This window comes from Gavia stellata, chromosome 10 (assembly GCF_030936135.1).
Source record: "Gavia stellata isolate bGavSte3 chromosome 10, bGavSte3.hap2, whole genome shotgun sequence".
Classification (NCBI taxonomy): Eukaryota; Metazoa; Chordata; class Aves; order Gaviiformes; family Gaviidae; genus Gavia; species Gavia stellata.
The window spans coordinates 20,542,631-20,686,809 of record NC_082603.1 but is presented as its reverse complement, the minus strand read 5'-3'; the positions used below and the strand labels follow the sequence as shown (position 1 = coordinate 20,686,809).

Sequence of the window (144,179 nt, the reverse complement as noted above, 5' to 3'; positions counted from 1 at the left end):
CAGTCCTTTCATCACTGGGGAGAAATAAGAGAGTAGAGTCATGTTCCTCCCTTACTAACCCTGCGCTCTCAGTTGCTTGGCACTGGACCCCTATTCACCCTCTGCCACACCCAGCATGTTTGAAAGGACCAATGCAGACCAGTTGCTGTAAGCATACAAAGGAGAATAATTCTGAGAAGGCTGAAGAGGAGTAATAAGCACACCCCACCCATCTTCCCGCATACTACCTGGTCATCTATTCTTTTCCAGCTCATCTTCTTTGAAGATGCCAGGAAATACAGGGACCAACATGCAGCAAGAATCTTTGTCAATGCTTATAGCATCATTATACAGTATTATCCACCAAAGATCGGTGCAGTAGAAAGAGTTAAGCAGAGAACTCACGGATCATTTTTCAAAAATTAAAAAAAAAAAAAAGGGAAAGAAAAAGGCCCCCATTTCCAGTTGAGGTAAGCTATCAGAGTAGCATGGCTGTTTTACATAAGTGAAAATGTAGTTGAAAAAACAGTTAGCAGTCTTAAATAAAAATTACTATTAAATCACATACCTAACAAGATACAATTGTCAAATTTAAATCCATGACCTCCCTATAATGGTTCAGAAAAGTCTAGTCTTTTGGTTTAAAATTCATCCCTTGACTGAAGCCAATTCTGGAAGATCATCTGTGCCAACCATCTTTTAAAATCTTCACAGAACTATGCAGTATTTGCTTTCCATTTATAGTTATATTAAAAACCTCTTAGGAGTTATTTAAAAATGATATGTATAAACTACCAGATGGCACAGAAAACAATGACAATTTGATGAATATAGAAATCAGTGCAACTATTTCTAACACGACTAATATGTAATATTTGTGATATGTAATATTCTGGTATAATATACACTATTTCAAAATGAAATCTGCACTTAAATGCCAATATCCTCTCCTTCTGGCTTCCCACTTTATGACACTAACATAGGATCTCATTCACCAAGCCAATTGAAATTTTAATAAAAGAAAGCTGGAGTTTCTAATAAACTCCCGCAGCGAACAGATAATACTAAACATCTTTAGCAGCATGGTGTTCTTTATTATTATTTTAGCTGTATATTAATATGCTAGTATTTGTAAACTCTCTGGTGTCACCAGATTTATTTCAAAAGGCTTCTCTGCATTCTTCTTTTGTGAAAAGCATATGTGACAATGAAATAATAATTTCAGTGGGTCTTTACTATATAGATGTCTAAACCAAAAAAAGAAGATACATCTTACCTTAAAAAGGAAAGTTTCGATATTATTTATTTGCCATTTGGGAAGACAGTATATTGAATTTTCTTGTTGAGAGTAAAATTATAACAACAAGACTGGCAGCATTCACCATGTGAAGATTTATTACAGATTCTGATACAGATAAACGCACATGCTTTTTCCTGCCTCAGTTCTGCACGCACGGCCAGGTGAAATGTGCATAGAACATGCTGCCCAAACACTGGCCAAAATGTACAACTGCTCACAGCCAACAGCGTGATGGGTAGTTAGGGAAAGATCGCTTTAAATATTTTTCAGACCCCATCAGCATCACTCGCAGCCCTGCAAAGCGCCGTCCACCCACAGAGAGCACTGGAAGGCATCAGAGCCCAGACCCAAGCTTTTGCTTTCCACCCTGGCAACAAAGAGCTTTCCCCCATGGGACCCCGGCTGCTGGTCTGCTCCATCTCCTCTTCTTTCCCCTAGGCTTCTAGGATTTTAACACCGCTGGCATTAGTGGTTGGAAGAGACCCAATAAAGCCTTTGAAATCAATCCCAAAATGGCCTTTTGTCTTCAGCGGACATACAGTAAGACATCTAGGAATCAAGTTCTCCTCTTTTGAGCACAAAAAATATCTGTCTGCAGTGTTTAATTCAAGCAGGTTGCCTGCAGTATTTCTGTGGCAAATCAATTAGCAGAATGTTTAACAACATATGCATAAAACCTTGTACTGATTTTCATAGATATTAAATTTAGCTTTCAGTTGCTAAAAACACACATACACAACTTTCTTATCTCATTTCATGATAATAGCTGTGATTGTTAATGACAAAAAAAACTTATTTGATTCCTAAGCTGCCTGTACACTACCATTAATTCATTATCCCTTTCATCTTATTAGTTATGTTCTCAAACTGTACAGTGTGCAAACATTAATTAGAACAGTCACCTGCCCTTAAAATGCCAAAGTTTGTATTAGGTTTTGGCAACTTTCAAAAAACCTGCATTCATTGGCTTGCAAATGAAATGTATTCACAGAAAAAAAAAATCCTCCCATAAGCTGAAGCAGCTCATCATTAACATTGAAGGAATGTGAACACAGGCTTCATAGAAAACCATTAAAATATAAGGCAGCTTTCAGCCTATTTTAAGAATTTCAGAGAAATTTTGCATTCTCTTTCCCATGATGCTATGGTGATGTCAGGCTGCATTTCAAATAAAATGACAATGAAATCATTTCAATTCCATGCAATGTGCAAAAAAAAAAAGTCAATTTTTCTCTTGGCAAACTGAAGTCTAAAGTAATTAAGCACTGCTGTGTGGGTGGCAGCTTTTTCCTCTGAAGTCAGCCTGAGATAATTACCATATTAAAGTCAAAACATCATGCGCTGCGCTGATAGATAGATGGATGGAGAGATTGGGCATCTATTAAATGATCCATTTTGGTATGCTCCCTGGAAATGTGCCACTGATGCCAATTAAAAATATATATTCCAAGTGAGTATTTCTAAGTGGCATAACTTCTATTCAGTAAATTGAATTTATTATTTACTGATCATGAAGTACTTAAAGACATAAAAAATCTGGATACATAGGAGGAAAATTATATATTTTACAAAGTTTACAAACACATTACCCAATTGCCACATTCACATAATGTGCTCTACAACACCATTTTTACGTAAGATACCAAGCTATTTCCCTCCTGGCACAAAATCCTTAACTAAGGTGGAAATATGATGCAGTAGATAAAACAAACATCATCTAAGACTTCTGAATTCACAAATGTTCTACTGTAAGAAAAAAAATCATTTTCAATTTTAATAATAAAATATCCCTCAGTACATATTCATAATTACGTGTCTTCAAGTCTACATTTTTGGTGTCAGAAAAGTAAATGGACCAAAACTAAAGCATACTAGCAATGATTAATTGGTGCTATTTGTTGAGATGTATCACAGTGAGGCTTAGCATGATAAAAATGCCCCAAAAATTCCATATGTAACTAGTATTAACATGTATTACCAACACTATCTTTAGTGCATACTACTGTCACTCCAACAGTAAAATGTTTCCGCCACTAGGATGTGGAGAAAATGCTTCCACTAAGATTTAAAGGGAGCACTCATTTTTATGCATTGGATCTGGATTTCATTTGCAGTGATTTCAGAGCATGGCCACTTGCATTAATCCTGATTTAGCCTGGTATCGGAACACATTTATGTCGTGCTTTAACAACAAAGGGCTAAAGGCAAGGTTTTGCTATCAGCAGCATTACAAAAAGAGCCAAACCTCCATTCTACCTGCTCTGCAGGTTATGTTTGATCTCATTGAAATACTTTGAATGAGATTTACTCTTCACTGTTGCTATGATAAAGGTCACAGAACTAAAACTATGTCTCTTTAAAATTAAGGATAGGAATTTCCGAGGCTCACAAGAAGGGCTTTTTCATATTGACCAAACATAAACTAAAACAATGTCATATGCAAATACACATGGACTGGTATTAAAATGCTAATGAGTTTTCTCAGCAAGAAATCTAAACAATGGATATTTTTTCTTTAATATTAGATTCAGATCTTGCTTTGAAGCACCTTGCTCAAGGTACGCAGATTCCAGGGAGGTCAGCATTTGAGTAAACCCAGTATTTATGTTACTGTCTACAGAAAACTGATGGCCAGTCTTAAGACCTTTCTGTTTAACAGGTTTAAGCTAAAATCCTAGGCCGAGTGAAGCTTTAAAATTATCCCAAGGAAAGTTTAAGAATCTGTAAGGGCTCAGTTTCACAGCAGCAGCAATCCAAATATATGATTTGTAACAGCAGAATTTATTCAGAGTTGGTACTGTGTTTTCAACAGACAACTTTCAATACCAGCATAATTCAATTTTTAATGTATGGTATAAAATATATAACTTTCAGTATACCAATATGCATATACCTTTGCTACATCTTATGAGGTATTTAGCACAATGGCACAGAGCTATGAGAATGAAAAAATCTACATGTTCAAAAAAAAAAGGAAAACATGGTCCTGTAAAAGAGCATAAGTGGGAAACAGGCAGAGCACACAGAATGAGTGGGAGTCTGATTGCCATATCACCTTATTCAAGGTCAATGGAGTTATTGCAGATTTACTTTAGTCTAATGAAAAGAAAATCTAACAAATACTGACAACAAAATCAAATCCTTCCAAAATTAACATGTTAAATACTAGCACACGAAAGATTTATAAATAAATAATGATGAAAAATTAATGATGAACTGACTTTAAAAATTTGTACTTAAAAATAACTTATATAAAGCCTGTTTTAAATGCCTCCCCATTTTGAACTTTTTTCAAGGTTCATCTTTCACTTTTGAGCATCTTTTCAAGCTTTCATTGTAACCTAGAAATTTTCCTTACAATTAACGACATTTGAAATTCTCTAATACTAATATGAACGAAGGGTGACATTTTGAAAAACAAAAAGATTGCATGAGGCAAGAAATCAGGCAACAGAGTACATTTTCTGTTGAAAAATCATCCTTTAATTTAAAAGGTGATTATTGTCCATAGCTTTCCACACACACTTCCTCCCCACGCCAGTCATCTTTGACAGTCAATTTGCTTTTTGGTTCCCTAGTGCTGCTGCTCAGCTGCTGTTTAAGAAAATGTAGACTGTTTAAATCCTTCACAAGTTATATGGTTTTTTCTTATTTAAATCAGATTTTTTGATGGTAGTTTATGATACTTCCATTAGTTTATAGATTTTGGTTTAGCAATATCCAAATGTATAAATGTAAATAATCTTTGGTAATTAAAATCTAGAATTTGTACAAAAATGCAAGTTTAATTAATATCCATTCCTCTCACCTTCCTCTCAAATTTTATCTACAATCATAATGCTCAATTTAAAAATAAATTTAAAAAACAAATCAAGAAGCAGTTCTCAAATAATCCCCAAGAACATTCCTCCTCACATCAAATGTAACAAACAGCACTTGATTATAAATTTTAAGGAGAAATCAACATAAGATGACATCTTGGCGTACCTACTCTTCAATCCAACAAGAAGTCACCTTCCACAGGAAGCAAAACCATTTACACACCTGTAGGCATCCTTCCATTTCCTAATAAATCTTTCTTCAATTTGTGTCATTGCACCTGCATTACTTACCAACCCGTCATGCAGACAGGTTTTCTGATTTAACACAGACAGACAAGGAACTTGTCAAGGGCCAGTTCGCTGGCAGAGTTTGTGGAAGGATTTTGAAAACAAGTTCACAGGTCTGGCTTTCCCCTCACCAGAACTTGGCACAAGCAAAGCAATTTTTGACTTGTGCCATCATCGAGCACACTGTTACTATTCTTTTTTAGACCATCACACCCAGCCTCAGACTTATCAAAATTTCACTCTTATTCTCTGTAGACACAATGGTCTTGACCTCAGAGCTCTGGAAAAAATCCTGTAACGTACTATAAATGCAATTGTGGACATTGTCCAACTCTTTTCAAAAGAATACTACCTTGTCTCTAAGAAAGCTTGAACCAGGATTTCACATCCCCTCTCTCTGTCTCTCAATTGAGCACGAAAAAACTGAGGCTATCGCAGCAACTGAGATGGTGGGAGACCTGCCTGTGAGTGCCCAGACCACTCTGCATCTCAGCTGCTGAGAATGGACCAGATAAAAGCCAGGTTTGCAAATCCTGCCCAGTGCAGCACATGGTGAAGCCAGAGAACTGGACAGTTCTAAATTAGAGGACTGCTCGCTCTCTTGAGCAGGCTCCCTTTCTTTTTCTTTAATTCCTCAATAAAGACAGCTATTCATCAATTACTCCATGTCCTATATTCCTATATGGTTTTATAAACAGATGTAATGTATATTCACTACATGTTATCACAATAACTAGTCTGAGGAGCTTTACAGTGTCTGCAAAACTTTGTGTTCCCACAGCATTCTGCCAGTGAAATTTCTTTTTTAAAATGCAGAAATATTTTCAGTTTATAGAGAAGGACACCAAGGCTCAAAGGAATAGGATAATTTATCAACTGTCACAAAAGAAAATTCAGTACGTGAAGTAGGCAGGCAGCAGAGGTGTCCTAAATACCAACCTGCATGACCTCTTCCAACCTTGGGTCATGGTTCCTTCCCTCATTTATCCACCTGACGCCCCTCAACAGTCACACCAGTGAAGTGGACATCACAACAGATCTGAGGATCCCTTTTTTTTCCAGCATGTTGCAGAGCATATAGATGTGTAACTTCCTCACCTGCCAGAGGCACAATTCTATTTTATTCTGTCTTACAAAGTCCAACAAGTTTCGGCAGAGAACAACTTTACAAAGCAGAGCGTTCTCCAAAAACCCAGGGATTCATTTAAATCATGAGAGTGGAAATTCAGGACAAGTAACAGGTTACCAGGTACTCACTTGCCTCTAGCACATGCTATTAACTATTTCAGTGTTGAAAAACAGATGAGAAAAGTGAGGCAACAGATGTTGCCCGTCTGGGCTGAAGACTGAAGGAATCCTCCTGCAAACTGAAGCAGATGACCAAGAGAGTAACCAGCACGGCAAGAAAAATTGAGAACTTCAGATGAATGTACTCTTACAATAATCAACACTGTATGTTAGTAGTCCTATTTATAATAGCAACACTACAGGTGCTCATGAGAGTGTTACTTTGTTATGTTACTTGCAATTATGTTTTGCTGTAACCCATAAATCTGTCAAAATGAAGAAAGCAATTAAGCATTTCCACACAAGCAGGCACTGTTTCTCCTTCCCACACAAATGGCGCAAGTAAACACCTTAACCCATGTGCCTGGTGGGGATTAGGCACCAAAACCTCCTCCTGCCTAGTGCTGCCAAGTTTTGTGCTGCTCCATGTGTAACACTTTTTTGCCAATTATTAAATCAACTGATTTGCAGTTACAAATAATCTGCATATTAACTAGGAACTTAAGTTTACAGACTGAGTAAACAGAGATGTACAAAAAAAAGCAGAAGGAAGAAGCATATGCATATTACACACAGTCTAAGGACAGGAGGTAGCTGGAAGGAAAATGTCGTGGGGGGAAGCCAAGGTACAGCCGAAGGTCTCTAGCCATCATTGTTCCTCTCTTAAACAAAGTCCCTGTTTGTCCTTGGTGTCAGCAGCTGGTCCTTCTCCACTTGCAACTTTCAGGGGACCAGCAAGAGGAAGAGCAGATAGAGGAGGCCATATGGCTTCCAGCACATCAAGCATCAGTGAGCTCCTGATGGCAAGCTGCAGTGATGGCAAAATGGCCAGCTCATGGTTTCTCTGCCATGGACACAAAATGCAATTTTCTGGCAGCCCAGTTGCAGGGAACAGAAAAGCGATTATTCTGCTATTGATAAAAAAATACATATGAAAATATGTGTAAATTCTTAAAACCTGGGAGCCTGGAAGGGTGGAAGGCAAGGTGCTTCAAAGCAGTAAGAGGCCAGGTACAGAAGAATAAACAGCAAAATGTGTCACATCCATTTTCCAGGTATTTTTGAAAATTGCAGTTATCAAATAGAAATACACAGCCAGGTAGAATGGATAGTTTCACACAGCTTTAGAAAGCTCCAGATAACTTCAGACAGTCTAATTTTCCATTAAAAAATTGTTTTAACAGTTAAGAACTAGACGCCATACATTTCTATTTATTACAATTAGCAGTGTTCAAAATTCTCAGTTAATAAAGCATTTTACTTTTATGACTATAATTTAGTTTGTCCCTTGTCATAAATAGGGGAAGCGCTCAGAAATATTTAGAAGTACTGTATCCTTTATATCGTACAAGGCACAATGTTTGTATTCTTGAAGACAGAGTGACATCTAAAGGGATTTTGAAATACTCAAATCTTGCACACCAAATCCAAACTGACAAAGTCAAGGGCATGTCACATTTTTGAAAACTGATGAGTTTTCAGGTTTGCTGTGGTTGATTGTCCCAAGTAACCATGAAAAGAGGATCAAATTCCAATTTTAATGACATGCCTCAGGGTGCCCTGAGGACAACTGCCATTTTTATCTTAGATTCTGCAGGTCCTCAGTGAACAAAAGGGGGAAATCAGCTTTGAATGGATTCCTTGCACTGTTGTCAAAAGTAATCCAACTGCTCTAAATATCTATATCATAAAATATTTTCTTACAGCAGTTTTTATTAACCTGAAGCATTAACAGAACACAAAATTTAAATGGCATTTTTAGCAACCAGTTCTCCAAGCAGATCTCATGTTCCCTAACCAATAGGCATTTATAACTGGAGTCTTTCATAACTGGAGTCTCTCTCTCTCCAACACACACAGAAAAATCAAAATACAGTACCTAATGGCTAGATTTGGGATCCAGGGTGGTATTTGCATGCCTAGAAACTCTTCTACCATATGTTAGAACTATTCTTTAAATTATATCATTCCATATATACTCCTGTATATAAAAGCCAATTTAGGAAAAAAAAGAAAAAAATCAAGTTTATAATATCAAAGACAACAGTACAGCAGAAACGTACAGCATGCATGTGGTAGTGATGAGTTAGGTACCTTTACAACAGACCTTTATTTCATTCTCCTGTTAAGTATCTTCCTGAACTCACTGACAAGGAAAAAAAATCCTACATTAAAAAGATTTTCCCCTCTTGGGCTGAAATTACAGTAAACTCTTGTGAATTTATTTCTAGGGACTTGGGGAGGGGGGGGGCACTATCTTTAACTGTCTATTTCTTAGAAGTAGAACGTCTTCTGATGCAGTTTTATTTATTTATGAAAAAATCATGAACAGTTGTCAGGATGCTATATCTCATTTACAGTCACAATGTCCCAATGAACTACTTCAATGTGGCTCAGCAGCAAAGCACTGGCAAGCTGAGTTAACTCTTTCTGGCTAAAGAAACAACGTATCTCAGCTTTGAAGACACATATTTGCTAGAGGAGAGAAAAACAGGCATTTCACCAGAAAAGTAATACTCGTAGCAAACCTGTGGTAAGAAAAGAACATGGAAAACAGCTCTGAAAAGCTGTTCAAAACAATATTTACTGTGTATCTGTTGTAGCAAAATGGTGTCTTCTGCCTTAAGATAATATTTACTCATGCAACTGATTTTCGTTTTTGTTGGTTTGTTGTTTTTTTTAAAGAGAGACTCAGTCCTACTAAACTTTACTAAAACTACAGTATTTCCTTTTTAAGTCAAATGTAGTTGGCACAGCTAATCTAAAAAGTGGGACCTGAGGCACTCAGAAAATAAATAATGACAGACCCTTTCAGCAAGTCTTAATCAAGGAGATTAAAGCAACATGTAACTCTAGATGCATGTTAATAAAACAAGTGGTGAAAAATAATAAATGGAACATACAGAACCTATCTCTATGCTTCAATTAGTCTTTGTGAACACTTTTTTTCTTCCTCCTCCAGCACTTTCAAACATATTGTAACTGTCTTAATTTTTTGATGATTTTCAAAAGAAGTGCTCATACAAAGAGGAATGTTTGAGTTCTTATTTAAAATATTATTCTTTACTCCAGTACATTCTTTTGGTAGGCTATTTGAAATGGCCTGTGATTAGCACTGGTGTTGAGCCCCGTTCAGATCCTGACCAACTTCTCAGTGCGATCCGGGTTCTCACCCCATCTGCTATGATTCTGATAAGGATTCCCAGACAGACAGACAGGGCTGTAAAGTTTTGAAAAAAGGACAGAATTAGAATGGTCCTTATTAGACCACAGAGGAGTGTCTATGGCTGCAAAGAAATTCATTTGCACTGTATCTACAATGCAGTTTGAACTTTTCCTTTGTTTGGGAAAGCACATCAAGTCTGATTTAACAATTCTCTTTGTGGCTTTGCTTTTCTCTCTATAGCTTCATATATTTACAAAAGGATAGATGCATGAAGACTTCTAATAAAGTATCCAAAAAACAGCCATTACTATACATCCTTGTATACAACTGAGAATCATCACCTCATGAGGAAAACAGTATTAATAGAAGGTATGAGTTATAGAAATCTCTCTGCATATCAAAGTCATGACAATGTCAGCTGCTAGCATTTTATAAGCCATGGTCATTTACAGTACTAAGGAAAAACACAAACCTCATTTTGCATTAAGAAAGCAAGTATTTAGCTCTCCAACTAACAATGCAAAAGTAAAAGCTGGTATCCACAAAGCTGAATGAGTCTCTGGTGTGAACTGCTTACAGGTAACACCTACTACATGCTGTCAATACTGACATTACGTTTTATTCCTGAAGCATTCCTAGTTAATAATATCCACAAGCAAACAAAAAAAAATTACCATTTGTTTGGCAGCAGCATCCTGGGGTTTTGATAGAGAACAGGACTGCACTGGGAGAGGCCCTCTCCAGACCAAGGGTAAGGGACAGTCCCTGTTTGAACACCTCAACGTGGAATTAGCAGGAGAGAGCAAGGAATGGAAAGCAGAGCAACACGGATTTGCCCAAGCTCAGTGACAGGGAACGGGGTTCCTAACTCCCTAGAAGGTCACGCAGCCTCTTCCACAACAGGTAACACAGGACATATCTGATGCAGAAAAAGAAACATAGCCCTGCAGGCAACACAAAATGCATACCTATACACATTGAGAATACTTTTTCAAAACCAAAACTTAAATTTAGCAGATTTATTTTATATCTATACTGATTTTTCTTTTGTTGTTCTTTCTCTTTTGAAATTTAAAGGAATTAAACTGCTATGGAGTGGATCGAGTGGGGTTCTGAATTTAATTTTTAGGAGGATGTATGCAGAAAAATATCCAACACTAATTCACTGAAATCACCAAATTTTGAAATATAAAAAATAAGCCACAGGATTTTTATTTTTTTTTTTTTTTTCAAACATTGTTTAACCAGAGGTGGGGTTTGTTCATTTAAGGGAAAATATGTATCTCTCTCTCTCAATGTTTTTCTAAGGGGTAAAGAGGCTAAGAAAATAATACATGCAGTTCACAGTAGAATGAGTCACAGATGCAAAATCTCAAATACTCAGCTATCTTTGCTACAGCTTATGCACATATCAGTTTCAGCAGAAGAAAAAGAACAAGCTCAAATAACAAGAAGATTCATCAGACAACAAAGGAACACAGAAAATAAGACAATAGCAAAAATTAATTAAGTAAATACATCTGAGTACATTTCTTGTGTGCATGAAAGCAGAAACAGACAAACTTCATTAGTTCATGAATGTCCAGTTGTCTCCTCTGAGCAGTCATCCTGCTGCCACAATGCCCCCCCCTTCCCCAATTTTTCTATATAAATATTCACATTATAAACTACCTAGACCCAGGAGGAGCTTTTCAGTTTCTCTCAACTACACATCCCTGAGACAGAATGTGCAGACATGGCGGGCAGCAAGGACTGGCATGCAAAACCATTGCACTTCAGAAATACTTGGAGAAATGGGACAGAAATAGACATTCTTTGCTCAATTTCCTTTCATTTTTGCTGGACCCCTGTTGTATTCCTAGACCATAAAGAGAGGTGCAGCAGAGACAGAGGGTACTCACACATTCCATCCATGCTCCAAGTATCTGGCAGCATTAGTTCACTCAGTATGTTCCTACCCTGTCCCTCATGAGGGGCACCCCTTCATTCAGAGCCAGGAGCAGGGCCAGAGAAGCCCAATGCTTGACTCCTGTCAGAGCCACAGGCCTTCTTCCTGAATATCCAAACCTTTCTCCTCTCTCTTGTCTTGGTGCATAATCAAATAAAACAGACCTATCAGGAAGAACTGTGAGAAACCCATAACAGAACACCATACCACAAATGATAAATGAAAGTCATCTTGGAAAGTCTCCAAACCAGAGACATCCCAGCTAAACAAAGAAGAATGTCTCTAACACACGTAAAAAAGGTTTCCCCCAACTTCTTTATGAAGCTCCGTTCAGTTAAGTATACATATCCCACATCAAACACAAATAACAATGAAAATCAAAATCAAGCTACAGCCCTCCAGTGACACTCCAACAATTCATTTAAAATTAATGGATTCAATGGATATACCAGAAAAATCAAAATTTGCCAGTGCCCCCTTTTCAGAATGATCTTAATTCTGAAGTACAAGACAGATGCTTCTGTCTCAATTAAATAAAAGAAGTAGTCAGTAAGACATGACCGGTAATGTACATAAGACATTTTTTCCAGTATTTCATGCTGTTCTCTTTATAGTAGGCTCAGTAACTCTGGCATTTACAAATCAAGCGAAAAGTTACCCAAAACAAGCTATTCAAAGATTCGTAATCCTAAAGCTTGTTTTAAGTTACATATGTATTTCAACTCACATGCTCACTCTTTGAAAACTGATATCTCAAAACATTATTCTGACATTTTATCCCAATCCAAGAAAATTACATGAACACAGCTATTTAGGAACACATCAGTATAGGAAATATACTGGAAATTACCTCCTAGATTATTCAGTGATGGTTATACCACCATATGTTTTATACGCCATATGGATATGTGCATATACCAACAATGTGCATGATGGTAAGGAACCTTTCATTTCAGATTTAATTGCAGGCCATTCGTAACTATTTGTTGGCATTTGAACATTGCCCTTCAGCTTCCATAACTTTTTCCTTTGTGTTTTTTGACATAAAATAGGCTCTCCACTGCCCTAAGCACTCCAGAAGATTCTCTTACCCATCCTACACTGAATTTATCACTCTAGAATAGGGGTAATCAAGAATGTACAATGGTTTTTATACTTAGGTGTCCTTACTGGAAATGCAACACCTGATGAATGCTATGACCACATTTATCATTTTCAATGTTGGTATCCCACAGCCATCCCTGCAACCTATTCATATATCTTTTTCTTTTTTTTTTTTTCATTTTTTGTTATCTCTTATTTTGAAGCCCTTCAATATTAAAGCAAACAATCTGATTTCAACTGAAGAGCATTTTACGTCAGAACACCAAACTCCAGGCCAGGGCTCCCTATAGTCTATGTAAACAAAGTCAGGAGTGGAGAGGGAAAGAGGGGAATCAATGATCAAATTAAGGTGGCTTTTAACTGAAAAAAAAGAACAACATCATATAAGAAACCTTGGTATTACTTTAAAGACATCAGTTAAGAAATCATTTTGAATATCAGAGGCTTTCCAGTGCACAAGTTTCATTACATACAGTAAAGTGCCAGACTAGCTGAGTTGCTTTGTCAATGCTTTGCTTTCAGAAGCCAACTCAGATCTTTAGAATCACAGTATCCTTTAGCCCAAATTCCTCATATTAACTACCTGGTAGTAAGTAGAGCCTTTCTATGTTAATAAAGGTTATTTCTATTCACTGTCCACATCTACTTGTGTGCATTATAGCACATTTTTTTGTCTCTTCTGAAAAAAATCTATCAGTAGGAAAACTCCAAAGCTCCCCCCCTCCCCGATCTCTTTCACAGCACTAAGAATTGAGAAAATCGCTTTATGTAAAAAGTCTGGAGTATTCAGTCTTGTAGAGAAAAGCAGAACATAGATAAAAGTTCATCTAACATAAAAAAGAAGGATGGTCAAGACAAAGCGTGTTTTGTGAACAGCAAGCCTTGGTGGCCTTCTGAATGGAGAATGGTCCTTCCCGAGGTTAGGAGGCATCTTTTTTCACTGTGGGTGATCCAGGATTAATCTCAAGCAAAGAAGTAATGATTACAAATTACAGACCAATTTCTATCTTGCCTGCTGTGACAAAGATTACTGAAAAATTGGTTCACTCACCAATGATGAGCTCTCCAACATGGTACACACTAAAATTATACAGAACTATCATCCAGATTTTTGGCCCCTGATGGAATTCAAATGGCCCTGGAATCACGACCAGTAGTTTCTTCTGCACACAGATCAACAGTCGCATTTCTGGGCCTGTGGTCATGAATTCACAAGCCTTGGGGAATATTTTTTTAGTTTTACTTTTTCCTGAATTTGTGCCAGCACACTGCAGCAATGAAACTGGCTAGTGAATATGCTCAAATTGTGGGGCTAGTCTTCAATGGGTGCCTCCATTTGCTTTTTCACAATTTTCAGGTGGGTCTGGTGGAAACAAAACAAAGAATGCTTCATTTCATGTTTAAATCCCCTTCAACATGTAAGTCATAACAATTAGGTCTACTCACAGAACCCCAAAATGGAGCCATATTTATTTCTGCAGAACATATCACTGCATCAGAAGAGATGAGTAATATTGCGATACCCAAGGAGAGGACAGATAGTGAACGGTGGAGAAGATGCTTTTATGGGATATATGATAACTTTAACAAGAACAACACAAAAACACACCTCTGGGAAACAGGTCTTACTAGGCTGAAATAAGGTGCTGTCGCCTCCAATGCTCAGATCTCAATTCTAACTGGTTTATAAATTGTTATCCTTGGATGCTGTAAATGTGTTTTACAAGCACAGAAAATGCAGAAGGGCAACGTTCTTCCACAGTGGCATTTCATTCAATACAGTACAGGAAACATAAGCTCTAGAATTGCTCTTTTCCAGCTCAGGGGCTTTTTGAGCCACAGAAAAATAAGAGCAAAGTTCTCCCACAGGAAAGAATGATAGGGCCTCCAAGGCCAGCTGGAGAGGAGGGAAGGCAGATTGTACAAACCAGAACAGTGATTGTAACAAGACCGATAACCCTAGTACCAGTTGAATTTGGACACAAGACAAATGATAAAAAGTAGATCATGACGCAAATACTCAGGTAGGACATTATTGTGAAATGGTGAGCTAGGGTTGGGATGGGGGAGAAGACTGGGGCTTAACGCATCTTTGCCAAGAAGCATCTTCCAATTGAGAATATTAAAGCATTTTAAGAAGGGCAGGATAAAGTGTTGGTCTCTCCAGTTTATGGAAAAGGAAACTGAAGAATGGAAAGGCAGATCGCTCAATGTCACACAATAAGATGTAAAGAGGGCAGAAACAGATCCCAGGTCTCTTGATCTCAAAATCTCTCCATTTCATTTAATGAACTTGCCTCCCAGATGCAGAGAGATATTATAGTGCCTTAGGGCAAATCCAGATTTTCATAACTAAGCAGAATATGAATCAAAATGGATAAGGAATTTCATCCTAAATAAAACCCTAGCTTAAGATATAAAAATGCAAAGATGGGTGTTAAAATGTCAAACAGTATGGAAAGAGACCTTTGTTCAACAAAGCAGGAGAGGAGTTTCCCTTCCTGCCTCACCCTCTACAAACTCATAGAATATACATTCAAAATTTCCCCAGATGAGCTACTAAGTTGGGTGTTTGAAATTTTGTAAGTTTTAGAACATGCAGGAAACTGGGAGCATGCGGAGGCGGGGGGTGAGGAATAAATAAATGGGCACTTTCAACATCTCTGCAACTAGAAGGATCTTCAAGAATGGCACAATGTGTTGGGCAGGCATGCCCCACCCTGGGAATGCACAGGAGAAAGTTGGAAATAAGTTGCAGGACAACAATTCCCAACCCATGTTTCATGAGTAATCCAGGGCTTGCAAGAGCCTTCAGTACTGTTAATAGTCACGAGATACTAAGGCAACAGTGAACACAAGAGAGCTATCCACAGCGCAGCACTTGTTCAGCACTGTCACCAGTAGACCTGCAAAGATTGGAAAAATGCTGCTCTAATTTCATTTAGCCCACTTAAAGACTTGAAGGAAACAGAAATACAGCTTTATTTAATGTTCTAAACCGCTCTCAGCATATGAGGCGATCGGACAGCCATGCCAGTTTGTGTTCAGTCTGCACGTTATATTTATGTGAACTTATATCTTTTTAATGCAGCACGGTTACACTTACAGCAGTTTGCAGCTTCCCCAGGAAACCATTGTAAATGGGACCTGTGCCCAATTGTTTTTATCCCAGTTAAGTAAATAAATGAAATATGCTAATTAGCACCCTATTAGCTCACAGCAGGGAGTAATCCAGGGCACTTTGATTGGAAATTATTCTGTCATCCAGGAAGCTGCTCTGTAACAGAATGTGAACTGGCTCAGTTTTCTCTTTTTACCAACTGTGGATGTCATCCAAATAATGGAGATGCCACTGACCACGACCTGTAGGACATGGTGATATTGCAACAAAACCTCCTTTCAGTCTCCCATGAATCCGGCCTACAGCTATGTTGGCAAATCCCAGGACTAGAGACACTGTCTGCATTTAAATTTGGGGGTCATTTTGTCAAAATCACTTTCAATCACACAGTTTATTTTCCTCTCTACAACTGGCATTTCAAATATTGCTCCAGAATACTTTCTGAACTTATCAGAAACCCATATTCATGTTAATTCTTTTTTTTTTCCTTAAATGCCAGAAATACTGAGGCTGGGACATACCAGAGGTACATCTGTACAGAACAGGAAAATGTGGGATAAAATAGCCATAAATTCCCAACTTCAATATTTTCAAACTGTAAGCAAAAACAATTACATTTTTACATAATTTATATAAAATACATAGTTCAAATATACATAATTATCTATGTTTTACCTCTTTGCTAACAAAGCAGAATTCCAGCCTATTAGTGCATATCTGTACAGTCAGCCTGGCAACAAGATGACGCTATAAGTAACACAGGGACTGAGAGAAAAAGCTTAATAAAAAAGCAGCATGTTTTCCAATCCGGTCTTTCAGAAACACCCATTTTCAAAGAGCTTTGGGGCTTTTGGGGATTAGACACTATGACACATCTGTCAGGTTGCCACTGAGCATGTCAAAATCTCCATCACAGTTTGAGTTATGCAATGAAGCTTAGTTATGTTACAGAGAAACTGGTAGCACACTTTCTTTTGTTATCAAATTTATATGAAAAGTTACAGGGATTACCCATGGATTTTCTGACTGCAATTTAAACCAGAAAAGGACCTCAATTTTTAATCTGCTGAATAGAGAGGCAGTTTGGAGTGAATTCTCTACAAAATTTCTAAGTCTGCCTTCTGAAAAGACCCACACTGAAGCATTACCATATTGCATAGATTTAAGGCCCCACAATAAAAATAATTTTTATATTAAAGATGTAGCTATTGATGAAAAACAATTTTGTTTTTATTTAAAGCAGTACAATCTTTCAATTGACATAAAATCTAGTTTTGTTTTGTATGAAAATACAGTTTTAATTCATTAATAAAATTGTGCTGCTCATGTTCACTATAGTGCCACAGTTATTTAATCTTGATATCCATTTATGCCATAATTGCAATATTTACATACGTGAGTGCTAGCCACTGGAACCAGTATTTTAAATTTCAAAAGGTTCCATTTAAAAGTTGGGAAATTCAAATTAAGGAAAGGAAAACAACAAGACCTTGCATAGCACACCACAGTCCTCTATGTTTCAAATCTACGCTAATTCCTCTTTCAAAAAGGGCATTTTTTAAACATAAAGGAAAAGAAGATCATACTATCAAGTGGCTAATGTAATATGGGTCTGCTGCCTCCAGCTTAGCAATGCCAGTTAGGTCACCCAAGGATCAGGTCTTGCTCATGCTTTCAGGAAGGATAGTTTTATTCTGTATGCTTACAATCCCTGAAACAACGCAACTCTGATTCTCAGCGATCCTCTCCTTTAATAAGTAAGAATATTGTGTGTTGTGTATCCAGGACTGTTCAGAAACATGCCCAATGGGTTTGTTCACTATGAGTTTATTTTATTTTTATTTTTCCTTTACAACCGAGATACTGGGGTCTTCACTGAAAACTAAATAGGAAACATCAATGACTTGCAACGTGATGTGAACTGACTCAAAGGACTGTTTATAGATCTGTAGAGAATATATAACATGTATATCTCTCTATCTGGCTTTTGGAAATGACCCCTTTTATCATTAGAATATATGTTTTCCCTCATGCAGAATAGGACCTTGGGGTTTTTTGCAATATAGAACAAAAACTCACAGCCCCCACAGTGTAACATGTAAGAAAGTGATATTGAGACAAATCACAGAATCATTAAGGTTGGAGAAGACCTGTAAGATCATCAAGTCCAACCATCAACCCAACACCACCATGCCCATTAAACCATGCCCCACGATGCCACGTCCACACGCTCCTTGAACACCTCCAGTGAGGGCAACTCCACCACTTCCCTGGGCAGCTTATTCCAGTGTCTCACCACTCTCTCAGTAAAGAAATTCTTCCTAATATCCAGCCTAAACCTCCCCTGGTGCAACTTGAGGCCATTTCCTCTTGTCCTGTCACTAGTCACTTGGGAGAAGAGACCAGCACCCACCTCTCTGCAACCCCCTTGCAGGTAATTGTAGAGAGCGATGAGGTCTCCCCTCAGCCTCCTCTTCTCCAGACTGAACAACCCCAGTTCCCTCAGCCGCTCCTCATAAGACTTGTGTTCCAGACCCCTCACCAGCTTCGTCGCCCTTCTCTGGACACGCTCCAGCACCTCAATGTCCTTCTTGTACTGAGGGGTCCAAAACTGAACACAGCATTCAAGGTGTGGCCTCACCAGCGCCGAGTACAGGGGCACGATCACCTCCCTACTCCTGCTGGCCACACTATTTCTGATACAGGCCAGGATGCTGTTGGCCTTTTGGCCACCTGGGCACACTGCTGGCTCATATTCAGCCGGCTGTCAACCAACACCCCCAAGTCCTTTTCCACTGGGCAGCTTTCCAGCCACTCGTCCCCAAGCCTGTAGCGTTGCATGGGGTTGTTGCAACCAAAGGGCCTTGTTGAACCTCATACAATTGGCCTGGGCCCATCCATCCAGCCTGTCCAGATCCCTCTGCAGAGCCTTCCTACCCTCAAGCAGATCAACACTCTCGCCCAACTTGGTGTCTTCTGCAAACTTGCTGAGGGAGCACTCAATCCCCTCATCCAGATCATCGATAAATATATCAAACAAGACCGGTCCCAAAGCTGAGCCCTGGGGGACTCCGCCTGTGACCAGCCGCCAACTGGATTTGACTCCATTCACCACAACTCTCTGGGCTCGGCCGTCCAGCCAGTTTTTTACCCAGTGAAGAGTGCACCTGTCTGAGCCACGAGCCGCCAGCTTCTCCAGGAGAATACTGTGGGAGACAGTGTCAAAGGCTTTGCTGAAGTCCAGGTAGACAACATCCACAGCCTTTCCCTCACCCACTAGGCGGGTCACCTGGTCATAGAAGGAGATCAGGTTGGTCAAGCAGGAGCTGCCCTTCATGAACCTGTGCTGGCTGGGCCCGATCCCTTGGTTGTCCTGCACATGCCCTGTGAGCACCCTCAAGATGAACCTCTCCATAATCTTCCCCGACACCAAGGTCAGGCTGACAGGCCTGTAGTTCCCTGGATCCCCCTTCCGGCCCTTATTGTAGATGGACATCATGTTGGCAAGCCTCCAGTCGTCTGGGACCTCCCCCGTTGACCAGGACTGTTGATAAATGATGGAGAGTGGCTTCGCAAGCTCCTCCGCCAGCTCCCTCAGCACCCTGGGGTGGATCTCATCAGGCCCCATAGACTTGTGAGTGTCCAGGTGGCATAGCAGGTCATTAACTGCTTCCTCCTGGATCACAGGGAGTTTATTTTGCTCTCCGTCCTTGTCTTCCAGCTCAGGGAGCTGGATTCCCTGAGGATACCTGGTCTGGCTATTAAAGACTGAGGCAAAGAAGGCATGAAGTACCTCAGCCTTTTCCTCATCCTTGGGGACAATGTTCCCTCCCGCATCCAGTAAAGGATGGAGATTCTCCTTGGCTCTCTTTTTGTTGTTAATGTATTTGTAAAAACATTTTTTGTTATCCCTTACAACCGTTTACATTGAAGCAGTTAAGAAAACTGCAGCCCTCTGACCCAGCTGTGCTCCTGAACACAGCCGCAGAAGCACCCAGGGAGCCAGCCACAACAGAGAACCTGCTGGTGGAAAACCCTCCTGTGGAGTATCCTGTAAATACCCTCAACTCCACATCCAATCTCGGAGCAGATCCAAGCCCATCTGTTCCTTCGCTACTGACAAATGTTGACTGAAGGGAGACTAAAAAGCTGCATGTGTCTCACCAGTGGTTGATACCATCGAGTCAGCATCAGAGAACACCAGAACATCCCCAAGGAAGCCAGGAGGACTGAAATGCTGCACTGCTGACAAGGAGACACCATGGTCAGCTTAGCATTTATCTGCTCCAGTAACTGTGGATCACATAGTTGAGTGTCTGTCTGCTACATACATTTATTTAACCTGTTGAAAAGTCATGTGGAAAGGAGAATGAGCTCTGAATGCTTTTACACATTTACAGTTGCTGGGAAAAACATTTCCTTGAAATCCACATGTTCAATATATCCATCTCACTTTGAGTCTGGCCTTCTGAAAGGGAAATTCACAACCTGGCATCGGGAATGAAACAACAGAGAGAAAAATCCCTATTGACACATTAAATTAGACATGTTTTCAGGGCCACCAGAGACAGCAATTACTCTGCCGCAGCTTCTGTGGACGGATTACAGCAGAAAACACTGACTGCTACCAGGTAATTCCACCTGCTAATTACTTGGGAAGACTCAGGTACTAAACTGACCTGAATGTTTTCATGGGTCCTGGGACCCATTAAAGGAAAGAACTTTAAAAAGCCACACAGTGATGCTGACAGGAGCTCTAGAGCTGTTGAAAATCCATCAAAAATATTCTTGCAGTATAATGATTAGAGTTTTAGTCAGTCCCAATCTGTGCAGGCATTCACATTTACCAGCAGTTACAACAAAAAGAAGTGCTTTAATGGGGTGGTGATTTTTTTTTTTTTTTATATATATGGGTTGGGGTTTTTTTCAAACGATGACTATAAAAAGCACCCACAGAGCTGGTCCTGGTGCCTGCCAAGCGGTGAGGCACCGCCAGTTTCAGCTGAGGGGATGTTAGACCGTCTTGAAATGCTGCTGCTTCTTCGAAACAGGGCGGGTGAATTCTCCGAGCGAAGCTGATAACCAAACGGGGGAAAAGACAAACGCAAACCGGGAGAAACTTGCGCAGTTCCGTAGCGCCACCTGTCGGCAGCAGCCCGCCCCGCGCCGCCCGCCGCTCCTCCGCACCGCAGGGCCAAGGCGCCGGTGACTTCCAGGGGAAAGCACCCGACACTTGAATCTCAAATTGCTTCTTCTCAAGCAAAAGTCGCAATTTGGGGAGGGGGACACTCACTGGCAGCAGCACTGCAAAGCTGCATTGCTCTAGCGAGGAGGTGGCGGGTAACAGAAACCAGCGGGACAGCAGGACTGCCCTGCCTGTCCTCCCTTCCCTCCTCAGCCGAAACTGAGGGGCAAAAGCTAAGAGCTGATGCTGAGACCCTGCTGCTTATCCAGGCTTCACCCAAGACATGCAGTCACTCAGCACAAACCAACCAAACCTCTCAAACAGGGAGCTAATGCAGGTAGCACTCTCTGCTGCAGAATGGCCCCAAAGAGTTTATTTTGCCTCGCCAGGCAGGACAGGTCAATCCTGTGATGGGATGTCCTCTATGGCACAGCGAGCTCTGGTACAACTGTTCTGAGCTACCAGGACTTGTGGGTTGCTGCACAGAAAGCATGAGCTGGAGCTCCAGCACTGCTCTCAAGGGCTTGCTGCGGGGGATAAAATAGATGGTCAGAACCAAACCATTAACTCTCCGAAGAGGTGGTGCCTTGCATTTTTTTTGGTGCCATGCTGAGACGATACCCTCAAAGCTCAGAACTGGGGACCCAAGCCGCAAACAACTTTCTATTGTGGCAATAACCTGCCTCTAACCCTGCTGCCAAAGAACGCTCCGGTCAGCAAATCCTCCTTTCTTTGGCAGCTGTTTGCTGTCCCTCTTGACTATTGATGTCCCTCTTGACTGTGGGACATCCAAAAAGAGACCCAGACCAAGACGCAAAGATCTTTCCATCACAAAGGTTCTGCATGCAGTCACCGAGGCAGGAAAAAGAGCAGAAGGAATATGGAAGCTTTCTGTAAAGAAATATGCATCTACCACCACTTTCCACCCAGCACACTTCCCCCGTGGGGGACTGGAGTTGTCCCGTGTCAGACAATAAATTGGGCCAAGGTGTCATAGTCAGGAGTACGTAACAAACGTTATAGACACGCTGCTAACTTCACATCTCTTTGCAGCATTTCCTTTAGTGTCTTCTACAGCACAAAGGAGAGTGGAAAAATCTGACAGAGCTCCAATACACAGACAAAGCCCAGATAATCCAGGACCCACATAATCTGCATTTCACATCTAAAAATTCAAATCTTCTACCACTGAGACAACCTGCCATTTGTCATTCTGTAAGAATTTGGGTATAATGAAATACTGCTAGAGATGCAAGGAAAGCTGTGTTATTTCCTGTGAGAAGAAAAAGGTGACTTAGAGGTTTTTAATATTATAGTTATTGCTTTTCAGAAACTCTCCTCAGGAAACGTTGGAAAATCCCTTCTCTCCAAATAGACAAGCCTAAAATTACGGATTCATTAAATCAGTGTGTGGGTAAGAAGTTTCTTCATATAGTATCACTAGGTTTAAAACAGAGAGAAAACACAACCTCCTTTCATCTGCTGAGAATGAGAACTCTATAACAAAAAGGGAATAGATAAACAAAGCACACTGCTCCTTGGCACAGTCTTTGCTGTCAAAACTTCCTCCTGCTCAGGGTCCTTTTCCCCATCCTACCTACATTTAAACTATCACTGTCCCATACTGTTATTCAAGGGTTGCATTAAACACTTTAGGGTTTACTTATTTAGTGAGCAGTGATGCCACCAATCCTTCAGCTTGACACCAAAAAACATCTGATCAAGGCTCTGCAACGTAACTTAATCCACAAGGCAGCTGCCTAACATGAGAAAATATTCTCTACACAATGTGTCTCATCACATACTTCTGAACAAAAAAATATTCTCTTTATCATACCCAACAAAGAGTCCACTAATCTTTTTTGGAGATCATGGCATACATAAAATTATTAACAGTATGGTGGTGACTTTAAATAAACATGGCCCATGGATCAAACCAGTTGAAAATTATTAGATATATGCAGTTTAGGTCAATCTGGTTATCTTTTAGCAAATGTAACCAAACAAAATGAGCAGGGAATAAACACTTTCCTAAACTTAAATACTTTGAGCTGCACTAATGTATCTATTCCATCAGACTAATCTAATTTATCCGAGTCGGTAAACAACAAAAAAATGTGAGATGCTCACATTTTCCCACAAATAATATCCCGCCATGTTTTCTGTGACCACAACAACTCTCAGCCGCATTCCACCAGACTTTCACAAATATTACCATTAGGAACTATTTTTTCTCCTCCAGGCTTCAATTTCTCTTCTGTAAAACGAGCAGCTATTATCAACACTCTAGTTCTCCAGCTAGAAAGCGAACCAGGTGTCCAAATCAGGGCTCAGTGGAAGCTGATAATTATGTATGTTGACAGATTCTCTGGTTTAGTGGATCCATGCTACCTCCCAAGCCAACACACAACTCTTGATAAGGAGGCACAGAGGTAGCAGCTGCCCTCTGGCTCTGTACTTCTGCAGAGGTGCAAACCACTTTATGGCAGCTTTGTTAAGGCTTGATTTTTAGAGTTTCTTGCCTATGACTACACCTTGCTTCAACAAGGTGCTTAGATCTGTAAGCTATTTTAAATACAACAACAGTCCCACCGAAAACAAAGGTCCAATGGCCTTGAAGTTAAATATGCGCTTGAAAGCCTTGCTCGGTGGTCGCTTCTTTTCGTAGTTCTCCAGATGGTTGCCAGAGCAGCTTACTGCAGAGGTGCAGTATGTTGCACATGCAGTAAGCTGGTGTCACACTACACAGATATGCTGAGAAAACACTCAGAAGGCTTATCTTAATGCATCTGTGAATGCAGGACAGGCAAACAGGTTTCCCTAAGAGCTATGCCAATTTCCAGCAGTGATTTTCCCTACAACTGTGAGAAAACCATTTTGTTTCTAGGTTCTGTTGACGATACATAAAAGCAACTAACACTTGCATAACAACATTTCACCAACACATGTAATATTGCAAACATTAATGTCCATAAAGCACAATGAGCAGGAGACTGGTAAGACTTACTATTCCTACTCCAAGACCACCTCCAGTGGCTCATTAGCAGTTGACTTTACAATTATACATGCAATTTTCCACATGGGCCACCTCCTAGGGAAAACAGATAGTGAGAAAGAGCATTCCTTCCCCTTACCACCATCCTCCCAAAGAAGTAACGTCTCCATTTTGACAGGTATTTTCCCACCATTAACATTTAACTTCACAAAAAGAAAAAAATATTGGTGTGTCTTGGACAAATAAATAGCTATACAAATGAGAAACTAAACACATTCAAAAGAAAAGGCATATTTCTGTATTTGGAAATTACATATGTATTCTTGCTTCTTTTTTTTCTTCCAGGAAGCCTACTGATGTTAGAGACGTATTTGGTCAGTGCTTCCACTGGCCTATAACACGTTACTAGACAGTAGATGACAGACAAAGTTATCTTTTATATATATAGTTGGCTTACATACATTCTAGGCTTTCCCAATTTTGTTCTCACAGACACATAAGAATGCAAGAGAATTAAAATGCATAGCTAGTTCCAACAGTACAATTCCATCTCTTACACAGCTCAAATAAAACTGTATCATATATGGATATTTTAACTCGGTCCATGGAGAACTTTCTCTGTTCCACATCGTGGCAGTGGTCTCAATGCCAAGGAAGGCAAATAAAGCCTCATGGTCCTCCTCTCACAACGCAATAATATTTATCTACAAGGTAAAACCACGTATGAATCACTGGGTCCTATTTTCTAACATAGGCATGTTGATTTAGATAAAGCCACAGAGGCAAAGCTTCCTTATTCAACATTGACACAAAATGTTCCAAAAAGACATTAAAAGGAGGGACCATCTATTTCTGGAAGGTAGAGATGTTTTCCCCAGGTCACCCGTGTTTCATATCTATTTCTCTGCTTGTGTTGTAACTGATTTAAAGGTGTTTTTAAAAGACAAAGATTGGGGTATTTTATTTGCCAAACCTATTGCATAGCTTTCAGTAATTAACTGCTGATACCTCTGAATGGAAAAGGACACAAAAGGACCACCACAGGTCTGACACTCCAGAACCTCTCTGCTTCCAGCAGCCCAGCACATATGCAGAAGCACACACACTAATGAACTGGCTAGCTCTTCAATAACAGCTGATTTATATAAACTACAATGGTTTCTACTGAGTTAAATGTATTTATAACACATTGCAACATATAAATATGCAGCAGGAGGGGACCCCATGCTTTTCATGTCTTTTGATCAGGCACTGTGTTTATTGTCACTCATTTTGAAATTAGATGCCAAAGTAGAAGGGACTTCAATCACAGTAACCCTATCTCATGGTGGTTTCAGAGAGCACCCTCTAGCAAAATGCCTAATTAGCAGCATTTTCTGAAGATTTGGGGCACCCAACTTGAGACAATCTGTGTCTGATTTCCAGAAATGCTAAACATTCATAGCTCGCATTGGATCAGCAACAGCACAAGGTAGCTCAGCCTGAAAAGGCAGAGATGCTTCAGAAGACTAGGCATTGCAAGATGTAATGGGTGGTCACTTCAGTCTGCGCACAGCCCAGCAGCATCAAAAACGTTACACGTTGCCAATTCCATCAGCACAAAATTAAGCTTCTTGTTTACAAACAAGCAAAATGAAAAGGAATTCCCTGTTTTGTATTTGAATTGCTGTTTTGAAGATTGTGGCATCTGTTGGTATGTTATCTGTTGTAGAGTTAAGCATGAGCAGCATCCCATGCACAGAGTCATCTATCTTGGTATGTATTCTCTACGTTTTAAATTGTTCTTAATTTTTATTTCTTTCCCTAAGATTCCTTACGAATAGAATTTTGCAATCACAAGGTACATCCAGGCACTACTTGAAAGTATTCCCTACTGCAAGAATGAAACTCAAGAAATTTAGGTAAGTTTACAAAATGCCTCAATAATGCTAGAATTAAAAGGGTACGGGAAGAGAATCCCCTATGCCTCCAGCACTTTGAAGTTACAGATATTCTTTCTTTCCTTTTTTTGTCAGAAAAAGAGCAAACAAGGTGTTAAGATGGCTAAAACAGATCACAGAACAAAAATGGTCACATTATCTTTACTCATAGAGTGCCACAGGACAGATAGAATATTTACATCACCAAAATTTCTACATTTAGACAAGGCAGGGAAGAAAGTGCTTGGTCTAGAGAGTGTGGCAACTTTTTCCTCTTGAGGGAGTAATTTTTGTTTTTTGAAAATCTAGTGAATGGTATTTTTGCTTTATAGCTTCTTTTACAGCTGCTGGTTGTGCAGCTGATGTGACTGTCATTGATAAGAAGACATTGCACTGATTTTTATTAATCAAGGGCAGCAAGCATCCAAAGGCTGACCCAAACAAAAGTGATGTCATGGTTGCAAAGATTTTAATTCATATTTGAATGTAAATGCTTGCAATTATTCAACTGCATTTTTACTTTTGGGCTATGGGGTGATGTAGGCACAATGTTAAAATAGACCCATGGGGGGGGAAGCAGACACCAAACCCTCTAATGGTGGCCTCCAACTGAGAACTATTTGAACTGTTCCAGACATGCTCATGGGAAAGTGAAACCAGCCTCCAAATTTAGACAACTGTTACTAAAGCTGTAGTTTATCTAGCAGAGTTACTGCTTTAAGGACAAACATTTCCAATCCATACAAGCAAACAGACACTAAACTACCAGAAGGGACAGTTCTCAATTCCCATGAGCATAAACTAGTCCAGTTAAAAATTTTGCACAGGGAAAATTTTAGCTCATTGTGACTTACAGTTTCATTGCTACAGCAAGTGACTGGCAGTGTGTTTATACTCTCCACAAATAATCAATATTCTGTGTGCCCATCACAATATGCTGTAAGCAGGTAAACCCATTTACTCTCCATGGAAGTGGTAAGCGAAGGATAAGAAGCACTGCACTCTCCAATAAATAAAAAAAAAAAAGCTGCCAGCACCCACACTTGTTAATCTCTTCCACTCAAGAACTATGAAGAGGAAAGTAATATAGACTGTGCAGCCAGCCCAGGAAGCTCAGCTCAGTGGCACTCCACGTCACTCGTGTGGCCATGGTGTGACTTGTTAACAGTCTTTATGGGATTTTTGGGGAGGAGGGCCAGGATGAGGGGCACAACTTCTCCAGGCAATTCACAGCCCAGAGGCATCTGGCAGCTTCTCATTCCCCATATTACATAGATACTTTATAAATATGCCTACCCAATCACAAGGGTTTTTCTCATGGGTTGCCAAGTGTTTGTTCAAGGTTGATCCTTGCTTAGAGTGCAAGAGTATAGATAAGGCACCCATTCCACAGGGTTGCCATGGCACAGCCATGGATTCCGTCACATAGATGCTGAAGTAGAACAGTCAGGATCACATACAGAAGATAAGGATCTCCAACAGACAAAAACAAACATGTGATCACTACAGAAATCTAAAGCAATCTGAGAGGTACCCTACAAGGGTGTCTCTCTACTTGTTAGCAGCAACATCTGCCTATGGCTGCATCTTTCTTTGGATTAATTCACCAATTAGTTTAAATGGAGCTCAACTTGATTTCTTCCTGCCTTGCAATTTTTTTTCCCTGTACGGTTACCCTGCTAAAACAAGCAGTATTGTGTTGCTCCACAATTTTAGAGAAGCAAAGTCTGTCCTAGGACAGGATCTTCAGGTTCAGAGTCGGCAGAAAAGCAGACCATCAAATTCTACTGCAGCAGTGCTGTTCTGAGTTGCGTCAGCCTTTGCCTTGAGAACTGATCCACAGCTGTACCTCAGCTCCGCTACAGAGGAAGCCCAAACCAAAGGATGAACATGATACTTGCTGTTCAATCTCATACAGATTAGAAAAGCAGGTCAATTCTATTGGGAGGGAACAAAATATTCTTATGTTACTACTATAATTAGTAAAACAGGAGCTTAGATTTCACATTAACTACTATGATCTGAAACAAAAAAAACAAAGGATGTACAGTATCACCCTCCATACTGCACATCCAGGAATTGTAAAGAGAAGGGAAAATCCAGCCTGTGTTGCTGGGGAAAGTTATAAAAAATTCAGAAGTATTTAATAATTTATGCAGTCTGACCACTGACCTTAAAAGTCATGTTAAAAAATTAAGAACCTCAAAGAAAAGTTATTCAAAAATACAGACTGTACTTAAAATAGATTATTAGTTCCCCAAAATTATTAAATATGGCTGTATTTAATAACAAATTACGTATGAACACAATCGCATGTATAAGTAAATGTGATCAGATCTGAGAACTTCGGAGCACAGCTATGCAGCATCAAGCTGAGACAGTGCGTGAGTGTGACACCTACAGAAAATGCCTAGCTGAGGTACTAACAGCTCTCATCTGTGCTCAGCTGCTGTCTGGCATAATACTGAGGACATTTGCAGCTTGGCAAAATATTTATTGTGAAACTCATCTGAATTTAGATTTCACTGTAAATGAGACAACCACCCTGTTCTCCATCATACCTCATGTATGAAAAAATTATCTCTAAATGTCAAATTCTTCCCCTCCATCTTATTACTCCTAATCTATTCACCACACAGGCCAAAGTAAAACAGCACTTGAACAGTGATTTAAGAAACATGGGTATGACTGAAACCTGGTATAAACAAGGATGTGTTTGTTAACTGTCACTAACATGGCTTTCAGTGGAATAAATGTTAACATGCTACTTGAACAAAATTCAAGAAGCAATTAAAAGTGAAGAAGATACTCTTCACGTCTCATTAAAACTGTTATACAGATTTATTAGTACAGAATATCAGTATTGTGGTCGGTTGGCCAGTGAGTAATCCCTAGATATACACTCTGTAAAGCACTTCATGATTCGCTGCGAAGAAATAAGCTCTGAACTATTATTTTACTGTACACACTGTGAAGATAACAAGCCCTTCACTTGAGAGGAATACCTTTTCGGGTTTCAGTAAAAAAAAAAAAATAAGAAAGTGGTGTTAACCTGCATGCATGAGAAGTGCATCTTTGATTGTCAAGTGCTGAAATATCTTGCTCAATTTGCCTTGACTCAGGAAGTGCTCTCTGATCTCAAAATTGTTGATGCTAAAAAAAGAGCATTGTCTTAAAAGAGCAAAGCAGACAGTACTATAAAAATAATGAGCTGGGAAGACTCTTAAGCCTTTTACATAATAGAACCTCTCACTATACTGAGGAAGATTCCCTTAAGGCCCAGTGTAGCTCTTTACTTTTATTTTGGCTTAAACAGGCAAACACCATAGCATCAATTAAAGAGGCCACTTATTTACTAAGCATTGAAAGTCTACAGCAGTTAAGAGGATTAATCGTCTTCATGCATACAAAATTTAAACATAAGACATTAAAGACAAACCAACCTGGTCACACACAACTAACTTCAATTAACCTATCTGCACTCCCTAAGCATTTTTGTTAATAAGCACAGACCACTGGTCCCAATTCAGATCCTGATCCTGCAACAAGTTTTCTCCATGTGAACTGTGAGAGAGGGAGCACTGTCAGACGAGAGCTTCAGAAGGAAAAAATATTACAACTCTTGGAATAAACTGTAAAGCAGCAGCTGCAATAGTATGCCAGCTGAACCACAGTGGAAAACATATGTGGAGCCATCCACAGCCACCTTCAGAAACTACTAGCATTTGAGCATCCAAACACTGGAAACAACTTTACTGTAATCTGAAATTTGAAAACAACTCTGGCTGCTAATGATTGGACAGGAAACCATCCAATGTTACAAGCTATGGCTGCTCCATTCATTTCAAGGGTGTTACTGTGCTGAAGCAATTTACATCTCTCATATTAAACATCCCAAGATGGGGACTAGAGCCACTTTATCCTTATGTAATTAAAGTAATGCCAGTCTCAAACTTCAGCTCTGCCTGGTTAGGAACCTGTGTTCTTTCTGACCTTCACTGCACAGGAGACCGCCTACAAAGAGCTGTGGCAGTAATCAGGCTTGAACAGTACACACTTGTCAATATTGGGTTTCAGTATTAAAATCAAGTCCAGTTCTTCTTAGTGAGGCCCTTTTCACAACAAAATACTATCTTTAAGTCTTCTTGTGCTCTACTACTTGCAGTCATTGCTATGGACGAGCGCTGGGAGAGTCGGGGAGGGAGGAAAGGTTGTTAAAGACTGTCAGTGTTGTAACGATGAGGTTTATTTACCCAGACTGTACAGGATTTGGCCATAACAATTACAAGTAATTCATTTAAGCATAAGAACAACCCTTTTTCCTTGTAAGGGCAATTGAACACTGGAACACATTACCCAGAAAGACTGCAATGTCTCCATCCTTGGAAATGTTCAAAACCCAGCCGGACACAGCTTTGAACCACCTGCTCTAGCTGACCCTGCTCTGAGCAGGAGGGTTGCACTAGGTGATCTCAGAGTTCCCTGCCTACCCCAACTTCTCTGTGATTCTGCGACAATAGTTAAAATAGTGGCACCCATTGCTTCTGGTCTCTGTGAACATGCCTCAGTCACCAAGCAAAACAACAGTAACACAAAACTCCCTCTCCACAAAGCCAGAAACTTCTGTAACTCATCCATGGTATGGAAGTTGCCATACTACCCAGCTTCTGACACTTCTGATCCCAAACCACCACACATCTTCAAACATCCCCCCCAGAGTATCATAATGTAAGTCCCATATTCAACACAAGATGTGATGGGGTTTTTAATTTTTTTTTTTTAAACAGAAGTAGATACCACTGACAGCTGTCACACTGTGTGCCTTCCCCGTGAACAGCAGGCTAATTACATGACAATTAGGTACCAAAGAAGAGTCACATAGCAAAACTAAACCTAGTATCTCTCGTTTTCCTGATTAATAGTTCACAAGAAGTAGTCTTGAGATAATACCAGTTTTAACCAATAGCTTCATTTGCAAAAGTGTCTATTCAGACAAGTATTTTTCCTACTCTTACTCCTGCTAGCCCTGTGCAGGTAATCAACCCAGCCGGCCAACTGCACAGGATTGTGAATTTTACTCCTCCTTCTGAACTGCCAGCAGAATTATTGACTAATTTCCAACCCATTACACCAGCATAAGCCCATGGACTCTTCATAGATGCAAGCAATATCAGAATTTGGCCTGATCAATCTTTACTGCTGGTGATGGCACACAAAGAACATCACATAGAAATTGTGCGGAATTGCCAGTTCAGAAGGGTACGCCTGGCTGGCTCCCCTGGAGCCAGGCTTTTCCTGGTGCACACCCTTCCTACCAACAGACCACCTAACTCTAGGTACCTAGAGGAATCCACAGCTCTAGATTAGGAACACTATTTATTTTAAATCAAGTTAGACTAAAACATCTCTTAAGTAACTATTTATTAGACCATGAACATATCTCTTCCTCTTCTAGATAGCTTCTCCAACATCTGGTCTCAAGTGTCCTTTTTTGGCCATAGGAACAATTAGTTCATTTGTAAAAAAACAAAGAGTTTCAATGTAAGAAATTGTATGTATGCTCTCCCACAACATTTTATAGCCAGCCAGCTGACTGCATGATTTCCGGGCATCTAAATTTTGGATGTAGAAAGATAACAATGAATCTAATTGGGGACAGATGGGCCATGGCACATTTCAACAGATTCTCAGTGATTGTAACCTTTCTGCTAATAAATAAATGGAGTAAATCTGTGAAGGTTCTTTAAAATAAAAGTGGTTATATATCCAGTGGAATATAGACTTAAGTCAGAGGAGCAGCCTATGTACCTCTTGCCTGTAATTCCCCTAAATGTTCAGGTAGGAACAGTGTGTTTCTTGCCCCATTTTCAGGGGAACAGGATGATACATCATCTGAAGGCACTGCCTGCATGTTCTCATGTCCTGCAGCTTTTATCTATTCTAGAAATCTCTGGTTTATGTTTCCTTCTTGAAGGCCCCTTCAGTATCCAAAGCAATGAAACACAAGGCTTAGCTTTGTTATAAAATATTGCATGTGGTAACATCTGGAAGAGCTGTAACAGGATTCTAGAATCAGGGAACTGGTTTATTGTTTAGGGGTTTTTTTTAAATGTAGAGCTTCAACAATGTAGCAAAAGGTTCACAAAAATATAAACAGTACTCAGTTACAATACCTCTCTTTTTGCTATTTGGAAGCTGAATACATTTGATAAAAATATCACTAGCAGAGTGAAAAAAATCAGGACCCAGGACGTAAAAAAAGAAAAGTTTTAAAAAAAAAAAAATCAAGTCTTGAATTTTTTCACAATTGAAACTCAATCAGGGAGGTAAGGTCTTATGTGTTACATAATTTTGATGTATATTTTGACATAGTTTAAGAGACGAATACAAGAAATTGTTGTGTGATAATTACACAGGCAAAAATACAATATTCATTTAATAACATCTTTCCCAAGCAACTACGTATTAGGCAGAAACAATCTGACAGTAGATGTTGAACAGTGAAGGTCTTTCACAGTCATGTTTCATGAAATGCAGGCCAGTTGTGAAAGTTGGGCATTCATCAAGCAAAACCAGCTGGTTTTGAATAAAGATCCAAATAGAAACAGTAGATTAAACCAAAATCAAGTTATGTGGAAATTTGCCAGTTTAGTTCACCTCTGCTGCTGGCTTAGTGAGGCCATGTCACACTTGGCTGAAACGCCTGCATGGTCCCTACCAGCACAACACAGCATCCCAACACCTTCTAATATTCACCATGCAACACTGACGTGACGAAGGCTGTTGATACTCTCTGTTTTACAAGTGGAGAGGAGAGGTGCAGAGAAATGAAGGTCTTGATCCACAAGAGCAGCTTGCATAGCTAACGCTGGGTTGTGCAACTCGCACCCACCAGGCACTGGGTGCTCAACGTAACACCAGCACTGGTGGGAAGCTCCCAGCAGCTAGAGGTGAGACACAGGCAAAAGAGGCCAGGCCAGGGTGCCCAAGTGACTGATCCAGTCCACAGTTACCTGTTAACCACCTGCTAAAAATACAGAGCTAAGCTCTATTTCTCCACCTGCCAAAGCCCACCACTGCTTTATATGAAAAACCTACTCCTAAAACCAAAACCAAAAATCTAAATACCTCACAACCTTGAATGAGCATTCAAACCATCAAGGTGAAGCACAAATCCAAACCCCACTCTACCAAAATACTGGTAAGTATGAGGTGTTTCTTTCCTGTTGAAACTCCTCTGCTTGATATAAGTAATAGTCATAATGAGAAAAGATGCTTTATCTACAGCTCAGTTTCGAGGATGTTATCCCTAAGATAACAGAGACCCAAATTTAAATTCATACTACAAAGTAAAAAAACAAAACCAGAATTTTTCTCACTCTGGGCAAGCGTTCTGATCAGAACATCTCAGCACACCATAGCTTCTCTGCTCTTGGTTTCAGCTGCTTTGTGCATGAGCAGCATGAGATGCTGTCAGCTCAGAAAGTGCCTCTGCGATTCAGCTTCGCCAATCTTCTCGCAGAGCTCAGGCTTCAAGTGAAGGCTTCAAACAAATGGCTGGCTACGAGGTATTCATAACTGGTGGAGGTAGCAAGGGCTGGATGATTTCAAAAACATCACAGAATCACTATGGTTGGAAAAGACCTGTAAGATCATCAAGTCCAACCTTCAACCCACACCACCATGCCCACTAAACCATGTCCCAGAACACCACGTCCACTCATTCCGTGAACACCTCCAGTGAGGGTGACTCCACCACTTCCCTGGGCAGCCTGTTCCAGTGTTTCACCACTCTCGCAGTGAAGAAATTTTTCCTAATATCCAGCCTGAAAATTTCCAGTCATCCAGGACCTCCCCCATTAACCAGAACTGTTGATAAATGATGGAGAGTGGCTTGGCAAGCACCTCCGCCAGCTCCCTCAGCACCCTTGGGTGGATCCCATCAGGCCCCATAGACTTGTGAGTGTCCAGGTGGCGTGGCAGGTCGTTAACTGCTTCCTCGTGGATCATGGGGAGTTTATTTTGCTCTCCGTCCTTGTCTTCCAGCTCAGGGAGCTGGATTCCCTGAGGATACCTGGTCTGGCTATTGAAGACTGAGGCAAAGAAGGCATGAAGTACCTCAGCCTTTTCCTCATCCTTGGTGACAATGTTCCCTCCCGCATCCAGTAAAGGATGGAGATTCTCCTTGGCTCTCTTTTTGTTGTTAATGTATTTGTAAAAACATTTTTTGTTATCCCTTACAACCGTGGCCAGATTGAGCTCTAGCTGGGCTTTCGCCTTTCTAATTCCCTCTCTGCATGACCTAACGAGATCTTTGTACTCTTCTTCAGTTGCCTGCCCCTTCTTCCAAAGGTGATAAACTCTCCTTTTTTTCCCCTGAGTCCCAGCAAGAGCTCCCCATTCAGCCAGGCCTGTCATGTTCCCCACCAGCTCTTCTTACAGCACATGGGGACTGCCTGCTCCTGTGCCTTTAAGATTTCCTTCTTGAAGAACGTCCAGCCTTCCTAGACCCCTTTGCCCTTCAGGACTGTCTCCCAAGGGACCCTCTCAACCAGTGTTCTGAACAGGCCAAAGTCTGCCCTCCGGAAGTCCATGGCAGTGGTATTGCTGACCCCCCTCCTTACTTCACCAAGAATTGAGAATTCTATCATTTCATGGTCGCTAAGCCCAAGACAGCCTCCGACCTTCACTTCTCACATCAGTCCTTCTCTGTTTGTAAACAGCAGGTCAAGCAGGGCATCTCCCCTGGTAGGGTCGCTTACCAGCTGGGTCAGGAAGTTATCTTTTACATACTCCGGGAACCTCCGGGACTGTTTCCTCTCAGCTGTGTTATACTTCCAGCAGACGTCTGGTAAGCTGAAGTCCCCCACAAGAACAAGGGCTTGCAACTGTGAGACTTCTGCCATTCGCTTGTAGAATGCTTCGTCCGCCTCTTCGTCCTGGTTGTGTTTTCCATAACAGACATCCAGCAGGATATCTGCCTTGTTAGCCTTCTCAACCTTACCCATAAGCACTCAACCTTGTTGTCACAATCGTTGAGCTCTATACAATCAAAACACTCCCTAATGTATAGAGCCATGCCACTGCCTCTCCTTCCTTGCCTATCCCTTCTGAAGGGCTTGTAGCCATCCATTGCAGCACCCCAGTCATGTGAGTCATCCCACCATGTTTCTGTGATGGCGACTATGTCATAGCTGTCCGGCTGCACAGTGGCTTCCAGCTCCTGCTGTTTGCTGCCCATGCTGCATGCATTGGAGTAGATGCACTTGAGCTGGGCTATCGATTTCGCCCCCAACATCGGCATGCCACCCCATGGCTCATCTCTAGGAAGCCCGGTTTCATCCCCTTCCTGCTGCTGCTCTTGTACGCGAGGGGCTTAGGCCGCCGCCGCTCTAGTCCCCGTGTACGCTGAGTCAGAGCTGCCGCCCGTCAGGAGCTCGCGCTGCCAGCTCGGGGGGTTTGTGGGCAGCGGGCTGGGGCACCCTCTCTCTCCCTGTCACTGCCACTTAAAAAGCAAATCAAATGCCTAAGGGCTTACATGGGTGTCCAAGTACATTTGAGAATCTGAGCCCAAGTTATTATTCAAAACTCACAAAGAAAGTCTGAGCCTCCAAAAACCAAAGCACTTTAATCGCAGCCTTTTCCTTTCCTTTAGCATATTGTATACATGAGCAGAAGGTGTATCTGTAATTTTAGAAAGACAGCAGAATCGAGCAGACCCCTCACCCTGTTATGTACTGCAGGGCTGAAGCCTACAGTGTTCCCTTAACTGGTTAACTTAACTGGTAGAGTGTTCCCAGCAATGGAAAAAGGAAAAGTATTAGGTTTGAGGGCACATCAACTAAGTTAAACTGACCAAAATAGCTGCTGCAGGACATACAATAGAGGTTTTATAACAGTTCTCCATGCAGGCACTCTACTCCCTGGTAACAGCTATTTTGTTTCAGAGGGATTAGGACAATACCAAAATGACAGACATACAGAATAAACCACTAATTCTGGAATGAAATGGTTCCATGAAAAGATAAACCCTCGCTTCTGAAAACCCTTATTATTCAACAGACAGTAAAATTAACATCAAACCAACCAACAGAGGCTTCCCTTGCTTCAGCCAGCCTGAAAGGAGAACACCTTTTTGTTCTTTCACATTCTCCCTTCTTCTATAGCCCTGAACAGTGACGTCAAGCAAGGTGCTCTCAGATTTGCCCGGACTGCAATATTTACACCCTATCACTGATTTCCATTCCCAAACAGTGTCTGTGAACATTGTGACGAGGGTCTGAAATCCAGTATCCAATTTCATCTGTATAGGAGGAATACACACAATATAGGACACCACAGTATTAAGCCCAAATGTTAAAATGTCAATTTGAGACATCAAGCTGCCCTCAATATACATAGTAATAAAAAAAAAAAAGTAAAAAAAGAAAAAAAAAGGGAGGTGGTAATCTGAAAATCATCAACTCTCCACAAGAAAAACAGGGAAAGTACAGAGGAAGCCTGACCCCCTAAGAAGGGAAGTACAATGAATGGAGGCCATCCTTAGACAGCACTGTTATCTGCACGAAGAAAAGCTCTAGTCCATAATGCAACACGTGCCACTTAAATAACAAAGACCTTTTTTTTTAACCTTGTATTTCACATTTGCTAGACTGGCAGAACCACTTTAACCTAGAAGTCTTTGTGTATAATCTTAATTTCTTGTCTGTCCTCTTTTGTTTTTATCTTATGTTTTCTGTGTATACAGCTGGTATATAAAGAACCTTAGCCTGAACAGAACTAAAAATCTCTGAGAAATCCTCACTGAAAAAGAAATCACTGCATTATAGGATTAGTCAGTTGAAAAATGCTTTTTTTTAAGGCTGCAAAACATGTAGAAACTGACCATGTGTAAAGCCAAGGTTAGCTGCTGCATTCATGAAAAAGACAGACCGGTTCCTGTCATCAAAGAAGAGAAGATTAGTTTCTCAGTCCCAGAGTGTCATTTCACAAACCTTTGATAACCTCATCAGGTGAGATATCTCAAGTCAGTTCAACATTTCAAAGAAAAAGCCCTAAATAATTGCCTTACTAAAAGTAATAAGGATTATAAAAACTGGAAACCTATGATTTTATCAAAACAAACATTAACAATATTTTTGAATTATTTCTAGGTGTTAAGTATTTTAAAGCACCGTTTTTCATCTACACATTTAACACCACATTGCGCTTTTGCAAATGTTAAAAACCCCAAATAACTCAGCTTTTTTTCTAAACCTTTGCTTCGTTTAAGTCTGGATACAAGTTCAGATCCAACTCCCACGTAACAGTACATGATACGATTTTTTTAATTATGTAGAAGACAGATTTATAGCAAATGACACAGCAGTCACAAGTATTGCGACGTTGATTACCCGAACCTCAGTTATCCAGAATTCCTGCTAGCTGAACTAAGGTCGTATGCTGCTGCATCTAACTATCAGGGGAACTTATTTAACATGATTAACTGAAACCCTGATCCTCTGAATTCATGTTCCCTCTGACATTTGGATTATTAAAGCTGTAACTGCTCTGAAAAAGAAAAGGCTAAAATAAGCTAAGAGGCAAAGACTATTCTAATGTCTTCGTTATTTTAAAAAGAACACCAGGTGCTTACCCAGGCAAGTAGAAGACAGAGTCCCCCCCTTTGAATGGCCTACGGTATACTCAGACACGATACTCGAAGGCACAGAAAGGCCTGAGTTGAAAGAGTACAAGAGTTACAGTAATATGATTACACGGTTGCATAGTTAAGGAATGTGAAAATCTTGATGGTTCAGTTGCAAGTCTGCTGGTCATTTTGTGTGTGTAATTATTATTGATTTACTTCTTGATAGAATCTCAGAGAAAGCACTGAAAAAAGATTCGAATGAGAAGATCCAGATGTAAATGCAGATTTTAAATGGTGTTTTCACTTGGCATTAATTATTTTAATGGTATTTTTAATTCTGTTTTCTAAGATACAATATTTTTTTTCTCTTGACTTCAAGTTATCACGTACTCTGCTTTAACAAAATAAAGCGATTGAGTGTGGAATGGGCACTGAAGGCAAAGACTCAATAAAAGAGCAGCATGCTTTTCAATCTGGCCTTTTAAAACATCCACTATCAGAGGGCTTTGGAGGTTTAAGGGATTAGACACCATGACACATCTGTCAGATTATTATGTAAGAAAACTCTCCTGCTGTTTTCTGTGGGTACAATGTCTGCTGTGGAATATTTAAAAATAGTTTTAAAAACAAAACCACACAAAATAGGCAATATTTCAGTTGCTTCAAAGTGTGTTTTCATGGGAAAAAAAGATAACTTATTTTTCCTGGCCTAAAACCAAGTTATATTTAGCGCTCTGACTGCAGGCTTGTATCTGAATACGGATTAGCAGAATACACATGCTTTTACTGTTCACAACACAGATTATGCAAAAGTATCAGGATTTGTAGGTTGGCCTAACTTAGCTATAATTTATAGAGCTAGAAAGCACCAACAGCATGCAAAGAATAGCAATGAAATATGAAATGGTAATTCATGTTACATTTCAGTTATATGCTTAAAAGCATTTTAAATAACTGCTGATCTTAGGAAGCTTTTCTGTACAAAAGAAAAGCCAAAATAATTTCATGAAAAATACCCAGTATCATCCTACTGCTCACATGCTTTGTTTCAGTAAGACAGTTACATCCTGTCAGTCGTGTGGCAGCAGTGTCCACATCCTGCTGTTGAGGGCACTGCAGAGCTACAACCAACCTCCAAATTCACATCATACATGGCTGGAAAGCTGCAGCTTCATTACAATTATTATGAGAAGCAGAAGTCTGAAGCCATCATCCTCAACCAGTTGGATACTACAGTTTTAAACAATTATTGTAAGTTCTGTATTGGTCAATTCTGATCTTCAAGTTCTGTAATTCTCACGCTCCTGCTGTGCTCTTTTAGACATGTCACCCTTACAGCAGGGGACCAGATGATGCAGGGCTGTTTAGGTGGTAAGAGCTACAGTACTGTGTTACACAAACACATCACAGAAGCAAACACAGCAAGAGTTGAATTGGAAGTTTCTCGCATTCCAATCATTTCTCTCTCTCAGCAGCTGAAATCCACCTTTGCCGAAAATTCCATTACCAACTGCACAAAGCATTTTAAACTCTGCTTTACATAGGCAGACGAGCAGAAAATAGTTGTCAATAGATGGAAACTAGAAAGAGGCTGACTAAAAATCAGCAAAGATCTGGAAAATCACTATAGGTTTGGATCAGTAATAAATATGGCCAAAATACGGGGGAACAGATGGCAGATTTTTTTTTTTTAAAAACAAAAACTTATGTGTGTGTTTATATATATAAAAAAAATTTCTCCCAAACTAGACCTTCACAGGGGCACAGTATGACCACGAAAAGTATTCCCTGCTCAGAAATCAACCCTGGTTTTTTTTATGCTGACATTATCACAATTTGAAGCAACAGGCCTCCAGTCTCAAGCACTAGCCATTACTCTCAAAGGGTGCAGGCTAAAGAGAGAAACTTCTGTGCAGCTGCAGTGTGTATGAGGGCACTTCCTGAGCACATGAAGCTCTCAGCATAGACACACTCATTTGCTTACCACTTCAGAAACATCATCCCACCTACACAGTAGCCCTCATTTTTTTCAAGTTTCTCCTACTTTCAGTGAGTGAGAACCTAAAGGCAGCATGTTCTCAGCCACACAAACTCATTTCACCAAAACTTCTCAGAACTTTTGGTCTAGGACTGGTAGTTTCACTGTTTGTGTTCCTGCAAACCAGAGCATCACAAGCAAAAGGTTTCTACTGATACAAGAACAGAGCCGCAACATTTGTGAAAATTACAGACCTTGCTCTAAGAATGGTTCAATGACCAACATTGGAGATTATATTGACCAATACATAACTTATTAGTAAAGGATAAGCACCTTTTTTTTCCACAGGAATTGTACAAACTTTGTCTGGAATCCTTCGTTCATATTTTTTCTCTGTGTGTACCACCGATATTCACACTGAAGTAAGTTTAATTCACATTGATAAGTTCACACAGTTTAGTAGTTAAAATACCATTCCTGATTGTGTACATATACAGACAGCTACTATAGCGAGTCAAAAGAACAGTCAGTTCAATAATTCAATATTTTTCACAAAAAATAATTTCTAGGAAATATCCTGTTTTTTGTCTAGAGCTATATACAAAAATGTAGATTCAGAAATCCATGAGGGTCTCTCGTTTAGATGCCTCTTGTGCAAATGCTCCATCCTCAGCTGGGTTCCCTAGCCTGCCTGTATAACCAGTGATTAATCTCATTCATTCAGAAAGAGGGACTACTCTTGTTGCATATGGGGAGTCAGCATTAGGAAAGCAAGTTCAGTCTATAAAACTAAATGATCCATAAGGTTCTCCAGCAGCCTTTCTGAATTCAGCTTTTTAAACTGTGCTAAACACCTCTCATTTGGACAGAATCACTGTACCCCCACTCTGCATAAAACTAGCCAAGATTATTTTGCAAAAGCCCATACTTTTGAAACAGGAGTTTCAGAAATACTCTATTTCAATCTCAGATGTGAAGCATCCAGAGTCCTAAGTCTTGAACACTGAAAATATTTGAAATATTTCAAATATCTGAGAATATCTGAAAATACTTGGAAAAAGGATGATGTCTTGGCTAGTAGTCAGAAAAATATATTTTTACTGAACAATCTATTCTTCCAGAATTCTGGATTTAAATATTTTGAGCAAAATTCATGTGTGTACATGCATGTAGATATACACATTTTGTCTTATTTACATGCAGTGCCTACATTTAGGCTTTGGGCAGCTTGTGCTCTTCTAGTGGGAATGAAAAACAGGTTCAATCCAATGCTTATGCACAGCTGGCAAAGAGATGTGAGAGTGGCTCTTCAGGGGCAGAGTCTGCCTGGCACACACAGGGTCACTCTCTGCACACAGAGGTCTCAGATGAAGAGCTCCTTATTCCAACAGACACACCACAACAAACAACACAGGCTCAAAGCCTCAGGCACAGCCAAATCTTGGTGTATCTTTGCTTAGCTCTCCAGAGCCCAACATATTCTCACTCCCACACCGAGCGTCTATCAGAGCTACCCTTTTGTTCTTCGCAGGGAACTTTCACAGAATACTGAACTCTGAAATTAACTATTTTTCATTTTTAAATAGAATAGGGGCACATCCATTCAAAAATCCAGGCTGTAGAAGATAATTTTCTTTCCAGTGACCCACACACCTAGCACTTCTTGGCTCCAGCAAGCCTTTCAGGTGAGGTTTCTAACTATTACAAACATGCTATCATTTGCATTGCCTCTGGCCACATTTAGATTCAAACTCACTCCTATTTTACATACATCTCCTGTTTCATTTCTGTTACTATGCATCATCCACATTCCTTGTCAACGTGATGGGATGCTAGTTTTGCTACAGCAATTCTTCAGCGTCTCCATTTTTCCTGTTTTCCTGCTCTCTGACCCCCTCCATCCTTCCAAGGGCCTGAAGATGTCATTCAACTGACATTTTGTTGGACCCCCTTAAGCGAATCCTAGTAAAGCCCATTTGGTCTACAGGATCTTTTTAAGAGTCTTTGCAGAGTTCGGGACTCGCCTGAGGGCATCGGTGCTGGTGAGCTGTGTGCGGCCACTGGCACAAGCTGCACATCCATCGCACCTCTGGCACCACCACCACCTGAGGGCCCCAGTTCACAGTATGTCCTTCCAAACACAGGTCTACTGTGTGCAGTCAGTGTTCCTGTGCTGATGAAATGTGTATTATTGGGGCATTGGAAGTGACTGAAAAGTTTACAGCACTTAGTTTCTACTGGCTGAGCAGAAAAATAGCTGCACCAAACTTGGATCTGTTTTATTTCAACTTCTGGACTACACAAGAAATAAAACAAGGAGAAAGGAGTCAAACCATTCGTTCTCTCCTGCATACAAGAGGGAGGAGAAAACTGCATTTTTCAGCCTGGCACGGGACAGACTTTGTTGCTCATCTCCCCCCTCCCCTTGCCTGCTGCCGTAAGAGCTACCCTTGTTTCAACCTACCTGGATCCTAGGACAGGATCTAGCCCTGCTCTAAATGAGGTCACAAGACCATGCCCTCAACACGCTTACACCAGCTAAGGACCACAAGGTACACTGATATATAGACAACGTAAACAACCAACTTGCTAAATCCAAATCCAAGTTACGACAAATGAGACAGGTAGGTTTTGGACACTGCAGGTAAGTACTTGTCTGAAAACAACCTTGTGAATTACAAATCCCTTGTTCTTTTATTTTGAGGATCGTTTATCTCAAGTTTTGCTTTAAAAAAAAATTCACAGTTACTAACTTAAGATGAACATAATATTTTAGGAAAGAGACTTCAAGGAACTTCCACATGCTTACTTAAATAAGTATATTTACACATCTGAGTGCATTTATTAGCTGTGGGGCTAAATGTACTACCCAGCAGAATGAAACAATGTAAAAATAAGTCTCTACACACTCAGGATGGTGAATACTAAAAAAATGCACATTTCTAGGCTTACAAGATTTTTTTTTTCCAAAGTCAATCAAAAATATAGCTGATATCATGCCAAAGCACTTAAGAAAACTAAAAATGTTAAGTACATTTTAATGACTTTGGCCAAAGAAAATTCATGAAAGCAAAGTCTGTTTCTAACAGTGAAAAAAGCAGCAATGTTTCAGCAAATGTATAAACATGTATCCTAAATGTAATCATAATGAATGAGGAAACATATTGTACATAAACATCTGAAAGACAAAAATATGATCCATAAAACATACATCATCAATAGCCATAAACCTAACTAATAATTGCACCACATCCATCACATTCAGAGGCATGTAAAATATAGACTCTAAACCAGAGGACAATATGTTCCTGCTTACAATGTAAAATGGCTACTTGCCTTAAGCATATACAGTGTGCCTATGTTGCTCTCTTTTGGTGAATGTGCAGTACTGACACAAATTTCTCTGCACAACAATTCCAGCCCTTAAAAAAAAATATATATTCAACTCTAATTCCAAATCTGATCTTAAAATAAGAAGGTAAGGGTTTTTTGTAAATACTTTTAAAAATCTGATTATTTTTTCATCATTATTTCAGCTAAGAAATGGCTAATGATGCAAAAAGCTAGCTGCTTTTGTCCTAGCTCCTCCATCAGGCCTAAGTCTTATATGCTACAGGCTACTTCACCAAATGGATCAATACCGTATCTCCATGCACAAAAATACTAACCAAAAGTATGTATGTTGAAAGGGAAGAATAATTTTGGAAAAAAGATTATGATAAGTTGATTTGGTTCTTTCATTGGCAATGGCAGCTGTACTTTCCTACTCTGGAGGTTAAGGCAGGAACAGCGAAGACCAGCAAACAGTAAAGCATTCACTGAAAATTTCAGTGTAAATACAGTTATTTGTGCATAGTGGCAGAATAAAAAGGATACAAAAATTAAAACAAACTGATCCATTCACTTCACGCTCTAGCTCGTTGAGAGAACCCCATCACTGTTCATATAGAAGAGACCTAGCATGGCATCCTAACACAGCCCTTCCCACTTTGTATACTCTCTTGCATCTCATCCTTAGTGGGCCTTCATACCCTCACAAACCACCTGGTTTAAATTCTTCCATACCTGACACCTTCTCACCATTGATATCTCTATATCCTTGTTTTCCTCAGCTGTTGTCCTATTTTGTCTCCTCTGTATTAGACTGTTTGCATGTACATCTGTTGTGCTATAAAAATGTTTAATAATAATCCCTGTCCTTTCCACCTGGGCTGCACAGAACTGCAGTAATAATGTTTATAACCAATTCCATGTGGTAGTTATACAGGGGCAAGTAACCTTCAGGCTATTTCTCATTCAGGGTAAATAATCTAAATTAAAGAGATTAATCCTTAGGGTACACATGGGCTTACAAATACTAAAGGAGGGCAAACACTTTTTCTCCATTTATTTTTGTGAGTAAGTCTAATCAACAAAGGACAAACTTAAAATAAGCACCTAAAATAAAGCATTCAAACCTACATGTGTAAAAATGGATGAGAATTATTCCTTATTAACATAGGAGAACACTTAGACTTCTGGATTTCAGTGGCGCAAAATGAAATGCTTAACACCTTTAAATCCTTTCTCTTTTACTGAGATGTATTAATATGGTTTTGGCATATAATTTTAGCCACCACAGTTTGAAAGCTTTGTCCTTTTTCTGTGAACAACAAATAAAGAAAAACATAGAATTTTGCATAATCATACAAAAAAGTATCTACTGAAAAACTTACCGATATTTAGAAAAACCTCATCTTCCACTATCTTTCAAAAAGCTGTTTATCCTTCATGATCCAGATGTACCCCCCTAATCCCTAAATCAATGGAAATCACACCAGGAGACAAGAGAGTTGAATCAGATGAGAGTTTCTGAGCATCTTTAAAACTTTCCTAAAAATCTGTGAGGGACATTGTGTAGCTAAATTCTGCATCCATACACAGAGCAGAGTAATAGCAGGAGAGTTGTTGTGACCATACCATTTGATTAGTACTCCCACCACAGCTGCCGCTCCAGGAGTAACTAGGAGATGTTATACTTAATGCAGCTATCCTGATGAGTGAAATTTTAAATTAATTATTTCATATAAATAGTGAAGACAGATTAATGGAGCCATACTTCAGTCAAACAATTCTGCCAAAGTCATGAATGGTGAAAATGTAAACTGAGCAATTCATAAACAGCACCACACCTCTGGAGCAGAAATTTAGCTGTTTTAACTAACTGCACACTATGTGTGTGTATCTTTGCAACATACAACAAAATCAAAACAATAGTGTATTTCAGGGAAAGTCTATCAGATAAGCTGCAATAATGGAAACTGTCTCATATCAAGAGTACTGCAGTGAAAATCTGATGATATGAAAAACTGAGGTTATAACATTAGAGAAGACAGAAGTTGATCACTAGTAACACAGAAAAAGAGAAATTATCACAGTGCAAAGAACAATTTTAAAATAAGATCTAACTATTAGTTATTTAAAGTATTATCTGCATTAAATAGAAGTAACAAAATCAATTACTGATAATTCAAGTTTGAATCAGGTATCAAACAAGCACATCTAACACGAAACTTAAAACTGGCCCCAAATCAATACATGTGAAGAGTTATGGGAGGACCCCAAGAAACGGTCTGCTGCAGCTCTTCTCAGCCCCCTCCTCCTGTAAGCAGTTTCAGAACTCTGTCCACAAGGATGCAGCTGTAGGACCACATCTTGGACACCAAAACGTACAGAGGAAACATTCAACTCAACCCTAGTGTCAAATCGCTACCACTTCAGACTACCTCAGGGCAAAAACTACGGAGGAGATACATGGGCTCAGCACAAGGACAAACCTCGTGGATCCCAGCTGAAGTGTTCGGTATCTACACTCACTGCTCACATGCTTTCACTGGGTACTCTTGCAATTTGCTATACAGCCATAGTTCTTTGTTCCTCACTTGAATACTGCCTGCCAGCCCCTTGACAGGGGTTGTGCAATCACTTTGAGTCAGGCAGAAGACTGCTGCTCTAAAGGAAAAGCATATGAATTCCCACAAACTAATTGCAGAACAAACATTTTTAGCTTTCTGCTACCCTCAGATACAGACTTGTCACTTGTGAGATCAATTACAATACAAGCAAGGGCATTGTAAAACTGTGCTGCAACGTGTAAGAGCTCGATCTTTCAAACACTTGACACAAATTTAGGTCTGTCATGGTTTAACCCCAGCCAGCAACTAAGCACCACACAGCTGCTCACTCACTCCCCCCCAGCAAGATGAGAGAGAGAATCGAAGAGTAAAAGTGAGAAAACTCATGGGTTGAGACAAAGACAGTTTAATAGGTAAAGCAAAGGCCACACACGCAAGCAAAGCAAAACAAGGAGTTCATTCACTACTTCCCGTCAGCAGGCAGGTGTTCAGCCATCTCCAGGAAAGCAGGGCTCCATCATGTGTAACAGTTACTTGGAAAGACAAATGTCATAACTCTGAATGTCTCCCCCTTCCTCCTCCTTCCCCCAGCTTTATATGCTGAGCATGACATCATATGGTATGGAATATCCCTCTGGTCAATTGGGGTCGGCTGTCCCATCTGTGTCCCCTCCCAATTTCTTGTGCACCCCCATCCTACTCACTGGTGGGGTGGTGGGAGAAGCAGAAAAGGCCTTGACCTGTGTAAGCACTGCTCAGCAATAACTAAAACATCCCTGCTTTATCAACACTGTTTCCAGCACAAATCCAGAACATAGCCCCATACTAGCTACTGTGAAGCCAAAACCAGCACAAGGTCTTATGCTTGCTAACGTGGGAAGAGTCACAGTGACGTCCGTGCATCCCACCCTGAATTTGGAAAAATCACTTGTTCCATGGAATACTGCCCATGGCTGCATCTATCTGCTCAACGCTATTAATTGTCTCTTGATCCCCTGGAAGGACCACCCCATGCAGCTCAGCATCCCGCCCCTCTTCCATTTCTGCCACCCTGCAAGCCAGCTCTAGAGAGCAGGAGAGTTGCTGCTGCAGCCTGGACACCAAGGGGAAGGGAAAATTAAGGCTCTGTCCACTCTTTCAGGTTGGAGTTCTCTGCAGCTGGCAGGGCACAGCCGTTACACCTGTGACCCTTCACAGGTCAGACGGGTTAATACACTGTTGCTGATCTGAACTACACCTTAACTGAAACAATTTCAGTTACAGTTGAGCCCAAACATGAACAGAAGGCAGAAATCTGCTGGTTACAGTCCCTCCACACAGCTGATATAACTGACAGCAACTTTCTACCACTGAGGTTTTATTAAGGGTCACACAGATTATTTACCCTTTTAATTTACTGTTTACAGAATAAATGCAAGGTTAAAGACCAGATCCCAATAACCGACAGTAAGTGGGGAAAAAATATCCTGAAACAGTGAGCTTTAAAAATTCAATTAAAAATATAAATAAATAAATAGCCAATCACTGTTTTTCTAATTATTTTAACTTTGATCTTTAAAATCTGCAAGTTAACTTATATCCTATTGCTATGGAAATCAAATCATTTTTACAGTTGATAAACACTCAAGTTTACTAGTTAATTAAATCCTTTTTGGATTTCTTTTTTCCTCTTTCAATTTCAACAGAGAAAAATTTTAAGCTTTTAATAGCAAAATGGAGCAGAATTATATAATTCTTTTACTTGATGTTCTTAATTGCAATTACTGGTTTAAACTAGAGAAGTCCTTTGGGGGGAGCTTGAGAAGAGTTTAGGTTTTTCTTCCTTAACTAGAGCAGTAATTAGAAAATACTTGGCTTTTCTATACCTCTGATAATCTGCCTTTTTCTCTTCCAAACAACCGCAAGTTTCCCATATTGCTAAGATAGTATGAATTATGTTAGCAAATTAATCCCCAAGTTATCTGTGACATACCTAGTTCACACAAGTTACACGTTAGTGACGTTTCAGACTCCTGAATAACACTAATATTTTATGTTGCATTATAAAAAGATACTAAAAATGTAATTTTCATGTGATACCACAGAACTCAAATTATATAGGAAAAGCAAACTGCTTTTAAAAATGAATAAACTTAAGGATGCCACCTTTGATTTGTATTTTTGTACGTGACAATTATAGGCTTGATCCTGAAAGTATTTTTTACTACATGCTACTCACTGTGCTTCAAAAAAAAGCCCTCATATTAGCAACTACTCAGCCTGAGAAATATTACAACCCAGCAGAGCCTGACTGAACTCGATTCAAAACATATGCTTTTCTAGAAACCATCATGACAGATTTCCTTGCAACCTGCTAGCCTAATACTGATAGCTTAAACCCACTCACTCCTGTGCCTGGGCCCTCAGCAGCTTGACTGACCACAGCTCTCATGGCCTCCCGGAGCTCCTGGGAAGGGACAGCGGGGCAGCTGCAGAGCAGGGTTGGGTTTGCTTTTGGTTACTTGTGAGGGCAGAGGCACCAGCCCTGAAGGGCTTGGTGCATGCCTAGTTGTCTCCTAGTTCCTATAGATGAATCCCTCTCAAACTACTGTCTGACAACATCTGATTGCACAAATGCTGCTGGCCCTTATATTCAACCTGCTAAAAATAACATAAGAGTTCTTAAAAATCTATATATAGATATTTACTTGATATTCATTTGTAGAAAACTACTGTTATCTTAAGAATTGCTCCTCAGTTAAGTAGGGGTAGGGTCATTTGCACCATTTGATTAAAGTGTCCACAGGAATTAAAGCTTCCTGAAGAAATTTTTCCCAGTAACCAACAAAAACTAGTACAAAAAGGCTGGGGTAATTATTTCTAGACTGTTCTCTCACTTGATCTTGGCAACAAGAAAAATTAAGTTGGGAAAAATCTCCCTCCCTTCCCCAGAGATTTTGCAGAAAACAGTAATAATAATAGTTAAGAGAAATCATCATCAATAGTTCTGCAGTAATTCCTTTATTGCCACAGCAGCACAAAACCTTAGTCCTTTGTGCTGAAGGGCTTGAGGTTGGAAATGGATTATTTCACTGGTGTTTTGAACAAGCATATCCTGCCGGCTGAGACAGCCCTCTCTTCTCAGAATGGAGAATTATTTTTTATAAGCTTGCCCATCCAGACTTACAGAACCAAAACACAAACAAAGCCCAGCATTAGAAGGGTGGGAGGAAGGGGACTTCCTGCAGAGAACAAACTCTGCCTGACACAGGCCCTGCTATCAGCCTCTTTGCTACTGGCAGTGCTGGCTACTGCGTGCAGTGTAACTGGTGACATTACTGACATCTGCAGAGGAGCAGAGGCGGGACAGAACGCTGCACGGGCAGTATGACAGCACGCAATCTGCAACACATTGGTGCTTCATCGTGTGGCTCAGTTGCTTTCAGGTTGCCACTTACAGTTCCCGGAACCAGAAATAATGTCAACACTCAGTAGTCTAAGACCAACACAACCAACCTGTGAAACCACTTCTCCCCACAGAATAGCAAAACTTAGTACTAAATTTTATAGGGTACAGACACAAGAAGGGAGCATTGCTGGACCCCAATTACTACACCATACTGAAGAGTGATGGTTCACCAGTAGATGTGCACCAAAAGCTACTTCTGAAAGTTACAATGTTTTCTTTAAAAAGAGTAAAGAACAATGGCACAACATAATAAAGTAGCATTTATTGTTGATTAAATAATTACAGTACAGTGCTATACTTCCTGCTGAGACTCTACAAGCTAAACTGCAAGTCAGGTGAGATACAAATTCCTAAATAACAAAAACACTGACACGACAATATGCATATTAGCATTACTGGATGGTGTTATCATTGTTGATACAAAAAATGATATACAATTGTTCTCCTAGAATTGTAAAACAGGTTATACAGCAGCCATCTAAAACAAAAGTGTATACCAATTTTATTTACTTGACTTGACTATAATAGCCAGTAAAGCTATCCCCACTGCGTTGTTGCAGTCTGTACAGGAGAAAAAAATTACTGTGAAATAGATCACATCATCCCAAAAGCTCATCTGAGATCCAAGCTTCTTCCAAATGTGGGTGCTTCTCAAGTAAGAGTAGCCATCCAATTACTTCAGCTTTCTAATCCTAATTAGGTTTTCTATTACCACTGATAACACATGTATTTGTGTACTTGAAAGAAGATATATAACACGCAGAGATGTTACACAGTATATTAATTGGATAGTGTTTGGGCAAATCAAATATATTTTCTATAAAAATATTTGTATTCAAACTCAGTTAAGAACATATACTGGGATAGCTTGAACGCTAATTCGCATTAGATCCTCATTCATATCACTATTAAAGCTTTTTCTTCAAACCTGGATTTGTTAACATTTGGAAGTTTTAAGATGCACAATGCTTACTGTATCCTCCACCTGAGCAGCCTGGGGGTTGGGGGAAGGAAGGGAAAAAAACCTGCAAACTTTCACAGTTCAGAAAGAACAGTCTATGGTAGCAACGTCTTCCTCTACCACAGCGAACAGCCACGCTACTCTGACAGCTGGAACAATGTGCATAAGCAAGTTACCAGCAGCTTGTAAGCTGGTAAGTATACAACTACCGCACCGTACACTGCTTTTCAAAAAAAATTCTCTTGCTACCTGTGTTCCCATTATTCACCAGCTGTGACCAGTACTGGCATAACCAGTGGCACACCTGCGGAGCAAAGCATTTAGCTTCTCAGTGTGTCAAAAGGCACGTCATGACTGAAGGAAGCTAGGGAGCTGTCTCTGGTTCACTTCCCGCATTTCAAAACAATACCAGAGGATGTGGTGACAGGAGAGGAACATGCATTCTGGAACCACTACAGACAAAAATAAAGGTATGCACAAACTCTATGCTTGGCATGCGACACAGTGAAGTTTCATGCACCCTGAGTAGAACCCGACCACACAGCTGTAGGCAATCATGCTGATTAATCTGGCAAATCATCCCACAAATGAAGTAAATTAAAAATTGGAAAGGTGCTGTCAGGTCCAGCTTACCATTGCTGGTAGAAATTATTTTAAGTGCCAGAAGAACTTATTTCTCCCTATGCCAGTAAGCTTTCTCAATTGCTTCTGGTTGCAAAATGTATTGAACACCAAAGCAATAGACAACAATGTGACTGAACTTGAACTGCCCTATAGCATGTTTGTCTAGTACTATGTCATTTTGATGCAGCTACTTTATTCATTCTCCGAATCAGAATAAGAGAAAATCAGATGGCTTAAATCCTACACAATTGTGAGAAAAAGCTCACTCCCATGAACAGCACAAACCGTGCACAGGGAGGGAAGAGGCTGTGTGCCCAAAGACCTTACTCAGCAGAATGCCCGCAATCACTTAATAGGGCTGAACGGGAAACAGTAGCTGGGCGGGCAGAAAGTCCAGCTCTTCCAAGCCTGGCATATCTCAGAGTTTGTTGACTATTTACCAACAATGTCAGTTATTAAAAATATGTCTACTCTGCACAATGCCCCCTAACTCATTAGGTACCAGAGAAAGTACAGAACTCTGCACAGGACAATTTACCCTATTTCTCATTAGCAATGTTTAGTTGTTTGACTAATTTACTGCCTTTCTAAGGGATATTGCATATCGGTTATCTTACCAGGCAAACACTTGTACTAATGAAACCTGCAGCTGTATGCAGCACACAAGTCTCTGGCAGAGCAAGCAATGCCAGAGCTGCAAGGACATGACTTCAGCGAGAGCTAAGACCCTTTGGCACTCAGCAGAGAGATGCCTATGCACAAGGGCTGCTTGGGACACAGGTGCATGCTCCTGGAAACACATACTGAGTGTTCACCTCTGTCTGCTCTTGTGCCAGATGCACCATTGCTGAGTACTGCTGAGTCCACTTGTGTGTAACTCAAGAGATACATTTGTCTTTGCAAAGTAAATTAATCCCATCCCTCTTGTGCAATGACAACCGGAGTGCTTCCGATACCTGAGTTGGATCAAGAAATCTGTGCATGGCATAGAAGTCTACAATACAGATATTGTATGACATTTTTTTGATCTTGAAATGGAAAGCCTCTATGTAGAAAATAGGGTCCTCTATGTCCTTCTGAGAAGCTTCTAAGAGAGACAGTGGATTGTGGGGAATTGTGGCAGGAACAACTGAGTGTGTATAATGCTATAGATGGTCAGATGACACTATGCCACTCAGTTAAAAATCATACATAGCATTAAATGAAACAGTCTTTTGTTCTGCTGCAACAGAGCAAATATTTTCCACAAAGATGGGCACAAGAAAAACCTTTAATATGAAACCTACTCCAGGATAATGCATTTTCTCACCAGATGTCTTGACTTCTCATAGCCTTTTTGGGCTCCACTCTACTTCACGACTGCCACCCTCAGCCTTCAAAGCCAGTGCTTTGCAGCGAGCGAACTGCCTATGCTGCCAAACCCCACTACACCAGCACACTGCGTGTCAACGCTCAGCAAAACTGTGCGACAGCAGCCGTGAGCAATGGTTTGATCAGGGCACAGCAGGAAAGGCAGGTATGGGTCACTTCCCTATGCTCTTCCACCCTTCACGATGTGGCTGATAACTCCTAACAGGCAGGTGCAGAGGGTGACCAACAGCTGTGCAGCCACCTGAGCCAGCATGGCATACTGAGTAGATTCTGGGCATCCATGTCAGCCAGGTACAGGCTACACTTGGCTCTGTGGCACTAAGAGCAGGCAGGCCTGTTCAGAGGGCACTTAGGGGCCACACACTAGAGTTTTTAACCATATTATTTTACAGTAATATCATCTCTGGTGAAAGGAGGGCAGTTCCAAGTTCAGTATTAAGAGTTCTCCTCACAAAGTAAACGTCGCCTTTTGTTTTAAAAGAAGAAACAAGGATATATTTTAAAAAAACCCACAAAAAAAAAATGTATGTGTCTCACTCCCCCACAAGCAAAATCTTCTCCTGTTCCATATACATAAATGGTAAAATTACCTCTGATTTCCTTGAGAGTCCTAAAGTGCTACAGGTATTTACACGCCAACAAAGACTCTTCTACATTAACAAGAGATTTCAACAACATAGGGAACTGCACAGAGGTGGCTGGCAGAGAACAAAGAACACAGATGCAGAATAAAATCTAATGCATGGGAATTTTACCACATACAGAAAAAACTGCAAATGTTTTTAGCAAATGCTGGAGTGAAAGATTTTTCCAAAAAGTATACCATTTAACAGCAAATTGTTTTCTTCTGAAAATGGGAATAAATGCAACAGCTTCGAGTTAACTGTTTTAACACTGCATGCAAAGCTAACTTGCAAATATTCATATTTGCTAACACCTAAACTAGATGTTAAAACTGTCAATGCAATTCAGCCTTTTCACTTTAATATACAGGGAAAGTCAAAAACTGTAAACTTATGGTTTTACATTTAAAAGCGAATTTGTTCTAGAACTCCTAGCCCAGCTAAGGAACCATTCAGATGCAGTTTTAAAAGCTGACGAATTTGTTTACTTTCCTGTACAGACAACCAACAATTAGAGACTAATTTTCCCATAACGAGGAGAAGCCATTCCTTTCTAGACAGGACATTAACTCAAGGCTGAGGTCTACGAAGCGGGTATCCTTACGCGTTATTTTAAGTAACATTTATCACTTTAACATTACTTCAGCAAAGCAATGCTTTTGAAAAAGTATTTTCCTTGCTCTTCGGACATCGCATTTGGACTTCCACGCTTGTTACCAAGACCCAGAGAAGCACTTTCTTCTAGCAGAAAACTCCACGTCCTCAGGCACAGAACAGGTCTGGCCACATTGAGATCACAGCAAGGTACAGATTTACAGAAGCAAGGTACAGATTTGGACCTGCAGCATTCCGCTGTGGAAAGCGGCACCCTTTCTGGTCAGCCCTGGACACCCGTTTCACAGCCCCAATGAGCACAACTCCTGCAGACTTCAGCAGGTATTTTCCCTCCAGTGAAGACTAGAGGAGCAGATGCCATCAGGCCACACTCTCACAGGATAAGAGCTGTTTCACACCACAAATAAAGCATGAAGTCTTTGTAAGGTTTCACCATCAGCACTTCTGAGCCCATCCCTACGCTCATCCTGCCCACGCGCTAGCGCAGTGTGAGAACCGGGGCACAAAGCAGTGAACCAGCACCCACATGCCGATGGTCACTCCAGAGCAGGCGCCTAAACACCTGCTCAACACAGGAGCTTGCCATAACTGCACCATTATCAACGCCAGTTTATTCCAAGACAGCAAACAGGGGTGACAGGCATCTTTTATGGCGATTATGGTTACCTGCAGCCCTGCATTTTCGCGCTACCCAAGGAGCTGCGGTAAGAAGCTGCCGCCACACCAGCCAAGCAGTGCCGAACCACCCCGGAGCCTTGCCGCCCCTCCTCAGCTGCCCCTTACCTGCTGCTGCTCCTCGCGGGCCTCCCTCGCAGCCGCCTCCCCGCAGCCGCCCGGGGGTGGCGGGGATCGCCCGAGCTCGGCTGCCGAGCCCCGCTCCCGCCACCGGGCGGCAAAGCGGCCAGGCTGCGCTTCCAGCCTGCTCTGAACGAAGTAACTATAATAACAGCGTAACGGAAAATAAAAATCTCCAGTAACGGGCCATATTTTTTGACTGAACGCCAGCGGGTTTCTGGAGAGCCAGTTATTAATAAACCTTAGGGAGGGCACGGCAGCACGCTCCAGCTTTCCTCGCAGGCGCGGCGGGGAGAGCTGCCTCACACCTCCGCGGCCGCCGGCGGGGCCGGGCGGGACCCGCCGCCTCAGGTGCGCTCGTGCTCCCGCCCCCTTTCCAGGGGCGCCCCAGGAGGCGCCCACAGCTGTGGCTGGCCTGAAAATACTCGGCTCCTGCCTTAAAGCTGCTGAGCATCTTCTTTCTGTATTAGAGGGATTCCGTTTAAGTGACTAAGATTATCGTGCACCGTTACAAAACGCATTACCTTATTCATGTCTCAAATGGGTAAAGATCAGCCTATGGTAAAATATTACCTACGTTCTTTTCCTTCTAATTACAGCTCTCATGCAACTTGGAAATACATTTGAGATCCTGTTGTACCACAAAAGGCATTTAGGAGATTGGTCTCACCTCCATGTTTGATTAGTTAGTCGTTTCCTGAGTAAAGGTTTGACGGGGGGCCAGGAGCAGGGGTCAGCACATCTGGCTGGCCGTCCCGCTGAAGGTTCAGCCGCAGTGGTGCTTGCAAGAGCCCAGGCCAGAATAGTCACTATTTAAAGGCTCGTTGCCTAGGACCACTTACTTACCTGATCACGAGGGAAAGGCTGCTGTTTGGCAGAAAGAAAGGAGTAAATGCTTCCACCTACGGCACTATCTGGAGTCAGACTGTAGGTGCAGCCCATAACTCACCCCTAGACCATACGCACGTGTTCTGAGGAGCTGGCATGAAAGCGTAGCATGACATCTGTTGAAAGTATTGATTCACACATTATTAGGAACACAATACCACTTTAGGAAAGGTTATCAGAAATACGCATATATTAAGTGACATCAGACATAAACCAACCATCTGATCCACTTTTATACATGCTAAATGTATTGTTTTTCTAGATCTGTCCATACCACATAGGTATGGTTAGTAAGCCCTCGTTCTGCTGGCAGAGTATTCTATACAGATGGACCTCTCCCAGCACTGGCTTCCGAGAACAGAGATCATAATGTAGTTTAAAAGAAGAAAAAAGGAAAAAAAAAAAGGCATGTGAACCTACTATCCTAAGGCTCTGTTTGCGTCTGGCAAGCTAAGCTGGAAGCTGGTTTTATCCTTATGGCCAAAAGCAGAATAAAATGGAAGCCTCTGCCAAGAAGAAGGAATTTACAGCTTTTATTAGGTATTACAGATAGCCATAGTATGCTTTATCAGTAGTCGCTCTACGGACCAAAAGAGATATACAATTGATGTGAACGTACTATATTACTAAACTAGTATTACCACAAAAATTATAAAGACTTTTCCAGCCCAGAAGACTGCTTATATCTGGCTAATGTCAAGAGGTGTTTTTAACTGTTTACAAATAGTCTCATTATCATATATCCTGCAGTTCTAGAGCTGAGGCACTACAGCACAGGCATCAAAAATCTCACCCAAATTCCCAGTTTTATATAAGCTATGACTAAAATTTAAAAAAAATCACTTCCAGACAACTTCAGTCTCAAATCTCTTAGGTCTCTTAAATTTGTCTTAAATCTCTGGATATCAAAAACCTCTAATATACTTGCTCCTGAGGATAATTAGCCCCCAAAGTATTTTTTTAAGTATACCTGAAATATACTGATAATTTACAAACACATTTCAGGGTTACATGATTGATAAGTAAATAAATCTTTGGTAAATAATAACTACTCGGTTCTTCACTCAGTTAAAAAACTTAATTAAGTTTTAAATCTAGATTAACTGATTTTTTTAATAATTATTTCTATAATGAATAAGGCTCATATGGCATAATGCTGAGTGGGATGAATGGGTGTACGTAGCAAAACCTGAATGACATTTTCAGGTTACAAGTCCTGTTAATAGCAGGTTCCTCCTCTGGCTCATTTTCTTTTTGTGCCCTTCAGCCAGGTCCAGGAAGCTGAATCTGAATGAGAGATTTCTAATGAATTAGATTTGCAACATTTAAAGGTGTCAGCAATCTAGAAAATACTGTCCATTGCAAGGATACATTCTACAGTAGGTACTGGATTGTATACTAAAAACTACAACAAACCAATTAGTTTAAGGTTGAAATAATACATTACAGCTGCAGTATTTCCTAAAAATGTCTGCTTTACCACTTGTGGAGCAAAACACAAAAACTATGCACTATGCATGCTTGTGCAAGTTGGAGATGATTGCTTGCTCCCAAAGGAAACCTAAAGGCACAGGGCATCGGTAATGTGAATGAAAATCTGGTAACAAACATTGGCTTCCATTTTATTGCAAGAATCCAATTAGAAACTGAATGCCTAAGGCGGTATTTTTACTGTTTGTGTACTAGATGCCTTCACTTTGGCTAAAAGACACTATACCATGTCCTTTAAGAAAAATAGCAGCCTTAAATAGATCTTGTAATTTCAGATGAGAAATAAAAAGATGTCTGCTTTAGGTTTGGCTTACAGAGTTTTGGGGATTATTTTAAACATGTCCAAGAAATGATCAGATTATTTTTGATGACTGTTGCAGTTTTACTGTTCTACTACAGTTTTTTAATCATCTTCCTTGTTAAAGGATCAATTACATTTGAGACAATAAATAGTATACTTTGCAATAAATAATATTCAAGTCAAAGCATTGTACTTAAAAATAATGTAACACTGTAACAGAATCTTCAAGATCAATTCCATTTTATATATTCTGCAGCAAAAATAACATTTCTAGTAGGAAGGAATTACTTATAAACCTAGCAAGATCTACACATTCACATGTGTGTGTAAACAACTTAACAAGGTTTATTATGTTTCCAGAAAAGCTATGCTTTTACAGTAGGTTTTCAGCTACATGTTACCGTAATATGGTAGTAAATATATAACAGTGCTTATATTTAGCTCCATCACAAACTTTAATTTGAAAAAAAATGGAGTGCCATTATTTACAAAGAACAGCAACTTCCCTTCTGCTTCACAAGTGACTGTATCTGTGTGTGAACAAAATGTTAGGGCGAGGCATTCCAGACGAACTGCAGCTTAGGTTGGACAAGGATGATTTCATGATGAACAGTGAAGGTCCTGGCAATAAATACCTAGAAAGGATATGAAAAGTATAGCAGAGTTTACACGCAAAGTGACATTCAAGAGCAAAAGAATTAGTTGTTCATGCACCATACCTTAAAATTGTTGTATGCAAGTAATTATGTACAATAAATACTATTTACAAAACATAGAGGGCATTAGGCACTAGCTAACTCAGGAAACAGATCTAAACTCAGAGAAACTCTTACCAAAATTTCAAGATGTTGTATGAGGATCAAATATCTTTCCAATCCTTTATGTTTAAAGCAAGCAGATAAATAAAACAATGGCATCCTGTGTAACACTACTACCAAATATTGATACTTCACCCATTGTTCTCTGTTATTATAGTATTATTCAATCAGTTTAAACTGGGTAAAAACTGCAATTGATGTTAACCAGCTTATAAAAAGTTAATTTGTAAAAATGTTGATTAGGGAACAAAAAAATGTTCAGCTTTGGTTTCCAGCTCTAATTCTCTAAAAATAGACGTGCTTTCATCACTACTCTAGTAAAGCAAGAAACAATGATGCTACAACCTAATAAGTCACATCAGTGACTATTTACCCTTTAAATTCAGGCAACTATATAGCCTGTATTTTATGCAATAGTACAAACAATAATTTATCATATGCCTAATATTCATTCTTAAATCTTTTCATGTTATCATTTCCTAATAGTTAATTGCAGAAGTCATTAGATGAGCACAGTAAGTGTGCAAAAATAACATCCACACCAAATCAGAATTTCATAATGAATTATGTCAATGTTAGGATGGATTAACACAACACATTGTATAAATTATTGCTTAAAAATTGTTGCATCATTCTAGTGAGTCATACTGATTAATGATGAATAAGTTAAAAGATTGATCCTACTAATCACATGGATAGAAACAGCACCACACTGTCAATGGCAGACAATCTGTATAAGAAAGTGAACGCATTTGGTTTGTTTAAGCTTTGAGAAAAGCTGTTGTTATAAAAATATTATCACCAATATATTTTTTTAAACAATTTACCAAAAAAAGTCTGATTTGGTACGCGTTGGTGGTAAGCTTGACAGTTCACTATGTCACCAGACTGAGTCCTACCTTTGCTTGACAATACAATAAAAACCTCTAATGCTTCCCAGAGAATATGCCATGTAATAGATAAGATTATTTAACAAGCTGTAAGGATCTAGCAGCAGATGGTGGGGTTTTTTAATTTTGTAACACAGGTGAATTTATCAAAATATGAAAAGTCTTACTTTTCACAGAGTTTGGTTTTAGCTATTATTTTAAAGATACTTTGGTACAGTTTTTGAGCTCTCCTATTGTTTTCTTTACACTTTTAATTTTGTGAGGGGAAAAATTATATTAATACACATTTACATTAATACTCCCATTCATTCTCTTCATGACTTATAGTGGATTTACAGTTAGGAGATGGGCTTGAGAACAAATTTGAAAGGTGGAAAAAGACCTCTGTGGCTGCTTTCATTATCTTCTTCTCTCTCCCTGTACAAACAAATTTTCCCAGCTAAAGAGACATCTATTTGTAATCTTTGAAAGCTTTAGTTTCACAAACATTTGTTTCATAAACACAAACAAAACAAAAAATTGGTTTGTGCTCAGAAAAAACAAAGTTCTTAAAATTAGGTTTTATAAAGTCTTGAAAAAATTGACTTCTTGTACATTTATTAAATTACACTCTGATCTCTTCTTGCACTTCACACAATTTTACAGAGAGTCAAGAAAATTATCATTAGTAGTGCAGATTCTTATCTCATTTAAAAACAGAAACCTAGATAAAAAGTGAAATAGTATTGTGGTTCTCCCATTTCTAGAAAAATAGTTCATTACCTTACAATTGTGGGGCATAATGGGCAAGAGCATTTATTTCCATAAGTATCTTTAATTTCACAAAGAATATCATGGTTAACTAGCATATTGCTGTATCCACAGTACAAATGTAACATCTGTGGAGATTAATATAAAAATTGTAACTTTAATCAATCAGAGTTGTTATGACACTCCATTGCTGACGACATACTGGTATTTAGGATATAAAGGGCTTAGATTCCCCTAGCCTGTGAAATTCATGAATAAACTTCCATTCAGTGTCCAAAGAAACACAGAAAGTGGAGATGAGAAAGTTCCATTGGACCATCCCTTTCACTGCTTTCCAAATGCAAGCCTGTCAGCCACAGTACATTAGAGTAATCCTATCAGTTTGAATAGTTTGTCATTGGTCATGATGAAAAATTTTCTGCAGTGTTAACAGTAAAAGCAATAAAAACTTCAAGGTTGAAGATTTTCTAGTCTTAGCTAATCCAGATGACTTTACCATACTTCTGCTATAGCTCAGTAGATATTAATATTGAATATGATTTGTTTTGTGGCTAACATACTTCTAACTTTGCTGTGACCAAACAAATTCAGTTTCTGGTTGATTTTAAATTATGTTAGAGTGCCTTAAGATCCGTATGACAATAACAAATGGGTTCAGTGTATCAAATAACTAGTCTAAGATATAGCAAGTAAGCAATTAAGTCATAAAATAAGTTTAACAGATAATATATCAGAGGTTTGCTTTTCACATAATATTTAACTCATAAAGCCCTTCTTTGAAATAGTGTCTGTAAGATGTTTTATATAAACAAAGCATTTCTAAGTTTATATACTTAATAATTCAAATTGCCATTAGGGATATAATTTGGAACCTAAGTAATTTGAAACTTATATTTAATTCTCTACCTACATCTGTTAAATTGCAGATCGTTGACTCCCACAGTTGGAGCATTTTCAGTAATCCCTACACATGCAATATTATAACCCTTATTGTATCCAGTTGGAGAACTAAACTAGCCAATGGAGAATCGGGTAAGTGCCAAATAATTTTTTTACTATATGATGCTGTTTTGCAAGGTTTGAAAATATATTTTTGCTCTGTAAAATGAAACAATAAAACCTTCAATCTGTAGGTTTTGGAAATCAACTTTGCAAAACTGTGCAATACAGTAAATCAGATGGCACTTACCTGACCCTTGGCTGGAGCTGCGCCCCTATAGCATCCCACTGCGAATGTGAAGCCAGAAGTATAATACATGTTAGGATACCTCTGGAAATGCAAATCTGGAATCAGAGACTTTGAGAGATCTGAGAAGGGGAAGAAAGGAAATTTTAAGTTCACTTTCTGGAAAGCCTTTGCTGCAGCTACTTTGGCAGTAGGCAACCAAGACTTTAATAAGTGTAGTTTCACCCAGAATGTGTATATCTAGACTTCTTTTAGTAGACTTCATGAGTGGGCTAGAGAGATTAGAACAATAGAAACTCAGGATCAAGAGAAATGTTAGGAGTTTTGCCTGTTTGTTTTTTTAAATACATAGTGAACTAGGCTTAAAGAGAAGTGTAGTGGTAGCAACATAGACTGAAACCTGCTCCAGTATTATCCTTTATACTTATAATTTAGGAAGAGAATATTGAAATGTATACCTTGTATCATCCCAGTTGGGGCTAATCCCAGCTGGGGATCCTCTTGAATCTGATGAATATTTGTAAACCACTAGCAGGCAGTGTTTACAAAGCTGTACTATTCGTTGGCAACACTGGAGTTGCTCAGGAGTCACCACCTCTGTGCTTTTACTGAATATGGTTTCCCAAGAGCTCCTGTTATGGAAAAAGACACAACTTCATGTTTTCTGTCACAAATTGCACTCTGAGAGCTTTACTGCTTTGTATCAGATTTAACAACAGAGGAACAAGAGAAAAAGCATGACCTTGCCTGTTTACAGGACAGGTCCATACTATTTAACACAAATGCTGGCAGATGCTGAGTCCAAAACATAAATTAAGAAGTTAATCTTCATATGTGAAACATCCATAGACATTTTTCACTTGATTTGTTCCCTAAAGCATTTATAGGGCCATTACTTAGGTTTAGCACATAAAGATTTACTGTCACATAATTATACGTGTGTCTTACAACAGGAATAACAAAAACCACATTATTTTTAACAAGCTACCACCTGAATGCAAATGTTATGCGATATTAAAGGAATTAATAAAACTAATAAATTATTTCTAAATGTCTACACAGTATAATAATACTCTTCTTCTAATTTAAGTACATCATACTAAGAAACAAATATGAAATTAATTTACAGGAGATTAGTATGTGCTCTGCTTCCTTATCCAAATAATCATATGAGGAGAGTTTCTCAGTTTAGTGATTCAAATACTACTTATTATTGCATCTGGTCATATGGGGTTGGTCTTCTCCAATTAAGTGCAACTTGCAAAGTTTGCCTATAGCAGCATTCCTTTTTGAAATGCAGACCATCCTGCTTTTGTTTTCTTAAAAAGCCATTTCTCTTTCAAAAAAAACCCAAACCCTACCATACTGATGTAAACCAGGTATGTTTCACTAGAGAAGATGACACTAGTTCTTTGCATACACCTCAACACTTCTGTTTGTGCAAAATTCTGACCAGATTACGGATCATTACATCTGTTTTAAAGGCAACATGGTCCCTGTGAAGACTGCTTTTTTGGTCAAAACATTATCCAGTAGCACAGATGGTTGGTAAGCTTGAGGTTTTTTGCTCATTTATGAAAGAAGCACTTCATAGAGTGAGGAAAATTTGCTGCATCTGGCTTCAACATAACAGCCAAGATGATTTAGCCTTGTCTACCGAGATCAGCAGTAGACTTCACATCCCTGGTGTAGGAAGTTTGTCCTTAAATCAACATCAAAGAATCAGCAAGCTTACTTCTGCCTAGTGGGATTTTTAAAATTACGCTGTATTAGGATGGAATTACGAACATTAACGACTAGAAGATAAGCTGTATGTATAGCTAACTGATTTTTCAGTCTGGCTCCTCAGTCTAGATAATATGCTCCAGCTGAAACGGTTCAGTCCTACAGAATTTCCACTGCACACATAAATTTCAAGTGATGCAAGCATTTCTCGTTAATTATTATCCATATAATGACCTGTTTAAGAAATATCATTTATAAGGCATCAAAACTGTTTCATTTCATAAACAGAATAATCCTACTCCTTGAAGAGCTACTATTTTCTTTAATATATTTTTCTCAATATTGTGTCCTGTCTGGGAACTTTCCACATGTATTTTTTACATGGAAATTAATCTATTGTCTTCATTATTTCCTCATGAAGTCATGTGATGGTTGGTAGAAAGCAAGATTAAGTTCTAAGTATTACATTCGTTCAAAAGATTCACAGTGCTACACATAATTAAATTCTAATTCAATCCATAAATCTCCAAAATCTTGTGGAAGAAACTCTCCTGATAAATTCCTGAAGTTCTGGGCTTTGAGGTCTGTGATCACTTTCCTACAGTTATGAGGGATTTTTATCAGTGAAGAAAGTATGTGGCCTGCTAAACTATGGCCGATTATGAACATAGTGGTATACAGTTACCCTATCAACAAAGATTGAGATTTGGAAATATATATGTGAATTTTAATAAGCATTTATATAAATGTACCTGTGTGACCTCCTCCATGTGCTACACAGATTCAGTTCATACTCCATTATACTGCAGTCAACAGGGATCAGAGCACTGTTACCCAAGGAAGCTTAATTTGTTAGGCTATAAGTTTAGTTTCCATACATTAGTAAGAAATCATGGAGTCCTCACCAGATCCAGAAAAGAGTATTATGCTTGATTGTGCAATATTGACAATTATGTGTTAGTCTTCTTATAACCATCTGAAGTCAACTGGTTCTACCAGTTTTCTCTTATTAATTGTTTATTATACAATAAAACAAATGTAGCTTTATGAAACCATCTACATCATGGTTATTTCACTGAGGTTTTCTTTCTTTCTTTGCCATTCTTTTTTGCTAAAATAGCGTATGCCTAGCAGAGATCTAACCAGCACGAAGAAACCTTAAAGCTATTAACTCTGTTCTTCTCCCAAGACATATCTTAAGAATAGTCAAAGTACTATGCTCAATATATTTTTATATACTCATGTTGTTTCTGAATTAGCACATTAATACCCCTTCCCAACATGTTTCCCCAAATTCTACACATGCCCTATGTTTATTCCAACCTGTTCTTTAAAATGGCACAATGAACCCTAAGGAAAAGTGATGAGAAGTTGGCCTCTCTGCTATAGTGGTGCTGTCATTAGTTGTTGTGTATTACATGACAAGAAGGATGCTTGTAACTGAATAAACAACATACTGGGAAGGTACAAACAGCCTTTCTGTTTTCCTCTGTGAATTCTCTATAAAGTATATTACATGCAGAGTGATCTCTACACATACTGGATATTTGTATCTTACTTTTACAGTATTTTTAGAATCTTTTACATAGCAACTCCTCTTACAAGAAATTGGATCTTTGTCAAAGAATTTAGCTCCACTTTGGAGTCAGCCAAGTCTTGTTCTGCATGAATGAAATTATTGATAGATGAGAAATCCTACTCTTCATTGAACCCTTCTGCTGGCTCAAAGACTCTTCTCCCGAGCCAAGTGAGCAGCAGAGTTGTTCAAAAGTTTTGAACAAAACCCATTCTTTGCAGAAAAAAAAAAAAAAATCCAAAATGAAAATTTTCATGCATATTAGAAGATTTGCATGCTAAAAGTAAAATTCAAAATAACAGCACCATTATTAAAAGGGAAGGTAATTATAACATTTTATGACAACAAAAATTGAGCTTGGACTCAAGACTTCACACACCTCTGCTGGCATGAAGAAGGGACCCTGCAGCTGCTGAGGACTGTACCAAAAAAAATGTTTCAGATTGGAAACACAGAAAACTCTCACCCTACTTTAACTTTTGGAGTGTGCCACATTCCCAGTACCTACATCTAGTAAATATTAAGGCTGACATCTGCATGTTCCCATGGCCTGTCTCAGTGAAAAAACTGTGAAGACTCCTAGCAGCTTGCACAACAACAACAAGCCTTCATCAATGAGAAGATAACGGTAAAAAAGCCAAAAAAACTGATGACCTTTTGGATATTCCCAGATCCCTCCTCTTCTTGTTATCCATTTTGTTGGGAAACAATTAACAAGTGCATTACATGCATTCTCTACATATGAGAAATTACTGTATGTGAAGAACATATTGACCTGATTCCTTTGTACATACAATATCCATCAGTATACTATGTGTTTGTTGAAGTTCCTTTTCGATAAATCTCTTAGATCACCTTATGCAAGCTAATCAAAACCCCTCCCATTCTTTATACATTGTGTATACTTACAGAGAAAATGTCTTTTTGAATGCAATATATTTCATATTTACACACTTGTATTCTTATTTTATGAAGAAATTTGGCGGGTGGGGGCAGAGGAGGGGAAGATTATTTTATACCTATGATCTGATCCTCAAAACCTATCCTTACATGAATGCCTTTGATTTCAGGAATGTAGATTTTGACGTGTAGGATACTGAATTTTTAATATATGGCCTGATCTTCCCCCCCCCCCAATAGAAAACTTGTATTTGCTACCCAAAGCAAAAACATCTGCTTACCTCAGTGTGCACATATTCTGCATATATTTAAATTCCCACCAGTGTGGGAAACAGTGAATGTAACCAAGCACAGAAATTCGAACTCATCATTTGTAATTCACAGAACTGACATTGCACTTGGCATGAGATGTCAGCTGCACTTGTGACTGAATTTTTCCCTTGTAAGTCTTGAGCTCAAATAGATATGACAATGATTTCTGTTGATCGTAAGTCCACGTTTGATGCTTACAGTGGTCTGGCCTCAAAATTGTGCACCATCCAATGAAAGAGTTGACCTAAAGCTCAAGACATTTTGAAAATTATTTTTTCCTTAGATTATTGTATTTTTAAATACATTACTAAATGTCTGATTCCATTACTGAAATGGTTGGCCTAGATTATTAGATTTCTAATTATACTATAACTTTAGATGGTTTTAAAACAAGTTCAATGTATTACAGCATTCTCTTGAATGAAAATGAGAAACTAAGTATGCTAGCATTGATTGTAATTGTCAAGTTATGAAGAAGACTAAGAAAAGAAAAATAGGCTTACCCTGAATTACAGAAACAGTTCCATAGACCTTGACCATGGCTCCAAAGCAAGCGATTAAATACACGGTTAAAGAGACGGTACAGATGTAAATTTTCAATGTCTGGAGCCTTCCAGACATGCTGTAGAACTGCACGAATACTTGTCTTGACTATATCCAAAACCTAGGAAAGAGTATTCCAAGCAAATCAAAGCAAAGGCATATTGCAAAACCTAAAACCAACTGTTCGCTGATTCACTGCACACACACACACAAACACACACACAGATGACTGCATAGCTATAAATTCGCACAGATGTCTAAGTTTCATTTCTGTGCATTCATCAGCAAACTTTTATGATATGCTTTTTCTGACAATAACACTTTGAAAAAACAAATCAAAACATTTCATTTTTATTACAGAAAAGTTAATTTCTACTTTTGTCAGTCTGTTCAATACTAGCTCGTTTAAATGACAAACAGAGTTTAAGAAGAAACAAAATGGACACAATTACGGACTAGAAGCAACATAATTAACAACCTAAATATTACATACTTGAAGATTATCTCTTCTTTTCCCCCTCTGTTTTAAAATAACATCTATTTTATAAAGAACTAAAATGTTCTGAAAAGCTACAAGATGCTTTTGGTTTAATGTCTGTTGAATCTCAGTGTTACCCTAGATCAAACCATTTTAGTTTACCTTTCATGCAGAAAACAGTGTAGTGAAATCAATAAGTAAGAAAATAACCAGCAAGATATTTAAAATAGCAATGTTTATAGAGATGCACTGGATTTATTATATACGGACTACATTTAAATGCAAGTGTGTAAAGATGTGGATGAACAAAACACTAAGTTGCGTTCAGTATAGCACTGAGTTTTACCCAGTAAGTCTTAGCTACTCAGTGCACACACACACTTATAGGCAGTCGTACATCCAACTCATCAGCATCCTCTTTGATGCGCCTTTGCACATCCCACTGAACTGGGACGTGGAAGGTGGGATTCATCTTGCCTGCTTTTAAACATCTGTACTTCCTCTTATGTCAGGCCTCCAGGTTCCCTCCATAATCACTGGAGAGAAACAGGCTCCAGAGTGTCTTGACTTCTGTCTGTTTAGATATTATCAGTACAACTGGGAATATTTATGTGACCAAAGTAGTATTTAGGCCCCACACTGGCACTCTGAACAGTGTAAAATCTGTCCTAAAAAAAAGTCCATGGTGCATGTAACCTATTAACAAAAAAGTCAACATGATTTCCTGTAAAGAAGACAGCCTTACTGTTCCTTTTGCAAAACAGCAACTTTCATAAAAACAGCCAGACTCAAGTGGATGGTGAACCGATGGAATAAGTATTCACTTATTTGGTATGAGATGTTGCAAATTCTAAGATTTAGAAGGTACGATACTTGCCCAGGAAACTTTCAGATGTGTGTGACAAACTGATTCACGCGTTTAGACATCAGACTCTCAAAAAGTGAAGGGGATTTAGTAAAACAGTAAAGTATGGAAGCATGGTGTAGAACTTCGATTTTTTTGGTCCTGCATAACAAACTGTTGTTTGTAAATAGTCTGATTAGACATGATGAAGGAAACAAAGCATAAATAAAGAAAATGCTTGCAATAGCACAATGGAGCTGTGTAGTAAAGAGAAATGCTTAATTGGCAGAAAATCTATAGATACCCAATAATGACAACCTCAATGGAAAATGTCATTTACATGTTATTTAAGCTCTTTTTTGAAGACCTAGGATTCGTCTGCATGCATAAGTCTTGCGCTAATTGTATGCACATATGCACTCAATGTGAATACAATGCTGTCCTCTCTGTTGGGAATCTTTACGAATGCAGGTGTCTAACACACTAAAACCACACCTATGGTCTCTTCCTGCTAAAGAGTGAGATAAAAGGAGTAGTAAATTGTAACCTAAGGATGGTGATCTTGTTTAGTGACTGCAGGAGCTAAATCCAGGGTTTGGACTGTCCCACACTTGTGAAATGGGTCCAGATTTTCAGACATTCCCTTAGCAGCATTAGCCTACTGTCTTGATGCTTCTCAAGCAGCCTTTTCCTTGTGTCTCACCTGATTAAGGCTTTCCCACACAAATGGCAAGTAGCTGTGATTGTATACATCCATTTGAACCAACTAAATTCCTAAATTACATACAGGATCAACCACACATTTCTTTGCAGTGTTACACTGACTAATAGTAATTTATCTCCCTGTATAAAACAGGACAATTCCACACCATATAGATTCTCTCACTAGTCCAAAAGATATGTGCTTTGACAAGAGCTATGATGCCAACGTGCAGCATTTGCTTGTACTTTAGCACCTGGAGTTGAAGAAAACTAAGGACTGAATCTTGCATCTTAAAGCAAGCTGCAGACTGCCAGGTACTCTGGAAAAAAGCTTTCTTGCTGTTTTTTCTATGTTGATATTGCCAATACACCAGAGGGGAAAATGTCCCAGTTAATTGTTCTTAATTTGCAAACATTACCTCAATCATCTATTTAAGAAAAGAGGCAAGGTATTGCACAAGAGCTGGAAACCTACATCCCCATTTACTAAGTTAATTTCCGTAGTTTGTCTTCATCTTTGTGTTTACTTTAATTTACATCATTTACTTTAACATAACCAATTATCTAGGTGTAACAGAACAAGATGTTATGAAACAGTGTATTCAAAACAAGATGTACAGACCCTCTGGTAACCATAAAAACACTTTTAAAGAAATTATGTAAAGTGAGGTAATACAAAGCAGTCACAACTCCTCCCATAGAAAAGTCTCTTTTTCCTAAAAGTCTTGGGAGACTAAATTTCATTTTAGCATGTATCAGTTTCATCAGTTTACTCTCAACTTGCTTCTAAATGCTTCCTGTACCTCTGCTGTAATGCCAGAATATTAGACACTAAGAATATGAGCAAGAGTTTAATTTTTCTGCATCATATTGAATAATTCTTAAGAAAACATACATGTCAGAGATGAGCATGTGAAATCTAGTACATTGCCCAGGTATTTTCTTCTCGTATTTTAGAACTTCCCAGTAGGTATAGTGAAGGGGACTGAGTTTCTGGTTTGTATTTCATGAAGTTGCAGAAGGTACCTTTGAGACAGATTCCTTACTTGCATAAATATTCTCCACCTTGAGCTCACTTCTCCTTTACCCACCTCATTGGAATATAAAACATACTTCTTCGAAATAAACAAAAGCTTACACATTTGGCAGTCCTCAGCTGCAATGTCATTGTCAAAGTTAATCTGTTTTTATAAACTACCCTTCTAAGAATAAGTATCTGATTGCTTGAAGGGATTGAGGTTAAAAGCAGTTTAAAAAAAAAAAAAGGCAAATCATTTCCAGTGCAAGCAAAGATGAAGGGCCCACTAGTGCTTCAGGAATTATAAGTCTCCTAAGTTGTAAAAGATGTCCTCAGAAGAAAAGCAAAGAAATCCACATTTCTGATTGTGCAGTTTTTGCTAATAATGACCTGGCATATCAACCTTTATCATCCTGACTTTGTGCATGTGCCTTTGGTTTTACATGACTGTCAGTCAAATAAAGGACAGAACCACCCTTTATTGTAGGCTTTCTGAAACAACACTTAAAGGAGAAAATTCTGACTAGATTGAAAAGAAAGGAAAAAAAAAAAAAAAACCAAAAAACAAAAAACCCCAACTAGCAAACACAGGTAAATTAAGCCAGATGGCCAAAAGGAGCTTAGGAAGGGCAACTGAAAAATGTAAATAGCCTCAGTCCCTCAAAGAACAGATTTATCACCCTCCCTCTGGAAATTCCTTCCAATAGCTTTGGGGAATGACCTATGGGGAAGGGTTGAAAGAGACACCTTAACCAGTCTTGTGTGAAAGCCCTGTATCTCAGTTGCAACAATGGGCCCAATCTGGTGCCTTCTTTCCACACTTGTGGCATCATAGATTAAAGAAAGTAATTCTAGCAACACATCCCCCACCAGTTCCAATTGTCCCAAAGATTTCTGCTGAGCAAATGAGATCTCCATGGCAGCAGCAGTGTGAATTTGGGGCCCTGTTATCTATGTATCTATCTATCCCTCCCTCCCCACTAGCAGCTCTTCCTGCATATCACCATTTTCTACAAGCCCCCACTAAGACTCTCTCTGGTTTTGGGCAAAAGGCTACAACTGTCATATGCACACAATAGAAAAGACCTATGTGCATGTATATTGGGATCACAGCACTCTTTCCTGTAATTAAAAAGAAGTAAGAGATCATTTTAAGCAAAGGACTATTCAGCAGAACAGCTATAGATATCAAACAAAAAATGACACAATTTCAGACAACAAAGTTGCTCTGCTGATTCCTGTCAATGGCACAAGAAATAATTCTGCTACATTATAGATCTGTGCTGCCATTTGACATGGTTTGAGAAGAATTCTGATTAAATTATAGCCTCCTACATTTCCAAGTTCTTCTTCAGTTTGTCATGTCTAATTTAGTTTTAGAAATCTGTGAGGACACATATTCCATTTAATAGCTGAACTTAAAGTGAATAGTCAAATATATTTGTATTTTATGACATCGAATTAAATGGACATGTTTTCTCTGTCCAGTATGAAAATACAAGCATTCAATGCAATAGTCAATAAAATACAGTTTGAAAGACTGAGGATCATACTACCAATTTTAGAAAAAGTAATTTGAGATAGGGATCTGAAATCATTCTTCTGTTCTTCTATAACAATCTACCAACCTTTTCCAATTATAATATTTGTCATGTATGCAGCATTTTGATTAAGTTACTGTCTTTCATGGTCTATAAAAATAGATTGTGAAACTGAGACACACAGAGATTAAATGCCTGGAACTGATATGCTGATCCACATAATGTGTCAGTGACTGAGGCAGAGAAAGACCCAAAATACTGCTTTAGGGGCACCAAAGTATTAATAATCGATATAATTTCTGCTACATTAAGGAAAATAAATATTACACTGGGAAGATGATTTTGACTGACATATGACATACAGATATGACTGACACACTACCGTATGTCAGGTTATAAACAGATTAAAAACTCTTTAGATGCTATGCACAACAGTAGCTCCTAGATAGCAGATGAGTGAAGACAGAATGAAAACCAAATATAATTAGTCCTTTGCAAGACTAAACCAGTTAGTTGAAGATTATACCAATGTCAATAATCTTTGCTTGGCAGGTCTATTTTTTATTCAACACGATCTGTTGTAATACTATGGGTCAGACTCAAATAACCAAGTACAATATCACTAACGCTAATAGAGTTTTAATATGCCTGGTCTGAAACTGCTGACTGGTTTATCCCTTATCAATCAAATCTGCTGAATCAATACACTTCTAAGAATGTTGGCTAAAAATTAGGTATGTAAGCACTAATCATTTATTTGTTTGCTTTTCTTTCAGCAGACTAATTTTTTAAGAAATTGTTTTTGAAATTATATTCCAGGATAATTATGCTTGTTTAAATATTGAGCAACATAATTTCCTGCAATGCAATTAATTCATATATATTTTAGTATCTCAAGTCACTCTCAACTATGGCTAAACACCAGTAGAAAACCTGCTATGCGTCTACTTCAGATGATCTTCAGAAAATGAAATATATGCCACTTACTTTTCGTTGCTTTACAGAATCCAGTTTTACCAACCAATAGGATGCCACTTTTGTTTTATGATACTTCCAATTATCCATAATCTGTAGTCATTGTGAAACACAAGATAAAAAAATACATATAAAAACAACTGAAATCTGGCATTTCATTCATGAGGATTCCTAATGCTAAAAAGCATGAGCATCCTAAAGACCTCCGTGAGAAGCACTTTTCTCTAAAAGAAGTAGAAAAATATTTGCAAATTTATGTGGGGGAATGTTTGCAAACATATGTGCAATCTTGCAGTTTAATCCTACCCTCTTTTCCACCCAATTCAGACAGTCATACACTACAAAGCAGGTAGAAACTTGACTGACTCAGCTCAGACTCCTTGAACACAGCAATAAGTTTAGTAATGCATAACTGTTAATCTATTTAAATAGTGAGGTTTTTTGCTGCATAAAGGACATTAGACATACCTTGAAAGCATCCTTTCTATACATGTTCATATATGAACTGCAATACTCTCCTTTTATGATGTCTAAGTGCTACCAAAACAGCTCGAGCTGTGAACATATATTTTTTATTTTCATTTTGTTATTTTATCTTTCTATTCTATTCCAAACCTACGACAAGTTCTGCCTCACTGACAACTAATATACCATTACTTGTTTCCTTCCATGATGAAACAATGTTTCCCATCAGAAACTGCTTAAAATAATTCTGCAATAAGAAAGTGCATTTATAATAATGCTAATGTTGTATGAGAAAGCACCACTTGATGGCGCGTGCGCGCGCGCACACACACTCCCCCCCACATACACACTCCCACACATACATAAATGCACACACACTTTCACATGTCTGAAGGAGAAAATTTAATGAAGCATTTTATTTCTGATTCTAAGATGAGAAACTAAGTATGAGAGTTATGAATGCTATCTTCCAGAATCACCCAGATCAACCATCATTACAGGAGAATTCCTTTCTACTGTGATGTAGTTGCACAGATTACTAAAGACATAATCAACATTTTGAAAGCTCGCAGAGCAAAGGACATTTCAGTCCGGAAAATTAATTAGGTTAATTTTAACACACCATGGACCGTGCTTACTACCTCAGAATACAGGTGTTAATTTAAATTACTAGATCCCTCCATATGTCTACTAGAGTGAGAAAATAACTTCCATTGTCCTTTTTTTTCTTTTCCAAGCTGATGTTAGTTTCTTTGCACTAGATATGTACAAGGGAATTCGATGCCATGTATTTTCTGCTTATATGTCTGAATATTAGGTGTTGCTTTTTAATAGCCCTGTAGATCGGGCATTGTTTCACAAGTCTTTGATACCAAATGATGAGGCTCAGGACAAGGTTGGATGTAAGAAAGAGTAAGCTGGCAAACTAGAAGAGCCAGAAAGAGTGTGAATGGTGTTCTTTATGACTAGCAAACTTCCAGTTTGCCTTGCAGCATACCATTCTGAGTTCTCTAGTACGCCTATTCAAGAGCAAGTTAAACATGTCAGGATCTGTACTAACAATATCAGATGAAATATAAACTGTTCGTGAATTGTAACATTCTTCTTAGCTTACTTAAAAGTTTGAACTTTCTTCACAATGAAAAACTGAATTTTCCTAACCTTCCTGATTGTTTCTAATATATTTTATAAAGACGTAGGAATGTTTTCAGTGCTGCTCTTTTAAGGTTAGAAAGTATGCAAAGCTCCAAGCTTTTGAAATCTTTTGAATTATCCTGAGTTATGGAAGTTTTAAGGCCACAGGAGCTCGTGAATCACAAACTAAGCTTTCTACTTTCCTTCATTTTAGTGGCCTAAACAGTGTCTAGCCTGTAATTCTTATTTCTTGTTTATAGATACTTACATCTTCTATAATTAATTCTGATTCTTCATCTGTTTTACCTGGGAACTTCATTTTCATGTCATTGATAATGAGAAGAGTCTCTTTTGTCAAAGCAACTTCTTGCTCTTTTGTTTTCTGTTGCAGCAAAGACTCACTCTAAAAACCAATATGAAGTAGAGGAAAAATTTCAGGCGTGTCATTAAATTACATTACAAAGATGTTTCCTTGACAAAAATAAATTCTAAATAAGGTGACATAAAATACATTATTAAAGTGTATAGGCATAGTATCTAATACATAACTAATGTACACACATATGCTTCGTACACTAGTGCATCACCGTTACTTATAGTTGTCAAGAAATTCAAGAAAAACAGTTCAAATGCAAGTTTGAAACAGAATAAAAAAATATATATATTCTATATTTATGATGCCCACCATTTAAAATATAAATTTGAAATTTAGATAACAGACTTTGAATTTAAATTCAACATAATAAAAATAAATTATTAGTCATAAAAAGATTCCTTTCATTTCTTCACTGCAACAATTTAACAGAAACTGCCAATTATATGTCATTGTGCCAAGAATTCAGGAAGCTCCTACTCTGGTCAGAGGGGGTTCTGATTGTCTTCGATTGTCCAGGATTTTGTTTAAAATATCAGTGCTGTTTATACCAACACCAACTTGAACCCCAAAGTATCTGTGTAAGAGCATCTCTGGAAGGGTTTGGGGTTTGCTTTAAATCTTAGACACTAGTTAGGAGTATTTCTGATCTTCTTTCTTTACTTTTGCATTTGCAGGATTAAGTGGGCTTAATTTTATGTTTTTTCAAAGTGAAATGCAAAATCCTTAAGCATTTCTAAATCTTTGTATTTTGTAAGAACTATGATACTTACGTAAGGATATTTTTACTTAAGTAAGTGATAAATATTTTCAATCATAACAAAATGATTTGTTATATGACTTATAATAATGTGGCTAAAATAAGATAGCAAATATTTCCAAATCCACTTTTGTTTATAACAGCTATAATAATGTGTCTGTAATTCCCAACTGTAAATGCTTATTCTAAACTTAGTTTCCACATCTTTAGTACATTTGGATCTCAGCAGCCTCAAAAAATGGCAATATACTGCTCTTTTCTTGCGCAAAGGATAGATAAACTAATACTTTATCACACATAAATGGTTTCTTCTTAGTAAGTTACAGTTTATCAATTTTAATCTTATTCTAGCGGTAATATATAGTACATTATTCTTAGTTGCAAAAATAATTATGAACAGAGTTCCATTCACAATACAGTGCTAAATTATGAGTAGTTCTTACCCATTCTGTAAGTAATTTTGTTCACATTATTTTAAGAAGCATGACATAAGCTCTATCACCCAACATAATGGTTCTGCATATCAAGATCTTTCTGTGGTGGCGGTTTCTCAATGAAAAAGAGAGTATGGTTTCTTACTAATGTTAATTTAAGTGAGTAGCCCATTTTTAATGTCAGATGGTAAGAGACTGTTTTTAATCTTTCAGTAATTTGTATTTGATATAGAGTTAATGTGAATAGAAAAATCTATATTAGCCCTGTCTCATTAAACTCTCCGAGTACATCTTGATGATAAAAGGTTACTTTTTAAACCTGAGATAGCTAATGTGATAAAAAATACCTTTAGCATGTTGTGGTGAAGACACAATCTTAATGTCTTTCCAATTCTATTAGCTGACTTTAAAGATGGAAAACCATGTTAAGGAGTATTTCACAAGATGTCAGCACATAATTTTAAAAGGATCCTTTTTCATCATTTAGACAAAGCCTCACAGGCAAAACAGACAATGAGCGTTCTGGATAAAAATGATTATTAGAGATAGTAAATACTATGAAGCAAGTTAATTAGCATTACAAAAGGATTTCTCACAATCAAAGCTCACCACAATAGAGAAAGGCTGCAAATATGGGTTAAAAGTGCCAATTTGTTTTGCTTCATCTCCAGATTAATTATTTGGGTGATGAAATAGACAGGTCAGGCACCACAGCACGGATGGAAATGCACTAGCACCAACACCCAGTACAATACTGAGTGAGGTTGGGGACCGATCCCAACAAACCGATCTTAGCAAATGTGGTATTTGCGAAGAAGGGCCGGAAGGAGGATCCGTGGAACTACAGGCCTGTCAGTCTGACCTCAGTGCCTGTCAGCATGGGTTTATGAAAGGCAGGTCCTGCTTGACTAACCTGATCTCCTTCTATGACAAGATGACCCGCTTAGTGGATGAGGGAAGGGCTGTGGATGTAGTCTGCCTACACATTAGTAAAGCCTTTGACACCGGTTCCCACAGCATTCTCCTGGAGAAACTGACTGCTCATGGCTTGGACGGGCACACTCTTCATTGGGTAAAAAACTGGCTGGATGGCCGAGCCCAAAGGGTTGTGGTGAATGGAGTTAAATCCAGTTGGCAGCCAGTCACATGCGGAGTCCCCCAGGGCTCAGTTTTGGGGCCGGTCTTGTTTAATATATTTATCAATGATCTGGACGAGGGGATCAAGTGCACCCTCAGTAAGTTTGCAGACGACACCAAGTTGGGCAGGAGTGTTGACCTGCTTGAGGGTAAGAAGGCTCTTCAGAGGAATCTGCACAGGCTGGATCAATGGGTCAAGGCCAATTGTATAAGGTTCAACAAGGCCAAGTGACGGGTCCCACACTTGGGTCACAACAACCCAAGTACCAAAGTTCAAGCACCAGAAGGACAAAAAAAGTTAAAATAACACTACAGGCTTGGGGACGAGTGGCTGGAAAGCTGCCCGGCAGAAAAGGACCTGGGGGTGTTGGTTGACAGCCGGCTGAATATGAGCCAGCAGTGTGCCCAGGTGGCCAAGAAGGCCAACAGCATCCTGACCTGTATCAGAAACAGTGTGGCCAGCAGGAGTAGGGAGGTGATCGTGCCCCTGTACTTGGCGCTGGTGAGGCCGCACCTCGAATACGGTGTTCAGTTTTGGGCCCCTCACCCCAAGAAGGACATTGAGGTGCTGGAGCATGTTCAGAGAAGGGCGACGAAGCTGGTGAGGGGTCTGGAGCACAAGTCTTATGAGGAGTGGCTGAGGGAACTGGGGTTGTTCAGCCTGGAGAAGAGGAGGCTGAGGGGAGACCTTATCGCTCTCTACAAGTACCTGAAAGGAGGTTATACCGAGGTCGGTGTTGGTCTCTTCTCCCACGTGGCAAGTGATAGGAAAGAGGAAATGGCCTCAAGTTGAGCCAGGGGAGGTTTAGATTGGATATTGGGAAAACCTTCTTCACTGAAAGGGTTGGCAGGCATTGGAACAGGCTGCCCAGGGAAGTGGTTGTGTCACCATCCCGGGAGGTATTTAAAAGACATGTAAATGAGGCGCTTAGGAACATAGTTTAGTGGCGGACTTAGCAATGTTAGGTTCATGGTTGGACTTGATGATCTTAAAGGTCTTTTTCAACCTAAATGATTCTATGATTCTATAAACGCTGCCGAGAGATAAGTGGGTATGTGGTCCACAATGCAAACACAAAAGGAGAAATGCCTGGTTTGTGAAGGAGACACCAAAGAGGATGACAGTCTGGTCACAAAAGGAAAAAGTGTATGGTTCAGAAGTACACTGTGAAATTACAACTAACCACACAAATTCTGAACAGCTAAAATGTTTAATCTGATCTATTTATTCTATTAATTATTTAGTTACATCACCTGAGTCTAAATGCTTGTCTGTCTCAGGGGCAGGCTTCAAAATGAAAGAAGTTTTATCTTCACTTTAAGAAAAAAGATGGCTTCTGAGACAGTTATTGCAGTGGCAAATCTTAAAGATGACAAGAACTATCTATAAAGTTTAAATTGTTCACTTTGGAAGTAGCACTCACTGCAGTGGTATAGTATAATCGAATTAGGTTCAGTAGGTCAAAATTAATTACATCTTCTTCTATAATGGACACCGATACAAAGTCTTACTAATGTTTTATTCTGATACAATGTATTTACCCATGGAGTATGCAGTGGTTTTGAAATATTGATGTATATTTGTTACTGTAAAGATTTTGAAGGTAGGTACATCCTTATTTCAGAACCAGCAGTCCCCAAACAAATCACAGAAAATTTTTAGGAGAGGTGAAAATTCTTTCTAGCTTCAAAAAACTATTTAGGAGAGCAGATTTCCCAGTCACAAAAACGCTAAGATTTCTATTCCCACAAAATGTGACATCTGTATTGCTGCACCAGAAACATTGAAACATCACAGCTAATGCTCACTGTAAGTCATATGCAAGTCTAGAGATCTTACATTCCTGAGTTTCTGTCAATATAGCATTGACTATAGTACTTCAGGTTTTCTGACATTGTAGAGATTAGTAATGTGTTTATTGAGTTTTAGAGAAATAGAACACATTTTGAAAGCAACTGCTGTGTTAACTCACCCCCAAAGAGTTCATAGTTCCAAAGCTGGGTGTCTGAGAGACTCTGGCTGAAGATGGGCTGCGATTTAAAGAATGAGACCTATTCACTGAGGATGCACGCTGGATTTGCAGAGATGCTTTGGCTGAAAAGGGACGTTGCTCAGCTGCTTGTGACTGCACAGTCAATATTGATATTGAACGAGGGCAGCTTACAGAACGCCTCATTGGACCTGTGGATGATGTGGGGGATGAATATGATGGAGATTTTACGTTTTTAATCGAAGGTTTCCAGTTCATTCTACCTGCGGACAAATTAAATGAATCATGCAATTACTTATTATTCTTTTAACACTCATTTTTCAGTCATTGTCTTACGACTAACGTGTGCACATATGTTGTACTATAATGTATATTGACTAACAACTATGTATGTAGCAGTCAGGCATGTCAGATCCTCTAATAATACATACTTTACATACTCTATAAGAACATTTATTTCTTCCTCATAGTCAGCTTTAATCAGGTAGACTCCAACCCTCTATAACATGCATCAGATTTATGACAGAGTGCATATGCCCTATAGGTCAAAAAGTATATGGCTACTATGTGTGGCTTCCTGACTGTAAGAATATGGAAGCAGGAGAAAAAATTTTGTTGATGGATCCCATATTTGCAGATCCAGTCTCCCTCAGCTGCTCTTGCATAGCTGTACCGTTTTTTTAATTCAGTCTTCTGCTAAATGAAGGATGCTGCCATGAAAAATAAAATTTCAGAAGCAGCATTATATGTGTGTAATTACCTGACAAAATTCTATGAGACAAACACAGCACTAAAACAAAAAATAACATGCTATATCTACCATGTTCAACAGAACACGCTCACACTAATGCTCTGCAGCAAGCAAGAAAACAATCACAAAAAAAAAAATCTGTGCAGGGATCTCATCTGGAATGTATTACCTTCTATATGTCTCCAGATATATTTCTTTATCCTTTCTATATTCCAGCAAATTCAAGCTTAAAAAGGCTACCTTTTACAGGGAAAAAAATAACAATCTGCTCAAAAAAAAAAAAATCTAAGTGCAAAGAGGAACATTCACACCATTTCCAAGTGTAGCCCAGGTGTATTTTTCTCTTTAGCATTCTTGGCAAAAGAATATTCATTTTTTCCTTTTTTTAAAATTCATTTTCATTTATTTAAAAAAGATTTTAAAGAAAACCAAACAAGCAAACCAGTGTTTGACCCTGAGTTACAAATGTTGATACATTCTAAAATATTGAAACATTTTATATAATTCATCATGAATGCCAGACTCAGTTGGAAAAGCAATCATTTAACTTACCTGATCGTTCCAAAGATTTGTATTTATTTTCTTCAAGATCATATGAAACTTTTTTCTCTTTTTTTTCATTGTGATCTTCTTTTTCAGTTTCTTCTCCCGATTCTGACATACTGCTACCACTATCACAGCTACTACCACTATTGTAGTTCTTAAGTTTTCTTAACGGCTGTGCACTTTCTGGCATTGAACACAAGGGCTAAAGCAAAGGAAAAAAAAAAAAAAAAAAAGAAAAGAAAACACACCCAAGAAATTAAATTCCTTCATAATCCCAAAAGGACACTTTACTATCACACTACGTCCCTGATTCAGGCAGGTTCATTTGCACATATTTAAACCCTACCAAATTAGATTGGAAGTTTGTCCTTAATTTTATAATAAATGCTTAAATATTTCATTAAATTCACTACACAGCAATCCTAATCTTTCTCACATGAAGAGCAGCATAACATAGTAAGGGGGAAAAAATTGTTTTATTTCAAGTATGACTTACACTATCAGACATATTGAATTGTAGTTTGAAATCATAAGTCAAGTGATACAGAATACCATTTACAATCCGTTTCAATCCCTCGCTGATATCTGCAATAACTGAAGCCATAGTTTAACAATGATCCATGTGAAATAAAGAAATACATCAGGGAACTTTGGCTGTTGCACTTCTGAAAGAGAAAGTGATTCATCTGCATCCTGCAGAAAGTAGAATCTGGAAGAATATAGTAAGCTTTGCTAGGTGTATTTGGTGTCCCATATGCACATGGGATTCAGTGTCATTAGGTAATTAATCTTGTGCTATTACCAAGGATACTGCAAGACAAAAAGCAAAAAGTAGGAGACAGAGAAACCAATGCAAGAACATAAACTACAAATTAAAATTTTTCTTCTCCCATCTACCATCAGGCAGACAAGAAAAATGCAATACCCTCCATTATACCTATTATCCTAAGAAGGCTCATGTGGTCACTTTTTTTCCCTACACATTTTCTTTCTTTCCAGTAACTCTCAGCGATAAGAAGCTATGGCGATGGCCTCATCTTCCTAGTCATCTAATGGACTGCAATTAAAACTCAGATTTTTAAAAATTAGTATCATAGTTTCTAAACATATTTTGGGTCAGAGTGAAATAGAAGAAATCTCAGGATGAATTTAAATTGCCCTATTATCTTGCATAATGTAATGCACCAAGATTTATTGTGAAGGTCAATAGAACAAAGCCCCAGAGGTACTGTTCCTGCAAGATACACTTTATAACTAACATATTCTACCTAAACTTCTATTCCAGCCAAGGAAGGAAAGAGATTTCTGCCACTAAGTTAAAAGTGACAGTATGTTTATGCAAGCCCAAGCTGTTAGACCAGATAAGGAAGAGCTGAAGAAGCATATTCCATCGAGGAGAGCCCTGGCAATTGTTCAGATTACACAGAGAATATTTTGATATCTATCTACCTGCCAAAAGGACAAATTAAGGTGCCTCAACACTTACTGCTTTCTCAAAAATAGCTGTCCTAATCATGAAATGCTGTGTATCATGGTGATATATTGATCAGACATTCCTGATGAGTTATAAAAGGTATAATAAACATTTTCAATCAAAACTCACAGAGGCTTTAAGGTAAATCTCATTCCCACTTATCATATGCATGTTCCTCACACATTCTACACGAAACAATAAGAACATCCTGACCAAGACTTCACATCAATTAATGAAGAAGAATAAAAAGAAAGGTCAAAGAAATTACAAAAAGCAATAATGACAAATAATAACTAGATCCGGGTTTAAACTTACCTCTTAAAGTAAGAGATATTTGATTGCTTAGCAATTCTAATCACCTTGACTTTCCCCTTATGCTAACCTCATTTTCCTTTAACTCATCTGATTTTGTATCAGAAGAGTAAGAATAAAAGTAATTGCTCATTTCCTCTAAAATACCTGTTATTTTATTTCCTTAGTTCATTTTCCTGCACAAACAGGTGCATTGTAATAAACATGAGTAAACCTTACACTGTGTAAGGATAAGGTGCCCTCTAGAGGCTACAAATAAACCAGATATTTCCAGCATGTATTTCACAATCTGAGTAGAATTCAGTAATATTTTAATTGCAGGCGAAGTGCCTTCATTCTGGGAATTTCTTGACTTGTTTTCTACTCTGAGCTCTTAATCACGTTCAAATAAAAATAAGGCTGAAATTCCAAGCAAATATGGAATAGTTGTTACATGCAAAGCTTATTTATACACACACCCCTCTACCCCTCAGATATATATGTACGTATATATGTATATATATGTTTCGATGTATGGAGGAGGATGAAGATGACAACACCTCTCTCTCCCAACTATTCCAGCTGTTCTGTATAGAGTTTTCTGAGTCCTGATTGTTCCTTTTTCCAAGGAAGACAGTGCGCCCAGGGCAGAGCATCTGACTTCCTAACAGTAGCTTCTGTCAGCAGGCCAGCCACTGACTTTTAAGGGAGGACAGGACTTTATGACCTTCTGAAAGAACCTTTCATTTTGGGTAACATGATGTGAAAAGTACTGTTTCTTCATGTTTGTTTTGTCTATCAGATCTTGCATATGTTACTTTTTGATATGCTAATTGATCTTTATTTGTAGGATTTTATGATTACAAGAAGACGAGTTTTACAGGCGGATTATTCTCTTACCTGATAGATTGACAGGCAATAGTAAGTTCTACTGCCTACCTCACTCATCAGATTTCTATATAGGTATATATTTAGATGCTACATATCTCATAGCAGACCCTTTGCAAAGAGGTGGCCAATCAAATGCATATTAGCCATATGCACCTTACCCCTTACAAGAAAGAGGTAATGTTCTCTTGGTACAAGATACAAGGACCATCCTCAATGCACATCTCTATTTCAAAGGGAGTGCATAGGATAACAGGCAACCAGGGAAGTCTCCAGTCACATGGCTTCAGTGTAGACATGGTTTAAATGATTGAGAACTGTATCAGGACCCTAAAAACGATGGAGGAATAGAGATCCTGTGCAGCACGAAGTGTGCACACTGCAAGGAAAAGAAACAATATCTCCTTGGATAAGCTAGTTTCATTGCCTTCCCTTTTGATTTCATCAATTTTATGGCAAAAAAAAAAGTGGGAATTTTGGTCATATGCAATTTTTTCTTTCTCCTGGAAGTGCAAACAGTATTGTATTGGTAGAGCAGCTTGTCAGCTACAGAATCCAGTCTCACTCAGAAATTGATCAAACTTCATCTTAAAACTAATTAAGAGAGGTTTCTCAACTTGGGCTCAGTACCCAAGTATATTTATGGTATATTTATAGCCTCTAGCTTAGGAACGGCTTGTGTGCAACCACTGTACAGATAGTATAGATCAAGTCTGTGTGAATACAGTCAACCAGACAGATGCTCTCTGAGGGCTGCTGGGAAAAGACAGGCTTCTGGAAAAATGAAAACCATGACTGAGATGTTGAAGTTGAATTAAGTGACCCTATGTTAAAGAACTGAAAACAAAACCTCAAGGAAAAGAATTCCTGAAGAATGTGGGTTGAGTGTGTTGCCAGGGTGGACTGGATTTTTTTTTTCCCCTCTTCTTTAAATGAATCCACCACTGTTAAAGCACTAGCTCACAAAATCCCCATATTTGTAATTAGGTTCCTGCAAATCTATCCTAATACCAGACTGGGTATGCAGATCCTCTTTCCAGTATGCACACCTGTAGTAAGATGTAGCTGTTTCGATTCTTGCACATATATAAAGTACTCCTGCAAGCTCAGGACAATTGTCAACATTCATTTTGTACAGAAATTCCCAGATTTGTACACCATGTTCTCAGAAAGATAAAATGCTGTAAAAAAATTTACATGTATTCATAAACAAATCCATCAGAGCTCAGGAACATAAATAGGGGCTCTTGTAAGCAGACTTGACCTAAAATGTTTGCAGGATATAAGAAACATACTTATTTTAGCCAAGCCCAAACTATTTATCTTTACTGGCTTACAGATATATGCAGTGTATTTAAGGCAAAGACTTGTGTGAACTATGCACACAACCAGAAAGCATTAAGCTAAAAATAATATACATTCACTTTAAAAGCAGATTTTGGATACAAACAGGCTCCAAGATATACTGTATGACTCTTTCAGCAAGTAAGCAAGCTACAGATCCATCATAATCATAATTAATCCTTTGAGCTTCCATAGTGCCTTTTATCCCTGATCTCAAAATTCCTTAGTGGCACTAATCGATTAAAGATTAAAGCATTCTTTTGAGATAGGCTATGAACATAAAAATCATTTCACACACTGAAATCAAGCAGTTGTTGCCATGCATGACAATTCCTCAAAATAGCTTAGAGAGGAAAAGAAGGATCTCATATCCAGTTAAAATTTTAATGGGATTTATTTGGACAAATGGTAGTTATGCTTCTCTCAAGGCTAATGGCAGTCTGAGGAAGAAAACTTCCACCAGGATCAGCTAACTAAATTCCCCACTTAAAATTCTTAGACTACCTGTCTACAGAGTGAAATAAAAAATTGGTATCTAAAAGTCAAATACCTTGGGTCCTCGCTGCCTGGTGCATTTTCCCATTAGTTTTTCATCATCTATTTCACACTGCTCCAGAAGATCCAAAATGTCCTCCTCCTAGAAATGGGAATTTCACTACAGTTAATTCAAAGCAGGGCATATCCTATCCTTCCAAAATTCAAGAACCCAGTGGTAGGAATTTGAAATTACTTTGATTGCTAATTCCTAAAATAAGACTATGAATCCCTCCACAGGAAGATATAAAAGTATTTCTTCTGATGCATGCATCTCTGCTTGCAATCAACATGAAATTCAAAGTTAAAATCAAGTCTTAACATTTATTAAAGATAAAAGTCTGAAGAAAGGGTTGAACAAAGATTCCTGTAAAGCTGCTGGATGATTCCAACTACAAAGATGGGAAATTATTTCTCAGATTTCAAATTAAATCACGTTAGGTGGTCATTTTAAATATAGTCATTTTCCTACTCTCTCTGACTACATAAGTAGGCAATCAGGCAGAGTTTTTGGATGCCTTAAACTAGTGGAGCTGGTTTTAAGATATCTCTCGTTCCAGGCCATACAAGTGGATGAATAGGCTGGGGACATTACTGGAGGAAGAAGGAGGCAATTACCAGCTCAAAAGCAGTTTCTGCCAACCTCTGGTTTGGCCAGGGGTAAGGCTGAGGATCAGGGAAATGGTAAAGTAGCTTAAAGCCATCTAGCCTGTTTCCACCCTGGGTCCACTGCAGTTCATCCAGATTCAAGGATCTGGCCCACAAGCTGCACAAAGAATAATAATAAAATGATGGAAACATTATCAAATGCTATTTATTAGCCATCATACATTATTATCGTGAAACTAATCCACAAGGTCATGAATTCCAAGATAAATAAATCCTAAAGCCAATACTTCTTGTGCTTCAGTACCTTCATTCTTTTTAAAGGGTTATTCATTTCCCGCTGAAGTGAAGCTGCTCTCCCAGCAAGAAACGTCTGGAAAGCAGTGGTTAACAAACTCTCATACTTTTCGAGTAATGTCTTATCATCAGGAGGGTAAATTCGCCTAAAATAGGGAAAAAAAAATTGAGTTTAAAATAGAAGCTGAGCTACTTACCACACTAGGAACAAAAATAATGCAGCTAATTCACAGTCTCTTCTACAATGCATATGCATCCCATCGATAATAATTATATAATATCATATCATAAAACATATACTCTGAACATTGCTCTCTAAATCTAATTTTAACTCACTGAATACATTCATGTTTAAACCAGCAATTAGCCAGTCAAAAGAAATATCATGCAGGTCATTCCAGAGACATACCAAAACTCAGTTTTGCAGTACTCTTAAAATTTCAGTGGGTGTGAATGATGCATGCAGGTGTGAATGATTCATGAAATATTAACAAAATATTGCATGTAAAATTTAAAGCCACAAAATAATTTGTATTAGCAATAAAAGGGCACAAAACAGTGAAAATCTGAACAATTGCTTTGAGTTCATGGGCATGATGTAAACTAAAGATTGAATATGTACTGCACTTGAATGCTAATTCCTCCAAAATAATGAACAGGAAGAAATAGGTAGTATAAGAGAAAAGAATTTTCTGGTACATGGATGTACAGGGTGACTGATTTTCCATTAGAGCAGCTATGGCATTATTCTCTAAAATCACAGGTATGGAGATTATGACAATATGAGAAGGAGGACTTGGTGATTTATTCATGCTCATCAAGCAACAATAGGCTTTGAAGAAAACCACTCCAATCCATTTGTCATGAATGCCTGAAACACAGCCAGAAATTAGGAAGGTGGAAGACTAATTTCTAATGTATTGTAAGGAGTAATCCATAAGTTAATTCTGCCTGCACTGTGCACAACAGCATAGGTACCATTTATATACTGACTGGCATTATGTGACTTACATGTTTTTGTGGATCTTTTGTGAACTTTTTACAAGGTTCTTTCTCCTTCCTTTTCAGTCTTTTCCTCCTTGAAAAGGGGTCTCTCATGATGATTTTGTTGCAATGAAAAAAGGATGCTTATGATCCCATTAGACTCAGGGCAGTTCTACAGCAAACTGAAGATGGTTCCAGTTTGCATAAAATACCTGTAGGAGCTCTAATCTAGTTGCAGTCAACACTTTTTATGGTGTTGATTCTACTGCTGAAAAAGTGCCATGGAACAATACTTTAAAGGAAGGATATTCATTTTAATATATGTAGAAACATGCTGCAGCTAAAGGCCATTTCAAAGTCATCTACATCCATTTCAGTTCTTCATTAATTCACAGATGCTTGAAAGCATGGCTCCTACTTTGACCATGCCAGGATTCCTACTGGAATCAGTAGGCTAGTTGTGCTTGCAGACAAGACATGTGACTAAGCCAATTGCTGAGCTTGACATCCATAGCTTAAATCAAAGCCTGCTGAGGTTGATTGAGGTTTCTCTGGATTTTTATTCAGAAAGCAATATTAATCCATGCAGCAATACTAACACCCAAAATTTCCATTATTCTATGGCAATGCCTGATAGAAGCTAGTCCTGCTCTGCAGGAGAACATCACAAGGAGAAAATACCGCACAATGCTCAAATAAAATTCTCTGCATCTCTAGCCAAGATTCCTTTACTTCTCAGGCTCTGCTGATTCTTCAGCCTTTTTGCAAACACACGGTAATAAGAAAACACAAACCTGTTCTGCCCTTTTACATGTGCACATTCTTCATGAAATGACACTTCACTTTCTCCCGAGGGAAAAAAAAATTTTTGTATTTTTATTGATTTACATTAACCAAAAAGCTAAATAAAGAGAACATTTGGCTTATTTTCAGTCAAGAACTGAATAAGCAACATAAAATGTGATCAGTTAAAAACTTAGACTTTAAAGTTATCGAAAAAGCAAAATGTATTAAAGCATCAAGTTGTTTCTCTTTCTTATAGTCTAAGTAGCATGAAAATAACTGCTTCATTGTGGGGTTTTTTTGATGTACTAGTTCAGCTCCACATATGTCAAGAAAGGATGTAATTAAAACTGGGAATGTTACGAAGAAAGACTTTTTGTAAGCAAAATGTTAATTCATCAAAAATGAAAATTTCACAGAAACATCTATCTGTTTAAATGAGAACTTTACTGGCAATTATAGAACATCTGCTCAAAAAAGCAGAGATGAAGAACAGGAGTAAAGGCATTCTGACTAATTCGGAATAAAAGATGTGAACTCAGACCTCCCACATCCTGGATGAATGTTATAAAGAGTGGGCAAATGCTCCCATCATCTCTTTCTAGCCGTTCTCCACTCCCTTTCGCCAAATATTCATAGGCCTTGCTTTCACTTCTCATTGAAGCAAGTATCAAGAAATAATAATAATAATAAAAACATCACAAAACAAAATTCTTGTTGTCTGGCCAATGACTATTATGACCAACCAGTTAAAACTTCCTTTTGAATGTATTTTACCACGGAATCTGAAGATACTTATGTTTAAGCCTACTAAGATCCAAAATCAAAGTGCAGAAATACGAATATATTTCAAATGCCATTCTATCAAAAATTATAGAAGCATCAATAAATTTTCTGAACTTTTGGCAAGCATCATAGATATCATTCAGATTTTACTTTTTATAGGGGATTCCTCACACCCCTATATTGCCCCCACCTAGAGATAAGAGTCATTATATGTGATTATACACCAGGTCCATAATGACAGTCATGGTTCTTGGTACTGACTGTGAACAATCATGTCTTTCAAGCAAATGTCTTGCACAAACACTAGAGTGATTGATGTCATATAAATTCCTAAGTGCATACAAAAATTTGGAATCAAAAAAAGAACTATCTGAAAAAAAAAACTTTACTACCTGGTGCACATGTATATATTTTCTACAAATGCCTACACATTTTTGGCAGAAAATTACATCTACCATAAATACTTGTTTCTGTTATTCCTAAAGAATGCACTGAATATTTCCTACTAATACAGTCAAAAATAGTTACCTGTAGTTCCCCATGTGTCTATTTTCATGCTCCTCTTTGGAAATCTGTTTACGTACTTGTGCAAGTCTTTCCTTCTATAAATCAAGAAAATAAGACAATTAAAACAAAGAAAGCATAAGCCATGGGCAAGAAACAGCACATTCTTTCCCTCCTACCAGTTCTTCTTTTCTCCTTTCCAGTGTGTGGCGCTGCTTCTCCCAGTCTGAGGAACCTGGCAAAAGTTTTTTCATTGAACCTTGACCATACAGTCTTTTTTGAGCCTCAGCCTTCTGTTGAGCTAAATTTCTCCTTTTATCACTTGTCCTGAAACACAGATGATATTAAGGTATGTCAATCCAATGCAGCTGAGATGAGATGCACTTTCATCTCAAGTATATCATCTACATTTTTCAGTCAATCATGTGCGGTTTATGATACAAAATTAGAACTGAAACACTCATTAAGAGGGTTTTTTTAAATATTAACTTTTATGGCTACAATATTTTCACACTTTGAGATGTACTGTAATGACTCTGTACTGTAATTTAATGTACAAACATTGTTGTATCTATTTTCCTGAAGTGTAGATTTTCTCCAACATATCCCAACTACAAGGTTTCCCTGTAGAGGGGTATGGCTTTTGACTGTATGTGAAACTATCACCAAAGCAAATTTCCTGTGTGGCCACATGCCCATGACTGCACCCATATCCCCACTTCGAGACCTGTTTGAAAAATCATTAACAAAGAAAGTATGAAAAGTTACTATTACCACTCATTTTTTTGCAAGCACATGAGCAAGAAGAAAAATTAAATTTGGGTTAATTTCAATAGCAAAACTGACAGCAAGGGAAACATCTACATTTTGAAAATATGAAGGTGGAAAAAAAGGTTTTCATTTTCTCCTAGTCCAGTTCAAATTAAAAAAAAAAATTAAAAAATCAAAGCAACAGAAAGAGAGGCAGACTGAAAAAACAGGACAAGTTTACCGTATGTTCAGAAGCTTTAATGCGTTTAGCAGAACACCTTTTTTTACATCATAGTCTATTTTTTGATCAGTTCCAAAGCTTGGGGCACGATTAATCTGAAAAAAACGAGATACAGAAGACTCAGGAATGTTCACCTTCACTGGGAACACATCTGTTGTAACAGGCTTTGGAGAAACCATTCTTTCAAGTATAGCAGAGATTAAGGAAATACATGTTGAGAAGCTCACTTCCATTTGTATTTTAAAAAAAAAAACAGAGCACTGAGTATCACAGATAACTGGGAGCCAGGAGATATACATTTCAGCCACCAAGTTATCCAGACACTTACAGTGAACACCATTCAAGTACTGGCACTGTAAATCCAGTCTAATCTATTCTTGGTTGCTGCAACCAGAAAATTGACCATGCAAAGTGCTGTTAAACACATTATAACAGACTATGTGCCATGCTATGGTAGTCCAGCACAGGAAGAGTTAAACTCTTTCCTAGTTCCCTGTCTGAAAGCAACTTTGAATACTTCTCTAAAAAGTAACAACTATATAAGGACAGAAAGAGGCTCTAATTCAAGGTCTTCTCAAGTATATTTAAATAACTACTCAGATACACTTTACAGCAACACCTAGAGATCTAAGTTATTAAATCAGTACATAGTGTGAAAACATAAAACAATTAACAGTCTCAGTAACAAAAAGCTCATAAGCTAAGTACAAGATAAGAGATTAAAAATGCTACCGTAAATATAGAGGAACAAGGGAAATGCAACCGGGAATCAGTGAGACTAACACACACACTTGACAGCCAGGAGTCTCAACCAACCACCATATAACCACTGCCAAGCTTTGGAGCCCCTGAAGAACATCATCAGCTTTTGGAAAGCTTTGAGCAGGGATAATGAAGTAGCTGCATCAATATTTCTAGGAAGACCTTCCAGGCTGGTACAAAAATTTATACACGAGCATATGCAAAATTTAGACATACTTATGAGCACTGGGTGCTAATGAGAGGCAGGACTCTCACCTTGATAGTGAATGAGCAGTGCTAGTTACAGAAGGGACAGACACTAAAGAGCTTCAGAAGTGAAAACTAATACTTGTGCCCCATGCAAATAAGAAGTGGGATACAGAGACAGTTATTATGTTCAAAGCAGAGGGCAAAAGCAGTTCATTAAAATCGTGTTTTAACACTTCTGATACATTAAAGCATCGTAGAGCCTCTACAGTTGTGGGACAAAGAACTATTCTGGCTGGTGAGCCACCATCTGTCCTGTTGCTGAGTCCCAGCTGCCCCGTCACTTATGCTTGCAGCTGAAGGGCACCTTTTGGCTTTGAGAATCAGCTTGCTTGCTGGTTTTGCAGACAGGCTAGCAAAATGAGAAGTGAGATCTGATGTTGAAAGAAAAATCACAAAAATTCAGCAGAAATAGTGAAAAAGCATATACTTTTTTTTTTAAGACTTTCATCCAAATGTTTAATTGACCAACCTCCTTAGATTGACCTGTTCGTCTCCCATCACATCAATCACATCACAAAGGCTAATTTTTTTTTCTGTACTGTGATAGTATAAACATTTATTGACATTCATTTTTTAAAAAATGTGAGTGTTCCACTTTCAGCTAAGCAAACATGTAGACATTCAGAGAAACAAACACAAGGACTAAAACCCAGTTCTCCAACATTTCATTAGAGAATACTGGCAGTTAACAAGACCCCAGACACATTGCATTTCATTTTCAACATGAAGTTTAAACAAAACACTTCAAGTAGAGCTGCAGTGATTAAATACACCTGATAACTGAAATAAGTTGGAAATATTCTGATCTTGAGACATCATATTGTCCAATCCAGGAAGGATTTATGTATGTTTAAAAACATATCCATGAAGATCCAATATGGAGCCTTATGCTTCAGTCCAGCAAGTACCTACTTGTGTACTAAGTACACAAAAAGCTCACTGGACTGAAAATAGAGACATTAAATCAAGCCCCAGCTCCTCAGGAAAAATGTTAGGTATTGAACAAAATTATATTCTATACCATGTATTTAATTTTTTTACTCCATATGAACATGTAGCAACTAACAATATTCTACTTTGAAATAATGTTTCTGCATGCATTAAAAACAGGTGAACAGACAAATATATTTATTAAAACTTCCAACAAATTAATTTATAATTTTTTTATGTACACCGAATTCTTCAATCCAGTGAGACTGCAGTTAGATATGAGGACTTATTTAGAACATGTAAAATGCTATGTTGGTCCAATACTGAATTCCTAGAGATGCACAGACACATGCTTACACAGCATTGAAGCATCCAACTTGAGAGCATACAAAAGTGCACACGGTTGTATTTATATTTGGTTTAGGTACTTCCTAGATTTACAACAATCTGAAGTATAATATTGGGCATAAATTCTACATTAATAAAAATATTATAAATATGTGTTGCTTATATGAGCACCAATGAGAACTGACATTATGGAAAGTGTAAAATAATCTAACTAACAGTTTCTCTCCTACAGGGTGAATTTTGCCAAAAATCTACATCTGGCACTTCTGAAAAAACAAAACTATACTGATTGCGTTTATTAAGCAGAAAATTAAAGTGGGGTTAGGAAAGATGTAAGAAGGTATTTGAAATGCTATTATGAAGGAAAATGCTATTATGAGACATTACACAATCACTCCACACTAACGTTTCTATCACTTTAATGCAGTCATTTAAGGGGCTGAAAAGCTAGGGCATTCATAGTTAAAACTGGAGCACTGCTATATCACCTGCATCCTCAATTTTTTTGACCTACCATTCACGACTAATGTTTGAGATCCCAATCCTACTGTGACCTCAGTCCTGAAGAGTAACCAGAGGGGCAGTAAAAACAGTGATCCGGTTCTGGATAGCTATTGCAGACTTGGCTTGGTGCAATATGTTTCAGGTAGCAGTAGATGCAGGTCCAGTACAAATAAAATCCAAGCAACTAGGTACATCAGAAAGTTAATACATAGAAAGCAGGTGTGAATTTAAAGTTCATCAGCTATTCCATACTAACTGTCTACATGTATACTTCAACTGCCTCTTGATTTAGTATGACTATGTGCAAGGATGCATCACTAACAAACTTTTTCCTTTAACCCTCTTCATCTGTTCCATGCATCTCCCTTCTCACAACGGAAACTTCAAGAGGCAGTCTTGACAGCTGACTTAAATGTCAGCTAAAAAGTTTACTTATCACCAAGTGTAGATGAAGTTACGAGAGGTATAAAAATGGGGAATATTTCATCCTGCATTGCTAACCAAAACTTCATAACCTGAACCCGCTGTGTTTGCACTGATGTGCAAAACTACCCATACTCTTGACATAAATCTGCAAGAAATCATAATTAAGTCACGAAATAAAGGGTTTAATCCACAAATAACATTTTCAGAGCACAGAAACCCTCTTCAATGCCAGGAAAAAACAAGCAGCAGATAATCTAACCTCCAGAGCATACAATTAATATGCTCCCTGCAAAGAGTGCAACTAACTAAACTGGCTACCACAACATTTTACAGTCTCACCATGCAATACCTTTTCAAGACTCCACTCACTTGTTCTCAGAGGTAACTAATGCCTTTTTCCTTAACAGTGTCTTCATATCATAGACTACTTGGGGCCTCACTCAAAGGAATAAAATACCTACATGCTTGATCTAGCTTAATACCTTCCGTGATCAGCACTACTCTTAAACGAGCAGCTATCTGGTTGAATCTACTCATGATGGATTTTATAACACTAATTCTGGAGCTATGGCAGTGTCATGCATTAGGTTTCTTTGGATAAAATATCTATGTTCAAAATTTCAACTTTTCTAATCTGTTGTATACAGCAATGCACAGAGAAGAAAAACTGCTTAATAATACAGTATTCCTCTATATAGACTCCCGGACATAATGTTTCTCACATCTATTATTTTTACAATATCACAGTTTTATCTCCCAAATATCTGCTTTACTGGTGATGACACTTTAGCCTCTTTACTTTCTATGACTTTTGAATAGCTATAGAACTGAATTGTCCACATAAGTTTTTAATTCCTCCAGTTGTAATCTTAAACGTTGGTTTCATAATTAAAATTTCACTGAATATAGCACATACAATTAATCAAACTGCTTGTAAGCACAGCATTTGTGTAGCTCAGTGTATTTCATAATTACATACTTGTCAGTAGAAGACCTCGTATCTGTAATGCTTAAATTAAGCAGCATAAGTTGAACTACCTCCTGTGAAGGCTCCCATCCACAGCTACATTTGCAAAGGATTCTGATTTTACAAAAATTAAACTCGGTCAATGTGTAAGAATCATCATTTTCTTCTTCACCAAGACATGGGATAAATTTCAGCCTAGCATTTCACCTCTTTACCAAAACAGTCAAAGAGCATATTCTCACCTCCCACTGCCGCAGCCTGTTAGTATGGAGTATCAACTATCTGTCACAGATACCTATTGAAAAGACGTTTCAAATATAAAGAGAGATTACATGAATTACTTTATAAACCTAAAATCAATTGAATAAATTATTACATCATTTCAATAACAGGGATTTAATCTCTGTTCAATCTGTAGGAAAGCATAAATGTTTTGGAAGGGATCTCATTCTTTATTAAAATGATTGAGATTGCTAACAGTGTAATTCAAAAAGCAAATTATATTTATAAGCTATAAAAATCTTATTACACAGAATGCTGTTAGTGGCTCTCATTGAGCAGATCTTTGATTAGAAACAATCATGAAGTTAATTCTAATCACTCATTTCTAAACTTCACAAATTATGAGAGTGCTAACCCCCTTTCTCTTAGCTTAAGCAGAAGGCTGTTTTTCCATGGCAGTTTAAACTAATACAAATCCACGCTGCCTACTTCATTGTCTTTGTACTGGGGTTCACAGAGAGTGAGGAAGCAGATCCCAGTGATCCACATGAAGCCTAACCTCACCAAAAATTATTTTTCATTGGTCATTGATCATCTCAGGAAGGAATCCTACAAGCACCAGTGCCATCACAGGGAAGGGGGTAGGGAGCATGCCTTCAACAAAGGACGGGAGGAGGGCAGAGATCTTGCAGCCGGTACATTGATCAGTTTAAGCACCACAGAACTGCCTCATACAGGTGCAGTTTCACATTTAACCTAGTCCAGTGTGACTGCAGGCTGCCCCTCTCTTAGTCCTGCCTTCATGTCACTCCCCTCTTCCCTGCACCAGACCAAGCGTTGTGAAGTCCCTGCGTGAGGAAGTTCTGCGGGCTGATTCAGTGTAAAATTATGGTTTGCTCAGAATGGTAAATGAGACATTCATCCAAACAGCAACCAGAAACATCTCATCCAATAGACATGACCACCAGATACAGGCAAGTTGCTAGACCAGCTCTTTGGGCAACTGCCCATAGTAACACCATATTATATGTTAAACTAAACTGCAGTCTTTTTCACTCTTTATTCACTGGAAAAGTGGGAAGAGCAGGAGTTACTACTGAAGGCAAGTACTGAGCCAGCTAAAGCCATGCGTGCTTCGTGGATTCACTGCTACTGTTTGAGAGCAAACAGAACCCATATACAAGCGTCAGAGAGAGGAAAAAGCCAGCAGACAGCAGGAGAAAGTGCCCCAAAAATGGCTCTCCAAGGCAACAGAGGGAGAGGCTGCCTGGGCACAAAAATCACTGAAAGGAAGTCTTCTTTGTTATAAATAAATAAAATTAAAAAGAAGAAAAGGATTGAACCAAAGAGGTAGGTAAGTAGTCTCATCAGTTGCTCTTCGTAACGGTAACTGGAAAGTTTCTATATATTGCTAAACTCTTCGGTCAAGGGGCAACTGAGCTTATACAGCTTTTCTTTTACACATTTGTATATATACACTCAGCATTGAAATGCTGACCTTGCCGAAGACCATGGGAGGGCAGCGTTAATGGCACTCTGTGCTCACCTAACTGATCATTAATGCCTATGTGCCACTCCTTTGTTAACGCTGCCTCATTGACTGACATAGAAGTGCTTTGTGAAACACATACAGTTTTTATTGAAGAATATGAGTAAAACAGGTGCTCTCTGTTGCAAACCTACAAAGAAAATAAATTATTCCTTTTCAAATGTACAACAAGCTGCAATAGAGGTTTTAAGAAAATCTAAGCTAAATCAATGAATATTTAAAAAATCTGATGCTTTTATAGAGATGTATTTTCAGGTTTCATTATGCTTTTACAGGCTCTTGGGAGTAGAAGAATGGGAATTTCCCATACTTGAAATCTATATTTACAAAGCTCAGAATTCCTTTGTTAAAGTTATTAACTACTCATTTCTGGACATAGTTAACAATTCTACTTTACACAATAATGTAACTATTCTAATACTACTTTTCATACTATTCTTATTTGGACTTCATATAACTTAAGCAAGACACTGAAGTGAGAAGTGAGCCCTTCTTCTCAACAGAGTAACAGTGCAAGCTGCTCACCCGGACATCAGAGATTGCTGGACTGTGATTTAGTAAGAAACAACGTGAACTCTCAGGTTCTCTACATGTTTTAAATAAGCTGAAATTTGATTTACAATGTTTTAATGTATTTTGAAACGTGACAGAAAATAGAAGACGTTTGAGTTTCTGTTCTGTTCAGAGCAAAGAAAACATCATGGTCTCCCCAGTAGATATTCATATAATATATACACCTGCTCTTGAAATGGCAGTCCAAGAGCTGTGTCTGATCATGTAAGGTGAACACTTCTTTGAATGGAATGCTTTTAAATCCTCTTACCTTCTGTGACTGTTAAGAGCAATCTGAATATTGCAGGGGATTGTCTGTACCTGACAAAACCACTCAAAATGTTCTCCATCCACCATTTGAATAGAATTCATGTGCTTTGTGGAAAGGTCACACAATATACAGCTGGCAGAAATTTTTTAATGGTTCTAAATTACAATGGCCAGCCTCACAGTAAAACCCACATGAGCTTATATCTGTGTGGAAACCACAGGGGCATAACAAATTTAGGTGCCCACAATGCCAGTTCAGTTCCTTTTCTGATGAGAATCTCACCTTAAGTTCTTTGCTTGAAGAAAAATTTAAGCTTTTTCCCCTTGACAAGTAATTTGCAGCACATTTGCTTGCATAGTCATCTATATGCATTTATCAGAGCACCAACAAGAGACATGTTTCCCTATTTCAAAACAATAACAGAAATCCCAAAAGATCACACAGAAAGTGTTTCTAGGTATTTTTTCCTTACTCTCTTTTTCTTCATTCAAGCAACCTTTCCACATCATGCCCCTATGTACTATTCCTGAATTTTTCCAGCCATTTCACTGTGCATCTCTGAGAAGAGCCTGACTCTGTCTTCTCTCCAAGCCCACTTCAGCTCCGCAGTTCAGCTCCCACAAAGCCCTCCCTTTCCAAGCGAAGCAAACCCAGTTCACCCACCTTCTCCTCAGACAGCATGTGCTCCAGCCCTCGAAGCACTTTAGCACCTTTCTGCTGAACTCACTCCAGTTTGTCAATGTCTCTCCCTTACTCTGGGAGATAAAACTGGACAGAATATTCCAGATGTGGCCTCACAGGTGCCAAATAGATCATTGCCATCAACCTGCGGGTCCAGTTAGCCAACATCACTGTTAAGTACACACTGTTGACTCATGCTCCACAGAGAGATAAGGTGTGACTGAATCTGGTTTATTTTGCTGAAGTTTGGTCATTTTCCACAAGCCATGTTGCTGATTGAGATGCAGAACTTGATCTCAAACAAAAAAGGTTACATTTATGCCGCAACTTTATGAAAAATGGTATCACAGGAACAATTCAAGTGCCAATGAAATGCAATGAGATACATTTGAAATTTATTTCCTCATGGCTGCAGTCTAAGTAGTACAAGAAATGCAAATACCATTACCCTATAATATCCAGCTGTTTGATATATGCATATCATTTTACTCATGTAAGGGGCTAAATACTGGCTATATGGAACAAAGTGTCTTGCTTTGTCAAATGTGATCATAGGTGAGAAATCTTGAGGAGTCTTAGGCAAAAACACTATGTTAAGAAAATTGCTTTTCCCTTAAAATATCCCTTAAAAGAAAGTACTGTCCCATATTTTTCATGTGGCTATCCCTTGTTTCCAGACAAGAAATATGGTTGCTGACTAATCTGTAAGGCAGCAGTGTTGTAAAGTAATCTTGATAACGTTCCAGTGATATTGTCACAATATGTATTCATAATAACGGGTTACCAAAGCTTTGTATATGTATGTCTGCTGACAGACAATTATTTAGGGTTCAACAACCCGAGAACCAGGACATGCACATGACTGGGCTGCATTAATATAACATCAGTAATTTTATCAGGAAGATACATCTTGAAGACTGTTGGCAAAAACAGGATTGTATGAGGGGCCCCAAAAGTACAAGCAAATGATGATAGCGAAGGCCCTGAAAATCCAGAGACTCTGAGATATACACCGATCACAGTGGCCAAGTAGTGTTCACTACAGGAATGCAACCTTGTGAACTAGATAACAGTGGGTTTAGGGATAACAAAGAGAACACAGAGCAGAATCCAGGAAATGTGAAACAAACCACTATGGTAAAACTCGGAGACAATGCAAAATTGCTGGCCAGTGAATGAACAGGCAGTAAGTGGCCGGTGGCAGCAAATGAATAAAAACAACCCTAAGCAAAGCTAAGAGCAAAGAGGAAGAAACCTTCACCATCAACAGTGTGTTCCTCCTGGTGAAGAACAGAAGACACTGACAACTTGCTATAACCACCTACCCATCTTTTTTTGTGTGCCCCTTGTTGACCTTTGGCTCTCCAGGGGCACAGGCAAGGTAAGCGTAACACAAGAGAAAGCAGTAGATACCAGAAAGCTTGTGTGTGTGAGCTTTAACTACTTTACTTTATTAATAGGAATTAGCAATAAAAAATTGGATACTTTGGCCTAAGGCGTGCAAAGTCCTTTTAACTGGACGGATAACAAAGTTTGGAATAGATTTTGCTAGTTCAGTTACACTAAATAATAAATTTGTGGATCTGTATATAAGGTGAGTTTCTCTCACCCACATAAATCACAAGGGAAGTTGGGTACCCTGCACTTGAGGCAGTTATTAAAATGTGCTCTTTTTCTCCAAGGATCCCAACTTTGTGATCCCAACTGGATATAATGAGGATGAACAAGGCCGGAGTCCATCCAGGAACTTCAACTGTACCATTTTCCTATGTACATAAAATAACCTAGCTCGGAAATTTTGGTCAAAGAGAGTAAAACTGGATTTTCTGGGAACAGAAGGGAGATCTAGGCAGTTGCTGCTCAGAAAGGAGGGAGGCTGCCGGGACTGCCCAGATGCTTGCCAGAAACGTTTGGTGCCACAAGATGGCGATCAGGCATTTCCCACAGCCCTCACTTCGGTAGAAGGTTCCGGAAGTTCAATGGCATCAAGGAGCAGGAGAGCTACATCGCATCAGGGCAGTATAAACAAAAGTCATCTCAGGAAAGCAGAGTCATTATAATGTTGCACAATTTATTTCTTATAATAGTTTATTAAGCTATCTTTATAACAGAAAAGCTACATGAGCTATGGAAACATGAAACTAGATTTACCATCCTAATCCTATTTTGGCAATTTTCCCGTAACACTGGGAACATTGGGAGCCTTGTGATTAGTACTTGTTACCACTGTTAGAAAGAATGATTCACTCCCCTAAGGGGGGGGTTGGCAAGAGCGAAATGATGGAAAAAGATCAGAGTGGAAAGCTGTGGAAGAAGCCAGAACTGGTTTTGGGGGGGGGAAAAAAAATATATATATATAGATATAGATATACATATATATATACACACACACAGAGAGTATATATATTATGTATAGTGCATATATATACACTGCATATTTGATCTTTACTACACTACATATAGTATACATACAGTGTGCATACCTATACATACTGAGGGTTCGTTCTGAGTCTGCTGCAAAAAAACATGAACAAGCACAGTAAAATTTAGTGGATGAGTATAGAAACTGAATTACTAAGTTTCAAAGTTTGAAATTTCTGTCAGTTTAGTTCAATATCTGGCAAAATAAGTTGAAGGATACTTGTATCACCAAAAGCAGAAAAGGAAATAATTAGACTTCTGTATTTAAAAAGATAATAACCAGGTACACAGTTCCAAGTCCTGAAGTATTTTCCAGCAACCCAAAGTGCCAGAGCAGCATTTATTACTTTATGAGATCCCTCCCTCACAACAAGGCATCTGGGATAGTATGATTCTCCCCTGAGACCCATTATCATAAATGGTGACTCAAACCCCCTAAAATCCCCATACTGCATGTAAACATCCATGGGGATAGAGGGGTGTCCTTCAGAACAGATTCACTACACAGGCTGATTCACCATCTCTTATAGAAGAGGTCTGTCACCATTTGCTATAAGGCTGGATGAAATGCATACACAGACCAACTTCAGTCTGCCTGCATACACTTATATGCAAGCTACAGGCAACCTATAGATGATAATCTGGAAGTGTAGAGCTAAGTCAAAGGGATAGTAGGCTTTGCTTGACAAAAAGAGAAGGTGTCAATGCAGTACAGACTAAGTTCATGTCATGTGCTGCTTTTGGCTATCACATCAAAGTCAGTAAATATGCCTATGTCTGCATGGCAACAGTGAAGTAATTTATATTTCTGTAAATAAAATTATACTGAACCCCTGAGAGAAATAAGCACGACAAAACAACTGTTGACAGTATTAATGGCCTGAGAACAAGGTTATAATTCAGTAAATTAATTGTGTACATTTTGCTCATCAGTAGCCAAATCATATTCATGATTTATTGTCAATAGACAGATTTTTAATACATTTTGCCTTTTTCCTCCAGCTGTACAGCCTCCCAACCAGTTAACATAACAATATAAGACAATCTGAAAAAAGACAAGTGAACTCCATGTATATGTTATTAATAGTGTAATTAAAGAGACACAATAGACAAACCTCAGACATTCCTGGTTGAAAATGTGTTCAAGCACCACTTGAGCTTAACTGTATCGTAACATGTCAGAGGAGAAACATTTCTTCCAGTCCATTCACGCCAATTGTTTGACAGCATTTCATGCATAGTGAATTAGTTTCCTCTGTTTATGTGAGTGCTTTTAAAAGCCACAGGAGAGGGAAAGAACACATATCCCAAAAAAAAAGAAAATTAAGACCATACATTCACAAAAAGTTGCCAGAGCCATATACAGAGCCAAGCTCATGAAGGAAATCTGCGTAGCACCCAGTTACTATAAACAAGGTCCTTCAGCTACAGTAACACTGGATTAACATCATATTTCTCATTAAAACTTTCAAAAACATCTGAAAAAGCAACATTCTTTCAGGAAGAGAATTACCTTTACCTGAGTCTCCAAAAATCACTGCAAGGCAGTGTTTCCATACAGATGCTGCCAAAAAAGCACCATCTGTGTACTCAACAACAATACCTCCTGCAATGCACATATTTTCTTTGGAAGTTTTCTTACATAGATACGGATTCATCTGGGGCTTAGTTAACTTTACTCTTAAAAATTTACTTTACATTTGTTTAAAGAGGTTTACCTCTAGGAGCCATGGTTTTAGTTTTCTGTCCAGCAGAATATCAAATCCCAGGACTTCAAAGCAGACACTGTCACTTCCTGGTGCTTGCCCTGGCCTGCACATGCGATAAGCATGAAGAACATGTGGCTCTGCAACTATGAGAGTCTTCACTACTAACTCCTGTAGGGATTTTTTTCAGAAAAATTCATCAGGAGACAAGACACCAGTATATATTGAACTAACGTGTTTCATACTTTAATCTTCTAAATTTCATTAAAGTATCTACTGAAAAGGATTTAAAATACCAAATAAATGGTTTATAATAAATAAACTATTCCTATGAAGTAACAGATATATTCTTTTATATAGGTCTAGAGTATATTGTTATACATTCTGTAGTACATACGTACTTTTAGATATGTAATAACATAAATGCTAAAGGTATACTGGTAAGAAAGTATAGTATAGCCAATTGTCACCCATTTCATTTTGCAATGTAATTTTCAATAAATATTCTCAGAATCATATGTACAGATGAGGCCTAAGCTCTAACAATCTTTGGCCTGTTCCTCACCTAAAGATGCCTGTAACATAACCACTGACTTCAATGGCGCAGGTTCCAGTCCACAGATATATGCAACGCTGACTACAATTTTGTAAATATTCACACAGAAAATTCATTTTATACTCTTGAAAAGTCTTCAAGAATTTAAATGGGATGGTTCCTTTGTATCATATTACTTATGTGAAAAACTGTTTGAAAGGGCTTTTGAGCCTCAGAAAAAGTTCAACATTAAATTTATAATCAAACTTTGAATTTAGCCTTTTAAAAACCATAATCATCATTTATAGTATGTCTTTTGTGGCATGCATTGCTGAGAATCTGGATTAATGAAGTTTTAAAAATCATTCTGGATTCCAGTAAAACGGATGGCAGAAGCCATTAATTTTCTAAGAATATACATACACAAAATAAAGAAAAGCATATTAGTTTTCTCTTACTGAAATATCACTCCAGAATTTGGAGACATCAAGATTATTTGTTTCTAGAAACTCAGTAAACCATTTTATGGAGCGTTTGCTTCCTTTGTCTTCTGTTTCATCCCGTTCAAAGTGTTCATTATGTTTATTGACAGAGTAGTTAGTCAGATGCATATACAATTGACTCTAAAAAAGGGAGAAAAGACAAAAAACCCTTAAATACAACTCTAGAATGGTCAATTCAAAATAGTTAAAAGAAAAAAAATGTTAAATCAATAATGACATAGTCAAACAGTTCATATTTGCAAATAACACGATGTGCAGATTTAGTGTTTCTGATTCTTGGAGATTTCATCCACTGACTGTTCTTGCATTGTTATAACAACACCTGCGCTTGTATTTAAGCCAGTTGCAGGCAACCAATCTACCACTCAACATCTGGTTAGGCAATATACCTGCCATTTTTACAGGTCTGTATGTAAACAACTACCTAAAAACATGAAGAGCAATTATCGTAACTTACAGAATGATTACCTTTCACAAGAAGCAAACAATAAAGATGGTATTTTGAAGTGCTGCTTTTAAAGTGCTAAAAAACACTCTGGCATCTGTTTCATAGACAATCCCACATTTCAGTTTTCACTGTAGTTTATTTATGAGAAATGTTCTCATGATAGTGATACCTTAAAAATATCTTTTACATATAAACTCATCTGCCATGTTGATATCTGCCAAAATTGCTCATTTGTGACTGGCTGGTAGCCATCAGAGGGAGGTAAATTTCAAGATACATAAATGAGTGAGAGCTATAGTTCCTTTATGGAGCAAAATGCCACCAACAATAGATTCATGTTATCAGTTGCATTTAAAAAAAAGTATTTCCTTTTCAAGGCCAATTTATGAATCATGATTTATACGTTCACATTATCTCCCAGTACAGATACTAATTCAGCTTTCCACCTATACTACTATGATGACTGTCCTTATCACAGGGACAGTTCTCTGTCATGTTTGATTCCTTACTTGAGTGTAGTTGATGTTCTAAGCTGACCATAAGCTTTCTGTTCCAATTCCTTTTTGATAAGGTAGCCAAATAGATAACACAAGCCTTCTGCTGTCATTTATCTCACTGCACTTACTTACTTATGTTTAAAAAAACTTAATGAAATTAACAATCAACTTAACTGCAGGCTAGTTAACAATATATTGTATTAGCACTACAACTAATTAATTTCTCCCATGGCTTCCAATTACTGCTTTGAGAATCATTCTGAAACCTATTGGTTTTGAGTCATTATAAATGTCATCACATCTGAACTAATCTTTAGTCTGAAGTTATCCAAAACAGTGTAACTGTGGAACAATGTCATCCAAAGAACAATGTCATTAGGGATAAGCCAGGTTATTTCATACAATAGACAAACTACAACATGAACAGTTCTGAGAACACAGAAACAACTGCCTGTTCTATTTATCTGCTCAGAGCATATTTCAGTGCTGCTAATGCTGAGATTAGTAACAATAAAAAATATTAAAACCAAACTATTCCAAATATAATACTGGAACTCTTCCAAATACACCATTTCTACTGGGCTCCAAATTATACCTGCATTCTTCAAAGGAGCACTAAGAGACACTCATAATTTTAAGTGACAAGTAGGGAAAAAGGCTCTCCATGTGTTGTCTATTGCATAATTACACTGATGCAGCTCTAAAAGTACATGGTATAGAAAAGGAAAGATACAGTAGCAACAGAGTACAGAGTGAGGTATAAGAAAAACATCTACTGATGCCTCCCAATGCTTCAAATCTACTTCTTTCTTAACAGACATCTGCATTTTGGTCTGTGCCAGAAGAGAGGGGTTACAACTCTCAACAGGGGAAGACGCTATACAGTGAGCAGGAGGATTAAAGTGTCCAAAAACATTAGCACATCCCTTACCATTTTTTGGGTCTCTGCAAGTTTATAGGATGATAACAGCAGGGCTGCCTAAAGTTGTCAAGTACATACTCCTTTCTCTGCTGAAGCAGTCAAACAGCACCAGCAGCAGATTCCCTCACGTTCGGGGACTGCAGTGACCACTCTCATGCACTGGTCTTTATATCGCAGTTTTTCTGTTTTCTGCATAGGTTCCCAACACAATGGCTGAAATATTGCGGGATCCTCAGCAGAAGCTCTAAACTTCAGGGATGTTAAACAATGATCTAGCAGGAGATAAACCTTATCCTCCCCCTACCCCACCCCAAACTGAATCTCAGATAAATATAAAAGCAATGTAACTATTCTTGAAGTGATTTTCTTTACTTCAGTTTTTATGGGTTGAATGTCAATAATTGACATCTTTTGCTTTCTTTTAGGAAATATTTAAACTCTTTAGCATACATGCATGCAAAGTGATACAAAATGTTTATACGTAAGCAATAATATGGCTCTACTTGTGATTTTGACAGAAAACCATGAGTTAAATAACTTTTATTTTTATTTTTTCTCTTCAATGACAATACAAAAAATCAGCTAGATAAATACCAAATTAAATCTCATGTCACAATTTATTTTATTTTACCTCCTCCAAACACTACACAGGTAAAACTCTACATACATGAGCAATAAATTGGAAAGAACTCCCACTTACCAAATTTGAGTCACTGGGGGGATGATACTTTTCTGTGCCCATTCTCACCAGTCCATCATGATATAAAAATACTTTTAATGGATCACAGGAGGTTACAAGAATATACACACGTAAATCAAACTTGTAGCCTTCCATAAGAAATGGTTTGTCAAGATATTCCTGAACAATCAAGTGATCCTGAGCTTGTAACTTTTCTCCATTTCTTATTAAAGAGATCCTAGTAAAAAAAAAAGTTATTTTAAAAACATGGAACTTCGACATTACTCTTCAAAATAGATTTTCATGGTCACCCAACCAGGTAGTCAGGCTAAAGTCCACCTGAAGAAAGAGACTTGCATATCTGATTGGTAGGGTAGAGAAAAGTGCCATTTGCTTACATGGCTTTTGGTTCCTTGTCCTTTATGGTGCTTCACTGGATGAAAAAAGGAAATGAGCCATTTCAAAATAACTTTCTGCTTCCTTTGATTCAATTTGTAATAATGGGTTCCCTCTACACTTAGAAATTGTTTGGCAGAATGACCAGTCTCCAGCTTTTGTGATTATTCTTCCCCAAGCAGCTCTAAAAGTAGGCTTCCAGTTGTTCTTTGTCACAAATTCTGCCTGAGGTACAGGTTGCAAAGAACTTTCAGTGCTAACCTGACTCAGTGATGATGTTTGCAAAGCAGGACGCTGATCGGTACAACTAAGGATGGCATAGATTAAGCTCAATATTTCTGCCTTCCAGATGCCCCACATCAGAATGAAAAATGGTTTATATACAGACTATAAACTGGCAGTCCCTAACTACACAGACTTTTAAATAACTGTAATAGCTAACATTTTTCAGTGTATCATTATTAACCCTGAATTCCCATAGCTTTGTTGCTTTAATCTTACCCTCTATTATTTATGATACAGTTCAGTGCTCTGATGCTGAATACTCCTAATATACTGAAGTACTTTCCAGGCATTTCTCTGAAATACGCTGTTACCTTTCCCTTCAGCTTATCTTTGCCCTTATCAAGAGGACTGAAAAATTAGGAAATTGAAAAGTTTGGGGGCTTTACTTTTACAGTAATTCTGATATATTTTTAAAAACTAAGAGCTTTACTATAATGTATAATCCAAATTGATATCAAAAGCAATAAAAGCTAAAACTGAAATATCTAAAAACAAGAACAGAGTTAAGAATGAAATTGCAATATTTATCTCATTGTTCTTTACTGTGCAGCCCTGTCACAGGCAAAGCTCTTTCAACTCAACTGCAGGTTGCAGTCTCTGCAGGGGTGTCCCTCCTCCGGCATGGGTGTCACCTCCTTCCAAGAGTCCACCTCCAGACGCAACCCCGACAGTGTCTCCTCTGTTTCTCCTACTCCTCGTGGCTGCCACTCTTAAATATGTTTGTCCTTCTCTGACCGGCTGCAGTTTTGGCATGCAATAGGGTGGTTGGGTGGGTTTCAGAGCTGTGGAAGATCCTGACCTTCTCCCACACATGACACCCCTGCAGCCCCCCAACCACCAAAACCCTGCCACTTATGCCCAATACAATCTCACCCCATAAGTCTAAGTGCAACAGATTAATAAGTATGTTCTTTAGATAAATTCACAATAAAAATAATCCTGATCTTAAGAATTATTTGAGCCTCATCAGAAAATGCATTGTCGAATTATGCCACATGCAAAACAACATTAAAACACCACTTCCATTTAGCTTTATATTTTAGCTGTTTCTGCTTGTTAAGCCTTCATCCAATACATGAACTTTCTTATACTGATCATAGAACTTTAACTACAAACTTATTATTAATACATAGCTTCAGTTAATGTTGTAGATAGCACTGGATTTCACCTTTAAAAGGCAAGAAGACCTAAGTTAACACACAACTTACCCATGTCCCATTGCACCATTAGCTGGTTTGACTATGAAAGTTTTCTGTCTACGTTTCTTCTTCAGTTCTTTTACATAGTTCTGAAACTGTGTGTATTCTGCAGGGAAGATCCATGTTCGAGGAATAAAACTATACTCCTGAGGCTGACTCTTGATCATTCTGAAAAAAAGTGTAATTGAGTTAAAATCTTTTAACTACTTTGATGTATCAATCCTCAGGATTAAAGAGCATTCACAATAATTTGATAAGGAAACTTTTAGCAAAATGCTGTAATATGAAAGCAAACTTCTGCAGTTGTTTAAGAATAGTTAGAGCTCTATAACATATTCATATGCATACTTTAAGAACAACAAAAGCAGACTATCTTGTGCATTTTTGCTTATTATCGTATCGTATTTTCTTATTATGTTACTGGCATCCATCTCATTTATTGGCATCCATCTCACTCCTGTTACAGTTTTTTTTCAGTTATTCAGATGATTTAATATTATTCCTATTCTTAGAAATATTAAACTTACAATAGAACATGTGATTATAGATCTTTTCCTACCTAATAGACTCCTGGATTCCTGGATTCCTCTTCTTTTTTTTTTTTAAATTTTTTTTTTTTTCCTTGGGAGGGGCGGGGATATTTGGCAAGTTCCATATTGGTATGTATTTGGGGATGTATGAGGATCAACACACACAAAAAAGAGGACCTGGAATATTTGGAGTTTCTTCATGGGTGCAAAAAATATTGATAACAAGGAATGAATTTAAAGTTAAAATGGAAGCAATTTAAGAAGAGTTTTTTGTTTCTTTCTAGCCTTTTGAAGGAATTTCAAAAGTAAGGAATTGTAGTAAATATACTTTGACACAGGCCAAGCAACTGCTCGTGCATCTCCAATATAGGGCAAAACACAGAAGTTTGGATTTCGGTTTGGTACCAGCATATTGTGATTGACATTCCCCGAGCACCTTATTTAGTCAAAAGAAAGCAAAGAAATGCAAAGCAAGACAGGGCCGGGGTGGGGGGGCGCGTGCGCAGGAAATAGAAGAACTAAAACAAAAATAAGATTAAGACATCATAGAGAACAATCTCTGAAACTGAATCTGGTTAAAGCATGCAGCAAGGTCCTGATCTCACTGCTTCAATAGCTATGGCAGCTGAGGTAGTGACCCTATCTCATTTTATAGCTCTGTTGTCTGAATGCATAAAAGACAACTAGAAGAGGAAAATGGGAGAGAATTCAGTTAGTAGAAGTTTCCATCACCCAAAGCTCTGTATCTGGCAGATGGGAAGCATATACCCACACCAGACTGGCAGTATGGGCTAGATACATACGGGTTAGCTTTAAACAAAGTAGCCTTAATACTGGCTAACAGCCAAGTTATAGGAGCAATGTGGACTTGTTGGTACTATGCAGACTAGTATACCACAGTTCTCAGCAGAATAAATTTAGCCTTTGCTTAGTTAGATACTGGTACGGCTAGCTTGTTTCAGGTACTCAAAATATCTGAAACATCATACATAACCTGATATGAAATTAGTTTGGGTAACTCAAAACTACACTGTAACATAGGGTGGACACATCTAAAATACAAATATTCACAGACCAACAGGAAGTGACTGGTTGTTTAAAAAAAAAATAAATTAACTGACATAGGAAGTTCCCCAACTTTGATTTTTAAAAAAATGGCACTATGATGAATTTGGATACTTTTTAATTAATTACAGATTTAGGTATACTTCTACTTTTGTAATGGAAACTAATAGTATCAGGATAACTTAAATGTAAAAGAGACTTAATATCATTTCAATTTTTCATGTCTACTATGAGCCTACATAACACCTCTGATGCAGCATAAGACACTTTTTCTTTAAGTGGCTCAAATACTAATGGAAAAAACAGAGCTGCCAACCACATCTGTAAGGCTAGGACTGTAGCCAAGCCCTACTGGTATAATAGATACCCTGTCACCACATTGTTGAACCAACTACCCAACAAACACTCTGCAGAAACCACAATAGCTATAGTAGTCTTGAAGTACTGCGTGAGGTTCAGTGCTTCTGCAGCTTCATTGTAACTATTATTTTTACAAATCTGATTTGATGAAAGCCACCAAAGTTTCACGAAAAAGTTTTAAAAAACATAAATAGATAATACAATTAATGATTTGTGCATATTTTTAAACTACTCTCCATCTGCTATATATTTACAAATGTTATTACCTTGCTAACTGAATAGCTTATCTAGGCAGAAATTATCCTATTTTAAGGCAAAAAGCAATTTCTGTGTTAGTTTCCATCGCTCTCCAAATTATTTATCATATGCATCCTGAAGTGTTACATGATAGAGACTTGCCATTTAGTTTACTCACAGGTATCAATACACATACTCCCTAATCAATGAATGTAGCTTCATGGTATTCTAGATATATTAGTACTGGTTTGTGACTGCAAGTATATCAATCCTATGTGCCTTTTTCTATCTTATGCATAACTGGGTAGACTAGAAACACTTCATAATATGAAGCAGAATACTTAACCATTGTTTATAAGTTCTGGTGCTCACTAAAACTTTCATCAAAAGAATTCAGCTCTGTTCTTTCCCTGCTTGGCCCTATTCAGAAACGGCTTAGGAACATCATCAAGTAGCTTGTGGAATCAAGACCTATTCCATTATAATAGCCCTATTTTCCAGCACATCTGCTATCCGCTACTGTGGGTAACCACTTCTTCACTGTGCTGCTCTGTCCTTTAGCCTTTGCAGTCCTTACCAGGAGGTCTGAGAATTAAACAGCAAGTTATTGTTCTTCTGAGTGCTATTTTAGCTCACAGATGTGGTCAGACTGTGCTCTTGTTTCTCAGAGTGCTTTCTGTGTGAAAGAATCAAAGGTGTTGAATAAAACGTAGGTTACTAAAGACATGACTTGTCAGTGTAATAACGCAGCTTCCACTGCCTACGTTTCAAGATCCTCTGACTTTTCAAGTATGAAAGGAGGTTAGTGGGTAGGCATGGATGAGAGCAATTCTTAGTCCATGATCAGTTCACAAACCTTTTAAATGTAAACAACAAAGGTGCTGCAAAAAAGACCATCTCATACATGGGTCTGTTCTCCTTCCCATTCATCCTGTACACCTTCTCCCCCACTTACTGCATTCATTCTGTAACCACACTTATCCTTCACATGAGGAGATCTCATCTCATCTCAGAGACCATTTACAGAAATTAAGATCTAGTCAGCCCTACAATGGCACCTCTATTTTTTTTTTCTTTTATGTGTTCTGATTATTCCCCTTGAAAATGGTGCTCGTGACTCCTTTTGTTCTCAATTACATTCCTGCTTCTATCTGTGCCATTACTCTGTGTCCCCACACTTCCCGTGCTGGATTGTCTTCTTTCATATTACACACGTTACATATTAGACTGCTCCCTTCCACCCTTCTGCATGTGAAAACCACACTGTCCTGTGACCCAGAGTGCCTGGATATTGGCTCTAAGAGGAACTCCTGAAGTGCAATTCCTCCTGTATAACATTTGTCTCTCCGAGTCCGGTAGATTTGTTCTTCCGCTCCATTCCCAACAGCTTGCATAAAATGGAAGGGTAAGATCAGTATAACAACAAAGGTAGAAGTAAAAGAAAAAGAAGAGTCTACTCTCCACCCGTTCTCAGCAGTAGTTTCAAGAACTCTCAACAGTACAAAAACCACAGCTATTCTGTACGAGTCAGTATCAGGAATAGAAAGCAAAAGGACAGAATTAGTATTTCTGCACTATCCTGTTCAAATAAATTTTGAGACAGAACTGCAGCTGTATGGAAGAAAATCCTCCACTCTACAGACAAGAGCCTGCCCAACCATGTATTGCAACTGACTTGTGATTTCACATACATATGCCTATTTCACAAGCAGTCTCAAGGCATATAATTTTGATTTTTATAAATTATGAATACTAAGTATTGAATTGCGAGGCTAGTACTGTGAAAAACAGACTGATTAAAACCCTGCTGTATCTACTGATATTAAGTGAAGTCACAACATAGATATGTTTGACCCAGAGTTACCATATCAGAGAAATTATTCCCATCTTATCTATAAAATGTGCAGTCTCCACATTGAGTACCTTGAAACTATGTTTCAAACTCAGAATTCAGTAGGTTGAGAGGTATAATCAGACTGTATTTGAAAATAACGTGTGCATGGTAACAAGAGCCTTTGTCCATTTTGCACATTATTTTAAGGTCATAGAACTGTAGCAATACACAGGGATACCACAGCCTACCAAGCTGACTAATGTTGTTCCACTGTTTCCAGGACGTCCCCAAATAACTGTTTGCCTCCATGTGCTATCTCCATGTTTTTACTTAGAGTTTAAATCTGGAAGGAGCAGTAAAAAGTGCTTGTGTAGCTTGTATTGACATAAGGGAGTTCTGGCCAACATGTAGGATATGTAGACACCATAGCAATGCATGTAGTATTTGCATACACTCTACATGTTATGTGTTGTAGTTACAAAACAGAAAAGGAAATAGAGGAAGAGAGAGAGAGAGAGAGAGAGGAGGTATCACATTAATTACATTAATACATGAAAACAAATTGTGTTCTGGTAACAGGAAATGCAGTGTAGGTAATGTTGGGGGCCACAAGATTAACTCTACTAATAATTGCTCTTTAAAATAATTTAGATTAGAAGAATCAAAATATTCACACACTGTCTTTGATGGGGAGAAGGATCCTGGTGCAGGAGTTAGCAGGGCCCATTGAAAGAGCTTTAAACTAGATTTGAAGGGAGAAAGGGATAAAATCAGGCTCACTGATCATAAGCCTTGGGGTGGCACACCAGTATTTGAGGGACAGTGTGCTGGCAAGGACCTTCGGACTGCCATCTCAGCGGAGGTCGGGGATGGGGACCTCTGCGGCAGCAAAGATGTAGGGGTTGTTGATGTGCTAGAAACCAGGGAAGGACCTGAGATCAGTCACGTAGGAATTTAGGCTTCTCTCCCCAAAAAGGTGGCAAGATGAATAGCCCAACTAAAATGTATCTGTACCAATGCACAGAGCATGGGCAACAAACAGGAAGAGCTGGAAGCCATTGTCCAGCAGGAAAACTATGATAGAGTGGCCATCATGGAAACATGGTGGGACGACTCTCACAATTGGAGTGCTGCATTGGATGGCTACAAACTCTTCAGAAGGGACAGGCAAGGAAGGAGAGGCAGTGGGGTAGCCCTGTATGTCAAGGAGTGTTTCGATTGTCTAGAGGTTAATGATGGTGACAATAGGGTTGAGTGTTTGTGGGTAAGAATCAGGGGGAAGGCCAACAAGGCAGCTATCATGGTGGGAGTCTGTTGTAGACCACCCAACCAGGATGAGGAGACAGACGAAATATTCTATAAGCAGCGGGGAGAAGTTTCACAGTCCCTAGCGCTTGTTCTCGTGGGGGACTTCAACTTACCAGACGTTTGCTGGAAATACAATACGATAGAGAGGCAACAGTCTCGGAGGTCCCTAGAGTGTGTGGAAGATAACTTCCTGACCCAGCTGGTGGGTGAGCCAACTAGGGAAGGCGCCCCGCTGGACCTGTTGTTTGTGAACAGAGAAGGACTTGTGCGGGATGCAACAGCTGGAGGCCGACTTGGGCATAGCGATCACGAAATGAGAGAGTTTTCAATTCTCAGAGAAGTAAGGAGGGGGGTCAGCAGAACTGCTACCTTGGACTTCCAGAGGGCTGACTTTGGCCTCTTTAGAAGCCTGGTGGACAGAGTCCCTTGGGAGGCAGTCCTGAAGGGCAAAGGAGTCCAGGAAGGCTGGACATTCTTCAAGAAGGAAGTCTTAAAGGCACATGAGCAGGCTAACCCCATGTGCCGGAAGACGAGGCAGCAGGGAAGAAGACTGGCCTGGCTGACCTTTCCTGGATGGAACTCAGGAAAAAAAGGAGAGTTTATGACCTTTGGAAGAAGGGGCAAGAAACTCAGGAGAACTACAAAGATGTCATGAGACTGAAAATTAGAAGGGCCAAAGCCCAGCTAGAACTTAATCTGGCTACTGCTGTACAAGACAATAAAAAATGTTTCTATAAATACATTAGCAACAAAAGGAGGGCTAAGGAGAATCTCCATCCTTTATTGGATGCAGGGGGAACATAGTGACAAAGGATGAGGAGAAGACTGAGGTATTTAATGCCTTCTTTGCCTCAGTCTTTAATAGTAAGACCAGTTGTTCTTCAGGTACCCAGCCGCCTAAGCTGGACGATAGGGGCGGGGAGCAGAATGAAGCCCCTATAATCCAAGGGGAAATGGTTAGTGACCTGCTACACCACTTAGACACCAACAAGTCTACAGGGCCGGATGGGATCCACCCAAGGGTACTGAGGGAGCTGGTGGAAGTGCTCACTGAGCCACTTCCAATCCTTTATCAGCAGTCCTGGCTAACTGGGGAGGTCTCAATTGACTGGAGGTTATCAAATGTGACGCCCATCTACAAGAAGGGCCAGAAGGAGGATCGAGGGAACTACAGGCTTGTCAGCCTGATCTCAGTGCCGGGGAAGATTATGGAGCAGATCATCTTCAGTGCCATCATGAAGCATGTACAGGACATCCACATGATCAGGCCCAGTCAGCATGAGTTTATGAAAGGCAGATCCTGCTTGACTAACCTGATCTCCTTCTATGACAAGATGACCCACTTAGTGGACGAGGGAAGGGCTGTGGATGTAGTCTGCCTAGACATTAGTAAAGCCTTTGACACAGGTTCCCACAGCATTCTCCTGGAGAAACTGACTGCTCATGGCTTGGACGGGCACACTTTTCACTGGCTGGATGGCCGGGCCCAAAGGGTTGTGGTGAATGGAGTTAAATCCAGTTGGCAGCCGGTCACAAGCGGAGTCCCCCAGGGCTCAGTTTTGGGGCTGGTCTTGTTTAGTATCTTTATCCATGATCTGGATGAGGGGATTGAGTGCACCCTCAGCAAGTTTGCAGACGACACCAAGTTGGGTGGGAGTGTTGATCTGCTTGAGGGTAGAAAGGTTCTGCAGAGGGATCTGGACAGCCTGGATGGATGGGCCCAGGCCAATTGTATGAGGTTCAACAAGGCCAAGTGCCAAGTCCCACACTTGGGTGACAACAACCCCATGCAACCCTACAGGTTTGGGGACAAGTGGCTGGAAAGCTGCCCAGCGGAAAAGGACCTGGGGGTGTTGATTGGCAGCCGGCTGAATATGAGCCGGCAGTGTGCCCAGGTGGCCAAGAAGGCCAACAGCATCCTGGCCTGTATCAGAAACAGTGTGGCCAGCAGGAGTAGGGAGGTGATCGTGCCCCTGTACTCGGCGCTGGTGAGGCTGCACCTCGAATACTGTGTTCAGTTTTGGGCCCCTCACTCCAAGAAGGACATTGAGGTGCTGGAGCGTGTCCAGAGAAGGGCAACTAAGCTGGTGAAGGGTCTAAAGCACAAGTCTTATGAGGAGCAGTTGAGAGAGCTGGGGTTGTTCAGCCTGGAGAAGAGGAGGCTGAGGGGAGACCTTATCGCTCTCTACAGCTACCTGAAAGGAGGTTATACCGAGGTCGGTGTTGGTCTCTTCTCCCAAGTGACTAGTGGCAGGACAAGAGGAAACGGCCTCAAGTTGAGCCAGGGGAGGTTTAAATTGGATATTGGGAAAAATCTCTTCACTGAAAGGGTTGTCAGGCATTGGAACGGGCTGCCCAGGGAGGTGGTTGAGTCACCATTCCTGGAGGTATTTAAAAGACACTTGGATCAGGCACTTAGGGACATGGTTTAGTGGTGGACTTAGCAGTGTTAGGTTCACAGTTGGACTTGATGATCTTAAAGGTCTTTTCCAACCTAAATGATTCTATGATTCTATGATTTATCCCTGAACTTTTATGTATTACCAGGCTGTTGATTCATTATTTAGTATTGTTTTCTTACAGGTCTTACAGATTCTCAGCTTGGATAATTCCTCAGAACCCAGTTATTCCACTAAAGTGAGGAGAATTTATAATTAGACAAATGAGCCTCTCTGACTTATTTCTTATATAAGCAGTAAGATGCTTCACATCTTTTAAATTTGATATACACAAAAATATTAATAGTCATTAATTATTTCAAACAAAAAATACCCATTCACATACTAGTTATTTTTTCTGTTCTACCATTACAGGGTATATGGCTAGGTGTATTATGTATTAAGTGTATTATACAATAATTTAATGCTCTCCTACATTCTGCAATGCGTAGACAGAGAATGGAACCCACATAATTTTCCACTGAAGTCAACTGGAGAGATACAGTAGCCCACTCTGATGCAACAGATCCAGGACCAAAGCCAAAGTTATTAAGAAACTTTGGAAATTATTCTTGGTCCTCTCATAGCCTCTTAGTAAAAATAACCAAACCTTACAAGTAATAATTCAGTATTGTACTGCATTAAATACTATGTCTGGAAAACTTCTTAATATTAAAAGAAAGATTACTTAGTCATGTTTCTTGCCAGAAAATCCTTTCTGCAGATCTCTCCCATTCCTGGAAAATGGTTGATTCTCTGAGGAAGGAGAAAAAAAGAAAGTTAGTTGGTACTTAGTAGTTTTCCTGGCATACCTAGTAGTATCATTTAAAATGTTCAACTGCATGCCCAGGCAAACATGATTAGTGTTACATACAAATTATTTAAGATAATATTTTACATTATACCATGTATTCTTAGCAATACTAAAGATACTATAAGTTGTATTCTCCTCCACCAACATGAGTATGCCCATTGATTTCATTTCAGACATGAAAGGAGACTATCATACTCTTATTCACAACGCTATCTAGGAGCAAAGAATGCTATCACAAAGTGATGGTAAAAAAGGGAATTGTTTATTCACAGAAACTGTGGAGAGAGCTCTGCTTGTTAACTTACTGCTTAAAAGCTTATGAGCAACTTACAAGTGATGTTTTGCATCTTCTTTCAAACTGTGATCACTCACAAGACTCAACTGGCAGACAAAAGCATGAAAGAACAGCCCCAAATATTTAAACACCAGATTCCAAGTGGTATGAACAAATAACTCTGGAAAAGGGAATAGGATTTTAAAATATGTAGTGCTATAGCCTTATTGTAGTCTGGTTGGTGGTGTTTTATGGTTTTTTTTTTCCTCTGTATAAAAATGTAACTGACCAAAAGTGAGACATTAATGAACGCTTCAGAGTGAAGCGGTTTACTGAAACATGTCAGAAATCCTAACTACCACTCTACCTGATAGTTCCGAAGTTCAGCAATCTTTTCTTGTTGCACAGCAGAATCACTCCATATAAGATTAGCTGTTTCATCTTCATCACGTGTTTTCACAAATCCCATTTCTCGGATTACTACACGTACTACAGAGAAACCACATACTTAAGGAATACTTTGAATCTCTAAAATAGATTAATTTTCAAAATTTAAAAAATCAGTTAAGATTTTAAACACTTCCAATATTCAATCCTTTGTCTGAGAACAACGTTAGCATGCAAGCTATTATTTATCTTGCAATATTTCCATCAGTCTATTGCAAACCTGTCATTACAATGTTACAGCAGCTTGTACTGAGGCTGGAATCAGAGCACAACCACTGATGGGAACTGTAAAGAACTTCAGGGCATTCCACAATCATCTAGTAAAAGTCCAGTTGCATGGCTTTTAAACTTAATCTTGGCTATCACATATGTTAATTTTAAAACAGTGATAACAATAAGTGTCCCTGCAGATGGGACAAGAATGTCTCCTTAGTCAAGGTACAGTAGTTACAAAAGCAAATGCATACATTATTTTAGTATAAACAAAGAGAAAAGACTGATTATGTGACAGGCATAACTCAGGTTCTAGGAGAAAAGATTTTTCTGAAGTAGTCCCAAGCGTCAAAATAAAAAACATTAGTAGATTTTATTGAGAAACTTCTGTATAATAATTAGAGTATTTAACATTACATTTACACTGTTCATCTTTCAAGGCTTTAAGTAAACTTCCAAACACATATGTAATTCATAATTAGAGGGTTTTTCCACAGCCTACTTGATTAGTTAAATTTTTGTATTTCAAGGCCCTTCCCTGAGTAACAAATGGGGAGTAATAGATGCACAGTGTTCAAAGCTATCAACTTAATGCTACAAAAGAAGAACAAAGGTTTCTTACAAAAGAAAAACCTTTGGAAGCATCTCACTGTCAGCTTGATGCAAAGTCCATTAATTCACCCTGTTAGTAATTTATTCACGTCAATGGCTAGTTAGGATGAAAACAAAATATGCAGCTTCCTACCAATTTCATATTTTGTGCCAGCGACATTTGCAGTGATGACTCCATTCTTCTTCTTTCTGACTTTTCTTTTAATTGTGCTTTGATAGGATAGTTCCGAACTCAAAGTCAGAGGAGCGGTTCCATGGTTATCTTTGAAAAACAACATTGTAACTATCAACATCTTTATATCTCAAATAATGTATACAAATGAACTAAAACCACAAACATTTATTTAGTTGCAACTTAAAGGTACAAGCATACTGAATAATTAATAGGCTATATTAAAAATCCAAGACTAGCATACCTCCCTCATTAGGCAAGGATGGCATTATAACCTAGGATAGTGCAGAAGCAGAGCCCAAATTCCGTTCCAAATTCTCAGAAAATTACAGAGCTGTCAAAGCCAAATTATTTAAAGCGCTAGTCATATCATTTCAGTCTCTGGTTGTAGCAAATATTAGTTCTGGAGTGGATAGATATCTGTGTTAAAAAAAAAAAAAAAAAAAAAAGAGACTTTGTTATCGAGAAATCCTGAAAAAAGATAAAGAGCAGAAAACTAAATACAGAAATGTTTTTATTAACAAGTCAAAAGTAATGCTTATTTTAAAAGATCGATCAAGTTATTGTAAACACAAAACTTTGTTCATTACAATTCAATCGTTTTGTTTCTGGGAAAAATCATTTTGCAGTATTAATTTTCAAAATAAGATTATATTACCTCATTTTCTTATTTTCATCTGTGTATGGGAGATTTTGGGCATGAAAATAGGTAACGTTGAATTCAATCAATATTGCAAACTTTTAACTCCACAAAGCTAACTGAGTTTATAGCAATTTTAAACCATATTTTAATTAAAAATATATAATCATACACACTGTATTATGCATTTTCAGGTACCAAAAGGGAAATAACTGAAATCACCTTAATTATGTTTTTCCACATTTTTTTAAAGCAATTGTCCAATAATTACTTGGTAACACACGGCTGCAGTTTCATGACGACTTCATGACACAGCAGACATAGTTTCAAAGACACTTTGGGTTGGCAAGTATCTAAATTATCAGTTTATAAAATGAGTAATTATTTGCATAAAATGCTATTTTTCATGTCTACGCTGATACAAAATGTCAATTTTTTTTCTCTATGAATACACTACCACACGTGAAAATCCCACATATTAGAAAGTTTTTTAGGTCCAGCTTAAGCACGTAAAAACAATGGGCAAAAATATTAGGAAAAAAACCTCAGGTATAAAATGCTTCTAAACACGCTATTGCGTGACTTCAGATGTGCAGCACTGTTACAACAAAGTCTGCAAGGAAACAAATGTGGTCTTTGGCAGGGTGCCTCAAACAAGTCTACGAGTTTTCGAAACGTATACAATATAAGTTACTGATTTTGAAATGCTTTCATTTCTTTTCTGCAATTATATGTGTGGCTAAAGTTCCTTACGCTAGCTTTAGATTAGTTTACACTGCCACTTGTGGCGATTGCAAAACATATTTTAGATAGCTTTATATAGAGCACAAGGAATTTCTTCTGCTATAAATAGCAGAAAGTTACAGTAAAGACAAATTCAGCCATGACTTATGATGTGAAACATATTTGGTCATAAGATTGGACAAGATGTGCATTAGCAAAATTACCAAAACATTACTTATAAATCCTCATTTTTTATTTGTGCATGTGTGTGTACACACGTCAGAGAGAGAAAGAGAGAGATAAAATTATATTCTGGACAAGTCACCCTCTTGGTAAGAAAATATAAAAGCAAATACCTTGAGCTGCAAGATCTTATTTCCTTTCAAGGCAGAAATTTACCCTTAACAGTCCATTAACACAAAAGGATAATAAGCACAGATTATGGTTCTTTTATGACTGTTGCCAATGTATTAGGGGCCAAATTCTGCTTTGTAATAAGACAACCAAGTCTCCCTCATGTCCATTTAGTAGAGTGCCACAAGTTAACACTAAGACATGACCCTGTGTATTTACCCAGAAAGTAAGAACAGGGTATGTTTTATACACAGATACAATGTTCAACAGCATAGTAGTAACTCCCAGCCAAACCTACTTGGAACATACTTTGCTGAATCAGAACTCGCTAAAAAATCTCCCCAAATGGAACTAAAACTAGCAGATCATTTTGAAGTTTTAATGTTTTGGATGCCATCATCTGTGAAGGTGGCCTGAAAGTCCTCCTGCCCGCTGGCCTACTAAAATTAGACACAGAGATGGGAAAGCAAAGCATTCATCCTCCTTAAAACCACTGTGAAGGAAAAGCAGTGCTGGGCACAATGACTCACTGAATATTGCATGTTATCTGTTTCTCAAGCTAAGAATACCATCAGAGTACAAGACATGTTTAGTTCCTGGGAATAATACTGAAGTATGTCTGTTAGCCAATTAAGGACTTCTATGCACATACACAAATGCCTAGCAGTTGTTCCACTGCTGTACTGGCTAAAAACTTTTAACAAATTTGAAAGAATGTCAAGATGACTAATAGTTCCCTGTGAGAAACGCCAGCCCTTACTAATACAGCATGATTTACAAGCTATGATATGCTAATGAAAACCAAGCAGCTCACAGAGCTTTCATTCAGCTTATAATCACAGAAAAATATCTGCCCAAACTTACTACAACACATTGTATTCTGAAGGTGGACCATAAAGCTCCAAACTGCACTACATTGTTGAATTACTGTTCTTCTTTATGTAGAAACTATTCTACTCTTTTGAGAGGAATACTCTTTCGGGTTTAAATAGGAAGCACCAACACTCAAGGTCCGTGATGTTCAACCTGCCAACTTTTTAGCATACATACACGAGTTGATTACGTAAAGATTTATGGTCACCTTAAGAGTACTCTATGGACAATTAGTAGTTTGGCCACGTGGAAAACAAAGTAATTGGACCGACTAACTCTCACAAAAATCTCTGCAAACTGATCATTGAAGTAACTCTTTTCTTGACAAGATTATGGATGACATAATTTTCATCATCACAGCTGAAACATGCACTCCTCTAATGATGTCAAATCATGTTACAAAGATACATGCAGTCTATTTGTCAAATCCTGATTTAAACTGAATTCTTAAAAGACAAAAAGGATCATTATTGTACTCTGTATTCAAACTTACTCTAGGATTTTGACTTTTCACGAGCATTGTCCTATGCCAATAAAGTTAGACTGTAGTCTGCCTTAAGCTTATATATAATAATTCAAAATTTTTTTACAATTGCTTCACTTCTCTTAAGGTGCTCATCTCCAAACAAGCATTTCACTGAATACCAAAACATCAGCAGTTTGAAATTAGAAGCAGTTTTCAAAAATATTTTACAGAGGATGCAGTCCTTTCCTTTGTTCCTACTGGAACTATCTCCTTTCCAAAGGGCAAATACAGGTCCAATGAAATTGGACAGTCTCAGCTTTTCCTCCCACCATGTCAAGTGACAGATCACAGAATCACAGAACCACTAAGGTTGAACATGACCTATAAGATCATCAAGTCCAACCATCAACCCAACACCACCATGCCCACTAAACCATGTCCCGCAATGCCATATCCACACGTTCCTAGAACACCTCCAGTGAGGGTGACTCCACCACCTCCCTGGGCAGCCTGTTCCAGTGTTTCACCACTCTCTCAGTAAAGAAATTTTTCCTAATATCCAGTCTAAACCTCCCCTGGTGCAACTTGAGGCCATTTCCTCTTGTCCTGTCGCTAGTCACTTGGGAGAAGAGACCAACACCCACCTCTCTGCTCCCAGGTCAGAGCACAGTTGTCTCAGGCATGCTGCAGGAAAAAGACTTGCAGCGCAGACCACTTTGAGGGCACCCTTTGCCACCCCGATGGAATCGCCAGTTACAGGGCAAAGCTTATTGCAGGGCCCACTGGATCACGCAGCAGTAACGGCAGCAGCACTGTCGGGTTATGAATACATCAAATTCTGAGTCAATTCTTATAACTGTGACAAATTTTAACTTTATAAAATAAGCATAACCTATGACCTGCATTCAGCTACAACAATGTAGAGGCCTGTCTCTCTAGTAACCTACCTGAAAACCCATTTCTAAGAGATTGCTTTTAATAACATGGAAGAAAGTATTCTATTTCCAAACTGGGACTGACGGAGCTTGCATAACCTTGGCAAGTCCGCTATCGGGAATCTCTGAATTCACTCAGACAGAAAAGGATCGCAGTTCCTTCTGTGTTTATACCATTCCCGTCCTGAAATTGTGATACACACAAATTGGTGAAGGCTTGTTGTTCACCCATACTGATTCAAGGGTGACTGAACAAAAATGGTTAACCTATAAATGGAGAAAGACTTGTGAAGAAAAAATTAATGCATCTTCATCAGGTTAGCACATTCTTATGCAAACAAGCACTTTTATTCAAAGTGTTTTACAGGGAAAAAAAAGATGACATGTTATGTTTCCTGTTGCCTGGCAAAGGTGTGAGAGACCCAGCAAGAGATACAGACTGCACACAATCCTGTCCTAGAAAGAGACAGAAGAAAAAAAGGAAAGAAAAAGAAAAAAAAGGAGCTTTCTTCCTCCAGGGGCAGCAGAGGTAGGGTACTCTTGCTGGAGAGGGAAGTGTTGCAAAGAGTAAGCATCCCAGAAAAAGGTTGAATTAATCAGATCAAAACAGAGAAGGGGAAGTCAAATTCAGACTTAAAATAAAGTGGTGCAACTTGAGAATCTATTCCAAAGAACACTCAAGTCAATGAGATTCTTGAAGCTAACTTGGATCATACCAGTAACTATGAAACCACTACTGTGTTCCCTAACAAAAAGAGACGAGACTGTATATGCACATTTAAAATAGATTTAATCTAATAGAATTAAGCATTAAGAATGGTAGAATCGTTTACTATCAAAATACTCCATGTTCCAAAGCAGAGACAACACTGTATCACTCAACACACTGGTTTTAATGTGAACCATTTCCTTCTTTCTAGCTATTGTGACACTGCTGGTGACCAGTTTGAAAAGCTTCATGGGCTGTACATGTGCTTAACTTTACATATACGAACGAAAAACATGACTTCAGAGCTTAAGCCATGGCACATACAAGAAGACCTCTCAAAGACAACTAACATTTTTTAAGTGTCTTTGTATTTACCTAGGTGAAATGCTACAAAACCTAGATTGTCAGTTTTATTTTAATTTCCTGCATTCTTTGTGTACAGACAAGTAATCACTCACCAACAGTGGAATATTTTAGAATAGATTTTAAAACTAGCAGACTGCTTTCCTCTGAGCCCATTAATGCAGTTTACTCAGTGCTGTCAAAAGTGTCTGGAAGCGCACAGTAGCTGGGAAGAAATCCACAAAGCTCCTGACATAAGGAGCTTTCTCTCTGAAATGCAGATATACTGAAGACATAGTTACAGAACTTGGCAGATGACCATAGGGATGGAAGGACAACATCACAGTGAAACAACAAAGTCGGTACCGAGCCTGCGATCGGGACGGTTTTCCGAGATGAATAACTCAGTAACAACTAGTTTGTTATTAAGCAGACATTCTTTAATACAGCGCTGGGCAGCACTGGAGATTCGTCCACCACGAGTGCTCCAACGGGTTAGCAAAGCACCTCAGTTCATATACAGAAAAATCATACATATTCATCAGAATTCTAAAAAGGGCGGTCTTATGTGGATGAGTTCCCGGAATTCATTTGCATAGTCCAAGCATGCGCAGTAAAATGAGGGTTAGGGTCTTTTCACCCTCCGGTGGTCGTTCATAGTCTTCCTCACACTGTCCGCTAGTTGAACTTCGGGCTTCCGTTGTCCATACACAGTCATGGAATTGGCTCATCCATCCTTTGGCCTCGGAACGTTACAAAAGGGTCAGTTTGAACTAGTTCTTTGGCGCTTATCTTGACACAAAGGTCTTGAGTCCCTGTTATCAATGATATACTCAGGAGGCATAACGAGCTACCTCAAGGCCCATTTGATCTTGTCAGGAAGGGAGTTACACGTCTTGAAACATCCTATTATCAACTCTGCTCAGCAAATAACTAAAACTATGCAAGTAAAGCTTTTATGTATCACAGTAGGGTCTCAGCCAGGGACCGTCAGTGATTTAACCCTTCATTCAACAGCACTGCAATCCCCACTCCCTAGTTAGCTGGAAAATTAAAATAACAAAAATTTCACAGAAACATGATAAAGAAGTGAAAATAGTCTTCAGAGCAGTGACCTAGCAAACATCTGAGTTCTGTTTTTTTCAGTCTGACCTAAATAAGTAAGTTTTTTGCTCCCTTAGATCTTAGAGTGTGAAAGTCTGGATACACTGTAGTGAGGGGTCTGCTATTTATTACAGTTATACAAAACTATAATCTACTGTTGATCTGGAATTAAGCTATAAAATGCAGATTCGAAATAAGATTAAGACATTAACAGAAATTATAATAGAAAAAAATGCCTTCTTGGTGGCAAGTTCTCACTCCTACAGAGAAATTCTAAATGCAAAAAGCAATCCTCATTTTGATGCTCAATGTGTCAAAGTGATAAGCTTGTTTTTAAAAGGCTATCTGTCAGCTGGCTTAAAAATGCATGCACATTAGGGTTTAGTTCAAAATATTCTGAAGTCAAAGGAAGTCTATTAATTTCAACAGCCTTCACTCTCATCGTCACCATCTCATCTCAAACGAGATGAGATATTTATTCAGCAGATCTTTCAGATAAAGTGAATGTACAGAGTTCTCAGGTGTTTGATTTGCTAAATGGACAGCTACAAGCTATACAAGAATACTAACAGCACTATTTACACAACTTAAAACTTTTTTGAATCATGCAGTTCTGTAAAACAATTCTCTCAAGTAGTTTACCCAAATGAACAGTGTTTCTAAAACTTCCACAATTTCTCTGAACTACCAAAATGACCAAACCAAGCTATGGTAACAGCACTCTAGCTCTGAATCCATAAATTGCAGTTACTTTAGTGTGAGTTTAACCTTACAACTGCCATTTCCCCTTCGAGACCGCAATCAGTAAAGGCCGTAGAATCAGTCTTAACCTTCTGGAACACAGCTTATATAATAAACACAACTTTACAACGCCTGTTTAGTAATACTGAAAGCATAAACTATCCTGACCCTTCCAGTCTACCTTCAAAACACAATGCAAAACAGAGACTGCATCACAGTTGTGAACCTGTATCTTTTGCTGGAGAACATAAAAGGCAAGTTATCTTGAATGGTTGGAGTCTGGTCAGAAGGCAACCCTTCAGTGCCAGCTCCAAGGCTCAGCCATGCAAGTTGGCACAGAGCCTCAGGAACTTTGCAGTCTCAGCTCATGGGAGATTTTCCTTTGGTCTTTCCTGACTTAGCACTTCACAGCTTTGGGTTGGGTTTTTTCATTGTTTACTATCACAAAAGGTCTATGAAATGGTAAGTATATAACCCTGATTCAGAAAACAGGAAATGTATTAGAAGCTGTTAAGATGGTGGAAGTGTCACAACATAAGTGTTTCACAGGAATTAAGCACTTCTTACTCACAATATACAGATATCAGAATTGGGCACAGAAGCAATTTTTTTTCTTTTCAGTGTTGTCTTGAAGCAATATTGCTTCTTTTTGCATTCATCCATTTTCCAAAAGGAAACTTCAAATCCTTGGCCAAATTTAAATCAGTATCAAAGCTTTCAAAGCTGATGATTGATTTTCTCTTAAAAAAATGACCTCCAAAATGTCTTTCATAGCAGAGCACACAATGTGACTATCTGTTGGCTCATTCTCACCCTTCAAAAGCCCTTTCTAATGTGATAACATATTTCAGACTGTTAGCAAATTGAGTAGTATAGAGTTTCATAGTTACGTTCTGAATATTGAAAGAGAGGGCCATCAAAGAAAGTGAGACAGAATTAGAAGACCACAATAAAAAGGACAATGCTTGAACCTTTTTCTTGTTCAGTAAAACATAGGAAATATACTAATTGACAGTGCAAAGAACGTGTATGACTTACAAATCAACAATTCATAAATAAAATGCAGGGAACTTTTAATAAACATCATTTAGCATTCATGATGGCAAGGAAAAATATTGACAAAATAGCCCAAACAACCCAAAGTGCAACCATGTTTTTATACAGTAAAATCTTAATTTCATATAATATATATCTGCATCACTCACTGCTAAAAAAAAAAAAAAAAATCAGCTTTAATGTTCTACTCTCTGTCAGCATAAAGCACAGACATTGCATAGGTCTCGTACTACTGTTCACCACTTCGGCAAGTGTTGATAACACCATAAATCTGTCAGCAGGACAGCATTTCACTGACTCTAGAACAGAAAGTATTCCTAGATCTTGATCACAATATGTTCCACTGAACACTGCTGAAGGGAAACTCATTCAAGGAACATGTGGACGTGGCATTGTGGGACATGGTTTAATGGGCATGGTGGTGTTAGCTGATGGTTGGACTTGATGATCTTACAGGTCTTTTCCAACCTTAGTGATTCTGTGATCTCCGTTTATTGTAACAACCTACCTCAGCAACACCAACAATCATTCCACCTTTGTTTAAAATAATGTTGGAGTGATCTAGGCATTTTCAGCCTAGAAACATACACCGGATGACAGCACACTGGACACATCAGCTCTGCAAGCAACAGCTGCGTTTCATGATACCTACTGCCCACAGGAGGGCTGGACCCCTGTCACCTCAAATGAAGCATTCCCTTTAAAACAAACAGCTGAAGGACCCTTGCTTGATTTGTCTTGGGGACCATGAGTGCAGGAAGCCATGCTGACTGCCAGACTGCCGCACACTAAGGGCCAATGCTCTTTGTGGTGGGACGGCCATGGCTGCTAATGAGAGAAACAGAGATGATAACGTGCAATAATGATTATGTGTAACAGTAATACTGAAGTCTGTCATTAACAGTGTGGTTTTGGTAGGGCAAAGGGTAAACAAGAGACAGTTAGGAGAGGAATTGAGTTGTGGCACCTGTGGGAACATCGCTCCTCTGCTTTTGACTTTGCAGTGTGCCATCCACACTCTTCATTACAGCATGTCAACATACACAGGGTGTATTACAGGGTGTTCTAAATTGTGTACACTTCTACAGACCTCTGCGTATTGCAAGAGCCACACCTTAGCCCCACACAAAGTATGCCCCATTACATTTCATATTTTACAGGCCTACCATTCCTAGATCTATTTGAGCATCTCTAGAGGTGGACTGCAGTGATCACACATGGCCCACAATGACTCTGATTGAGGATTACATCATCCTAATTCACATGCTGCCACATAACAATGTTTTCTAGTTTAGCAATGAGGACAGCGCTCCCACAGCAGCCTGAAATATAAATTGGCAGGCGTTAGCCTGCAGTTTCAGCACCTGATGTGAAAACGTTAAACAAAAATCAGGCCCTGAATAAGCTACCAAGTGCACTCACAAGAAACATCTATTCAAAGTCTTCTTGACCATGAAAGTACAAGAAAGTTGCTCATACATGATCACCAAATTGTTTGTCATATACTGACACTTCCAATCAAATTGCTCAGCTCCACTGGGAATACTCATATGCTTGTATAAGTGTTGGTAGACCTCTAATATTTTAATGCCCATGCCATAAAATTCTACCCTGTAAAGAATAAATGACAGTCAGAAATACTTGCAGTTGGCCTACAGTATCACTAAGACTACTGCCACCAACACTCAGTGCTAGTAAGATTTTACAAACAGCTGATAAAGCCAGCCAGAAACTCCAGCAGCTACAAAACATTTCAGCAAAAACATGCTTTCCTCCCCACAGCTTAGTATTTGGGGCTCAATGGGGTACCACCACTGATTTGAAAATATTTTTGCAAATGAAAACATGAGAAAAATCAGCAGTTTCAAAAGGATGCAAGCCCTCAGAAGCTTCTCTAACTGGAATTGACCCAATTTGTAAAAATTCCTTTAAAAGGCTGGATTGGCTCCAAACCCTCTGTGTCACACTATTTTTATCCATTGTAGAGGATCTAAAGAGAGTCACTATCCTCATCAGTAATGAGATGAGACTCCAGCATCCTACTGTAGGAATATTTTGTCTATATACTGCTCACCTGTAGAGAAATACAGCACATAGTCAGAAAGCCTAGAAAAATAACATGCCTTAAATATTGACCTTAAATTGAATACTTTGAATACCCAAAACAAAGACTTCATACACACTAGCTTTAATTTTTGCTTAAAAGAAAAAAGCATGAGAATAGCCTACCAAAAAGTAATTTTCAGGGATATGCTTGAACTCAGAGGAGCAGAATAATGTGCCTTCTGAATGGTAAGCACAGCATTACTGATGCAACCCTGTAGTATTGAACAGTATTTATTCAGTAATCATACATTGCCTCTGAAGTACAGAGACAATACTGACAATGGTATCATAGCTTTTAATGCAGTTTAAAATAACTCCAAAATCTGAGGAGATAACTGCCCTAAGCATGCCTGTTTGCCTTCATGACTTTAATCACAGCAGCAGCACAGTTCCAAGTTTGGAATAATATCACAGTTAGCCCTGTCCTCATCCATCTTGGTCAGCTCCCAAAAAGCAACACTTAAAAGCAATTGGCTCTGGAGTGTGTGTTTGTTTGCGGTTTGTTTTTTTTAAAAAGAGTCACTGTGTGTTGGTTAAGAGCTATGCTTGAGAAATGTAATGAAATAAAATTCCTCAGCCAGAGGCTAGAGCAGTGGGATATTCAATTCATTTAGCAGGGCTCGATTTCATTTTTCATTGCTTTAATCTTATTTGTTTTAAAGGTGCATTCTTAATGAAGCAAAAAGGCATAAACTTATACAGTCAAATACATGCTGGCTGCAAAGTTAACTGGTTTTCAAATATTCAAAAGAAACAAATACATTCATTTCTTATTATGTTATAGCAACACACACCACCACCACACAAAATAAAACACGATTGAGAACTGATCCACACACTCTTTTTTCTAATCATCATATTCTCTTAGGCTGAAAATTAATATGTTTATTGTTTTGTGCTTGTGACTCTCTCAGACATATCACACCCTTCATATTATAGAATATTTTTTTGTAGCCAGGGAGTATTATATTTACCTAATGACCACAAATAAGGGAAAAAAATGCACCAAACTGAGTCAAATGCATTTATAAATACAAAGGTATGGAAAAGTTACAACACACCTATTAACCAGAAGAATAAATCTTCCAGTAAATGTTTAATGAAAAGTGTTAGTACAAATGAGAATGAAGGAGAAGACCATTGATAATCCAAACAGAAAGAAATGGAGAATAAACTGGGATTCATAGTTGGTTATTGATCCAGGACTCTGAATATTATTTCAGAAATATGCAACTTCTTCCCAATTTCTTATGCTCCTTTGATTACTCAAAGGAAGAAAGCTTTCTTCCAGGAAATTTCCCAGTTCCATCATTCAGAAGAAAGGTACATAAACTACAAAATTTGTCTCAAGTCTATAGTGTAAATGAGATCGTAACAGGATCTCCATAGCCCAGTGAAGCAAATACAGACATTTCTATCGATTTTTGTCGACTTTGTATCACAGTGTTTCAGTTCCAGAACAGCCCTGCTGGTGGCACAATTCAGGAATATAATTAAGACAGATTCATTTGGTAACAAGACCAACCCATGTCTCATCCACATCAAAAGTACAGTCTATTTAAATCAAACCTTCAGCACAGTAGAGATTACAGCTAAAAATAACTGAGCTGCCTCTGAATTTCTCTCTTTCTTGACAAAGATTATAAGCTTCAATATCACTTTCAGAACTGCTTAGCTGTCTAGAGGCAGTGTTTCGTATTTCATAGCCCATGTAGGATGCTCAGGATCAGAGGCAGGGATTATTGTTAGATATACCACCACAAGAAAAGCTTCATGCTGTTCACAGAATCACTAAGGATGGAAAAGACCTGTAAGACCACCAAGTCCAACCATCAACCCAACACCACCGTGCCCACTAAACCATGTCTCCAGAAGCATATTTTGCCTAGCTAATGGAGCAAGATTTCAGAAGATGCTCCTGAATCTAGTTCTCTTTATTACACGGAAAGATAAACTGCGAGCTCAAGGATGCATGAGCAAGAACATAAAAATGGCGAAAAGGCACAAGAATCCTGGAAAAAGAACTCATTCCAAAATATAAGTGGTGGACAGAATGCATAAGCATTCAAACTGAAGGTAATGTATTTCCATTAACATAGTCTACAGTAGAGAGCAGTAGTGAAAAAAAAACCAAAAAAACAAAACCAACAACAGCAGCATGTGGCAGGATAATATACCAAATTCTTCTGCATACAAATTACTGATAAGAGTGCAAAATGTTTATTTATCATGGATTGAACTGACAAGATTACATACTGCAGAATAAACAGTCATGCCAGGACCTCCCACCGATATAGAAACAGATTTAAAATAATTCCGCAGTAGAAGTAGCAAAATGAAATCACTTACCGTTAGTGTTGCACTGCTGAAACTATCTGAAGAGTCAGCCCTCTGGAAACAGATTTTTTTCTATCAATAATTGACAGCTGATACAGTTTCAGGCAGCTCTGGTACACCAGGGAAAGACATGCTGCAGCAGCAGCTCCTTCCCATTTAGCCTATCCCTAGCACCTTTTAAATATCTTTCTTAACCCTTTCTAGGTATTTTCTCCCTGTGTTTTGGGTGAAAAGAAAAAGGCATGATACATGTTATAAGAGAAGAATGCATTATTTCCCACTTAGAGTGTGACAGGAGCTGTGGGAAGAAAGTCAGTAGGATTTAGTCATAACAATAAGCTAAAGAGAAGCAAAATCTAAAAACTGAAAATGACTCAGTGACTGGGAAGGAGTTATACCAGACACATGAAGTACTGTAACCAGAACAATGATTTCTCCAAATGTAGAATTAAGAGGTCAAGACCACAATAACATAAAACAGTAGCAGAGAAGTAAGCTAAAGAAGATGAATAGGTCATAAATTGCCATAAGAAAAATGGTTATGATTCCCTTCCGGCCTTGGACCAATGAGATTCAAGTTTTGACATCAAAGCTATGTGGTTTCAGTGAGGTCAGAATTACAACCTTATAGAGCAATTTTTAAACCAAATGAAATCTTAAGTGAAGTGATGGAAAGAGAAATGTTACTTCCTTTCCTGGGATAACTCTTTCTGTAGTATTCTGAAACCATTCACATTTCTTAAATTTGGTTGTTTTCTTTTACAAGGTCAATTTAGATCAATGAGAAATTGTTTTCTGACGTAATTTCACAAGATTACTTTTCTTTGTCGTATTGTTTTTCATTAAGAAAAGATTGGTCTGATCTGACAGCTCAGTACATTTTAATAAGGATGGACTGTGGACCACAGAGGCCATCTGACAATAAAAGGTTTGGAAAATTCTTTTGTTCAAATGGGTTACTTCTCCTCACAGAAAAAAACTGGAGGAAACTCTGGAGAAATCAACTGCACTCCACTCTTTTGTGTCAGTTTTACAGCAGTCAGGCCCATTGTGTGTGCCAGACAAGACCGACTGCACCGCTACTGTCACACCTGTCCTACAAAGACAAAGTATTGTGGGGAGCCAGATTCTAGTGAGATGGAGAAATATATATTCACATGAAGTGGCTGTAGTCCTACTAGCTGTAATGCCATCTTCAGGAATCATATACAGGTAGAATGAAGCCAGGAGCAGAATGTGAAAAGGCTACAATATACATGAAAGACATTTCCTCTTACTTCCTCTCCCCTTAGTTTGCGAATTGTAAGAGTAGATATTCTCTCTGACCCACAGAGAATGTCTCTCTTGCTTGCTCATTCAAAGGAAATAGAAAATCAAACAAATGTGCATATCTGCACCACGAGTACAAAGAAATAAGGCTCTGAAAATTCAATAGCTCGACCACAGTTTGTTACCATTTTCCCCAGTTGATAAGTACGGTTCTCCCTTTCACACAAATCAGTAGGGAAAAACACTACAATGAAATCTCACAGATGACACTGCAAACACATTTATTCCTCAAATATATGACACAACAGTGGATTCATCTGTGTAAATGTAGACCCCTACAATGTAGATTTTGAGCTGGTTTCTCTGGGGTGCATTCACAGACAGCCTACACATAGACAGTGTAGGCAGCTCCAGGTATCTGGATTGTAGATGTATAAATGTTGGTGAGATGAATCCCATCCAAGTTGCTCATCATGAAAATCTGAGTCTACATAAAATAAACAAAAAATGACCAAACAAACAACAAGAAAACCCACCAAGGATTAAGGCCTCTACTTGGGCCAGGATTGGACAGGTACATCTTCCAAAACTGAAGAGATTAATTCAAGGACTTTCAATCAGTGGGAAATTATAGGAGGAAACTCAGTGCAACCAACTGAGACACAATTTCCTATGAAAGCACAGAACTGAGAGTGAAATCTGGACATGTCTCCTGAAGTCTCTTCCTACAGGCGACTTTTCCCCATGGCTCCTCATACTGTCTTGGTTCCAATTTTCTTACATCCAGCTGTTGCAGAGAATCAGCCTCAACTGGACCATTAATCTGTTATCCTCAAACAGCTCGAACAGCATTATGTGTGCATGTCCCACGACTGACTGAGAGGTATTTCTTCTTTATCAATGAAACTAAATGGTGTGCTGACTACTTGCATCAGACATTCCCCAACACCTACTCACAAGAATATATCTTCTTTGTTATTTTAATTTCTCATAAATATTATTTTATTTTCTCAGAAAATATCAAAGACTTGCTTCCTATATGTGTTTGTATTCCTGAGTGTTGCTTTTGGCAGAAAGGCCACAATGTCCCTTCATTTTCTCTTCATACCTAAAGGCAACAGAGGAAAGTAATATGTAGGCTTTTTTAAGCAACTGCTTGGGGTTATTAACTGCATCATTTCTCAACTGGTGTCCAGAATTTCAAATCTAACTCTGTATTGTTCCCTCACTTTTTCTTCTATTTCTTCACCTGTGGATGCTGCTCTGGGTCAGTATCCTACAAGATCCCCAACTCTACTAAAGATCTTGCAACAGTCCAAAACAGCACTGATTCCTGTCTCGTCATGCAGTAATGCTTTCTTTTACTTACTGAATATATCCTCTCCATTCTGAGAAGCATTCTTTTCAGAAAATGCTTCCATTTTTAAAATGGTACAAAATGTACCAAAGTCATGTTCTCACATGACTCTTGTTCATTTTTAAGCAAGAAGTCTTTTATTCAAATTAATGCCTAATTGTTAATGCTCACTAGTAATTTATAGTCTTTCAAAGACTTCAGGCTGACATAAAGATAAAATGTTAGGATAATATTATATCCCTTTAAAAAGCCACATGAAATAAAATGTAATAGAAAAGGGTGTTTTTTTCCTGGGTGAATAAATTGCACATCTTTCATCTTTCCATCAATAATTCATATAAAGTGGTTTAGCACATTTCTCCAGTCCCTCACCCCACCAAGATAAGCTTGGAAGGATAAAACAACATAACAAATTCACAGAAATTTAATGTTCAATGAACACTAAACACATGACAACCACCCACAAAAGCAAAGAAAATGCAGGCTTCCATCACATAGCTCTATTCTATACTTTTCAAGAGAAGTCCATTCTGAGCAAGCACATAAGAGCGATTTCCCCATCAATTCTCACAATCTTCTGCCCTGTCAGTCCACTCTTTTTTGTGTTCATAAACAGTATCGAGATCTATGCCTTTTGACCTGCATGAATTCAGCATTAAGCATCTGATTTCATTTTCTCATGCTATACTCCAACGCTTCCACTGCACCCTATAGGGATATTACTGTGCTGGTTTTCAAGCGCTAAAAATAAAACAAACACATGTCAACCCAAGGACAAAGTTGGAAGGAAACATACTTTAATGTAACCAAAGAAGAATATATTTAGCGTTTTGCTGCTAAGCAAGGATGAAAATAAACTTGTCAACACATCGCTGTGTCTAACTGTGAAGCCCATGCCCCGCTCAATTCTTTCTGTAGCATTTATTATATACAAAAAGTGGATTTAGTCTTTCTTTCTTCTTAAGAGTGACTGTTAGTACGCTGTTACTACTGCTGACCAGAAGGGGCTTCTGAACTGCAGGGTAAAGCACTTCCATCCTTTTAGGCAGTTTTTCTATCAATTAACAGTAATGCAGCCATCTAAGGTACATTTGAGTAGTGGTGCATATTAGACTTCAATCTGATATCCTTCCAAAACCAAATAAGTGGCAATTGGCATGCCATTTACTCCACAGAACAGAAAGTGAAAAGTGAGTCCTAAATCAGAATGTTGGTTTTTTTTGTATTTCTTTTGTTATTATTGTTAATTTGGGCTCTCCATAAAGCACTACTGTTTCTGTGTCCCCAGAGACGAAGGCTCTTCTAAAACATGTGATTATATTCTTAAATATTGCCTTTGAACAAAGATATTTTTTAAATGAATACCTATATTTTTAACATTTTAAACTATTTGAACTTATATTTCTAACATTGGGAAAAGAAATATTACAACTATATAGATTGGTCTTCATTTTGGAGACCCTGTATTTGGAATAAAACTAATACTGAAGGCAAGAACCATTACGCTGGCTTTATTTACTCCTTTAAAGTACAAAACAAAAAATTTATTCTATTATGTTAGAGCTTGGTTCCTGTTGTATGGAATTCAAGGCAAGAGCAAAAATGTCTATAAATGAGTATAAATTAATGTGGTAGTATTTTAAAACTATTTTGTACAGCTGTATGAACATTTAAGAGAGAAGGCAAGGAAGAACATTGGGAACAAGCAAAAAGCTAAGACTTTAACACCCCCAGAACCTGTAGGTTCAGGCATCCACCACCACGAAGAAGAGTATCCAGTAGATCGAGGCACAATGGAACCTCCTGGTATGAAAAATCTTCTGGCTCCAAGAGGGCTGCTACTGTGGAACAGGAAGATTTGCTCTAATACCCAACAGATTCAAAGGTTGACCGCTTCAGTATGTCACAACGTTTTTTCCTCACGTATCCATTCTCAATTACAGATGATTCTCTTACCCATCAGTGTAGTAGACATCAGCAAATTCCATTCTAAATTTAAAACACATTACTATTTTAAATATTAATGTTAAAAAGGCTTATTCGTTCCAGTAAACTTTAGAGGAAGCTCATAATGTCTGCAAAAGGAGTAGTTGCAAAGCACCTTTCTGGCAGGGTTTTAGGTAAGCATTAATGGACCTCTAAAGAGTTTCCTCATGCTTAATAAGGGGCATTTTAATCCTACTGCCAGAAGTCAAATAGCCCCAACTAACTTCCTAGGTGTGTAGAAAATAAAAGTGAATCTGAGGCTAAATATTCTAAAGTTCACAAGGGAAAACCAAAATCCAGCTAATATCCCCCAATACGTATGCTGTGGTACTCGCAATGAATTTTCTTAACTTTGACAGTTTGTACGCATCTTTCCAAATAAAATGAACTCCCACTACCTACATACAGACTCTAGCTTTATGTTAGGAAAATACAACTATTTCTTCCCCTCTCAGATCATTATAGAGTCACTGTGTCAACTCTGGATGATGGAAATACCTCATCAAAAAGGTGGAAGACTGTCAAGCTTTCATCTTTTTCTTCAGGGACTGATACAAACCCTATCAATACAATCCAGTGTCTTTATGATTTAGGATTGGCCCAAAAGTCACAATGCTTCAAGGCAGTAATAACACTCAAAATTTTCTGAAGATTTGCAGAAACTTACAGATATGAGAAATAAGCATTGTTGATTTCAATAAGCTGTGTTTACACTCATAAAATTACAGCACAAAACCAAAAAACATTAGTGACTCACATATCAAAAACTTATCTTGCAACATGTTGTCATGCTCATTTTTTAAGACAAGACAGAAGCTTTATAAAAGTAGATGCAAGGTAGCTTGGGAAATGTTATCAATTTCTCTATTTCAGACGTTAAGATTTCATTTCAATTTTCTTGGTTTTCTAAGGATTTCCATCCTTAAATTAATAATGTGTTCTCAATTTGTATGAGACATCTGCAAGTATCTATTAAATGCAAAAATACTTCTTAATACAACATTAAAACATAGGGAAGAAAAAAAGAAAAAAAAACCCAGAACATTAGAAAATGCGGAAGTTCAAGAAATTACTCATTTGCCATATGTATCCTACAGAGATTTTTAAAACTTATAATAAATATCCACAGATGGAGATTCAAATCAAGAAATCGTATTTCAGTCTTTCTTGATGTTGACAATTCAGAGCAAGCACATTCGGCAGCCAGCATTAGTCTGCCACATTTCACCTTCAGAAATACAGTTACGGCTTTCATTATCAACATACAGTGTTATAAAGATCTTAGAAAAAATCCTAACTATACGAAAGACTGCAAGATGGTTTAGTGTCTAACTGCTCGTTGACTAATTCATCTCCTAGTTCTTCAGACTTGTCCACATCTTAATCTACACTGCAAATTTAACACTGTCAGCTTTGAAAGAGCGTGGGAACAAACCCTTATTTGATTGCAAACCTGAGCCTCGGATTACTAAAATGATTGCTAGATTACTGGAATAATTACCTAATAACTGCTGACAGGCTTGATCTCCTGGCCTCTTCTAACACTCCTAAACTGGTGGGCAGATCCCTTTGGAAGTATGTGGAATGTATCCAAACCATCAGAAATACAGAAAGGGGGCGTTTTTCTAAAAAAAAAAAAAAAAAAAAAAAATTGACAACCCATTGTTCTAGACTTTCTTGCATAATACTGCCAATACCTACAGGTAAAAAACACATTCTTTCCTTATGAAAGAAATTCCATATTCTGTATGAAATAGCTCGTGTAATTTTCTGAAACTCTGTAACATTTGCCTTGAAGAATCTGGCTTGAAAAATAAAATTTCCATATGTTAGTGTGGACATTATACTTACTCACCATGTAGGAAAACCCCCAGTATAATAACTGCTTCTGTCATTTTTTGTTCAAACGCATGTCCTATTTCTATTAAAAACTACATCCTGGTACTTAAAAGAGGGGCAAAAGCTTCTACTGATGCCAAGTCACTGTGTATTTTGAGATACTCTGTAGAATTCGGGGGACAACCAATCCCCACACAGAGAAGTGCTTCTAGTCTTTCAATTGTGAAAACAACCAGCAGGATTTATCTGAGTATTATTTAGATAGGTACTAACACCCTGGTTACATAAAATTAATTAAGGATTTAGGCAGAAAAGTATACTGAACCCGGGGGGGTGGGGTGGGGCTGCTTGGTTGGTTTAGGGTTGTTTTTTTGAGAAGGAGTAATATCTAATTTTGGTACTTAAACTGCAAATACGTAAGAAAGGCACAAAAACGATCAATGCGGAGACCTTAAGTCAGTTTCGCAGAGCTCAGCGGCATGTTCAAATTCCAGCATCAATTGCTTTCCCTTTTGCTTACAATTATGTGTGGTTTCAATAGCAGAAATTCAAAAAGATCCCACAGATCATGGGCTTTCAACTAAACGCAGAAAGCACAGGAAGATACTTGATTTGCATCTCTGGAGATTTAACTTGTTCTACATTTTAGCCTCCGCTGGGTACCACTGCCAACAGACGATCCCGTTTTAACCCTAACTGGCTCCGAAGAGACCTGGCCGTACATCCGATACGACCTGCAGATGATGGACTTCGCATGCAAAATTTGGAGGGGGAGAGAGAAAATTAATCTCTTGAAACGCCTCCTCGTTCCTTATTCCTCGCACTGCGACAGGCAGGCGGTTATCCTCCCCTCCCAACACGAGGGCTGCCCGCTGTATTCAGGAAACTTCCCGAGGGGGCCGCTGCCCGCCGGCACCGCGCGGTCCCGCCCGCACCTGCGCCGCAGCCCCGCACCGCCCGCGCCCGGGGCCCCGCCGCCGCCCCAGGTGAGGGCCGCGGGACCGAGGGCTGGCTCTGTGGACAGCACCTCTCCGCAGCCCGCACGCCCTTGGGCCGCGCACCCCAGAAGCAGCGGCGGCGTGCGGCCCTCCCCCGCGCTCCCGCCCCGGAGCATCGCCCCGAGCCGGCGACAGACCCCGCTCCGGCACGGCTGGAGGCGGGACCCGCACCCCCCCGGCTGCCCAGCACCCCTGCCCGCTCCCCGGCACTCGCAGCCCCCCGGCTGGGGCTTGCCCTTCCCCACCGCCCCTCCCTCGCGGACGATGATGCTGAATCACCACGAGCAGCCGCTCCGCCGCCTCTCCCCGGGGACGGCGCCCCCGCGCCCCCCGCGGACGGCAGCCTGTCCCCCGCGGGCGCGGGAGGCGGCGGGCCGAGGGGCGGCGCGTGAGGCGAAGCGCGGGAGGAGAGGGCGAGCGCCCCGCCGCTCCCTCACCCTTACCTGTCGGGGCGGGGGGTGGGAGGCCCCCGAGCACTCCGGTCGTCCCGGGCGGCGCGGGGGTGCCGCGGGGCCAGGCCGGGCGGAGCGTACTGCGCCTCCCGGGCGGCAGCATCCGAGCCGGCGACTGCCGAGCCGGGTACTAGCGGGAGGAGGAGCGGGAGGTTACGGCGGGGAGCCGGGAGAAACCACTCCCCGCGAGGGGGCACCGCCGGTGGCCGGCCAGGCGGGGCGAGGAGAGGAGGACGGGCCCTCCCACACAGGTACGTGCGAGGAGAGCGCCTGAGGAGAGGCGGGGGGTGTCCGCGGAGCGGGGCAGGCGGCGCCGGGGGCGGGGGCCAGCCCCGCCGAGCCGCCGGTCTCCCCCTCCCCGCTCGCGGTGGGAGCGGCCCGCGCTGTCTCCCTGCCCCGGGACGCGAGCAGAGGACCTAGCAACCGCGCGGGCAGCGCCTCAGCACACCGGGCCAGCCCCCGGCCGCAGTGAGGCGCGGGCGCTCTCCCTTTCGTGCCCGGGCGCGGCCACCTCCCTTCGGCCCCTCAGAGCCGCGCCTCTCGGCCGCCGCTGGGCGAGGTGACCCCGCGGCCTGGCTCCGGCTGTCGGGGAAGTGCCTCCGGACCCCTGCGGAGGCCTGCCGCGGGCGGGGAGGGGCGCAGGCCGGGGCAGCGCGGGGCGGGCACTCCCCCCCGGCCTGGGGCCCCCGCGGGAGCACCGAGCAGGCACCACCGTGAGGTGCGGGGAGCCTCCCCGGGCGGCCGCAGGACTCGGTGGCGGCCGCGGGGTCCTCCTGCGTGCGCGGGCAGCAGCGGCGCGTTGCGCCCGGGGAGGTGGAAGGGCCTGCGGCACTGCGAGAGTGCGGCCCCGGGAGCTGCCGGCGGCTGTTCGCGGACAGACCGCGGCTTTGGTGGGTCCTGTCGTCACCTGCTGAAACCCGCGGGTCTGTGGTGATTTATGCGCGTTTTCAAACCATTTTTTCCCCTTCCCGTTTGGTCTTATAACCAATGTTTTTTCCTCCTGTGTGCATAACTGCTGTTCGCCACTCTGAAAGAGCCATTTCAGTCTTCTGCTGAAAGACTTTGCATCCTAGCATAAGGCACATGACCTAATCAGATTAAAGATTTAAAAAATGGAGAAACATTTGTCAAATGAAGATTTTTAAAGAACGTTATCAAAAGAATAAAAAACTTTCCAAATAAACCCCCATCTTTTTTGAAAAGACTAAATAAAAGCCCAACTGAAATTTAATCCATTATCTCAATAGATTATGTAGTATCCTCTTTGTCTGTTTATCAAGGTTAGGAGCCAGATTCACAAGCAGTGGAAATCACCATGGCATTGGATTTAGACTGAGTTATGTTTGCCGTGGAACTGCCATAATCTTTTATTGACTTACTCTGGTTGCTAATGTTTGGGTTTTCTTCTATCAATTAACTAACTTACTTTATTCATACTATCACATTCTTATATCTCACATTCCTCACTACTACGTACCTTTAAAATCAATTTCAGTGCAACCTTTTCTGCATAATCTCTTGGCTAAAATACCTTTCTAAGAAAATACCTTTCTAAAGCAGTTATAAATAAATATATTCAGTAGGCTTAGTTTAAAGTTTTCTTTTCCTTGGTCAGAAAGGACTGGAATGGAAAAAGTTGACAATGTTAAATGATGTGAGGCAAGTTGGTTTAAAATTTAATTGCAACTTGATCAGCATTATGTTTTTTGTTCTACTTTAACATCTTGCAAAGTAAGCTGATATTTTCACAAGCACAGATTGTGGGCTTCTTGCAAATACTAGAATGATTGTTGAGGACAGGAAGCATCATGAAAAATCTTTTAGGGAATCCTAGAAAGATGTCAGACTGCTTTCTCATGTGTGATATGGACTTGTAGCTTGTAGAGTTAAAGAATTTCTTACTTTTTACAGACATGTTATTTTTCGTTGGGTTTGATTACAGTCTACATCATGTTCTTTACTGATACGCAGAAATTATCATTTATTTACCACTCAAGCCCTTGTTAGGCTTGTCACAAAAAAGAAGCAGAGGTATAATTTCTGCCCACAAACATGTAATCTCATGGAAAGTCACACTTGTTTGTGTAGGTAAGTGTTCGTAGGAACGGATCTAAATTTTAATGAAAGAAATCCCATGCTAAAGCAGAGGCAATGGGATCTAAGCTTGTCCCCATCTAAGCATTCTTTATTTTTCTCAGATCTGTGAGAAAGCTGTTACAGGATGCTCATAGGGAAAGCTTTGATTTTTCTTTCCGTTAGTCATTTGGAATGCTGCCACTGGCTGCAGATGAAACTACTTACAAGGTTGACAGGCATTACATGTTATCTCTGGGTCAAAGCTTGCTTCGGGCCTACAGCAGACCCTGCCTGCTTTGTTTTAGCTGTGTGTCTGCATTCTGTACCCTAAATCAGATCTCTACACCCCAAAGTCTTGAGGTGCGCCTCTCTGGTGAGCGAATTGTGTTATATAGTGGGAAGAGCAGCAAATGGTTTCGTGGGCATGGTGGTGTTGAGTTGATGGTTGGACTTGATGATCTTACAGGTCTTTTCCAACCTTAATGATTCTGTGAAATCACAAATGAGAGTTTATGATGCGAGATTGTATCTAGCTGTTGCTTTATACTTCACAGGCAAACCCGGAGCTTGGCAACATGACTGTGCCCTGCTCTGCTCCTGGGAGGCTTTTTTTGACAGCCTTACTTCCAAGGTGCAGCTAATGCTTCCCCTTTCCAGAGGAGGGCTGGTACAAACGGATGCTCGGATGCTCGTCTCAGCTGGGAAATCACAACCTGTGACGCAGCTCCCCAGCAAAGACCAGAGCCTGACAGCACAAATGCTTTTGCTCATCTCCACTCCTGGGAGGCATTAATCTCTTCCAGAATGTGCTTTTAGTTGTTGTTTCCCAGAAGCAGATCAGATTTACTTTTTTTAATGTGATCTGCATTCTGAATCACTCTGAAAGTAGATGGTACTCACTACCTCCGTGTTAAAACTTAGAGCTAACAAAATTTAGTAAGAAACCAAACCAGAGTATTAAATACCCAGATGCTTGATTAGGAGCATTAAGTAGAGTTTTATTTTTAATATTGAGCTACTTTAAATATTGAACATGGATGCATTTGAGACAACAGATGTGCCTAGATAATTATTGTAAATAGAACTAGCAATAAAAATACCTTTTATGGCATGAAGATCATCTTATGAATTTCACAAATAAAGAAACATAGGCAAAACAGAAAACTAGAGATCAGGAAGACTGTGCTTTCTCAGAAATCTACATATTTCTATGAATTTTCTTAGGGTTTTTTTTCCTGTTTCTCCATCCAGGGATCCTGGGTACCTTTATGACTTCTAATTGTTGTAGTAGAAGAATGATGGGGGGAATCAGCTCAATCCTATCTTTCAGAGAAAGGTTGATTATTTGAGCACAGTTCCTATTTCACCTTTCCTGTTACTAGTAACATACTCCCTGAATAATTATGAGCACTGTAATGCTGCATATATGTAATCATCTCAAAGTCAGTAAATATAATTTCTTCAAATTACAAAGACGATAATTAAATTCTCTAAAGAATATTGGTCTTCGAACAAAGTCACAAAATAGGCTTTGAAATGCAAACCTCTTTCTCCTGTCCAGTCAACCATCAGCTTACAGAGGTGCAGTAGGATGCAGAGTCTGATATGGTCCAGAAAACTTGAAGTCACTCTGCTTTTGAAACAGGTTGTATCTTCATGCAACTGTTAGTGCTGGGGAATGCCAAAAAGACAGAGTCTCAAAACATTAAAAGTAACAATCATGAAGTTCAAAAGCTTTGAAATAGGACCAGCATGTAGCTGCATAATATGAAACTTAGCTATTCCGAGTGTGTTTTCCATTGTTTGCACGATATTCATCTTGGAATAAATTTACAAAGTAGTTAATTATGCTTTTCTGAGCAGGTGTATTTTCCCACTTGCTATAAAACTATGTCTAAACATAGTCTGTGCAGTCAAAAATCACGCATTTCCTAGCGACTGATTAGAAAACATTAACAATGAAGAAACAATATTCCGTTCAAGTTCCCTCCCTATACTTTATATTCCCTCAGGATTCTCTCTGCATGACTTCTCAGCCCAACCATATTTTTTGCTTCAAAGAGCAACACCTATTTCTTTTATAATAAGCCATCTGCTCAGTGCCTTAGCAAAATCCATGCAACAACTTCCCAGCAGCACCAACACCTGCTAATAGGGGATGGTGTTTCAGGCAGATACTGCCAGCATGTTACAGCGTCTTATCTCCTATCTCTCTAATCTTCAGAGTACTGTTTAGGATTATCTCCTGGAAATCAAATGCCCAGCAAGATGGCTTGTTATTTTTTAATATATCAGCAAACATGTGCTTGATTGAGTTCATTGCTGCTGTAAACATCTTTTATTATACAGATCAATGTGAATTTACAAGTGTAGCAGTATGATATTGACATAATGTAGCATTTCATATACAATAACTTTTTATAGTCCTCATCACTCCAAACATGCTCTGGGTGAAATTCAGTACTGATGTAAGCAGATACCGTAATACCAAGGGTATCCATAGACTACAGTCAATTACACTCAAGCTTAATGGGGCCCCTTTGGTTCAGGCATGTTTTTGAACAGCTTTAAGACATAAGCACTTCTATTTTTGACTACACAAAAATATCATTTCAGAGTGTCTTTATCTGTTTAGTAATCAAAGCTTGGAGGTTCTTTTTCAAATAATCTCTTAAAGTTCCCATCTGTTGTCTGCCCCTGTTTAAGAAAAACAGAGTCCCAGAACTTCAGCAGTTTGGAGAAGGGTTTCTTTTTGTTGAGCAGCCATCAAACCAGTAAAAAAAAAAATTATTTCCACTGTATGAAGGCTGTGAGATCGAGCAAGGCATAGGTTGAAGGAAAGTGGAAATTTATATCTGCTGGTCAACTAAGTTAACTGTTTTTATTTCCTGGATGACCACATTTTCATGAATATTCACAAATTGGGGTAAGATCATACAATGTTGCTAAAGGCTACCTATGCTATTGCTGGCCTGCTGGCCCAAGTAGCAGGTTGTGAGCAGCTCCTCCTTTGCAGCTGGACATAGGAATTAAACCAGTATTTAAGCAATATGGTCAGGAATTACCAAGAAGAAAAATGGGAATTAGAGAGATTTCTGCCCCAACAAAGTTGTGCTGTTTCTCATATAGTTAATGTGTTCTTTCATAGTATAAAAGCTCTCAGCATTTGTTCAATCCACACCTTACCCGGTGTAACTGAAAACGTTTTCATACAGGTTTATCTAAGTAAGTCTGAAGTGATCACTTCATTAGTTTGATGTAGTGCAATGTAACAACTATTGTGCGTTACATTGTATTGCTATCATCATAACCATTTTTAAGGAAGATAATTGGTGTCTAAGCTTCACGACCTAAAGAAGCTCTAAATCTTTTGAAGATATTGAATCAATTTATAATGAAAATAAGTGCAGACTTTTCTCTATTAGGGTCTCTTGATGCATTGTTAACTTAAATTTGGGCTGGGAGAAAAAGTATTAAAGCCTTTTGCATATAATATTAGACTTTGTTTGGATAGGTTAGTAATGCCTTTGTCATAAACAAAACTTTTATTCACGTGACAATACTGTACAAGAACTACTCTCACAACATTCTTATCAGGTAAATATTGTGCATCTCCATTAAGGAAATAGATACAGATTCAAATTTATTCCAATGCTGTTGGTTCAATGTCATGTCAGCAATGAATTTGTGCCTATCAGATAAGTACATTGTCAAAAGACACACAGGAGATCGTGATCTGAAATATGTACAAGGTTGAGAAAAACCCATTTTCAGCATTCATCCAATTTACTTCACAATTTGTACACTGCTTGGAACGTGACCTCTGGAGTCCCTGGCAGAACAAAGTGCACAAGTCCTTCAAGATCCCATTCGTGTGCTCAATAGATTAGATGTCATAGACTGTCTTACAAAATTTAATGTATTTAAGATGTATTAACTTACAGCCTTATGATGTTTCTTAATGTAGTTTAAAATCAAATTATTTTTTTCATACAATGTCTTCAGAATTTGTGTTTGGCAGAGCATTCCTACAGTAGAGTTAACTAGCAAATCTGTTTCTGAAATCTTCATTTTAGATACAAGTCTTTACATTAGCTAAACTACAGAGAATTTCATACTACAGAAATACAATATTTTTCATATTAAAAGGACTACTGAGGAGTTGATCTTTACTTAAATAGAATAAAACTATATGCAAACTATTAATCCAAAATTCAGATTTCATTAATATGCACCATTAAAACAGTGAAATATGTTAGTTGCTCACTGTTTCTACATACAAGTTTCTCAAAAAATCCTAGCTGATACAAGAACCTCTTTATTTGGGCCTACCATTGTACCTCAAAGCAGTTTCCAGCTGCATGGATAACAGGTTTTTGGGGAAAGCATTTTTATTCCATACAACTGTAAATTAATTTTGCAATAGTGACACACTTTGTAATTACAATGACAGGACTATAGAATCCTTTTAGATTTTTTTTCTAGAATACACGCTTTTTTTACCTATGAAATAGGAATAATACATCTAAAGGCCTTCATAAAGGAGGCTGTAAGTATCTGTACTATGTGGTACACTGATAAAATATTTCCATATTCATAGTCATTGCATCACTAGGTAGGTGTTTGAGACAAACCAACATAGTGAAATGACAATAGAATCAATACTACCTTCTCCAGGGCAACGAGATAGAGAGATTTCATTAACAGTGGAAAAATCTTCTCAATACCAGTACTGCAAGATGCACTGGGCTGCAAAATGCAAAAACATCTAACTACATGCACTGAATTCTGATCCATCAGGGCTTACTTGCTTATACATAGAGTCAGATGCCTCTACACTGCAATTCAGTTTCTTGCAGTGCCTGTTAGCCTGGCAAGGTGGGCAGCATGAAGTCAGCACACACCACTTCTCACCCACTCAAATTGGGATGTCACAGGAGAGGACGTAAGAGTGATAGAAGTGGCAAGATATTTCTGCCGAGAGAAAGTGGAAGTTATTGTAGTGGGGACAAGGACTAGCCATTTGCATTTAAGTCTAGAATTATAGTAGTCTCATTTGCAACATGTAGTAAATCCTGCCAAATCTGAGTTTGTGCCATACAGCAATAAGAAACACAGGATCAGTATCCGTTTAGCTGGGACAGCTCTGCAAGCAAGAAATACAGAGCATAAGACCCTGAATGGAAGTACTCACTGGATCTGGACTATGGGCAGCAGTCTGAGTCTTCTGCAAATTAAATGAACCTTTAAGAGTCCAGATTTATATTACAAAAATGCAACATGTCAGGAGGCAGCAAGAGCAGGTCTGCTTGCTAAGAGAACATGAGCTGAGAGAGATCCCACAGCACCCAAGCAAGGTGAGCAAGACAGACCTGGAGATGGTGGACAGACCCAACCAAGAGCCCATATCATAAGGCAGAATCATGGTGATGAGGCAGGTCCAAGGTCAGGCCAAGAAGTCAGTCCATAGGCAAGGATAAGGTCCAGCAATTGCCAGGCAGATCCATAGTGATGAGTTAAGACTAACACCAAGGCTAGGAAGCCATCCTGTAAGCTGGGAGTGAGGACCAAGAGGAGCCAGGGCCAGGCTATAACTGGGCAGAAGATCAGCACTCCTAATGTAGCTCCAACAAGAACTGAAGGGCTCAGGGCTGAACTTAAATGGTGCTCCCGAGCGCATGGGTGGGGAGGAGGTTCCAGGTGAGGTTGGTCAGGGCCATTAAGGCTTATTAGTATGCTCAGTGCCCTGGCACAAGAGGATTCAGAGGAACTTGGAATTTGAGCATCTTTCCTTTGAAATTCTGTAGTACGGATTGTAGGATCTTTCATTTTGTGTTATATTTCACAAGGAACTTTTTTACTGCATATGTCATATGAGCTTAATCAATATTTGTCTGGATAGGTATGTGAGATTTAATTCAGACTGTAGAAGGAACTTCCCTGTTCAGCAATAGTTTTGTTTACCTAACCCTTTTGATCAAATCTTGCTTGCTATTTACAACAGGAATTTCTGGTTCTAGAAAATATAAACAGTATCGGGGTTAAGTCGCAGGAGAACTGGGAATACCCCAACACAGGCAGTATTTTCTACAGGCTGAATAATATCTATTATTTTTAGAGATTGAAAATTTGCCTTTATTGGGTAGCATTCACCAACAGAAACTATTAACAGAGAGTATAAAATAAACTGAAATGTGTGGAGTGAGGACTTGTGGAAGAGCACATTATGAAATGATGTCACTGAGGTTTATGTGGATTTCCAATGCAAAAAATAGCTTGTCTTGAAAGCTGTTTTATCACTCTTCAATGTAATGAGTAGAATGCAAATGTAGAAAGGATAGCCTGATAATAACCCTCATTTCTTTAAAGCACCATGCTTCTGTTTAAAAATAAAAGAG

General features: G+C 38.9%; 1 protein-coding gene across 5 annotated transcripts; it reads right to left on the bottom strand.

Annotated features, from left to right (window-relative positions):
* Positions 1-55,455: 55,455 nt before the first annotated feature.
* Positions 55,456-133,947, bottom strand: TTLL7 (tubulin tyrosine ligase like 7). Of its 5 annotated transcripts, none has more exons than XM_059821736.1 (22): positions 133,918-133,947; positions 115,663-115,838; positions 115,380-115,508; positions 114,342-114,463; positions 113,575-113,642; positions 105,124-105,282; positions 103,256-103,472; positions 100,644-100,808; positions 99,663-99,821; positions 88,063-88,157; positions 87,251-87,398; positions 87,096-87,169; positions 84,025-84,160; positions 83,128-83,214; positions 78,587-78,782; positions 77,266-77,546; positions 72,857-72,991; positions 71,002-71,082; positions 65,392-65,552; positions 60,834-61,007; positions 60,379-60,459; positions 55,456-57,366 (listed from the first exon to the last, which is right to left on the bottom strand). In XM_059821736.1, exons 2-22 carry the CDS (start codon positions 115,685-115,687, stop codon positions 57,246-57,248), a joined length of 2,814 nt encoding a protein of 937 aa, XP_059677719.1. In that variant the 5' UTR covers positions 115,688-115,838; positions 133,918-133,947; the 3' UTR covers positions 55,456-57,245. The 5 variants fall into 5 exon arrangements, with proteins under 5 accessions (XP_059677719.1, XP_059677720.1, XP_059677721.1 ...); XM_059821740.1 differs by having other exon boundaries at positions 57,329-57,366; positions 60,379-60,416; XM_059821737.1 differs by lacking the exon at positions 60,379-60,459.
* Between the last annotated feature and the right edge of the window lie 10,232 nt (positions 133,948-144,179).

Bases quoted from the DNA above. Each gene is read 5' to 3' on its own strand.
- TTLL7 (XM_059821736.1), bottom strand. From the start codon at position 115,687: ATGCCATCCTTGCCTAATGAGGGAG. The intron at 83,215-84,024 runs GTACTGAAGCAC...TCCCATTTCTAG, and splicing joins ACCCTTTAAAAAGAATGAAG to GAGGAGGACATTTTGGATCT. The intron at 60,460-60,833 runs GTATACATTTCA...TTGCATTTCCAG, and splicing joins CCCAACTGGGATGATACAAG to AGGTATCCTAACATGTATTA.